The sequence below is a fragment of the Canis lupus genome, chromosome X, assembly GCF_011100685.1.
Source record: "Canis lupus familiaris isolate Mischka breed German Shepherd chromosome X, alternate assembly UU_Cfam_GSD_1.0, whole genome shotgun sequence".
Taxonomy (NCBI): Eukaryota; Metazoa; Chordata; class Mammalia; order Carnivora; family Canidae; genus Canis; species Canis lupus.
Window position 1 is genome coordinate 56012304 of NC_049260.1, and position 142801 is coordinate 56155104.

Here is a 142801-nt window from a genome sequence, read left to right on the forward strand (position 1 = left end):
GTTTTAAAAAAAAAAAAATAAAAAAAAAATAAAACTCTCATTTGGGCAGCCTTGGTGGCTCAGCGGTTTAGCGCTGCCTTCAGCCCAGGGTATGATCCTAGGGACCCGGAATCGAGTCCCACGTCAGACTCTCTGCATGGAGCCTGCTTCTCCCTCTGCCTGTGTCTCTGCCTTTCTCTGTGCGTGTCTCTCATGCATAAATAAATAAAATCTTTAAAAAAGTAAAACTTTCATTCAACTTTACTTTGGGTTGAATACACAAGCAATGTGCTCTCAATGCATAGAAATCACAACAGAGAGCAGCAAAGGACAGTGGGGGGTCGTGGATTAAGGAGAATGTGATAATTCACATTGTGATTTTTTTTCTGCCCATGATAGAAGATAATTCACACTTCTAAAATCTCAAGACTTTCCTTTGTAAGGAGCTAAAAGGAAGCTCAGGACACCTTGCCTACACTTCCCTACTCCTGAACAAATTGATTAGTCTTTTCGTCAAAAATTCTAAGAGTTGTAGCAGCAAAAGATTTTAATAGCAATGAAAGTTTGTAAACCATATTTCAATTGTTTTCTTGAACTCAGAGTGCAAGATGCAGGGTTCTCCTAATTTTCATTAATGTTTCTCCTGTCACTAATCTTTCATTTTGTTTGGCAAGGGCAGATTTTTAATTAAGTCCATTCTGGTATAACATAACAAAGTGAGACAGGTATTACAAAGAACACACCTGCATGAATCATGATACTCGGTCAGTCTGATAGGGTTAATTGCAGATTCAGGCAACTATGGCCCTGAATAACAAAAAGCTCCGTTTTCAGAGTCCCTGGTTGAATATTTAATCAGATCAGGAATTTGTCCATCCACATCTGGTTGTTCATCAAAGTGAAACCCTCTGTTTGAGTGTTCAATTCTGGTGTGAAGTGTTTACCATGGGAGCGAAAGCTCGAGCTGATCTTTTTAAAAAAGATTTTATTTATTTCAGAGAGAGAGAGAGAGCAAGAGCAGGAGGAGAGGGGGAGAGACAGAGAAGCAGCCTCCTTGCTGAGCAGGGATCCAGATGCCATACAGCACTCTGGGATCATGACCTGGGCTGAAGGCAAATGCTTAACCAACTGAGCGGCCCAGGCACCTGAAAGCCCCAGCTTAGAAGGTAACAGTCATCAGAACTATTGAGAACAAGAAAAGAACCATCTGGCACATTGACTAGATTTTCCTTCTGCCTCCCGGTATGTGACTGGTTTCCAGTATCATCTTTATTTCACAAGTTTTTTTCAGCAACACTGTAAAGCTTGTCACAACCATATGACCACTACCTTCCATTGAGTCATAAACTCTTACAACCCCAGGAGCAGAGTCAGGATCAAAATTCAAATGATAGCACATAATTTTAGACACAAGGATGTCTGTGCTGGTGAGTCCACTAAAGTTCCTTTGGATGTGATTATTCTGCATTGGAGGTAGTGATGATGAGCGTGGGGGGGACATCATCATGACTTGCTCTTGGCCTCTGCAATGTGACACCCATGGTGTCAACAAGCCATTAACAGACGGATCCACAAAGATCTCTGGGGCAATGACTGTAGGCCCTGGTCCACTTGACTTCCATTTTCGGAGAAAGAGTACCCTCCCATCCACTTGAGAAGGAACCCTAGAAACTTCCATGGGAGAAGTGTCTGCAGGCACAGAACACCAGATGCAGTACTGAGTCCAGCAGACACGTGTTCATTGAGGTGATGATGCAAGCGTCCATTCTGAGATTCTGGACTCTTTTATGAATTATTTTTTTCCTGGCAAACAGTTGCAGGCTGAAGACTGTGAGGAATCTTTTCAAACGTCATTCCGTGCTGGATTTGGATTGGGAGAATGAACCAAAGCTGTGCCTCTTGCCTCCTCCATTTTGATCCACCTCTCCTTAGAGTTTGTGGGTCAAGAGGCACAGGGTAGGACGTTAGTGGTGATGGCCAAGGGCAGTGGACTTTATTGGTCTTTGAGCTCTCAGATCTTTAAAGACTCTCGGGGCTGAGAGAGGAAAAGGTATCCTCAGCTGGCGGAGCTCCCAGAGGGTGTGTTCCCCTCGCCTTTCTGCTTTTGTTCTGCAGAAAGCCGCCTCTTTACCCGTTAAGCTGTGACTCTTTGATCTATTTCCCCCACACCGTTTTAATCTCCACTGTGGCCATCACAGCTGGCCAGATGTCCACCTTAGCAGCTACCAAATAAGGAGTGGTATTTTCCCAACACTGGCTAGGGATGGTTATTGTACCACCACGAAGTCAGTTTCCCGGTTACTTTTATTCAGGTTCAAAGATTTCTGGAAGGTTTCGGGGACTACTTCCCGGTTGCGACTCGTTCTCCGATCCCGGGGTGGGGGTTGGGGGGGGGCTCAGTCTCTCTCTGGAAGGTTATTCGCGAACATCTGGAGAGCCTGCGGGGCTCCATGCACCCGCGTGTGTGTCTCCAGCTTCATTTAACCCTTGGAGCCATTTCCGGCGGCGGCGCGGCGGGTGGTGGCGGCGGCGGCCCGGCCAGAGCCTGACTCCCGCTCGCTCGCCCAAAGCCGGCGCGAGTGCCGAGAGATGTGTGTGGGTTTAAGCCGCTAAACGTTGTGGTAATCTGCTGCACGTTAACAAAAACCGAATGCGCCATCGGTGATGTTAGCGGGCAGGCAAAGTTTGGGGCTGGGGTGGAAGAAGGGGCTGGTTTGTTTCGGATGATTCTGACTTTAGAATCGCTGCACGTCACAGGGAGAGAGAAAAAATAAATAACTAGAAATTGGTGTGCAAGAGAATACACCAAAGCATCCTCTCCAATGCCCCTGGTCGGGCCTCCAGCCCAAAGTGACTAGTTCCCTCTCCAGATATTTACAGACCTTAATGCATTTTCTCACCTAAATAATACTCTTCTGTTTTATGCTCCGGTGGCTTTTTGTGTCTACCTGACTGGGCTTCGAATTCCTTGGGGGCAAAGATCTCGTCTCCTTGGGGGCAAAGATCTCGTCTCGTTGGTTTTTGTGCCCCCCACCGTGCCTTGCACAAAGAGAGGGGCTAGTAAAAGTAACTTGCCAAAGAAGGTGTGTTTGTCCAATGAGTAAGTCCTACAAACTAAACCTTTCAGGTGCTATTCCTGGAAGGCACCTGGAGGGGGTTCTTGAGACTTCAGCTGGGGTTTTTCCCGATTGAACCCCTGTGAGCCTCACCGTCCAGCCTTTCACAGCAGCAAAATATACCATAATATCCTCTGACACTTCTCTCAGGATAAGGAAAATTAGACCACAAGTATGGATATGCTAAATAGGCTGCCTGACAGGGAACATGATCTGACACTGAACAACAGAGTTTTACTTAATTAGCTAGCACCCACTAATCAGGAAGGCCTCAACATCTGCCAGTGGAATCTGAGAAATCTGTTCTAAAAGTTGAAAAGCTGAATTTATTCGCCACAGATGGGGCATCTGCAAGGAGAAGGGAGCAAAAAGGTGTTCCCAGTTAAATCAATTTGAGAGAAGAGGTTGGTACCCAATTTCTAGAGAGAGTTTGTGTAGGGAACGTTGTCTTTTTCCCTGCATGTGACTATTAATCATCGGATGTGATGGAAGAAATTTTCATGAATTTTCTCTGCATTCACAAATGTAATGAACAGCTTGTGAACTGTTTTGAAGAAACTGAAGTAGAACTCGAGGGCTTAGGTGGGTTTTTAGATTTTTTAATTTATTTATCATAGTCAAATGACTGGGTAGTAGAAACGTTTTGAAGAAATTCACTGACCTGTTTTCTGAGATCAAGGATAACTTTTTTTTTTTTTAATAAAAACGCTCTGAGAGATCCAACTTGTTCCCTCCATGGGCTTATAATAATTTCTTGCTGATGTGGCAAGTTACTTTAAATCCTTTCTGCAAGGAGATATATATTAATACCAGTGTTACAAAATATCTGAACAATGGGCTTGAAACTATGAGAATTTAAGAGTTGATTTGTTCAGGGAAGTGGAGGCAATTCAGACTCAATCTGGATGTGTGGTTTTAGGTAGTTAGCAAGTGAATTCAACTGTCATTGTTGAACTGCTTTGAGCTAAATGGAATCATTGATGGTTAGTATATACAAAGCTATCTGGTGGCAGTAAAGTTAAGACTCAGGAGAGAGTCAAGGATTTTGACGAATACGAATCATCTTTAAAATTTTTTTATGGTTGCCTTTGGAATACAAACTCTCAGCATGTCCCTGAGTTATGAAGCATTTGCCCTAATGCTGTGGGAGGAACTACACTGAACACCCAGATGATTTTGAAATTTCGGACTATATGGGTGCGATCTGAGATGTCTGGGTTCACTTGGCCCTGTGAAAGTATCAGTGTTTTTCATCAAAAGTGCTTAAAACCAGTGTCTGGAATCAGAATTAAGACTCGTCAAATTATAACCTTCTCTGCCATCATTTTGAACAACAGCTCAGTCTTTGAAATATAAACCTTTAAATGCACTTGCTCAGATTGATCCCTCGACCCTGTAACTATCAATTTTTACCTGAATAAAGTTGATGAAATATTTTAGACGCCTCTGGCACTGATATGAAAAATCTACATTACCGGCTAGGCAACAGACTATAACAACTCCGACAAAAATATTCCCGTCGTATAGACGGAGTTATTTAACCCTCCGCTTCGCTATTGAAAAACTTGGCCGCTCCTGCCCCAGCCAGTGTCCTAAGCGCCAGTAGGGTTGACAGAGTTGCTCGCATGCGCTCTCGACACAATCGTGTTTGTCGCAATGGGCCCTGGGCGGAAGGTTACACGAGAGCTAGCGACTTTGATTATAGTCATTTTGTCGGTAGCGCTGGTTACCGCGCTACTTCCGCGCTGGTACTTGATTGTAACAGAAAGTAGTTCCGGCCCGTGTTGTTTCGGCCGAGGAGCCGTCGCCGCCATTTCAAGACCGTGAGAGGTAGATGGCCAACCAGAGTTCCTAAGGTTCGAAACCTGTGACTGCTGCCGCCTCTTAGGCCTGCCAAAACACTGGTACGGCTGCCGCCCTCTTCCTACTACCTCCAGAAACATTCTTGCCAGTAGTGGCGGCAGCGGGTCAATTACCCTCCTCTCGTTCTCAAGAAGCTCCAGATGGCGTCTTCCGTGGGCAACGTGGCCGACAGCACAGGTACCGGTGTCCGTTCTACCTTGGCAGATGCCCTGTTGGGGTCTCGCGCCGTTCTCTCATCACTCCCTTCCTTCCCCCGGCCATCCTCATTACATCAGTGGCATTGCTGAGCTTTCCGTCGTCTACCGGCATCTGTTTTTGGGTTTTCCTCTGTCGTCCGCTCCTTGTACATTTCCTCATTCTTGCTTCCTTTCTGCTTCCATTTTTTTCTTGTTTAATCCCATCAATTTTCTAGCTTCCTACTCTTTCGGGACGCTTCTATCACACGTGTGCTCTTAGAATGTCTCGGAATGGACTGCATTGGAATCTCTGCCCTTTCACTCTCCTTCGCAGCAGTTTTCTCCCCTCATTCAGGCCACCGTCCCCACCTCTCTGCCCTCCCGACCCCCGTCCAGCCCTTTCCCCTTAGCCGGATTTGGTTCTTCTCTGTCAGTCTCGGGCGGGGGTGCCATTCCGGTGTAATCATGTCCTCACTTTGCATCACCCGAGGACGAGCAAAAGCTCTTTGGTGTGCTGTAAGTAATCTCGAGAAGAGGGGATACTGAGCAACACCCCGCTAAGCATCGCCTTTTTGGTGTTCCTTCTGTCGAGCGGCCCCGGTTTAGATTGGAAATTTCCAGGGGTTCCTTTTGCCATCGCCCGATTCTACCCGCTGCCCCCAGCCTGGATTTCCCATCCTGTCTTTCCTCCCCTCCCGCGGGGAACCACACCCTTCCCTTCGCGAGGTTGCCAGCCCTGCGGTCCACTTCCTACCCTTTGGGGAGAAACCATGCTGGAGCTTAGCTGGTGCCTGGGCATTGACCACCCTGCCCGCCGAATGCCTGCTTTGTGTTACTTTCTCCCTGTATTCCTCCGCCGCCGCCTCTGGGTCTTCCATCCCCATTCTTTAGCTTAGTATCTCTTTATTCATAGGGTGTGTATTTTTTTAAGTTTTCATCCCTGCTTGAAGAGTTTGTAAAGCAACTGGAGTGTAGCTGCACAAGTGCAAGGCGGTTGCCCTTTTAGACAATTCAATCGAGAGCATTCTCTACTAAAAATAAGAGAAACAAATTATAGGAGTGTCCTTCAGCTGCCTTTCCATATTGAGGCTATTTGGGGCGGAAGGAGCGGGGGGGAACTGGGCTGCGGTTCTTAGGTTTCTCACGAGGTTATTTTGTTGTTTCTCAGTTGAGACATATCAAGGGTTTTAGTATTTGTGGACATTGTGCAGTAAGTAGTAGGCGAATCTTCAGTTGCATCTTATGTGAGATTGTGGGTAGTGGGATTTATAATTTGTGTTCTCATTTCTGCCAGGGATCCTTAAAGATGGAAGATTTTGTACTAGCTGGTCCTTTTCTGTGTGTATTTTGTTTGAGGACGTTGTCATTTCAGGTGTTGATATTATCAAATAAGGGGCTTTGAAAAGTTGACAAAGTTATGTGTTAAAACGAGGAGCTAGGAAGTTAAGAGATTTGTCTAAAATGTGATTAATTCATTAGTTTCTATTTGAGAAACTTTACCCGGATTTGGATGGGAGTCTGCTCTTGTGTAGTGGTCAGCTTTACATTCTGTCAGGAAATTTACTTTGCTTTCCTGAGTATACAGATCACTTGCCAGCCCTAAGGGTTGGGGAGCAAGGCTCAAATTTGACTTGTCACTGTGACCTTGGTAGAATTTAAATAATTTGTACATGGTTTCCTATTCCAAACTTCTAATGAAAGTGCTATGGTCAAATTCCTAGTAATATATCACTGTTTAAGTGTTTACAGTGGAAACTTAGGCAGTCTGTTGTTTTACTCGCAGTCTCTGGGCTTTAGCTATACGCTTTCTCATTATGAATTTGAATTAAGTCACTTACACAGAGCAAAGTGTTTTTCATTTGTTGTTCATTCTGTCCCACTTTATCGAATGGTTTTATATTTTAGCATTTTCCCATTCTTAAAAATCATTGCAGTTGTAGGTAACTGGTTTATATAGGGTTGTTTGCAATGTCTTAATCCTTTTAGTGTCAGAGCTTTTTGGAAAATGCTCGTCTTAAACCAGCGTGGGTGGAATTTAGCTAATTTGGTCTCCACCATGAATTTGGGATAATAGAGGAGCAGTATAATCTTGGGTCTTTATTTAAAACGTTTGATGATCCCTCAAGTATTTTGGTTCTTGAGAGACTAATTTATCTTATCAGCTGTTTTAAAAATAGCACCTTGACTTTTAGAGTTTCCCCCCCCTCTTATGCTGGCTTCTAGTATATCCCTTAATTTAAAAAATTAAATTGAGAAATCTACAAATAATAGGTGTAATTTTAAGAGTTAAAAGGCATCTGGTGCTCTCTCAGGTTAAAAGAGAGATTGTTACCAATATCCCACCCCCCCCCCACAAATCCAACCTGAAACATGTGACAGAGTATTATGTTTCCAGTAGGATATTCTGACATTAAGTCTTTGTGACCTTGCAAATCACGTTTTATATTTTGTTTCTGTGTGTTAACTAAGGTATAGGGAATAATGTTTAGTGATCTTCAGATACTCCTTCTGACTTATATATAATTTAAAAGTACAAAGTATTTTTGTTCATAAAATGTAATCTTATTCGGAAGTGTTTTTATCTAGTCTGGGAAAGAAAAGTTAATGGTGTATTCTAAAAATGCCAATTCTGCACCTGATGTTAACTTGGAGGTATAAATAACGTGCAGAACACTCTAGTGCTTTACATAGTTTCAAGCGTTTTCATCTTTAAGTTTAATATACCATATTTTTACATTTTTTTGTTGGCATTTCTAACTTTTTGTTTTCCCCCCTCCTTCCCTCAAATGTTTTGATGATTCTCCAGAACCAACGAAACGTATGCTTTCCTTCCAAGGGTTAGCTGAGTTGGCACATCGAGAATATCAGGCAGGAGATTTTGAGGCAGCAGAGAGACACTGCATGCAGCTCTGGAGACAAGAGCCAGACAATACTGGTGTGCTTTTATTACTTTCATCTATACACTTCCAGTGTCGAAGGCTGGACAGGTAGGAGATGTGGGGGTACCTGCTGGTGATTGCTGCCTCTGGGTGCTGAGCTTAAAAAATGATACTTAAATATTTGAACTTGAAATTTTTTGGTACTAGGTTGCTAACTGAGCCACCAACGCACATCTGCTCTTTGCCCACTTGTGACATGCCCAGCTGCCAGTTTTTCTCCCCTTCTTTTGTGGTGATGGTTATATTATCAGTATGACAAGGGACCTTTTCTAGATTTTTCCACCTACATTTGCCTTCTTAACTCTGTTTAGGTAATAAATTATTCTTAGTATATATCTGAGCATCCAGTCTCACCTTTGTAAGATGTGTCAGCTTGAGAAATGGAAATGCTCAGAAATGATGGTATATATTGCTGTGGTAGGAGGTGCATATGTGGTTCAAATTGCAAATCCACACATCATTATGATATACTACTTTTAGCTAATCAGTTGAATTAATCAAAAGGGAAGAATCTGTGTTCTTATCCTTTTAATAAATTGCCATTCTGGCTTGTTTAAACATTTGAAGATGAGTGTCATTACATTTTATCAACAAATGTAAAAAGGATCACGCACATAGCATTTTCATTCTTGATCTTAGTGTTTATGCCTTACAATGTGGCAATTTGGTAAGAAAACTTTAATAAGATTTTATCTCCTAAGGAAAAAGAATTCCAATTTGAGATCTGGGATACCCCTACTTTTGAAAAACTTTGATTTCCAAAATTTTTCCTACTATACAGTAGCTAAAAGATAATGTATTGTTATACAGTTAGCAGTGATGGCGCAGGAGCTTCAGAAACTTAGTTGCTTATGGGCCATACCTTCTTTTTGTAACGTGCATACCCATGTGTCAACAATTTTCTTCGCTTTTTCCAGATCTGCTCACTTTAGCACTCTGGCAATTAAACAGAACCCCCTTCTGGCAGAAGCCTATTCGAATTTGGGGAATGTGTACAAGGAAAGAGGGCAGTTGCAGGAAGCAATTGAGCATTACCGGCATGCATTACGTCTCAAACCAGATTTCATCGATGGTTACATTAACCTGGCAGCCGCATTGGTAGCAGCAGGTGACATGGAAGGGGCAGTACAAGCTTACGTCTCTGCTCTTCAGTACAATCCTGTGAGTAAAAATTTTAATGGTTATTATTACAAAAGCCGAGAAAGAAACAGCTTGCTACTTCAGACATTAAATAGGTTTTTGCATGGAGTAAAGTTAAGAATTTAGAAATGTTCGTTTATTTAACATGGTTGAAATTGCTTTGACTGAATCTGTGTTGTTTTAAAAAATTCGCTTTATCTAGCAAGTTACATGAGGGAGCATGGAATTTATCCTTACTGCAAGAAATTCTACATCTCTTTAAACTGCCTGTAAAAGTGCAGAACATGACATAGTTTCTTTGGGTGGTTTTGATTTAAATTTGGGTATATTCTGATAGGTATTTGTAACAGTTAATTGATTTTCAAGGAGTAGTGGATAAAGGGCCTTAATCTGTAATATGAAATAGTTAAGATGCCACTATATGGATCAGTGACATGAAAAGTAGGCTGCAAAATTTGTTCCTCAGTAGCTTATTCTTCTTTCTTTCAACATAATTAAAAGTGGTAGAATTGAGGCAATAGTATCCAAACCAGGTTTTGGATTCGTTCTTAAATTTTTTGGTCTAAATTGCAGATTTTTTTTAAGATTTTATTTATTCATGAGTGACAGAGAGAAGCAGGCTCCATGCAGGAAGCCCGATGTGGGACTTGATCCCGGGACCCCAGGATCATGCCCTGGGCTGAAGGCAGACGCTCAATCACTGAGCCATCCAGGGTCCCTAAATTACAGATGTTTTCTGGCAAACAAGTGAGGCTCAGCTGGCAGACATTAAGTTCACACTGCGTTAGGGTCTTTGAAAGATACAAAAAAAAGTAAGACTGGTCCTTAGAACTTTTGATGTAGTTAGGGAAAGAAGATAGAAACTTAAGAGGTAATGATGGGGAGTGTAGGAATCCAGAAAAAATGAAGAATACATAACCAAGCTAAGTGGTCGGACGTTTAATTTTGCAACAAGTCTGGAAGTGATTAATTAAAGTAATTATGTTAGCTATCATTTATTGAAAATCCGCTATGTGCTCAGATACTGTGCCAGTTGTTTCAGATGTTGGTCTTAATGCTTACAATGATCCTTTGAAGTAGATGGTATTATTGCCAGTTTTACCAATTAAAAAAAATAGTCAAGGATCATGTAACTTTCTTGGGATCACACAGCCAGTAATGGTGAAGTAAGATATTAAAACCTCATTATAAATATCATTTTTTTTCTCTTGGTAGTCATTTTTAAAAATTTAATATCATTTTCTCTTGGTAGTCATTTTTAAAAATTCAAATGTAATTAACATTCAGGTGTACAGCATAGTGACTCAGCAATTCTGCACATTACTCAGTGCTCATCACAGTAAGTGTATCTTAATTCCCTTCACCTATTTACCCCACTTGCTCCCCTCTGGCAATCTCTGCTTTGTTCTCTGTTTAAGGGTCTGGGTTTTTGTTTGTCTTTTTTTCTTTGTTTCTTTTGATTGAGCTTGAAATATCTTGAAAGTAAACACAGAAGAGAAGAAATAAAATATTTTAAAAAGGGATGATGTGCCCAGAGGGCACCCATCCTGAAAGGCAGCCCTTGAGTAGAGTTTGAAAACCACTGACCACATCCTACTCTCCCTTAGTTCCTGTTTTACAGGTTCAGAAACTGCAGCTTAATTTAGTAATTTGTGCAAAAGATCTGAAATCACTTTTTAATTTTGACATCTATTGATTATTTTTCCAGTTAATTTTAAGACTTTAACATTTATTATTATTTTGTTCATTGCTTTTTGTATGGATACAATGAAAAGTCTCCCAGCTGCTCTTGGAGATAGCCAATGAAACTGATTTTTTTCTGTATCCTTTCAGAAATACTCAGTGTATGTAATATATAAATTAGAGTGGCTTTTTCTAATTTTTATTGCAGTACTATCTAGCTAGTTACCCCAAAGAATTATGGGGGGGAACCATGTATGTGCTGCCACTGGGGCTTGGAGCCTGTTCTTGCAAAGGCTCAGAGTTCACTTGTCCACCTAGTTGTCACAGTAAGTTCCTTCCCTTAATTAATCAGGGTTGGTTCCACCCTTCTCTTGTTGATTTAGTATGAACTCACTTTTGTCCTCTTACATAGCTGTGGCCCCACATCTTGAACTCTGATCCCTTTGGCTCTGGTTTCCAATTGTTTATATGTGTGGCAGAGCAGTCACTGATGCTGACCTTATATGAAACTGTAAGAGTATGATGAGAAGGGAAAACTAAAGTGGGAGACACAACCATGTTTTTCAATATCTAACCTGTTAATAGAAAGCTTGTCATTGTGCCCTACCAAAGAAGTAAAACAGTGTTAAAATACATCATGGGAGGGACGCCTGGGTGGCTCAGTGGTTGAGTGTCTGCCTTCTGCTCGGGGCGTGATCCTGGGATCTGGGATCAAGTCCCCCATCAGGCTCCCCGCAGGGGGAGCCTGCTTCTCGCTCTGCCTGTGTCTCTGCCTCTCTCTCTCCCCGTGTGTCTCTCATGAATAATAAATCAGTCTTTAAAAAAAATACATCATGGGACTACCCCTTGAACAGTTCTGCATTCCCATCTGGTTCTGTTTCTACTAGTTGAGGGTGCTCCTTTATTTCTGTGCCTTCACCAGTAAGAATGAAAAGGATTGTGCAAACTGCTTTGATTTCACCTAAATGACTATAGCAATCATGTTTTATTTCAGGATATCTAGTCTTTTTTTTTTTAAGGATTTTTTAATTTATTCATTTGGGGGGGGGAGAGCAAGAGTAAGAGCCAGCCCCAGCCCCCTGCCGATCTTTTGCAAAAGCAGGGGTAGAGGCAGAGGAAGAAGCAGAAGCAGACTTCCTGCTGACTTGGGAGCTGGATGTGGGCTCAATCCCAGAACCCTGGGATCATGACCTGAGCTGAAGGTAGACACTTAACCATCGGAGCCACCCAGGAGCCCTGCAGGATATCTAGTCTTTTTTTAAGATTTTATTTATTCATTTATGAGAGAGACACAGAGAGAGACAGAGGGAGAAAAAGACTCTGTGCAGGGAGCCTGATGTGGGACTTGATTCTGGATCCCAGGATCACGCTGTGAGCCGAAGGCAGACGCTCAACCGCTGAGCCACCCAGGCGTCCTGGATATCTAGTCTCAACTAGATTTCAGCTTACTGTCAAATGCCTTTGTCAGTTTGGTACTGACAGCGTGTCTTGAGGCTATTCCTAAATTGTGCTCTTGTTGGCAAGGAATTGTCCTGAATCATATAGATGCAGTTGGCATTCTATTGAAAATAGTTAAAATCAGGTTAGTTTGGTTTTGCAGCAGTGAAATGTTATGGTAATATTCTTGGTAATATGTTTTCAGCAGTGTTTATCTTTTCCAGTTAATGATAGAAATTATTCTGTGACTTGATTATAGAAATTTTGAGACTGAGATGCCTGGGTGGCTCAGCAGTTGAGCCTTCAGCCCAGGGCTTGATCCTGGAGTCCTGAGATTGAGCCCCACATCGGGCTCCCTGCATGGAGCCTGCTTCTCTCTCTGCCTGTGTCTTTGCCTCTCTCTCTCTGTCTCTTGTGAATAAATAAAATCTTAAAAATTTGTTTTAAGACTTAGAGCTGTTTTTATGTTCTGAATTGTCTTATTGTCTTCTGTAATGTTGGAGGACTTAATAATTTCACTGAAATTTTAGTCCACTGTATTGGAAGGTGTGATTGCAGCTGGCAGTCTTCTACATGATGGTTCACTACAATTCCCAAACCTGGCAGTCCCTTTTATGAATTATGTACAAAATTGTTCTTTGTAAAATGGCTATAACTCTGAGTTGCTCTAAGGATCTCTGTTGGTTGTGGAAATGTTGCTTTGGCTTTGACTGTGGATGCATAATGTTGAGAGCTACTGGCATCCTGACTACCATGTTACTGTCACATTGTTATGGTTGTGCTAAACTGTGGAAAACCATATATTTCTATTTCTCTCTGCTTTTTATTGTTTGCTGTGCAAATGTCACATTTAAATATTTGAGTGCTTATTGTGTGTGTAGCGCTGTATTGGGAATTGGGGTGATGTGCAGGGAGAAAAAGTTTGAGGATTATAGTATGAGCTGGGACCTGACCCATAAAGAGAAAAAGGGCGTAAGTTCCTTGGGTGATTATTGTTAGAGAGTATTAATCAGAAGACTTTCTTGAGTGGGTGCTTATAACCTAAGCATTCTGTAGGGAGGTAAATAGCAAGTAGACTTCCTTGGCTGAAGTGGTGAGTCAAGTAGTAACAAGAAGTGAGTGTAGTAGAGGAGAGTCCATTTGAAGATTTAGAAAGAATAGAGAGGCTGAGGAGGTTAAATTTAATTTGAGAGGCATTTAAGAACTACTGTAGGTTTTTATCAACCTGATTTTAGTTTGTATGTGTATATATAGATGTGGGTAGGGATGGGGGCTCTAGGAAGAAAGGCAGGAAATAAATGCTATTTTATTTTAGGAGGGGTGGTTATATATGAAATTCTTACTCATTCTGAAGCAGTCTTAGGTTTTGAACTTTTGGGAGAATAGTGGTATCCTTGAATTTCCTAGAAATCTGCTGTTTGCGCATAGACATTTGGATCCCCAAATGGGAGAATTGGGTTTCAGTATTATATTTAATATGAAGTGTTTTACCTTTCTCTAAAATTGCCTTGTTGATTATCTTACAGTAATCTTGAAGATAATCTATTTTTAACTGTAGGCATTGTGTTAACTGGATTTAGTATGGTGTAATGGATCAAAATGATATTATTAAATATAAATATAGATAGACACTGTCAGGACTTGGATGGCATCCACCCAAGAGTTGATAGAAATTAGAAGGTAAAAGTATAATAGTTGGCTAAGATATATAGTCCATTAGGGTCACTGTTGGAGAATTACTGCAAGATTTTGATTATTATGGCTCAGAAAAGGCATAGGAATTGGTAAAAGTCCAAAGATAAATAACTGCAATAATCAGGTATGGGTAGAAGGAGCTTGTATGAACAGATCGGATTGTTTGGTTATGTTTGGCCAAAACAGAATGGTAACCCTTAAAGTTTAGGAAGAAAAATTATACGAAGTACATGGCAAGATTATAGAATCATTACTTCTGAGTATAAATGGGTTAAAAATGTTTAGACTCATTAGAGGAAGATAAACCTGTAATAAGATTAATGAAAAAAAATAAGATTAATGATACCTATGATTCTTGTTTTGAGAATTAGTATTCGCCTTTTGTATTTGAGATCATGGGAGATAATCATTTTCTCCCAAAACACTATAGGCATTGCTGGATGGACAGGACAGATCAGGTAGATCATGGAACTGACCCAGTATGGGCAACCATAACAGTGTTCTGTGGCAGCCTGTGTTTTTGCTGGCTGACTTTTTGGTTCACTTGATGGATGATGGTATACAATCACAAAAGCTGTTTATCAGTTAAATTAATCACCTGATTCTGGAAACCATAATACAGTTGTGCATAGAATTATATATATGATGATACTTTGGCACAATTGGGAAAATTTCCCTTACTGGGACTTAATTTAAGGCTCTTTTACCCTTAGAACAGTTTGGAATGATAAGCTTACTCCCTACTGCCATTGTTTGTGCTTGTTGACTGATAGATTTGAATGACAAAGGCAAACAAGGACAAATAAAAATTTAAGCTCACTATTCTGATGAGTCTTTCATACTGATGAACGGACTGGTGAGTCAGATGACTAGCAACACAATTATGCTGCTAATAAAAAGCAGAGTCAACTGCTTTTCATTATTCACCCACTCAATTCTAATGGCACTTAATACTAATGAGTAATCTAGTGGCAGGTGCCAGGATTGAAGCTTTGGTTGGATGGTAATCCTTCTGTCTAATACTGAAATGAAGTCAAGGTTTCTAAATATGCCTGACAGCCTAAGGGTAGATTTGCTGATAGCCAGTCACAGCTAAATACTTTTTTTCCACTATGGAAAATTTTTGGCTCTTGATACTGGAGTGATTCATCATAACCTTTGAACAAATATTTGATGCTTTTTTTTTTTAAGGTGACATTTTAGAGAGAGGAGAAGGTATAGTAAGGTCCATAGTCTTTTATCTGAAACTGGTGGGATCAAATGCATTTCAAAATTGACAATTTTTAAGATTTTAGAAAGATGGTAATACCATGTATAAAACTCCCAGGTGGGTCTGGAACAGCACCTTCTAGTAAAACATTATTATATTTCTGCAGCAGAAAGTATGAGTATTTACACTAAGTAGGATCAATAAATTCTATAAATAACTTCATGTCAGATCTGGTCAGGTTTAATCATCAGATAAGTTTATGGAATTTGGAATTGAGGATGTGGGATTGTGGTTCTGTAAATTGTCAAGCAGTATCTTTAGTTGGTAGAATAAAAGGACAGTGAGCTAAATGCATAAAAGTAATTTCAAGGTATTTTTGATTGACAGTATAATGAATGAATATCTCTTGGTTTCTAGGATTTGTACTGTGTTCGCAGTGACCTGGGGAACCTGCTCAAAGCCCTGGGTCGCTTGGAAGAAGCCAAGGTAGGTGTTTGATAGAACACATTTAAACATCAGTGTTATGAAAACTTTTACTTTTTGCCAAGTCTTCAACTCTTCATTGAGCTATCTCCAAAAAAAAAAAAAAAACAGTCCTGTGAAACTGAGGAAACTGACGGCATGAATCACCTCAGACTAGAGCAGGGCCAGGCTTTGGCGTATCTGTTCTAAATCTGGGGGTAAAGCAAGAACCTGAACATTTTGGAGCCTTTCTGCTGAGCTAGATCATCTTTATAACAATGGGCTCCATCATGATCTTATGTGGGAATAAGTAACATTCCTTCAAATCTGAGGCTTGCCTGCTGGTGACAAGCAGAGCGCCTGTGATTTGGCTCAAGACTCCTATATGATGCAGGTGCCATTGAAAATGCTGCTCTTCTAAGTCCTTTGTGGCTTGTAAGTGGAGAAGAATTTCATCCAAATGTTACCCTGTAATACTGGCATTTAAAATTCTTACTTAACCTTCCTCCCTTCATCTTCCTTACCCTTTTTACAGTGGAAGAAAGGCTGTTAAAATTATTGCAAATTAATAATTGGAACATCCTGCCCCTTCTTGTCCCCACTTCCTTCCCTAAGTTCCTTTTTCTTCTTTTCCAACCCTAGTTGTCTACCTTCTTTTCTTCCTTACTTTTATTCCTCCCTGCCCTACCTCCTTGAAAAAAAAAAAAAAAAAGGACAAAGCTGGTTTGTTTGGGAAATGGACTGATCGAAAGAAAACTTGCCAAAGTGGAAAGGTGGCTTTTAGCATTCCGTGTTTCCAAATAATGAATTTGAACACCAGGTTGGGTTATTAAAGCTTTTGGTATAATTGTAAATTAAATTTACAAATGAAATTGTCTTGTTACAAGCCACCTTACGCAACCGCGCTGCAGGGGTGAGGAGTGGGGAGAAACCAGAATGCTTCTGAAACTCCCACCTGTTGCTCTGAGCCCCACGCGCATGCTAATGCGTGGAGTGTATGCGCAGCGTAGCTGTCTGTTTGACTGCTTCATCCAGGGAGGGAGAAGGCTTTTCAGCACCATCTGATGTTAAAAGGCACTAGTTTTAAGTGCATAGCTCATAAATTCTGCTGACACTTTGGATTAATCTTTATGTAGGTTTCCAGCTAATGAATTGTAATGGATTTCAATCTTAGCTGATAAATCTAATTGGTAATTTATAGAACAAATATTTGATAAGCTCCAATTAATTGTCACCCCACCAAGCGGACAGCTAACATGAATTGCACTTCACTGCAGCTTTAGAGATCGGTTTAGGCTGAGACATTGCGCCTGCCTTAGGTTGCTGACTTCTTTATTTCAGAGCTCTGGAGACACCTAGTTTGAAAAATGTTTATTCTGTTTTTGTGAGAACTTAGTGAACAAGAACATACTCTTGAGTGAAATGCAATGTATTTCTTTTGTAATCAGTGCATTTGAAAATTCAAGCCAGCATATTCCTAGTAGATGGAAACAAAATTAAGTTGTCTTTGTAGAAAACGAAGAGCCTTTCTTCCAGCAAAAAATCCCTGCTTATGCAATAGCCCTGATTAACCCTCTCCCTTCTGCATGTTTCCCATGTTACAGACTTGAGACTGTCCTCATTCCCATATGTAATAGACATCCAAAGAATTTCAATTGCTTTGTTGAACTTTTACTAATGATCTTGTTTTTATTTTCTCTCTTGTTTTTGGTTTTTCACCATTGATATTGTATTTAGAAGGTTTCAGGTGGGTGAAACCTCCTATTCCATGCGTAAGGTGCCTCGCTGAAGGGAGCTCGAGGCCTGGATCTAGGGCAGACACACACCTCCTCCTCTTCCAGCAAGGAACGCACCGAAAAGTCACATGATGAGAAATATGGTAACGGGTTTGTAACTGCCACAGCAAAACAATTTGCCTCCATGCCTGAATCTTCTGTCTTGTGGCTTCAGAAACAGCTTAAAATAATTTTATTTACAAGCAAGTTATGTAAGAGAATGTTTTATACTATAGCCACAATTCTGTGAAAGATAAGTAAAAGTTAATTGATATTAAAAATTATTAGAGATAATTTACTAGTAAAAGCTTCTAACTCTTCTTGTTGTTCATTTTTTTCCTTTTTTCTTCTTTGTTTGGATTGCAGCATTCTGCTCTTCTGATGATGCGCTGTGACCCTGCAGTAGCGCAAAGGCTGCGCCGCGTTAATGCGCAATGCGTGCAAATGAGCCCCTGTGAACGGTTGACTAGATGAGTAATCTGATTGACTGGCTCCCTCAGTCCTATTGTGTAGCCTTTTTGGATAAAATTGGGTTTTAACATACCTCGAGTCCAACTAATCTCATTAAACAAATATTCTCTATGGGCCTGTCTAGTAGATTAATGGATCTGGTTGGCCGTTTGCTGCGTCTAGGGGTGTTCTATGTAGCGCAGCAGTTCGCAGCGATTGCGCAGCGCGATGCTGTTAGGTTGCGCAAGCGATGTTTGCGCTCGCATTACAGGGACCTCAACCTAGGTGCAATCCTGTCATATGAGGTTTCAGCTTCAGTCCCCTTTGGGAGTCAGGGACATTGTGAGGATGTAACTTTTATAGCCTGGCTTTCTCATACCTAACATAGCAGAACAACATTTTTCTCCTCAGTAGCAGAGTTTTGATGTTAGTGAGGAACATTATCATTTAGAGCAGCATTTCCCAAAATGTGTTTCATAGTTTTCTAATAAAATGTCCAATGAGAAAAAGAGTTCCATGATCAACTAAGTTGAAGGGAATCCTGTATAAACTATTAAAGGCTAAGGGAAGTTCTGTAGCAAAGAAACTTGCTTTCTGTTTTTCTAATTTATTTGATCATGAAATGCTTTTTTCTAGTGATATCTATTAACATTTTTAGAACATGCTTTGGGAAACTGGTGAGGGGTGGTGGGGGGGTGGGAAAACTTAACTTTGAGTGGCACCCTCTAGATATGACTTGAAAACCTAGCAAAAGGCCTTAGGTGTTCAGATAAGAGAAGTCCAGCATAGAGTTTTAAGGCAACTGACTTCCCAGATAAGTCCCAGTATAAAGGGTTGGCTCTTGGTTAGCAGAACTGAACATGGTGGTTTGCACTTGGGTTCTGGTGGCGCAGGCGCAGGAGCAGCCAGCTGTGGCAGCGCATTAGTTTTGGCGCAAGCGAGCCTATGCTGCAGGGTCACTTTTGGCTGGTCAGAGAAGGAATAATGATATCACCTTCTTCCCCTCCCCAATCTTTTTTTTTTCCCTTTACAAATTTTCCCTTTTCCCTTTACCTCCTTCCCCTCCCATCTTCTTTCATTAACCCCTCCTAAAGGCATGTTATTTGAAAGCAATTGAGACGCAACCGAACTTTGCAGTAGCTTGGAGTAATCTTGGCTGTGTTTTCAATGCACAAGGAGAGATTTGGCTTGCAATTCATCATTTTGAAAAGGTTAGTAATGAAATTAATAATTGGTTACTTGTGAAGTGCTTCAGGGTGTTTTTACTTAGAACCAAGTAATAGGCCTTTACTTAATCAGTCACTTAATCTCTTTGTTTCTCGGACAGTATTACAGCATTTGCCAAATGGGATATGATATGGCAGTTTTAGTTTTGTTTGTAAAGATTTTATTTTTTTAAGTAATCTCTACACCTGATGTGGGACTAGAACTCATGACCCCAAGATTGAGATTTGCATGCTTTACCAACTGAGCCAGCCAGGTGCCCCCCTGCTTCCCCGGCAGTTTCCCATTTTGCATTGAAAATGTACTTAAGTAATTAAAAATCCTTTTTTTGAACGGGCAACTTTAAAGGAAAGAAGCCGGGTTTCTTGGTCAAAAGGCTGATTTTAGATTGGGGTAGGAAATGTACACAGTCTGGAGTGCCCTGTCATACCAGAAAGCAAGGAAGCTTTGATACATTACTTTGATTATGTCGAAAGGACTGAAGAGGCAACTGAAAGAGGCTTACCTGGCTAAAGAGCTAAAGATGGGACTTGAACATTAGAAGGAATAGTAGTAACTGAGATATGTTGAAACTTGTCAAATGTGTTTAAATCCATGAGTTTATAAATATATTAAGAAGAAAGTAAAAAAAAAAAAAAGAAAAGCATTGGTCAACTTTGGAAGATAAGGAGCAATTCATTTTGAAAACTGGTTAAAGTGGGAAGAATAAAGCATTTGTCTTCCTTCTCTTGTATGAACTGGACCTCAGGGTAACCCAGTAGTTGATAGGGGGGAGTTTCTATTTATAGCAATGTTCCAGCTAGTGAATGAAAAAGGAATACTAGAATCAGAGTATCACCATTAATAGATTTGGGCATTTATCAGTGGCAGAAGAGACACAGCCAGACACTATGTACTTTGTGATAGAAGTAAGTTAAGAGGAAGTATTTCTTTATGCTGCTTTAATATATTCACAATTACTCATAACCTTTGCCTTTTCAATATTTCAGTTAAAGTTTGCATTTATTACACTGTAGGAGTATCTACCTCTTGCTCAGTGGTTCTCTACCTTGATTGCACATGAGGAGCTCATAAAAGATAGGAATGTCCTGGTCCCATCTTCAGAGGGTCTAATTTAACTGGTACGTGAGAGAGCCCAGGCACCCTTTAGGAGGTGAATTCTTAATGTTATGGCAAGGGTTGAGAGTCACTGCTCTGTGTATATCTGGCCATGTTTTAAGACTACTTCAGATTTATTTGGATGAAATCATTTAATGGTTAGTATCTCCTTAATGTGTCTTACTGCATGTGCAGCTCTAATTACATATCTTACTAGGGTCTTACTGAATACGTAGTTCCTTTTTTAAAGATTTTATTTATTTATTCATGAGAGACACAGAGAAAGACAGAGACACAGGCAGAGGAAGAAGCAGGCTCCATGCAGGGAGCCTGACGTGGGACCTGATCCCGGGACTCCAGGATCATGCCCTGGGCGGAAGGGAGGCTCTCAACCACTGAGCCACCCAGGCGTCCCTGAATACTTAGTTCTTATTAATGCGATATGTTTCTTTTTTCAGTTTGAGCCTGCTGCATCTTCCTACCATTATTTTTTAAAAGAGGCTTTTTTTTTAAGATTCTATTTTTATTTAATTTTTTGAAGGGAGGGACAGAGAGAGAGGAAAAGAATCTTAAGTAGGCTTCGAGCCCAGTGCAGAGCCCAACGTGGGACTTGAACTCACAACCCTGAGATCATGACTTGAGCCAGAATCAAAAGTTGGACACTTAATGACTAAGTCATCCAGATGTCCCTGTAATGTTTTATTTTTAAGTAATCTCTACATCTGACATGAGGCTCAAACCTACAGTACTGAGATCAAGTGTCGCATGTTCCACAGACTGAGCCAGCCAGCCACTCCTGGAAGAATTAGGCTTATTAATCTTGAATAAAATAGGGCCAACCATTAGAAGTATTTAGCTCAGTAAAATTGGAACAGACCTAGTTTAAATTTTTTTCCCCTCAGGACATGTTTTGCTCTCACATTATACAAGTTATTTTGATAACATTGAGATTTGTGAATAATGAGTGGGTACTGAAATAACTGATTTTTTAAAAAAGTTTATTTATTTTAGTGATCTCTATGCCCAATCAGTGTGGGGCCCAAACCCACAACCCCGAGATTAAGTGTTGCACGCTCTTCCAATGGAGCCAGCCAACCCCCTGTTTTTTTTTTAATGAAAGAAATAATATTTAATTATGCTAGAACATGAAATGGAGACCTAAAATTATCTCAGAAGAAAAAAATTGTAATTAAAAAGTTAACCTGAAATCCTAACTTAGTCCTAAGTAGCTGTCTTGTAATTTTTAGGCTGTTACCCTTGACCCCAATTTTCTGGATGCTTATATCAACTTAGGAAATGTCTTGAAAGAGGCACGGATATTTGACAGGTGAGAGAATGCTCTATTTGATACATTTCTTGAGTGTGTATTATATTGACACTTGAAACTTTGGACTAAAATTATGACAGTGATCCACTGAAATACATTTTCCATTTCTAGTTATGTTGCTTTTCCCTCATCATGTCTGCTGTGTTATTAACCTTTTATTTAGAGCATTGTTGCCTGACTTTTCATTGTTGGCTTTCCTCAAAGCCATTATCCTTCTCACCGGGAATTTTTTTTTAATATTTTATTTATTTATTCATGAGAGAGAGGGAGAGACACAGACAGAGGGAGAAGCAGGCTCCATGCAGGGAGCCCAATGTGGGACTCGATCCCAGGACTCCAGGATCACGCCCTGGGCCTAAGGCAGGTGCGAAACCGCTGAGCTACCCAGGGATCCCCTCACTGGGAATTTAATTGAAATTTCTTTTATTGTAAAGCTGTTGAAATGGTTACCTTTTAGACTAAATTATTCCTTTGATCTGATTCAGAAAGCTAAGTAAATCCTCACTTTTGACTTTTTTTTTTTTGTTAGAGGAGAGCTGATTTCTTATGTGGAAATAGGAAATTTTTCAGTTTAGAAATACATATTTTATTAAGGTGAAATTTTGATACGAGGTTAAGTATAGTATAGCTTGGATTAATTACAATTAATTGATATACTTTGGTATAGTATAGCATGAATTAATTGTACCAGAGCATCCATTAAAAGTTAGTTGCATTGTGTGTGTGTGTGTGTTTTTTTTATTTACAGAGCTGTGGCAGCTTACCTTCGTGCCCTAAGCTTGAGTCCAAATCATGCGGTGGTGCACGGCAACCTGGCTTGTGTATACTATGAGCAAGGCCTGATAGATCTGGCAATAGACACCTACAGGCGAGCTATTGAACTGCAACCACATTTTCCTGATGCTTACTGCAACCTAGCCAATGCTCTCAAAGAGAAGGGCAGTGTAAGGACATTTATTCAGTCTACTTTTTTGTTACCTGGTAGGATTAAAAAGCCGTTGTTGTACCTATTGTGATTAAGTATTGAAGTGGCAAATTGTTTTACTTTTGAGTTTTGGTTGAGAGGAGAATGGCAAAAATACCTATTTTCTAGAATATTACCAGCCATCAGGCTTAACTAAGCAGTTGTTAGAATAACATCCGTGGTGGCTCTGTGATTCCTCCATTATAGGTTTTGAATAATTTGTTTTGTTTTCTAGGTTGCTGAAGCAGAAGATTGTTACAATACAGCTCTCCGGCTGTGTCCCACCCATGCAGACTCTCTGAATAACCTAGCCAATATCAAACGAGAACAGGGAAATATTGAAGAGGCTGTTCGCTTATATCGGAAAGCTTTGGAAGTATGTTCAGGGTGGTGTGGCTGAATATCTTGTCTATGTGATAAGAGAGGAAAGGCAGTTAAAGATTGACATGTCATCCACCTCTTTTTGTAAAAATAGTGGTTGAATAATTCATTGACCCAGTAATTGAGTATCTAAGGTATGAGTGAAGGCCTATGTGATAGTCAAGAAAGTCTCTATATTGCATTCGTTATTTTATAGGTAGATCTGCACAGAAAAATTAACCGTAAGTTACAGTTCAAGAGAGGTTGTTAATAAATATATCATTTTAGTGCCTGATGGCTGTAACGGTGACTGGTGGGTATGGTTGGAGTTTAAGAGCAAGAGATTTCAGGAGAGAGATACTAGAGTAATCAGCATAAACTAGGATGAGGAGAGAGCTACCTCATCATGTTTTTCAGCAAGGAGAGGTACAAAATGAAGAGGGAGAATTTGAGGTACGCAGCTTTGAAGAATGAGTAGACTGGGAGAAGGTAGATAAGTGTAGGGATATAAAGGTACTTACTTACTGTGGTAAGTTGTTATTGCTGGTATAGAAGTTTTTTTTAAACCTCAGATACCATCTTGACTCTGTAGGTCTTCCCAGAGTTTGCTGCTGCCCATTCCAATTTAGCAAGCGTATTGCAGCAGCAGGGAAAACTTCAGGAAGCTCTGATGCATTATAAGGAGGCTATTCGGTAAGACCCTCACTGGTTTTTTTTTTTTTAATGTTTTATAATGTTTGGCATTTGACACATTTGGCTTGTGTTAAATGACTTTTAAGAACAACAGACTAATATCACAGGGAGTTAACAACTTTTGTCCTAAAGAAGATCTTTGTTTTCTCTTTTAGAATTAGTCCTACCTTTGCTGATGCCTACTCTAACATGGGAAACACTCTAAAGGAGATGCAGGATGTTCAGGGAGCCTTGCAGTGTTATACTCGTGCCATTCAGATTAACCCTGCATTTGCAGATGCCCACAGCAATTTGGCTTCCATTCATAAGGTACTATTGTTTATTATAATACGTGTATCTAAACACCTAATGTTTAATTTTAAGAAGACTTTCAACCATCCCACTTTGTGTATTTCCAGGATTCAGGGAATATTCCAGAAGCAATAGCTTCTTACCGCACTGCTCTGAAACTGAAGCCTGATTTTCCTGATGCTTATTGTAACTTGGCTCATTGCCTACAGGTAAAGAATAATAGGCCAGTAATTGGCTTTCAGTGTTGCGATCACTTTCTTTTTTTTTCTTTTTTAAAGATTGTATTTATTTATTCATGAGAGACAGAGAGAGAGAGAGAGAGAGAGAGAGAGAGAGGCAGAGACACAGGGAGAGGGAGAAACAGGCTCCATGCAGGGAGCCCAACGTGGGACTCGATCCCGAGACTCCAGGATCACACCCTGGGCTGATAGCGGTGCCAAACCACTGAACCACCTGGGCTGCCCTACAATCACTTTCTAATTGTTCTGTGTGCCGCATTGATCCAAACCTGGCTGGAGATTTTTTTTTTAATATTTTATTCATCTATTTATGAGAGACCGTGAGAGAGGCAGAGACACAAGACAGAGGGAGAAGCAGGCTCCATGCAGGGAGCCCGATGTGGGACTCGATCCCAGTACTCCGGGATCATGCCCCGGGCCAAAGGCAGGCACTAAGCCACTGAGCCACAAAGGGATCCCCAAGAGATGGTGTTTTTTAAAGGGTTATCTGATGTTACATTAGGCCAAAGACCTATAAAATGTTAAATCTTGGAAAAGGGTTTTCTGGATAATAACTTCTTTTTGTCTCCTCTAGATTGTTTGTGATTGGACAGACTATGATGAGCGAATGAAGAAGTTGGTCAGTATTGTGGCTGACCAGTTAGAGAAGAATAGGTTGCCATCTGTGCATCCTCATCATAGTATGTTATATCCTCTTTCTCATGGCTTCAGGAAGGCTATTGCTGAGAGGCATGGGAACCTCTGCTTGGATAAGGTGCGATTGTTTTAAACTTTCTGTTGCAGAGTAAAATACAGATGCGGAAAATGACGCAAATCATACGTATGTAGGTTAATGAGTTATCCACTCATTAGGTGTACACTACCCATGTTAAGAAATGAGACTTTGTCAGCCACCCCAGAAGCCTTTTCCATTGTCTGTCTCGATCGTAACCCCTTCTGTCCCCTAAGAGAATCATAACAATAGATAGATGGTGTTTTCCTATAGTTTGAAAACCATAACGTTTAATAAGGTGTTTGGTATTTTGTACTCTGCTTTGAAAATTAGAGCACTACTTGTGGAAAGGTGGAAATTTGCACAGCAGAATAGATTGGCGTGCTAGATGTAATTCTGTTTAAAAAAAAAACGCTTCTCTACAGAATTTTCTAAAATGCAGGGTTTATCATACTCTGCACTGCCTCCTGTCTCCAAGTTTTATTTTTTTATTTTTATTTTTTTAAGATATTACTTATTCATGAGAGATACAGAGAGAGGCAGAGACACAGACAGAGGGAGAATCAGACTCCCTGCGGGGAGCCTAATGTGGGGACCCTATCCCAGGACTCCAGGACTGCGCCCTGGGCTAAAGGCAGGCGTTCAACTGCTGAGCCACCCAGGTGTCCCTGTTTCCAAGATTGATTGATTGATTTAAAGATTTTATTTCTTAATTCATGAGAGATACAGAGGGCAGAGAGGCAGAGACAGGCAGAGGGAGAGGGAGAGGCAGACTCCATTCAGGGAGCCCGATGTGGGACTCGATCCCGGGACTCCGGGATCATGCCCTGGACTGAAGGCAGGCGCTAAACCACGGAGCCACCCAGGGATCCCCTGTTTCCAAGTTTTAGATTTTGTAGGTCTCAGGAACAGGTCAGAGTATGGAGCGTATTATATAAACTGCTAAGTTTGCATTGAATTGGCTGTATGACTTAAAAGAAGTATTCTGGGCAAACCATTCCCAACAAGTGTGAAGTAGAAGTTTGTTTTGTTTTTAATTTTCCTAGATGAATATTTATGTACAGATTCAACTGTACTAACAAACATTGCTTTCTGTTGATAGATTAACGTCCTTCATAAACCACCATACGAACATCCAAAAGACTTGAAGCTTAGTGATGGTCGACTGCGTGTAGGATATGTGAGTTCTGACTTTGGGAATCATCCTACTTCTCACCTTATGCAGTCTATTCCAGGCATGCACAATCCTGATAAATTTGAGGTAAGGCTAGTGTTTCCCTAGAGACACCATGTTCTGTTTAGAAAAAACAACAAATAAACCATTTCTGGTTTTAGCATCACCATTGGGTGTTCATCCCAGTGTCTTTGAAAGATTTGAACCAAAGTTTTTACTTAGTTTAAAATTTAGTTTTCTGTTTGAAATACAGTTGACATATGGTATTACATTAGTTTAAGATGTACAACTTAGTGATTTCACAATTGTATTCACTACAAAATGCTCACCACAGCAGTGTGGTTACTGATTATTACCATACAAACTTATAAACATTATTGACTGTATTCCCTGTGCTGCACTTTTCATCCCTGTGACTTGTTAAGTTCCAACTGTTCGTTGGAAGTTTGTACATCTTAATCCCCTTTACCTGTTTAACTCATTCTCCTCACCCCCTTCCCTTCTGGCAACCACCAGTTTTGTTCTCTGTACTTATGAGTCTGTTTCTATGTGTTTTTTACTTGTTTTGTTTTATAGATTCTGTATATAAGTGAGAGCATATGGTGTTTGTCTTTGTCTTATTTCACTTAGCATAATATTCTCTAGGCCCATCCATGTTATGAATGGCAAGATTTCATTCTTTTTTATGGTTCCATGGCTACACATATATACGCACACACCCTCGGCAAATTCTTTATCCATTCATCTGTTGATGGACACTTAAGAGGTTGCTTGCATATCTTGTTGAGCCAAGGTTTTTAAACATATCGTGTGCTGCCTTTCAGGTATTCTGTTATGCCCTGAGCCCAGATGATGGCACAAACTTCAGAGTGAAAGTTATGGCAGAAGCCAATCATTTCATTGATCTTTCTCAGGTAGGTGAAACTCCTATACTTCAGACTTTTAATTTTGAGCAAATAGCGAATGAAACTATTGGTGTGTAGCTTGTATTTTTCATAATAGGTATTTATATCAGCCACTACATATGGACAATTACTTTGATCTTATTTCCTTCATCATTTATAATGAGCATGGATTGTGTTGAGGTTGCAAATGAAATAGAAATGGGGTCTCTTTGTGCTTGGATGTAAAACTCTTCTAGGAAATGGTGGCTTGGAAGAGGATTAGGTAGGTTACTTAAAATAGAAACTGTGGTTCATCATGGTTAAATCTATTTTTGTGGGCCTTTGCCTTTGGTTATCTTTATTTCTATACTTGTTCTGTTGCTATTTCTAGGAGCATAAATTTTATGATAAATTAAGATTGAAAGCTGTGGAGGAATTAATTTGGTGAGTGTAGAGGTTTTTTATGGACTCTGGGCCACTTTGGTGACTAATAGAGATATGCAGTGTATGGTATATCTAGTAATTGATACATGAATCATTGAAGTTCTAGCAAAAGGGTTGTGACATTCTTGTCATTTAATGAATGGTGTGTACCAACATCTTTGGCAATGTAACTGTTGCTTTGAGACTATACTCAACCAATGCAGGATTTGGACTCTTCATGACAAGAACCATACTGCCTTCCACCTTTGAGATAATTAAGGGACTCTACTTAGTGACCGGAGTCTAAACTCTTCAGCATGGCCTTCACAGTCTTTTTTTCCCCCCTCCAAAGATTTTATTTATTTTGGAGAGGGAAAGTGAGAGCTCGAGCTGGGGAAGGGCCAGTGGGAGAGGATCTCAAGTGGACTCCATGCTGAGCAAGAAGCACAACACAGGGCTCCATCTCACTACCCTGAGATCATGTCTGAGCTGAAATCAAGGGCTGATGCTTAACCGACTGGGCCACCCAGGCGCCCCAGCCTTCACAGTCTTAAGTCTGAGCACAACCATGTTTGCCAATACTTTTCACCTCCCATTTGCCCTCATATATACTCTGTACCAAATAGAAGTGATCTACTCAATATTTTAAAAATCTGTGCACTTTACCCGGGTTCTTTATTTGTACTGTCTTTTTTTTAAGATTTTATTTATTCATGAGAGACACACAGAGAGGCAGAGATATAGGCAGAGGAAGAAGCAGGCTCCATGCAGGGACCCTGATGTGGGACTTGATCCCAGGACTCCAGGATCATGCCCTGAGCCTAAGGCAGATGTTCAGCTGCTGAGCCACCCAGGCATTCCATATTCGTACTGTTCTCTATTGAGATTCTGTTCTGTCCAACTGCCTCAAGTGCTTATCCATCTTTGAAGGCCCATTTCAAAATCCAGCTCCTCTATGAAGCCTTGTTATTCATGCATTCAATCTAGAAGTAAATTCTCTTTCCTGTGTATTCTATTTCTGTAATGTTTTAGGCCCATTTTAATGGCACTTAAACATATTTTTTTATTTTTTTTATTTTTTATTTTTTTATTTTTAAAGATTTAATTTTTTTACTCATGACAGAGAGAGAGAGAGAGAGAGGCAGAGACACAGGCAGAGGGAGAAGTAGGCTCCGTGCAGGGGGCCCAACGCGGGACTCGATCCCGGGTCTCCAGGATCACACCCCAGGCTGAAGGCGGTGCTAAACCACTGGGCCACCGGGGCTGCCCAACATATTTTTTTAATGAAAAATTTTTTATTAACGTTTTAAAAATTTATTTTTTAGGATTTTATATATTTATGAGAGACCCATTCATGAGTGAGGTGGAGACCTAGGGAGAGGGTTCTGCATGGGGAGCCTGATGTGGGACTCGATCCCAGGATCTGGGGATCACGTCCTGAGCTGAAGGCAGATGCTCAACCACTGAATCACTCAGGCATCCCAACATTTAAAAAATAAATTTATTGATTGATTGATTGATTGATTTTTATTTATTCATGAGAGAGAAGCAGAGGGAAAAGGAGGCTCCGTGCAAGGAGCCCGATGTGGGATTCGATCCCGGGACTCCAGGATCATGCCCTGGGCCAAAGACAGGCGCTAAACCGCTGAGCCACCCAGGGATCCCCACATTTTTTAAATTTAAATTCAATTTGCCAACATATAGCGTAACACTAAGTGCTCATCACATCATATGCCCTCCTTAATGCCTATCACCCAGTTATTCTACCCCCCCACTGACCTCCCATTCTGCAACCCTGTGTTTCACAGAGTCAGGAGTCTCTCATGACTTAACCATATTTTTATACTGCATAAATGTAATTTGTCTTCTTACTATGTTTTGTACCTGTGACTCTGAATTCTATTTAATGCCATTAAAACTTATTGAATTAGTTTGAGATTATACATAGTGAGTTCTGTTTTTTATTGCATAGATTCCATGCAATGGAAAAGCAGCTGATCGCATCCATCAGGATGGTATACACATCCTTGTCAATATGAATGGTTATACCAAGGGTGCTCGAAATGAACTCTTTGCTCTCAGGCCTGCTCCTATTCAGGTAAAGGAACTAATAGTAATTGCTTACAATGTTTATTAAGCTATAAAGATGGTGATTTTTTTCCACCCTCCAGTTGCTTGGCATTTAAAACAATAGGGCAGATATGCTTGACTTAATAAAAGTATAGTTCTTGAAATGCACAGGGACAATGAATTTTATTATTTTTTATTTTTAAAGATTTTTATTTATGCATGAGCGATACATAGAGAGGGGCAGAGACATAGGCAGAGGGAGAAGCAGGCTCCCTGCGGGGAGCCTGATGCGGGACTAGATCCCAGGACCCTGGGATTGTGACCAAAGGCAGATGCTCAACCACTGAGCCACCCAGGTGTCCCAAGACAAAGAAATTTTAATGTAGAACACAGTGCCCACAGGTACATTTGTATAGAGATATGCAATTCATAGTTGAATACGAACAGTTCGGTTTTTTAAATTGGGAAAACGTTTAACACTGAGAAGGTTAGGCTGAAATACTACTTGATTCCTCCTAGCTAAAGAAGTCAACCCTCCTTATTTGTTTGTTTATTATTTTGAACTCTTTTGGTGAGGCTTTTTAGCTTTTGGCCTGATTTTTTTTTTTTTAATCTTTTAGGCAATGTGGCTGGGATACCCTGGGACCAGTGGTGCGCTTTTCATGGATTATATCATCACTGATCAGGAAACTTCACCAGCTGAAGTTGCTGAGCAGTATTCTGAGAAACTGGCTTATATGCCCCATACTTTCTTTATTGGTGATCATGCGAATATGTTCCCTCACTTGAAGGTAGAAAAACAGTGCTATGTGGACATTGCAAAGAACTGTAGTCGTTTATTTCCTTGCTGTTGTCCCTATGCATCCTAAAAGAGTCTCAAACTTTTTTTTGATTAGAAAAAAGCTGTCATCGATTTTAAGTCCAATGGCCACATTTATGATAATCGGATTGTTCTGAATGGCATTGACCTCAAAGCATTTCTTGATAGTCTGCCGGATGTGAAAATTGTCAAGGTCAGAACCTGGTCAATATCGTCATTGAAATAAAGTTATCTGCATTTGGGATCTTTTCCCTAATGATACATCTTGTCATTTTTTTCTTAAAGATGAAATGTCCTGACGGAGGAGACAATGGAGACAGCAGTAATACAGCTCTTAATATGCCCGTTATTCCTATGAATACTATTGCAGAAGCGGTTATCGAGATGATTAACAGGGGGCAAATTCAGATAACAATTAATGGATTCAGTATTAGCAATGGACTAGCAACTACCCAGGTGAGAAGAGAATAATAGAGCATAATACCACCAAGTATTCATTTATCTTATTTTTTTAAGATTTTATTTATTCATTCATGAGAGAGAGAGAGAGAGGGGGGCACAGACACAGGCAGAAGCAGGCTCCGTGCAAGGAGCCCAATGTGGGACCCAATCCTGGATATCCACGATCACACTCTGGGCTGAAGGTGGCGTTAAACCTCTGAGCTCCTGGGGCTGCCCTCATTTATCTTCTTTAAATCTAATAACTCTAGGAGATGTAAGCACCATTATCCCTGTCTTATATTGAGGAAATGAGTGGTGGAAATTGACATCTTACAAGCCTTTTATTTTTAAAGGCTTTTTATTAGTGTTTTATTTTTTATTTTACTTTATTTTTTATAAGTAATTTATTGTATTGGAAATTCCTTGGAAGTGCTCTTTTTTTTTAAAAAAAAAATTATTTATTTATTTATTCAGAGTGAGAGAGAGAGGCAGAGACACAGGCAGAGGGAGAAGCAGGCTCCATGCAGGGATCCTGACGTGGGACCCAATCTCGGGTCTCCAGGATCACACCCCGGGCTGCAGGTGGCGCTAAACCGCTGCGCCACAAGAGCTGCCCTAGCCTTTTATTTTAAAAGGCTCTTGGATTCAGTCATTAGATCACTTAATGAGGGTCTACTGTGTTAATAATATGTTACTTCCTGCCTGTAGCTTTCCTCTTATCAGCGGTGAATTATCTGTAGACCTCGTACAGTTTCTTGCTTCTGTAACTCAATTCTTTCCCTTAGTTAAATCTTACTCCCTTTGAAGACTTTCAGTTCATACAGCTCCTCCAGGATCTATTCCTGTCTCTATTAGTAATCTTGCCTTCCCTGTTCCATTGGCACCTGTCTTCTCTGCTTTTGTAATATTTGAAATGCATTTTTACATCCAGCACAGCATGTTATAATTCCCTATGTTTGTGTATTCTTCCCTGAATTGAATTACTTTAGGGCCCATACCTTAGCCACAGTAATGTTGTATGTGTTCAATAAACATGTTGCATATTGGAATAAGTGAATATGTATCTCTGTCAAGAGATTATAAGGCAAGGATCTCTCTCTTAGGAGTTAACAGTTTTAGTGGTATAACAGTTTATACCATGGATGCTTAAAATGAACTCTTTTTCTCTCAGGCAAGTTCCTGTTAAGATAAAGGAATTAATAATCATTTACAAGGTTTATTGGGCTAAAAAGACAGTGCCATATTTTTTCTTAATCTCTGATTAACTGTCATTTGAAACAATAGGCGTGTTTGACCTAAGGAAAAAAAAGTATATAGTTCTTGAAATACACAGGGACAGAGAACTTTGGGTGTAGAACATGATGCCCAAATGTATGAAACCTACCTGGAATAGTTAGATAACAATATAAGGCAGTACCTCGATGTATGGGAATTGCAAGGTAAGACTATAATTGTGTACATAGATACTTAAAAATAGTGGTGATCAATGTGAGGAGACACAGTGAAGATGGTTTGGAGGAATAATTTAACTTTCAAGGATGGATGTGATTTAGAAAAGGACATTCATTAAAAAAGTGAGCAAAAGCTTGCTGTTAGATTAATAAGATTTTGAAAAGAACTTTTTGGCTTGAGTGATAAGTTTCAAGGTAAAGTCTTCCGCTTGCCCCCATTAAGATAATACCGTAACGTTTTTCCTTTCTTGAACTTAATATGTCATGAATATTTTCTCACAGTTCAAATGACATGACTTTTAGTGGTTATACTATTTGGCATTTTAAGGATTCTTTTTTTAAGACTTATTTATTAGAGAAAGCATATGTGCGCATGTGCTCGTGTACATATATGCACAAGCAGGGTTGGAGGGTAGAGGGAGAGAGAGAATCCTAAGCACAGAGCTTGATGCCAGGTTTGATCCCACAACTCTGAGATCATGACCTGAGCTGAAGCCAGGAGCCAGACACCTAAACGACTGAGCCACCCAGGCACCCCAAGGATTCTTTATTAATTAAAAAATACCACATACTGCTGACTTTAAATATAAACATCCTATTGTTTTTTGTGTTCCAGATCAACAATAAAGCTGCCACTGGAGAGGAGGTTCCTCGTACCATTATTGTTACCACACGTTCTCAGTATGGGTTACCAGAAGATGCCATTGTGTACTGTAATTTTAATCAGTTATACAAAATTGACCCTTCTACTTTGCAGATGTGGGCAAATGTGAGTATGTGTAGATTGATTATTCATGTCTAGAGACTAGTAAAGATTACATAGACCCATCTTGCTGAGGCTGCCCTTCACCCCCCTTCAGGAGCTGTTGTGCTCGTTTCTATAAGAATAGTAGATTTGCAGCCATTTTTTATTTCTCCTTCCAGTGTCTAAGTATTACATTATGAACCTTTTTAATTTATGTATTCAAAACCAGGGATCAGCAAATTTTTTCTTAAAGGGCCAGATGGTAAATATTTTTGGTTTTGCAGTCCATACTCTCACATTTGCTTAACTCTGCCATTGGAACAGGAAAATACCATAGACATAATGTAAATGTAGGAGGATAGATGTGTTCCAGTAAAGTTTTATTTACTAAAACAGGCAACATGCCTGATTTGTCTTATAGGTTATAGTTTGCCAACCCGTGGCCTAAGTTTGATAGCAGAAGCTGTCATGTATATCCACCCATGTGTGACACTCTCGCAGTATGGTAGAGTTGTAACCAGGAAGGAATTGATTTATGTTGTTACCTCTCAGTTCATCAGACCAGTTTGCATAAATAGGACCTCTGAAAGTTCTAAACTTTACTATCCATAACTGGCTCTTACTCCATAAGGTTAAATAGAGATAATTCTTGTTTGTTTTTATTTTTGATAATGGGGTGGTTTTTTGTTTGTTTGTTTGGTTTTTTTTTAAATTTTTATTTATTTATGATAGTCACAGAGAGAGAGAGAGGCAGAGACACAGGCAGAGGGAGAAGCAGGCTCCATGCACCGGGAGCCCGATGTGGGATTCGATCCTGGGTCTCCAGGATCGCGCCCTGGGCCAAAGGCAGGCGCCAAACCGCTGCGCCACCCAGGGATCCCATGTTTGTTTGTTTTTTTAAAGAAGTATGAGTGGGATAGGAACCAGGTGAGTACAGGCTTACTGTTCCTTAATCTTTACTTCCCAGCATTCAAAATAATCCCAAAACCAAAAGCTTTTTCAGAAGTTTGTAAGAAATTTCTTTGGCAGCAAAACTACCAGAACTGATGTTAGGCTGTCTTTTGGTCTTTTGTATATTCCATTCAGTATGAATATTCCTACATCTCTTGCAGAGGTACTAATGTGTTTGTTTGTAGGGAGTTGCTGCTGAGGGTGTTATATATTTGCACTGTACTACTTTTTAAAAATCTAAAGTATCTCGGATTCTGAAATTGCTGTTCTCATGCCTTTCAGGGAAGGGATGGTAGACTTGTCTGGTAACATTGAAGAGACATAGATCTGAATCAGGGGTTGGCAAACTATGGCCTATGGATCAAATCTGGCATTGCCTGTTTTTGTCAATAAAATTTTATTGACACACAGTCATGCCTACTTGTTCACATATTGTCTGTGGCTGTTTTCCAGTGACGGGCAGAATTGAGCAGTTATGACAGACTCCATGTGGCCGCAAAGCCAAAAATATTTGTTCTCTGGTCCTTTCTGTACAGAAAGTCTGCTGATACCTCATCTTGAGTAGGCACACATAAAGTCAGGCAAGTGTGAACTAACCTTATTTGTTGTGTCATGCTGGGGGACTTAAAATTTGAAATGGAAAATTTCTATCTCATCAACAAAAACCCCGGTCAGTAACAATTCCCACAGGACACAGCTGCATCAGATTTTGCCAATTAGTAACTTGTTTTGTGTCTCACATCAGTCTTCTCTTTCTTTGAACTCTGGGGATAGCTAAGCAGAAAAGAAACCTATAATTCAGTTGATCTAACTCCATCTATAAGGGAAAGACAAAAGTTCACAGTAGGATCTACCCTGGTGACAAGAATAGACTGGTAGAATTATTAGAGCTCTATGGGAATCCTTCTTGAGAAGGGCAGAGCTGCTATTAAAAATTATTCTCATTTTCCCCGTTTTAGATTCTGAAGCGTGTTCCCAATAGTGTGCTGTGGCTGTTGCGTTTTCCAGCAGTAGGAGAACCTAATATTCAACAGTATGCGCAAAACATGGGCCTTCCCCAGAACCGTATCATTTTTTCACCTGTTGCTCCTAAAGAGGAACATGTCAGGAGAGGCCAGCTGGCTGATGTCTGCCTGGACACTCCACTCTGTAATGGACACACCACGGGGATGGATGTCCTCTGGGCAGGAACACCCATGGTGACTATGCCAGGTGAGTTGCTAATAAATCATTGGAATCTTCGTGTTCTTTTTCAAACCTCCTTTTGGGGGAAACATTTTTAGGTGAAATTATGTGCTAGAAGCAGCACTAGGGCAAGATGATAAAAAATGAGCTTTGTTCAAGTCTAAGCACTCTGCTCCATTCTCATCAGCATTGTGTGGGTGCTTAGCATAAATACCATTAATAACTGCTATTTGCATTCTCAGACATGCAGTTTATTCTCTTTTTTTATTACAGGAGAAACTCTTGCTTCTCGAGTTGCAGCTTCCCAGCTCACTTGTTTAGGTTGTCTTGAGCTTATTGCTAAAAATAGACAAGACTATGAAGACATAGCTGTGAAACTGGGAACTGACCTAGAATAGTAAGTAAACTTCTTCACAAACAAATTTTATGGTAAAGGAGACTAGATAAGGAAAATTTAGAATATAGATGTTACAAAATGAAATAGTAAAATATGGATAATATAAAATAGGTGAATTAGTTGTATGATCTCTAGATGAGAAAACTAGTTTCTAAACTTTCATAAATGCAGTGAGCAATAGATTTGACTATGGAAAGAGTAATTGGCTGAATAAAAGTGAGTCAGGAAAATGAAAAGGCAAGCAAGAGAGACAGAAAAGCTTTTTTTTTTTTTTAAGATTTTATTCATTTATTTGACAGAGCACACAAGTAGGCAGAGCAGCACGGAGAGGGGAAAAGCAGGTCCCTGGGGAGTCCTTTGTGGGGCTCCATTTGAGGACCCAGGGATCATGACCTGAGCTGAAGGCAGATGCTTAACCGACTGAGCCACTCAGGCGCCCCCAAATTTTTGTTCCTATGTCAAATAATAGCCTGGCTATATAAAGACTGAACATTCACATCATCAACTCCTTAAAAGGAAGCTAAATACAGAAATGTGCAGACAACTCACTGAAGTAGAACTACAAATGGTTAAGAAAAAGTTTCAACCTCTGTAAGTGGAAATGTAAATCTAAAATAACGTTTGTACTATAGCCATTATTTGCCTAGAAAATAAAATATTTTTAGTATTATACCAATGATGAGGGAGCATTGAGGTGCTGGCCTTTTCATACAGGGAGTAAGTTGGTACAACCCTTCCTCAAAGTTTTAAGAGCCTTAAAACACACACACACACACACACACACACACACACACACACACACACCAGCCAGACCTTTGACTCTATTAGTGCTACATTTTCACTGTAGCATAAGGAAAAAACCAGCATAACTTCAGTGCCTCAAGTAGGTGGGAATTAGAGGGGTGGTGCTTAGATAAGCAGTGCTTTAGCCATACAATGAAGTAGTGTCTCTCTTTTAAACGAGGCTTTTCTTTGAATGTTAGTAATTTTTTTCTTTGTGTTTTTCTGAGAAGTAGCATATTCTAGAGAAGCTTAAAGAAGCACCCTCTTTGAGTCAGACTGCCTGGGTTTAAATCCACATTCTCCCCATTTATGAGCTTTGTGACTTTGGGCAAGTTAGTCTCTATGTGCCTTGCCTTTTCCATCTGCAAAATGGGGATGAATGATAGTACGTACCTTGCAGAGATATGAGGATTAAAAAAAAAAAAGGGTGTTCCATGTAAACACTTCTAAAAGTTCTTGTTAAGCATTCAAAAGATGTTAAGCATTTATTATTTTCAAAATTTTCTCCATTGAACATCTACACATCTAAGAAAAGTGAGTAAATATTTTGAGCCCAGCAATTTTTTTAAAAGATTTTATTTATTTATTCATAGACACAGAGAGAGGCAGAGACACAGGCAAAGGGAGAAGCAGGCTCCATGCAGGGAGCCCGATGTGGGACTCAATCCCGGGTCTCCAGGATCGCACCCCATGCTGCAGGCGGCGCCAAACCGCTGCGCCACCGGGGCTGCCCGAGCCCAGCCATTTAAAAAAATTGATTCGTGTCCATCATTCCAGAGATAACTACGTAAATATTTTAGTGTATTTTTAAAAATTTGGGGGCTTAGTTGATTTCATATGACATTTTCCTCCAACATTTTGTTGTAGAAATAAACACTTCTATACCTACTGCCTAGATTTTACCACTAACACTTTACTATACTTGATCACATATCTATCCATTTATTCCTTTATCCATCTAGTAATCCCTCTTACTTGATAAATTTTGAAGTAAATAGCAGACATCCGTACTCTTAAATACATCAGAATGGGCATTGTTAACTAGTTTTTTTTTTTTTTAAGATTTTTATTTATTCATGAGAGAGACAGAGAGAGGCAGAGACGCAGGCAGAGGGAGAATCAGACTCACTGTGGGGAGCCCGATGCGGGACTCAATCCTAGGATGCCGAGATCATGACAAAGGCAGATGCTAAACCACTGAGCCACCCAGGCATCCCTATTAACTGGTTTAATATTTATTTTTTGAGGCAGAATTTACATACAGTGGAATACACAAATCTTAAATTTGAGTTTTGAGACCTACCTTTATAACCCAAACCTATAGCAGTATGTAGAACATTATCATCAGTCCAGAAAAGTTCCTTCGTGTTCCTTTTCAGCTGGTCCTCCACACCAACCCTCAGAGACTACCATTTATTGGCCTGAATGTTTTCCCTATAACTTAGTTTTTGCCTTTCTAGAAACTTCTACAAATGACACCATACAGTATGCACTCTAAAGGTTTTTTCACTTAGTAATGTGAGATTTATCCATGATGTTGACTTTTTATTTTTTTTAAAGATTTTATTTATGTGTTCATGAGAGACACACAGAGAGAGGCAGACACAGAGGGAGAAGCACGCTCCTCACAGGGAGCCCAATGCGGGACTCCATCCCTGGACCCAGGATCATGCCCTGAACCAAAGGCAGACACTCAACCGCTGAGCCACCACAGGCGGTCCCCATGATGTTGGCTTATATCAGTACTTCATTCTTCTTTATTGCCAAGTAGTATTTCATTATATGGATGTACCACACAGTTCAATCATTCTCCTGTTGACATAGAGAAAACTTAGAAAAATAAAATAGAGCACAGAAGTATTTTTATTTGGAAGATAGAGGAGAATCTCCCCAGCCCCCCGTTCCCAGAAGAATTAATTGCTACTTTTCCCTAGTTTTGAACAGAACCATGGCTTTGGTGATACTAGGAGCGCTTTTTGTTAATATCTAAATAATTCATGTATAAGTGGAAAATTATGGCAGTAGACATAGTACATTTCTTATCCCCTGGAGTATTTTTCCTACTTAGTTAAAATATTCATAAACTGAATACTTCATCTTATGTTTGTCCCTTAGCTATTGTAAATGATGCTTAATGAATGTCTGATGGCCAGGTTTATCTGCATCTCTGATGATTTCCTTTTGAAAAGATGTAAAAGTGTTACTGATCGGTCAGAGGGTTGTGAACATTTAAAGTTTCTTAACACACACCTTGCTAAATCACTTAAGAAAAGGGTAGGCAGTATACATTCTAACCAGTAGTACTCAGACACATGTCCAATTCTTTGTTTTAAAGGTAGAAGCAAGGGGATCCCTGGGTGGTGCAGCGGTTTGGCACCTGCCTTTGGCCCGGGGCGCGATCCTGGAGACCCGGGATCGAATCCCACGTCAGGCTCCTGGTGCATGGAGCCTGCTTCTCCCTCTGCCTATGTCTCTGCCTCTCTCTCTCTCTCTCTCTCTGTGACTATAATAAATAAATAAAAAAATAAATAAATAAAGGTAGAAGTAAGGTGAAATGGAGAGAGCATGGCGTCTCATGGATGTACTTCTTTAGGAAAGAACAGAATGGTTTCAGAGGACATGGAGGTGAACTTGATTATAAGTGTTAGTTAGCATTACCTTAGCTGTGATCCTTTCCTTTTTCAACATTGAGGTCAGGATGGCCAGGCAGAAGTGAAAAGTGTGTGAAGTCCAGTCATATAGTTTACCATAAAGGTGACTAGGAATTTGTTGAGGGCTGGTACTGAGTGCTCCGATTTTTAAACTTGGTTCTTTTTTGTTTTATTACCTAGCCTGAAGAAAATTCGTGGCAAAGTCTGGAAGCAGAGAATATCCAGCCCTCTGTTCAACACCAAACAATACACAATGGAACTAGAGCGGCTCTATCTACAGATGTGGGAGCACTATGCAGCTGGCAACAAACCTGATCACATGATTAAGCCTGTTGAAGTCACTGAGTCGGCCTAAATAAAGACTGTATGCACAGGAGATTACCCCAATACCTGAGCCTCAACCTTCTGGGGAAAGGGAACTAACTAGATATAACATACTTTTTACTTATCTGTACGGTATCATGTTGCAGATGGGTGACAAATGATAATAGAATAGCACAGCCAGACTTGCTTCCTGCATGATAGGGAGAGACACAAGAGATGGGAAACTGCCGTTCCACAAGGAATCTCCACAGAATTTTGCAGCAACCAGGTGGTGCATAGGCCTGGAAGGTCTGATCTCCCTTGGTCTTCCATGGGATGGTTAGTTTGGAGGGGAGATAGAGATTGTCCAGCCGTTTTGTGATTCCATGGATTGATTGAGTCTTCTGAATTAATTTTTTTTCTTTATATTTTGGGTATTGGAGCTTTTAAAAACGTTTGGTTTCAGGTATTTTTATTCATGTGAAGTGTATATGATTCTCTTGAGATAAGGTTTTAAGCTAAAATGTTGCTCCTTGTTTTAGTTTCTGAACTCTACAGATTAATGGGGACTTTGCTGGTGTAGTCTTTTTATAGGTTTTATAAACCACTTGAGCCTATATCAGTCGTTTTAGTGTCTGACCTAATGTTTGGAGCTATCAGTGCATTGTTGGTTTAGATGATGACTCAAAAATTTTTTCTGGTCCGTTTCCCATTTCCTTCCCTTCCCTTCCCCAACTTTAAAGTTTCTCCTGTAACTCAGCTAACAGAGCGAAGTCTGATTTTAAACCTCCCAGAGTGTTTCTCTTAAACACATCATCTGGTGCCAAATGAAAATTCTTAGGAGTGATTATTAATTATGCAGGGCATAGTTGTGGTACTGTCGATGATGATGATGATAATGATGATAATAATATAGATTTTTTTGGGCCTAGTTTTGACCTATTTCACCAGTGTTTTACCTTTGCCCCTCTATGCTGCTTCCAAAAGTGATTAGTGTATGATACGATTTTTACCTTCCTTTCTCAAGTTTTTTTTTTTTTTTAAGTGAGTCTTGTTCTTCCTATTTCTTTCAGCAGAAATGAAATCCCAGGTAAGTATAAGTATTCACATATTTGATCAGTAAGTCACAGTTCTCTTCAATACATTAAATAACTTTCATCAAAAAAACAAAATAGAGGTAAAAAGCTCTGAAGGACCAGCTGTGTAAATGAGTAATTATTTTTCAGACCTTCTCGGGTATTATATAATAACTGTCTTCTGGACTTGGTCTTGAAGAGTCTGTATGGATCAGCCTCAGTAGTAGCAAACAGCACTGCTACTTGGAGTACAAATTAGACTTTAGCCCTCCTGGAGCTTGAGTTCTTGGTATTAAAAACCATAGGAATAAAATTATTGAATCACAACAAAGGATCGAAGGCTTGAGGCTTAAACAAGCCAACATATGAATATATGTTTCGTGTTGCTGTACTGTACTTACGCTATCCAGTAACAGATAATTTTTTTGTCTGCTAGTAGTGTTCTAGATTATGTCTTTCCAAAGTGCTGAGGCAGTGCATCTATTTTGTAGTTGCAGCTGATGCCTGAATGTATCCTAGCTGACAAATTATTAAGAACTTGAATTTCTGAAAGATTCTTACTGTTAACCAAAATCTGAGCAAGGAGACTCAAATGTAATTCTTGCCAGAATTACATGTTAATGAACTGTGTACCTTTTAACAATATATAAATCAAGAAACATCAGTTTAGGGATTTAATTTATTTTTTACCCGAAGGAACTATCAGTTCAAGGTTGCCAGCATGGTTGCAGATAAACTGATGTTTGAAATTCACCAAACTACTTAATGTGGAATAGGATAATATACTTCCAGTGCCCTCAAGGCTGTGACCTTACAGCCATTTTACATAGCACATCATTCCTCCTATAGGGATGAACTTTTTCCTGGCACGAAAAGTAGCCGCTCTGGTTGAAGCTTTGCTTATTGTAATAGGCTTTTGTTTCCAGGTAACATGTCTGTGGAAGACTTAATTCTGAATAGAGATATAGATATTACTGGAAACTAATTGTTTTTTCTATTATACTCTGCTTTATCAAAAAAGTAAAACATTTAAATTGTGCTACAGAAATCCAGATGTTGTCTTGCGATCTTTAAACAATAAATGAATGATTTGCCCTTAATATGGCTGATGGGTTTTTTTTTTTTTTTTTTTGGTGGCTGATGTATTTTGTGTTCTGTTAAATTGAGCATTAGAACAATAGGGTCATCCAGTAACCAAACTTCTATTTGAACAGCTCCAAACAGCTGGAAGACCACCTTTCCCTAGTGTAGCTATGGTCTTAAGGATTATTTTGTTTTCTCAGCCAGGTGTGGTAGAGGGGTGGGGCTGGCATTAAGATGATGACAAAGCCTGTGACTCCCAGCACACCCATCCATGATTGTTTTTATTGGGCCTACAACTGCACTGGCTTCAAACTGCTATAGTCTTATTTTTCATGTGGACTGTTCATGCTCTGTGTGGTGGTTGAACTCAGCCACAGATAGGAGGGAAGATAGTGCAGCAGGGACCAGAACAGGCTGTTTGAGCTGCCTGTTTTCTCAGAGATCATAAATGAGAAAAATTTTTTCAATAGAATTTCAAGGGTACCTGGCTGGCTCAGTAGAGCATGCTACTCTTGATCTTGGGGCTGTGAGTTCAAGCCCCATGTTGGGCATAGAGCTTACATTAAAAAATAATAATAATAAAATTTCAGCTCATTTACCTCCCAAGCTCTGGGTTGTGACCCTCAAAGCCCTAATGTGGATAGTTGTTTGTTTACTAAAAGGTCAGGGGAACAGGGTGGAGAAAGGTGTCCAGTAGCCTAATCAAAGGTTCTCACCCCTACCCTCTTTATATGTCACGAATATGCCTCCCTTCTTTTCAGCCCACTTTATCTCCTCCTGCCTTCAATCTAAAGGAGTTGCTTGGGCATCTGGGATAAGGTCGGGTAACATGATTCGATTCCAGTCCTAAGCCACTTTTTACTTGAAGCACATGCCTCTTAATATTAACTACAGCTAACATCAAGGTTCTTTGCCCAAACCTCTGAGGCACACAGTTAAGTAACCCCCATTTTTACAAAAAAGGCTTGTAGAAGTAAACTTACAAGTTTATTGTAGAGATTTTTATTTGTTTATTTTTATTTTTTAAAGATTTTATTTATTTATTCAGGATAGACAGAGAGAGGCAGTGACACAGGCAGAGGGAGAAGCAGGCTCCACGCAGGGAGCCCGACGCGGGACTCGACCCAGGGACTCGACCCAGGGACTCCAGGATCGCGCCCTGGGCCAAAGGCAGGCGCCAAACCGCTGAGCCACCCAGGGATCCCAAGAAATTGAGTTTTAATGACAAGCCCCATTTAGGTAATTCCCGATCCATTCAGAAAGTACCGTTATATACGTAGGCAGTTTGGCGCTTAAGAGTTTAGGTTTTCTTTTTTTTTTTTTTTTTTTTTTTTTTAATTTTTTATTTATTTATGATAGGCACACAGTGAGAGAGAGAGAGAGAGAGGCAGAGACACAGGCAGAGGGAGAAGCAGGCTCCATGCACCGGGAGCCTGACGTGGGATTCGATCCGGGGTCTCCAGGATCGCGCCCTGGGCCAAAGGCAGGCGCCAAACCGCTGCGCCACCCAGGGATCCCTAGGTTTTCTTTTTAAGATTTTATTTTTGAGTAATCTGTATACCCAACGTGAGGCTCAAACTCACATCGGGCACTTCTGGAGTTTGAATCCCAGCTCTGGCACTTTGTAGCCATGTGCTGATCCCTGTAAAATTAGTTGCTAACATTTGCCTACTTATTAAGGCATTTTAAAGTTTAAAACCACATAAAACACTGGGAACAGTGCCTCGCATGAAATAAACTCAGTATTATTAATATCTTTAAATGCAGAGAGGTTTTATTTGTATTCTGTTGGCTGCATGTTTAAATTATGAAATGTCCGGATGTCTGCCAGAGAAACGAGCACCTAGAAAGCATTTTACTTCCCTGGTGTCTGTTTTTCTTGGTGTGTTCGGAGTGAGTGCCAAAAAGCCCTCTATCTCCAGGATTTGGAGGATTCTGGAAGCAAACGTCATAGTGAAGTGTTGCCATGCACTGTTGGATCGATGCCTTGCTCTTATCTAGGGGTCTAGGTGACACCCCCCCCCGCCCCCACCCCCGCTCGGAGTAGTTTGGGAGGGCAGGCAAACAGGCTTAGAGGTTTGGGTGATTCAGGCAAGGAATGAGGCTTGCTTATCGCGTTCTCACAAAAATGAAACTTTGGGAAGATTCAGCCCAGTTTTTCTCTGTCACCCAAAAAATTAACTTAGGGATCAGCAAACCACAGAAACCTGCCTTGGGGACCAGAGCTCTGCATGAAATGGCGCTTTCCGTGACAAAGCAAGCAACACCCGTGGAAGTGATACACTTGACTCCGGAAGCACTCGGGCTGGGCGCCAAACTTGAGTTCCTAGTCGCGAGGTTTAAATTTGCCCCGTGACCACACTGTGATAGGTGGGTACAGGTCCACGTCAGTTCCTATCCCCCACTGAGCCTGGGCTCTATAAAAGGTCTTGCGCCCGGCTTTCCCTCGCAGTTGCTCGAAATCTCCAGTGCTGTTTGCGACTAGCTGGAGGTGAGCAGCAGGCAGCCACACTAGAGGCAAACCCGCCTCTAGCGAGGCGGCAGGAGCAGGTAGGTTCCTGGCGGGGCCGAAATGGGTGCCGAAGTGGAAACAATCTTGAAGCTCATCCTAGTTCAGTGGACTTCGTTAAAATCAGGACCACCATGTGCCCTGACTGTCCATGAACCTGGGGACTGAGATTATGGCAAAATATTTTGCCGGTTTCCACTTTTTAAAAATGCTTTCAGAAGAAGCTATTTTATTTTATTTTATTTTATTTTATTATTTTATTATTTTATTTATTTATTTATTTGTTTGTTTATTTATTTATTTATTTATTTATTTATTTATTTATTTATTTTTTGCGATAGAACTCTGCTAAAGCAAAGATGAGGAATGGCGGTGTGGAGATCCCGCTGGGGGAGGTGGCGTGCTGTTGGGAGGGGGTCATCTAGGTCTGAGTAGTGGAAGACTGGCTGGCTGAGTGAGATTGGGGTGTGGGGGGAGGTGGAGGGCTGGTGAAGGCATAGGGGTGTACGATGCCTGGTCCCGAAAGGCCGGTGGGCCGATTGAGGTCAGAGTAGGGGGGTGGAAATGTGGGCACATGGAAGGTGGGTAGGAGTGCAAGCGGTGGGTGAGGGGTGCCGTGAGTGTAAGCTTTGAAGCTGGATTGGTGTAGCATACAACTCGCTGAGGGTGGGAGCGAGCAGGGGTCTGGGCGGGTTGGTGTAAGGGCTGTAAGGCCACGTGGAGCTGGGGAAGGCGGAAGGTGGGTGGGGGGTGGGGTGAGTGGGGGTGTCAAGGCGTGATTGGTGCAAGACTGGCTGGGGGTGGAGTCTGGGCCTGTTGCTAGAAGACCTCCTGGGGTTTGGGGAAGGGGAGGAGGGGGGAAATGGAGTGAGTGGAGGTGTCAAGGCCTGATTGGTGCAAGACTGGCTGGGGGTGGAGTCTGGGCCTGTTGCTAGAAGACCTCCTGGGGTTTGGGGAAGGGCGAGAGGGAGAAGGGGAGGGGGAAATGGAGTGAGTGGAAGTGTCGAGGCCTGATTGGTGCAAGACTGGCTGGTGGCGGAAGTGTTGGGGGCGGGGTCTGGACCAGAAGAGGGAGCTGGGGTGTGGGGGTGAGTGGAGGTTTGGAGGCCATTTTGGTGCAAGGCGAGGCAGAGGCAGAAAGCGAGAATAGGGAGATAAAGACATTGAGGGAAGGTGGAGAGCGGTTGAGGGAGGGGGTGACCTAATCCGGTGTAAGACCATTGAGAAGTGGGTACGGGAGGCGGAGAGTAGAGGTTAGATGGTGGAATATAGTGCCCTGGTCTGTGTAAGACTGCCTGGCGATAGGAGTAGAGAGGTGGAGGGGCGGGAGACGGTAGAGGACTCGAAGCCTGAAGACTTCCTGAGGCTTTATGCAGCAATAGGAAGAGTGCAGGTGTGAGGGAAGTGGCGGGCCAGTGCGGACGTGGGGAGTGGGAATCCCCTTTGGGGGCAATATCCCTGGGCCAGGGACTAGATATTGGGTGCTAAATCCTTACAATAGGAGGAAAATTTCTCTGGGAGCTGATAAATGAATGATTGTCTTCCTTTGCACATCTCTATAATGTGGCGGTTGGGGTGACTGGACATCAGAAGCTGCCATGTGCTTTGGGCTTTTTTTTTTTTAGGTTTTATTTATTTATTCATGAGAGAGCGAGAGGTGCAGAGACACAGGCAGAGGGAGAAGCAGGCCCAATGCAGGGAGCCTGACGTGGGACTCGATCCTAGGTCTCCAGGACCATGCCCTGGGCTGAAGGCAGCGCTAAACCGCCAAGCCACCTGGGCTGCCCATGCTTTGTGCTTTCTGATTGATCTGCAAAAAACCTTGGCAGGGCATGGTGGGAGAGGTGGTGGTACACCCTGTCTCTCGTTTTCTCCATCCAAGAAAAGCCTGCAACAAACATTTAAATACATCTTATTTCAAAAGCAAAGCTTTGGCTTTAAATTAGGGTGACTAGGCTGCTCAAAGATATATGCAGAATGTAGAAATGGTGGTTCTGGGGGCGCCTGGGTGTCTCAGTCGGTTTAGCAGCCAACTCTTGATCTGAACTCAGATCTTGATCTCAGGTTTGTGAGTTTAAGCCCCACATTGGGCTCCATGCTGGGCATGGAGCCTACTTAAAAAAAAAAAAAGTTGGCTTTTCTTTAAAAAGTATATTTTTGTCTTGACTATAGACATGGACATGTCCGAAGAAGCCGGCCAATCTAAGATCCAGGATGATGATTGGTGAGATTGGAAAAATTCTGTTTTCTCTTAGTTTAATCCTACTTGTGTTGGCAAAATGACTCTCAAAAAGTATATGTTTCTTTCATTTCAAGTCTGCAAAGTGTATAACTTGGTTAGTCATAAAATGAGAATTGTAAAAAGGGATCTTAGAATCATACAGGAGTCCAGCCTCTTACTCAATGCATGAATCCTTTATATAAAGTCTCTGTTAGTGGCCAGGAGCATACAACTCCATGAAGCGACACAATGCATTGTTGAGTATGTATAATTTCTAAAAATTTCTTCATTCAAATGAACTTAAAACTTAGGTTACTTCCATCCCATTGTTCACAGTGCTGCCCTCTAGAGATACACAGATGAGGTGTTTTTTTTTTCTCCATGTTAAGGAGGTGTTTTAAGATAGCTGTCTTACCTCTTAAGTTTTCTCCCCTGAAACACTGCCCTGATTTCCTCCTTCACAGGTAAGCTTGTAAGCACATAATAAGGGAGAAAGTAGAAACCGTAGAACAGAGAGTCTGGAAATAGACCCAAATACCCAAATATAAAAATTTAGCTCATGATAAAAAATGACATTTCAAATCAGTGGGAAAAAGATGGATTCATCAACAAATAATTTGAAGGTAATTGGCTGACCATTTGGAAAAAAAGAAGAATTGGATTACTTTATCTTCCTTATAACAAAATAAATTACGCATGGAGAAAATATTTAAAAATAAAAAGTGAAATCACTAAAAATGTTAGAAAACCAGGTGGATTTAGTTTCCAATTATTTTGGGAGGGGAGAAAGCCCAATTTTGATATCCCACAAAAGCATAAAAATGACAACTGGAAAAGTATTCATATTACCCATGATAAAAAGCTACTTTTCTTAGTCAACAAAGAACTTTTACAAATCAACAATTTAAAAAAGGTAAACACATGAAAAATGGGCAAAAGATATTAAGAAGTAGTTCTCAGGGAAAAAAATACATTTGGCCCATAGACATATTCAACTTTACTTACATTTAGAGATGAAAAAAATTTTAACAAGATACCATTTTTTGTATATCAGATTGGCAAAGATTTAAAAAAATCAGTAATAACTAGAATTGGCAAATTTGTAGGAGAACAATTTCTTATAGCCATTGTGGAAATATAAATTGGTGCAACTTTTTTGGAGGGCAGTCTAGAAATAATCAAAATTTTAAATGCCCATGTCCTTTGACCCAGTAAATACTAGGACTTTTTCTTTTCCTGTTAGAACAATTTTATTTCTGTATATACATATTCACGTATACTCAAGTGCATAAATGTGGTTTTGTCATACATTCTTTCTGTGTATTCACACTTAACTTTTTCTTGATGCCTTTCCCATTTCTCCCCATAACTCATGTTTATTTAATCATATATAGACATACACAGGCTGATTTGGACTTTGTTCAGTTCTGGGGAAGAAGGGTGTATGACTTTATTTTAAAAGCTGTGTGCATTTGACTTGTGCTGGTATGTGCTTACGTTTAAGAAGAACTTTCTAGAAGAATAAATAAGACGTTGTTTATTCCTGGTGAGTGGGACTCTTGAAGGAACAGGGACAATGTGTTCCTCTTCCTCACTCCTCTTTTCAGTATTCTTTATCACTCAGAAAACTATCTGGTAAACATTATAACAGGATAGTAATTAAAATGAAAGGGATTAGAAAAGGAAGGCAGTGAACAAACATTGGAAAATACATAAATAATAAGAGGAAATGCTAATTGCAATGTTATGTGCCTATTAAATGAGCAAATGAGAAATACTTAATCCTATTCTAGTAATGTTGCTGATCTAACCCTTTGAAAATGATGACGCACTTGTACCAAGAGCTATAAAATTGGTCATACTTTTGATGAATTTGACTTTTGGGAATCAACTTTAGGGAGATCCAATTTATAAAAGTAATTAAATGCGCAAAGATGCTTGTTGCAACATTCAACTGAAAAATTAATGTGTGTTATCAAAAATGCACAGGGTAAAATACTAAGCTCTCTCCCTGACCCTCAGTCACTCCCAAATAGTGCCCTGAGTGGATGGTTGGCATTAGTTCTCCTGAGAAGTAAACTGACAGTCTGGTTTATTAGTTGGTCACTTGCACATTTGGTTAACAGGAGTCATTCCTCTAGCATTTGATGAAGAGTTGAGAGACCTGAGTTCTGGAAATGATACCTGTGAAGACCAGATCCTGGAGTTCTGGTTGGAGATTGCTCTTGAGGCTGGATAGTGACCAGCCAGGCTCTCCACCCACCCTTGCTGCAAGTCGGGATCGACCATTAAGGTTTCAGGATCTGGGCATTGTGTGTTCATTAATGCAGATGACACTGTTAGTTTTTTTGTGTGTTCGTTTTTACTTTGGGCTGACTCCAAACCTCACATAACCTTCACAGAAGGTTCGCATAAATGGGCATGCATAAATAATTTTTTAAATGGAGAAAATTGTTGGTAAGATCTCATAAGCAAAGTCTTTTAAAAACAGGGTTCTGTGAGGGCGTGGGTGGAAAATAATTAAAGGGGTCCTTCGAACCACTTTTTGAGATTCGTCATTCTTTTATTCAACCAAATAGTCGAGTAGTGACTTTGTACTGAACAGTATGAAACAGGTATACTTTTAAATCCTTGCATGGTTTACTGTCTGGGATGAGAGTTAGAAACATGTAACCAATTTGGGGAATATAAATAATAGTGAAAGGGAATATAAGGGAAGGGAGAAGAAATGTGTGGGAAATATCAGAAAGGGAGACAGAACGTAAAGACTGCTAACTCTGGGAAACGAACTAGGGGTGGTAGAAGGGGAGGAGGGTGGGGGGTGGGAGTGAATGGGTGACGGGCACTGGGGGTTATTCTGTATGTTAGTAAATTGAACACCAATAAAAATAAATTAAAAAAAAAGAAACATGTAACCAAGCCATTACGGTATAGTGTGATAAATGTAGTGATGGGGGAGAAGTACATGATCCTGTAGGAGAGCAGACATTATCTTGTTTAATTTTCACAGTACCCTATGAGGTAAGTGGTTCTTTTTTAAAAACTTAAGATATATTTATTTTAGAGAGTTGGGGGCAAAGGGTGGGGGGAGAGAATATCTCAAGCAGACTCTCCAATGAGCACAGAGCCTAGCGAGTGCTCAATCTCACGACCCAGAGATTACGATCTGAGCTGAAATCAAGAGCCCATCCCTTAACTGACTGAGCCACCCAGGTGCCCCGAGATAAGTGGTGGCTTTACAATTGAGGCCCGAGAGCATAATTTATAGAAGTCTAGGTGAGAGGTGATGGTGGCTTAGGGGTAAGGTGGTAATAGTAAAGTTGGAAAGATTGGAATGAATTTAGGATATATGGTAGTTTATCAATTCTGAGGGGTTTTTTCCCCCGCAGTTTTGAAATTGGTATGCATCACATGTTTAATAGCATGTCATCATTTGCTAGTGTTTTCTTTCTTAGAGGTACATATGCCTTAGGTTAGGTGAGTTGTATTCTAGAGGTAGAGCCAATAGATCTTGCTGATGGATTTGATGTGAGAGGTGAGAGAAAGAGAGAAATCAGGGGTGATTGGTTTATGTTGCTGGGTGGATGGTGGTGCCATCAGCTGAGATTGGAAAGTGTCCTAGAAGAACAGGATTGAGGGAAGAAATCAGGAATTCTGTGTTGGCTCTGTGATGTTTCAAATCCTTAGTAGTAAATGTCTAAGAAGTTACACAAACAATAGGAGTTTGGTGGAGAGTTTGAGGCTGGAAATATAAAATTGGGGATGTGGGGTCTAGGGATAGTAGAATGAACAATCTAGAAAAGAGGGGACAATAGCACAAAACAGTATAGAAAATTCCAGGAATAAAATCCTTGAGAAGGCTGGAGGGAGATGATATCCACAGTGCAGGGGAAGGTTTGGCTGGAGACCATGGTAGAACATTGTGTTCATTGTTAACTCTGGAGAAAAAGTCGGGCATAGTTACAGATAGGATTCGTTGGTGGGAGGACGAGGCAGTTTCTGTCTGATGGTTTTATTTTCCAGGGACTCATGAGACAAGGTCATTCACAGAGTGGAGGAGGTTTCTGCAGGTTGAAGGCAGAAGTACTACTGAAATACATACTGTAAGGGGCAGGGGACTGGTTTTCATTAATGAACCAAAGCCCACTTAGTACCCTCTGATAGCCTGGCTGCTCACTAGTCTTTTGTAGCCCAAGATTCTTTGTTTTGTGAATGCTACAACAAGATAGACAAGCAGAAATACCATATTTTAAAAATTACCAGGGGCAACTGAGTGGCTCAGTCAGTTGAGTCTCCAACTCTGGTCTCGGCTCAGGTTGTGATCTCAAGGTCCTGGGATAGAGCCCTGTGTCATCAGGCTCTGCAGTCAGCATGGAGTCTGCTTGATATCTCTCTCTCTCTCTCTGCCCCTCCCCCCATGTGTTCTTGATATCTCTCAAATAAATAAAATCTTTAAAAAAATTAAAACAATAAAAATTACCATTATGCTAAGTTAAAAAGAACTTGATCACAAAAGCAAAATGGGTCACCTAGTGGGCCAGCTATTGTAGGTGCTCAATAAACATTAAATGAACAAATGGATGAATGAACCACAGATGTACCCACATTTCATTATAACCTTTTCAAAAATTTTTCAATAATTACCAAGGGAATATGGATGGGCCCATGATAAAAATAAATACAGAAGCATCTCTGGTGAAAAGTGAAAAGTCTGCCCTCACACATACCTGCCCTCCCATTCTTCTGCGGTAATAATGATTGATGTTGGTTCTTCTAGATCTTTTCCCCTAGTCCTATACAAGCATACACCCATCTTTATGGTGTATGGGCCCAGTTTTAAAGGGGAGATCTTCTTTGGATCCTAGAAAGTTTTTGAAGGTTCTTGAGTCATATATTTTCAAAGCTTCTAATGTGATTTCTTAGTCCTTTTGTGGTAGGGTTCTGGTGAAACCAACTGGCTTTTCCCAGGTGAGTATGTTCTCTAATAACCGTGACATCAGCTTTGCAGCACTTGTGAAGGACTTGTACTCCTGGCGGCAGATTTTACTTGGAAAAGGTACCTAACCAAACTTGCCTCCTTTTTGACTATTTCTTCCCTAGAACTTTCCTTGGACTGCTTTTCCCAATGGTTACTATCCAACCCAGAATTCAATGTTTTATCTTCAGGGATTAGAGTGAGAGTCTCCCTTGTGTGACCTTTTGTGGTATGTCTCTGATCCCTCATTTCTTTCATCTGACCTCTAAATGTGTGTGTGTTGTGTGTGTGTGTAACACAAAAGTATGTAAAAAGATAGATATGAATCACGTTTTAGTTTGTATATGGTGCTGTATGCTGTATATGGATAATAGGTTTCGAGGTAACCCCGGTCATGCTTTGGCCCATACCTGGGAAACCATACACCCAGCAAGAGTTTTCTTTGCTGATTAAAAAAACAAACAAACAAACTTAAGGCCTTCTACCAAGTATGTCAGTCCAGTGTACAGTGATTGATAAATGAATAGGGATCCCTGGGTGGCGCAGCGGTTTGGCGCCTGCCTTTGGCCCGGGGCGCGATCCTGGGGACCCGGGATCGAATCCCACGTCGGGCTCCCGGTACATGGAGCCTGCTTCTCCCTCTGCCTGTGTCTTTGCCTCTCTCTCTCTCTCTGTGTGTGTGTGTGACTATCATAAATAAATAAATAATTAAAAAAAGGAAATTGAACCAAGGGGGTGAGCCAGCATACATCTTGAAAAAACTGAAAAAGGTGTGTAATCCATCCAGTAACCAACCTCAAGGTTAAAATGAGAGCCCTCAAGAAGTGGTTAGGGTTACCTTGACACGTAAAACCTTTTAACTGTTATGTCCACCTTGTTTAGCACTTTTAGTTTCTTTCCCATGTGAGCTCTGTATCGCACTAGCTATTGCTAAAATAACCTATGTTAAGTCCTAGATTGTAGCTGGGCTCCAGCACTGAAGTGATGCTTACTGCAGCATAACTTGTTGGAGCCGGATCGTAGATCCATGTCATGAAGTGGATATCCATTCAGCTGCAATCTGGAGAGCTGAGGGATCCCAAGCCAGAATGCGCTTTGGTGTCACCTCAGGCATTATTGTGCAACTATTAAGGGGCCAGGCAGCCTGCCATGGGAAGGCCGGGAGAGGGGGTGGAGGGGTGAGTGCTAAGGCCTCTGGCATGTTATTAGGGGGGAGCAAAGAAGCAAGAGGCCCCAGCATCACAGTCTGGAGCAGTTGCAGCTTAGAAATCACCCTTCATTTGCTTCCTGAGAAATGGAGTTCAGCATTTGTCCTTCTGATTTTTACCTGTAATCTCTTCATCATTGAGTCCTTTCACCTGTGGCCCATTTCTCAGAATTCACTTTCATATCTTTGTTTTCTTATTTTTTCTTAAAGATTTATTTGTGTATTTTGGAGACAGAGAGAGTGGGGGTAGGGAGGGGCCGAAGAGAATCTCTGGCAGACTCTCCACTGAGTGCAGAGCCTGATGTGGGGCTCCATCTCACCTGAGATCACGACCTGAGTCAAGACCAAGAGTTGGACATTTAACGGACCAAGCCCCCCAGAGAACCCCTCACTTTCACGTCTTTTTTAAAAGATTTTATTTATTTATTAGAGACAGAGACACAGGCAGAGGGAGAAGCAGGCTCCATACAGGGAGCCTAATGTGGGACTTGATCCCTGGTCTCCAGGATCACACCCTGGGCTGAAGGCGGCGCTAGACCGTTGAGCCACCAGGACTGCCCACTTTCACATCTTTTAAATAGAAATAAATGACTTGGCAGAAGACAGGCTTCTTGCCAGTGGCCGATGATAACTAACATTGTTTCCCTGTCTTTGATTCTGCAGTAAATACTGAGCACCTTGTTGCTTCTAATTTTTCTTCACCTCCCCTACTGTGATGTTAATTTTGTAACTCCTAAAAACCTTTTGCATTTCAGAAACACTGATCGGTGGTTCTCTCCCTGTGAGATTTGGACTGTGGGCTTGCCGTTTGAGGTTAATTGCCTTCCTTTATAACTGTGTATGTCTCATTTTTTGCAGTTGCATTATTACTGTGGACTCAAGCAGTGATGGAGAATTTGAGCCCTGTAAGTAGAGTCCCCTCAAAGCATCAATGTCCATTTCAAGGTGTAACTTAATCCTGTCTCTGTGGCGATGACTGAAATGTAATTTTGGACATTTGATGTAAGATGAACCAGGGTTTGTCTCCCCCAGGGTCTCTCTCCAGATTGGTGAAATGATTATTTCCCTGCTGTTAGGAGCAGAGGCAGTTCTCTGTGCTCGCTTTCCAGTTTGCTACCTTGACTTTTTCATTTTAGGCCTCCTTTTATTTCCTTGGGGTAGGGGGGTATTTAAGAGTCTCCCATTGATTTTAACCAGGCCTAATTTCTGGACTTTGGCTTTAGGGAGTTAAAGATGGGGGTAACCAGATTTTTACCCTGCTTCCTGACCCCCTCTTTTTTTCTCTGATTTAGATGCAACCAAAAGGAAGGAGCAGAAGGGGAATGTCAGGTGAGTAGGAAAAGTAGTGAAATTGGACATTTTTTGAGGGATGACATTGTGGGTAAGAAGATTTGAGAATAAACATCCTGCTTCCTCTGCACACTGTTCAGGGTTATAGTGGGTATCTGATCTCACAACCAGGTTCAAGTATTAAGTTCTTTATGTCAGGCTCATTAACTAAATTGGTCGGTTTCTTCCTCAGAATGCCTTTGTGATGATCTGTCTTCTAACTTGCCTTCTCTACTCCTTTTGCCCTTATGGGCCAAAGGGGTGTTGCCCACCTGCCGGACTATAGGAGGTGCTAAGAAAAATTACTGGAATAAATCCAAAATAGGATGCTAGTTAAGTGATGTGTCTACATTGACTCCTTGAATTACCGTAGTGGGTTTGTTGAGGTATGGCATATAATAAAATTCACTCTTCTTTTTTTTATTTATTTATGATAGTCACAGAGAGAGAGAGAGAGAGAGGCAGAGACATAGGCAGAGGGGGAGAAGCAGGCTCCATGCAGGGAGCCTGACGTGGGATTCGATCCCACATCTCCAGGATCGCGCCCTGGGCCAAAGGCAGGCGCTAAACCGCTGCGCCACCCAGGGATCCCAATTCACTCTTTTTGACATACAGTTTGATGAGATTTGACAAATGTATATGGTAGTGTAAACAGCACAGTCAGAGATGCAGGATATTTCCATCATTGTCATTCATGTTTTACTTCTTTTTAAAAAAGATTTTATTTATTTATTAATGAAAGACACACAGAGATAGGCAGAGGGAGAAGCAGACTCCATGCAGGGAACCTGATGCGGGACTCAATCCTGGTACTCCAGGATCACGCCTTGAGCCAAAGACACATGCTTAACCACTGAGACATCCAGGTGTCCCTTTTATTTTATTTCTTTTTTAAGAGATTTTATTTATTTGTTTGAGAGAGAACAGGTGGAGGGAGGTGCAGAGGGAGAGGGAGAAGCAGATTTCCCGCTGAGCAGGGAGCCTGACAGGGGACTTGATCACAGGACCTTGGGATCATGACCTGAGTCAAAGACAGATGCTTAACTGACTGAGCCACCCAAGTGCCCATTTTTTATTCTTTAATTTTAAAATTTTTGTAATTTGACAATATTTTTTATTTTTCATTTTTAAAAAGATTTTATTATTTTTTTAAGTAATCTCTACACGTGGGGCTCAGTGAACCCTGAGATCAAGAGTCACATGCTCCTCCGATTGAGCCAGCCAGGCACTCCTACAATATTTGTGGGTAGCACAGGGGTTCTGCCGAGTTTGGCTCCTGCCCAAGCAGTCTGTCAGAGTGGTGCTGGTTTTGGGTGCAGAGAATGGTACCCGGGAGAAACCTCCCCACTGTCAGGCTGAGTCTCCCAACTCTGGCCCTCTACCCTTCTTGGGCAGCTAGATCAAAACCCTCATAAAGAAAGCTGGCAATTAACTAATGGAAATCAGCATTTCCCTAGTCCCTTTCTGCCTTGCACCTGGACTGCTAGAACATATGCCCTCTGACAGCCCATTTCACTCAGTACTTGACAGATAACCCCTTTTGAAAGGATTGAGACAGATGGAATGGTTTGGTAGAAAGATGGAAAGTCAGGAATAAGGATCAAGCAGTTTCAACGAAGGGGAACAGAGTTATCACAGGAAACAAGCCAACAGACCATTTCTAGGTGACCACATTCACGGTAGAGGAGTCAGGAAAGGCCGTGGAAAGAAGACTGCGGTGCTTATGTTTGTCTTTGGTCTTTCCCTGTCCCATCCCTCAGCTATGTGGTGATTGACTCAGACTCTGAGGATGAGTACTTCAGTGATAAAGTGAGATCTCACATATCTGATGTGAGCAGCGAAGGTCGGTATACTCCTTACTAACTGAGGGAAGTGGCTGAGCTCTGCAGCCCCATAACATGGTGGTTTTGGGATACAAGGCAGCAAATGTTCTATTCTAGCTTTTCCCTTGTGGCTTCCACTGGATGTGGATATGGCTGGATTCCCCACCCCACCCTGGTGAATTTCCAGACACAGAAGCAGCTGTTCTTGCTGGTTTAGACCTTGGCCATCCCCCTCTGTAGAGTTCTTACCTACCAAGCAAGCGCTATATATGGGGCCCTAGGGTGGGAAGGGTGGGGAGAAAAATCAGGAACTGACACTTAGGAAGGTATGAAGATCTCTCTTCTATCCCTCTCACCCGCTGCCACGACGCTTTTCCTCCTGTGTGTGGGAATGACAAAGCAGGGAGGGGGTTAGGTGAGAAATGTGGGTTCATTTTTTCCAGCCTGTTGGAGACTTAGGTAGGTGATGGGTCTGAGTCAGCCCACCGCGACTTCTCAGGGGAACCCTTGCTTGCTCCAGCTAGCTGTTTGTCTTTGCCTTTCACTGTTATCCTCATATTTTCTAGAGATTTTTGTTTTTCTCAGAGCTCAATAATCTGAAGTTGAGTGTGTGGCAGGGAGGTGGAGGGAATATATTTTTATGTGATTATGTCTCTTGAATTTCAGATGAGATTCTAGATGTGCTCTCTGATAATGAGGAGCAACAGCGTCCTGCCCAGGAGGCTCCAATACTTATTACTGATGATGATAGTAGTGATTTTGAGGGCCCTGTGCTGATAATAGATGAGGATTCGTGTGATCAGGGCCAAGCTGCCTCAAATGGAAATGCGATGGATATCTCTGATGTCTTCCAACACAATTCATCTCATGGTGTTGGTGAGCCGAATCTTGGTGAGAATCTCTGCCAACCACCAAATGTTGCTGAGGCTACAGTGGAGATTCCAGATGAAGAGCCTACCCCTGTGGTAGAACAACCAAGGAAAAGGAAGAGTAAAACCAAAAATATATGTGTGACACCTGGTAAGCCATTCAAATCAAGGATGCCTGACCTACTGAATATGTCTCGCCCCCCAAGTGCACCAGCTGTGCCTGCCATGCCTTCCCCCTGGATAGGTCTGTCCTGTCAAGTCTGCCTGTCCTGCCTACCAACCTTATTGCCATTTCATCTTTTTTTCTTTTCTTATTGCCATTTCAGCAACTTCCTCATGGCTGAGGGAGACAGCCATCCCATTGAGAAGGATCTTTCTGGAAATGGGAGAGGAACACCCACGTCTTAGGATTTGCCATTCCCTCTGCCTGGCATGCTTTCTCTCTGCACTTTTTTGTCCTGAGGAGATCCCATTTTTCTTGGGGCCCAGCCCACTTGTCAGTTCTTATAGGAAGCCAGACATCAGAGATGCTCCTCCCTTCTGGATCCCCAAAGTTCTCAGACCCCATCTCTACTGAAGCACTGATGACCCGGTTGTCTTAGAATATGTTTCTGAAGCTGTCCCCCATGTAGACAGTGAACCTCTTGATGGGGCAGGACTCTTACTCATTTTTAAGTCTCTCCCAGGGTCTACCCTGGTATTCACATGATAGATGTCTAATACTTTTTTTTTTACATAAATGAATGAATGACACTATTGTTACAGAAGTCTCTGGCTAGAGCAGTTGGCAGTATATGGGTGCTAACCAAAGACAGAAAGATTTGGCTTGTTTATTGAGTGGAGGGAGGTCTTGCCTAGAATCTGAGCCACTTCCTTTTTTTTTTAAGATTTTATTTATCTGAGAGAAAGACAGCAGGAGCAGGGGATGATGGGAGGGCCAGAGAGAGAGGGAGAAGCAGACCCCTTGCTGAGCAGGGAGCCCAATGCGGGGACTCCATCCCCGGACCCCAAGATTATGGCCTGAGCCGAAGGCAGATGCTTCACCAACTCAACCACCCAGGCGCCCCTGAGCCACTTCCTTTGAGCAAGTGTGTGAGCTATACCATAACATTCCTTATACTTCATGTGCCTCAGTTGCCTACACAGCCTAACCTCTAGCAGCATGCTCATGTAACCTCATTACATGCCTTGTACCTATGACGGACTCCTACCTGGTGTCCTCTGCTAGCAGCTCTGGGATTCATGTAGGAAGAATCGTTGACACGGACCGATGGAGAGCATGTAGACTTTAGACAGTTTCTGTTTCTGGATGGTGCTCTGGGTGTGGCTGTGGGGGCTCCTCCCAGGTGTACCTCTCTGCCAGTTGCTTGATGGGACTGATTTTCAGGGTACAAACCAACTATTGTCTTTTCAGCTGTGAGAGCATCCAAAAGGCGTGCGCCTTCGCAGAAAAAGCCTGGTGCAGGGAAAATTGAAAAATCCAAGCCTGGGTATGTACAGTTTATGTTAAACTGCATGGGAATCAATTGTACCATTGTCCTGTGTTAAGCAGTCCACTGGGCTTAGGGGAGGGTCTTCAAGGGGATGAAGGAATCTGGTGGGGGAGGGGGGCAAGGTTTCCATCCCTGAATTGGGAGGGGCATAAGAGCAGCAGCAGGAGGAGGAGGAGATAGATCCCTGTACTTTCTCCAGCCAGGCCAGAGCCCTTTTGCTCCCACAGCAGCTCTGGCCTTTCCTTTGTCCTTAAACTCAGATCAAAAAATGATATGTAGCCGAACATGAGACTTTTCCTCAGGCTGAATACTGCCTGTCGGCATGAAACCAAAGTGAATGGTGCCAAGATGGTAAGAAGGCAGAGTGGACATGTTCCCGTCCAATGGAATTGGAGGGAGGGTGGTCAAGATCGCCTTCCAGGTTTTCCTGGTGCTTTGGCCACATCCAGTTACTCCTACTCCCTGTATGTGTTCTTACACATTTCAAAAGCTTAAACATTAGGATGACGTAGATAGCTTGTAGTTCCTTTATCTTTATGAAGCTAGATGTAATATATCTATGTAATAGAACCTGAGAACAACAGATCATTTAGCCCAAAGACATGTCAATACTGAAAGGAAGCTAAAAATGAACATGTTTTTTGTTTGTTTTTGTTGCATTCAGATTCCAGGAAGTTCTCATCTTTCCTCTTAAAAATGGGATGTAGTAAGCATAACGTTCTTTGTTCTAACTTGCATCCAGGACTAATAGATACTTAGATCTGAGTTATCTTGTGAAACAAGGGATGTATTCGAAGGACTGTTGATTTTCTTTTCACCTGTATTCTGGAACAATAAATGTATCTTAAAGCGAGGAGAAGGACAATGTGTCAGGCATGGGGGAGGGGGGCAGCAAAGCAACTTGGACCCAGGCAGAGAGGCTCTCTTTGTTTCTGCACCTCTTGCTCAGTGAGGCAGCTGATGTAGTTTTATGTTAAATGATCCTTTTGGTAGTTCTATCTTAGATGGATCCCTGTTCAGCAAAGTGTCTTCTCTGGATTCCTAGATGCACAGTATATAAGCTGCTTTTGCCTCTAGGTACACATGCCTCAGGTAGCACCTGGGTTGCTTGGCTATGGTGTGAGCAGAGAAGGCATATAAGCTGCCCCTTGGTGTCATCCTCGGCATCCTCCAAAGGAGGCTAGTCTGTTAGGATGCCTCACTGTTGCCTTGGCGCTTCCTGTGGCAGCCTATAGGCTTCCTGTTGTGCTTCACATTGTTCCTGTGTAGGCTGCTTGCTGGTCATAGTGTCTGATGTACCTGCTTGGAGTCTGGTTGGGTCCTCTGATGTGGAGCCGCTCTGCCTGCAGTGAAGTGGTACAGAGATATCGAGGGGAAGGCGGGCTAAGCCACAAGGCCTGCTTGATGTCAGCGCCAACCTGGGGGGGGGGTCCCCATTCTCTGCTGAGGCCTGCAGATGGTTTGGGCTTTCGCCTGCTACCTTCTCGGATGCAAATTTGCTTTCAGGACAAAGTAATTTGAGGCAGCTGGCATTAGTCACCATTATTGGGCTTTGGGGTGAGGACCCCTACTTTAAGCTGCCTTGGCCTGGTTTGGTTATTTCCTCTCCCAACCCCAGCCCCCTCACAGATGGTTTATTTTGTGACTTAGCGGTTCACAAGTGTCCTGGCAAAATCTTAGTCTCCAGGGTTCTGTGAAGTCAGAAACTCCACGTACCTGTGTCTGCTCCTGTTTTATCTTTCCGGCCCTATGGGCTCATCTCCTGGGACTTGGGGGTTGTTGCGGCCAGGAGAAAAGGGTGCAATGAACAGTTATTACAAATGTTAGTCCTTCATGCACTTAGCACTGTTCTTTATGCATTGGAATTAGGCCTCAAACGATGGAGAGCAGTAGTGGTCAAAGGGGAAGACCCTGAGATTGGGGTCCGAAGATTCAGTGTCTCTCTGAGCTTTGGGCTATCACCCAAACCCTGGATCTTGGTTTCCTCATCTGCCAAGTGGAGATCATACAAATAGTAATCACTTCTTTGGAGGGTAGCTGTTAGGATTAAATATGATCACACAGAAAGCAGTTCTCTGCACATGAGGAAGCACTACACAGATGGTAGTTCTCAGGAGAGGTGGAGATGTGGTCATTCTCAGTCTCATGGGCAAATGGGTTGTGTGCCCAGGCATTGAATCGAACTGTGGGGAATCACACTTCCTTTCCCAAGAACATTCTACTTGCTCGATTTGGCCATGGTGGAAATGGTAGCTGGAAACAGAGCTTGGGACCTGGTTGACCCCAAGGCCTTGAATGGCCAGGCCAAACAGTCGGTACAAAGCTGGACAGAATTGGGATGTGGCCTAGGAAAATGAATCATAAGTGTTGGGATAGGGGGAGAAAGAAAGAAAGCCTGGAGGTAGGAAAGAGAGAGGAATGCTCTACTAGCAAGGCATAGAGGGGTGACCATGGGGTGCAAAGGAGGGCTGACTGGAAAAGCTGATGTGAAGGAGATTGTGGTCTTTTTTTTTTTTTAGATTTATTTACTCATGAGAGAGACAGAGAGAGAGGCAGAGACCTAGGCAGAGGGAGAAGTAGGCTCCTCACAGGGAGCCTGACATGGAACTCAATCCCCGGACTGGGATCATGCCCTGGGCCAAAGAAAGGCAGATGCTCAACCACTGAGCCACCCGGGTGTCCCGAGATCGCGAGCTTTGTATCCTATTTGAATATGGGGTGGGGGGAGAAAGTGGATTTGGAAAGGCCTCTGAGGTTTTCAGCCTGGTAGAACAGAAAAAGTCTAATGACTAAACACGTGGAATGGAAGATGTGCTCAGGTTAATTGGTTGGAAATGTGTTACCTTAGTTTAATATCTGCCCCAGGAGAGAAGGGAAGCGAGATGGTGGATACAGGAAGAGGGCCCAGGGAGTTTTCTGAGTCTCCCTCCATATGACCTGTGTGTGTGTGTTTCTCTTTTTTCTTCCTTTAGCCACACACAACTCAGTTGAACTTACTTTTGCAGGAGGGCTATGTGCAAAATACCTGGATGTTTCTTGCGTGACCTAGAAAATGCAAAGCAGTATTCTGGAAGGAATTTCAAGCAGAATAAGGACAGCCTGGTCCAGAAGATCTACGCCCTGTTTAACAGTTCGGTCTTTGATAAAAAGGTATATTTGATGAATAGGCACTGGATGAGCCCCAGATATATGCTCTTGGGTGCTGTGAGGTGTGCCGATTGGATATTTCCTGCTGTGGAGAGGTGTCAGCCTCGATGGAAAGATGATGTGTGCATAGGTGAAAGAAATAAGAGAGTGTCTGTGGGTAATCATCTGTGGTACAGACTATTACCGGCACGGGAGATCAGCAGGGGCAGGAAAAAAAATCACTGAGAACCTGAGTGGTCAGTAAATAAGATTGCCTACAGGAAGTAAGACTTCTGGTTCTTGAGGGATGGTAGGTGGAGAGAGCAATAGTGGTGGAGGAGAGGGCGTGTGTTGATCCTTAACTATCTAGAAAGACAGGCTTTATGTTGAAGAGTAATGGGAAGGAGCTCTGTGACCCTGGGCAAGCCCCTTTCTGCCTCAGTTTGCCTCATCTGCAAAACGGGAGCAATGATAGTATCCGCTGCTTCACAAAATTATTGTTAGGCCTTGGGAAGGTAATACACCTGAAGTACTAGAACAGGGCCTGTGACACAGTAAGCAATACAAGTTGGGCCATTACTTGGTCTCAAGAGCATAGGACTTAAGTAATGGAGGGCCTTGGGCATCAGGTTGGTGGAGCTTAAATTAAGATCAGTAGGCACCACCGCACAGGGATGTGATAGGACATGAAGTGGCTGCTGGGAAGAACTACCTTGTCCAGAACATGGGGTGTGGACTTGGAGAACTTGGAGGTGGAATCTAGAGCCTTGGCGGTCATTAGGGTTTTCAGACTTAAGTATTTCCGCTGATGCAACCATCTGCCAGGCAAGTCCTCCAATCTTTCTAAGGGAAAGTGCCTTTGGGGAAGGCACTCCTCATTCCTCATGACTGTGGTGTTACATCCAGTGGCCGATCGGGGGACCAAGGTGCATGTGCAATTTCAGCTTCCTGCTCTTACACATGGGGCTCCACCTACCTACCTCAGCAAGTTTGCACTTCTCTCCTTGGCTGCCCCGACCTGTGTCCCCAGGCAGGGCAGTGCAAGTCCTGCATGCCTGTGCCCTCAGCCCTTTCCCTTGGGTCCCAACTGCCTGTCTGTTGTTTTCACCTGGGCTTCAACCTGGCTTTTATGCTCCTTGGGATGTTTCAATTTGTGGAGCTCTTGAGTGAATAGTCTTTGGTTGACTTAAAACTGCTCGCTGACTCACACACTCTGCTTGCTGTTTTGTTCCCAGCTGCCTGAGAAGATAGATATTGGCTGGAACAAGAAGATGCTGAGAACTGCTGGCCTATGCACCACTGGCGAGACCCGTTACCCGAAGAAGGAGCGTTACGCGAAGATTGAGATTTCTCTGAAAGTCTGCGACTCTGCAGGTGACCAAGGCAGCTTTCCTTGTGGCACAGGCACAGGTTACTCTTAGGAGCTGGTCTTTTTTGGCAGCCTATGCCATAGCTTTATCTGTCATTCTGGGTAGAGAGGCCTGCTGGACATTGCTCCGAGGACATTATATTTTTTTCCTAGAAATAAAAAAAAAGATTTATTATTTATTTAAGAGGGTGAGTGGTGAGCATGAGCAGGGGGAAGGGCAGAGGAAGAAGGGAGGGAGGGGAAGGGGCAGACTCCCCTTTCCCCCAGAGCGCAGAGCCCAGACCCTGAGATCAGGACCTGAGCCGAAACCAGGAGTCAGAGGCTTCACCGACTGAGCCACCCAGACGCCCCTGCTCGGAGGACATCATCAGATGTCTTGCCATCCTTGAGAATCCACTTGGCCATCTTTCCATTGGGCTAACTCTCTCTACAGCTAGCTCCCCCTCACCAGCGGTAACATCTCCGTTCACCCAGTAACTGAGGTTCAGGACCCCCCTCCCCCCTACCTTGCTTAGCTTAGCCAGTCACCAGATCTTCAAATTGCTCCTCCACCCTTATTCCTTTGCCTCCACCCAGGCATGGGCTCTTGGCACCACGCTCTTCATCTTGCTCTGTTTGGTCTCCAGCACACTGCCATGTCGCTTTTCTGCTTAGACACATAGGGCTCCAGAGTGCAGAGCCTGGCTTTCCAGGCCTTCCAGTCTGCCTCCCCCCACTCTGCACTCTGCTTGGCCATGTATGTCTCTCAGTATGCTGCTGCCAGCTGTACTCCAGCCAAACTTCCCTTACCTTGGCTTTCAGAACGTGCCACACACCTTCCTGGCCTCAGCCTTTGCTCACATTTTTTACTGTACCTAGAATGGCCTTCCAGACCTTGCAGAGCCAGCCAGTTGTCAAGGGGTCGGCTCAGATCCCATTTTCTCCCTGGAGCTTCTCCTGACCAAACCCTACAGCCATGGCCATGGATCCCTGCTCTGTCCACTTCTGTTTATGGAGGGTGGAAACTGGGGCTTGGCTGGATGTATTTCTAGCAGCATCCCACAAGAAGATGAGCACGTTTGAGCTGTTCTGAAAAGACATGCTCACCTAAGGTCTCTGACGTCAACAAAATCAGTTGAAGTGGGTAGAAATGTTACTTTTCAGTCCTGGGAAGCCATCACTTCTGCTTCCTTACATGGGCTTATAGGAAATGGCTTTGTGTGTGGCATGGGCTGAGAGTCTGGGGGTAGTTGGTTAGCAGACTGGAGCGAATTGTTTTAAGTGCTATGATTTTTTTTCGTAACCTCTTCCAAGACCGACTCCGGGATACTTTGATCCATGAGATCTGCCACGCAGCCTCCTGGCTATTGGATGGCGTCCGTGATTCTCATGGTGATGCATGGAAGTATTATGCCAAGAAATCAAATATGGTGCACCCAGAGCTGCCCATGGTCACCCGCTGCCATAACTACAAGATTAACTACAGGATCCACTATGAGTGTACCCGGTGCAAAACCAGGTAAGACCCTTGGCCTCAGATTTTTCTTCAGTGATGCTTTCTACCACAGCCTTCAACTATTTCCTTGTGATTTTGTTAGTATGTGGCCAGCTGACTTGAGTGAACCTTCTCTGTTCCTTTCCACCTCTTCTTCCTCCATGCTCTCCTATGTGGAGCCAGCTTGGCCTGCTGCCCCTATTTAGGTGTCCCACCCACTCTGAGAGGCCACAGGAAGAGTCTCAATCTGGGCCCCAGGCCAGCAGCTCAGAAAACATGCTGAGGTGCCTGTGACTTATATCATGTGATATCACGTGCCTTTATCATGTGATGTCTTTTTCCTCCATAGGGTTGGCCGCTACACCAGATCCTTGAACACTGATCGCTTCATCTGTGCCAAGTGCCAGGGACCTCTGGTCATGCTGCCGCTAACTCGAAAGGATGGGACCCCTATTGCGCCCCATGTGAGACCCTTTGCTAAGTATGTGCAGGAGAATTATAGAACCATTAAACATGAGACGGAAGGGATAAGCCATGGGGATGTGATGAGAAGGCTCAGCAAGGATTATGCCATTAGGCAAGGGCGGCATCGGGATCAGGATCAGGATCAGGATCCGGATCAGGATCAAGATCGGGATCAGGATCAGGATCAGGATCAGGATCAAGATCGGGATCAGGATCGGGATCAGGATCAGGATCATTAAGATTATCTGGGAGTGTATTCATGTGGGCTGAGCACCCTACTGCTGAGAAGTTTTAGAAAAATATCTTTGTTTCTGCTAAGTGACAAATAATAAGGCTTAACCCTTTTCATTATAGTCTCATACTGTTAGTGATGATTGTTCTTAAGCAAGGATTCTGTTGCTAAGCATTTTGTATCCTTGATGGTACTCACAAGCCCTTTGGGTATATTACTTAGATTCCATAGTTTTAAGACATAGAACATAAGTGCAAAAGGCAAACTGCATTTTTGGGAGGGGTGGGTGGAAAAAATGAGAATGATGCTGGGAAGAGAACCAGTTTTAAAGGCAGCATTCTCAGGACTGGGGCTGCCAGCATATATACCTAGACATAAAAGACATGTTTCATGAGTTTAGTTGCTCTTGATATTGAGTAAAGCCATGTAAGCCAATGTAACCATTCATTAACCCACCCCCCAAAAAAACTAATAAAATGTTTTCTGCAATTTACTGGTTAACGGAGTCCATTCATTGGCAGCCTGTGCCTAGCACAGAACAAACCCTCAGCTCTTTTTGTCCAAGACCCCGGATGTCAGAAGTTGTCCAGAACGTGTCTGCGAGAGCACTCTGGGCCGTTCCACTGTTCTGGGTTTCTCCCTGTGTGACTGTCCCTAAGCACCTCAGTGCTTCCTGCATGGAGCCTGCTTCTCCCTCTGCCTATGTCTCTGCCTCTCTGTGTTTCTCATGAATAAATAAAATCTAAATAAAATTGTCCTGATGTAGGACTCAATAATGGGACTCCAGGATCATGCCGAGCCGAAGGCAGACGCTTAATTAACCACTGAGCCACCCAGGGAGCCTCAGGGAGCCTTCCTAAATAGTTCCAGCCCCAGGGCTCTGAGCGCCATGTCCCCCGTGTGCTACGCGTTTGCCTCATGGCCTCAGCTGTTGGGTATTTATTGCTACTTCTCACCACATCGTCCCTGCTGGCCGAAGCTTCTGGAGTGTGGGGACTGTCTTAACTCATGTCTGAAGGCCCTTGCCCCAAATCATGCCTAAACAGAGTCTGGCAGGTCCGGTAACTGTTAGCCCACACCCATGCACCTGGGTGCTTCCCTGAAAGGGGCAAGAGTACCCAGGAGGGCAGAGAGGAGGCTCAACATAGCTGTGAACACAAGCAGCGACGCTGGCTGGCACAGCCCTAGGGCCAGGCAAGGAGAACAGGAAATGCATCCCTGAAGCCTGTGCCGGGGTGGCTCTAATGATGTAATGATGCACGACTGACCTCCCTGGTCCCAACGATCATGTTTATTGAAAAGTCGTAAGCAGAATTTTAGACATGACAATTAAACATGGAGCAACTACAGAGATCTTGGGGACCACAGCTACAGTTGCTGCTGAGTTCGGGGGAGGGCTGGGCCAAGTTCCCATAGGGGCAGCCTCTACTATGCTGTTGGCTTCATACTTCCTGAACCGGGAAAGGCCAAGGTCTAGTAACTGGATAAGAAGGGCGGTGGGGCCCCAAGGCAGCAGTGGGGTGCTTTCGGGAACGGCAGTGGGGCTTGGAGCTAAGGAGCAGCAATGGCGTAGCTCCTAGAGCTAGCGGGGGGTTGAGGGGGTGGCCCCCCAGGAGAACCAGGGGTGCTGGGGCTGCTGGAGAATCCCAGGGGCCGCGCGAGGAGTAAGGCAACAGGGAGAGGGAGGGAGGAACCTGGAGGGTGGGGGTAGGCAGCCAGGCTGCTCAGTGAAAGGAGAGGCCGCCCCCTCCCCCCCGCTCAGCCTCACAAGCCAGAGTAGGAGGCCTCTGTGGTCTCGGACCAGGATGACTCCCGGCGGGACAATGTTGGATGCCGCTGGTGCCCTCTATGGTCGGGGCAGCCCAGGCGCAGGAGTAGCATCCACATTCGCTCTCGGAACTTGACACCCACAAAGGCGTAGAGCAGTGGGTTGAGGCAGCAGTGCATATAGCCCAGGCCTGAGGTGACAGACTTGGCCACATCCACACGGCTTTCTCGGCCACAGTTGCGGTCCAAGGCCCCCAGGTCCATGAGGGTGTCTACCAGCACCACCAGGTGGTAGGGGGTCCAGCAGAGGGCAAAGGCCACCACGACCACCACAACCAGCCGCATGGCCCGCAGGCGCCGCTGGCCCCTGGAGACCAGCAGCACGGCCAGGATGCGGGCATAGCAGTAGGCCATGACCAGCAAGGGCAGGAGGAAGCCAGCAACGAGCTGCAGCCCACGCAGGGCCGTGCGGCCCACCTGCGGGAAGTTGTACTGACAATGCATGGCATTTAGGCGCTCGTCGCGGTTGGCCGACAGGAAAATGAAATCTGGGATGGCAAAGAAGAGGCAGAGCCCCCAGACGACCACACAGGTGAGGGTCACGCGGGCTGGGGGGCCCCGGCGGTAAAGCTGCGTGGCGTGCACGATGCTCAGGTACCGGTCAAAGCTGATGCAGGCGAGCAGGAGGGCCCCCGCATAGAAGTTGATGTTGAACAGGGCCCCGGCCACCTTGCAGAGGCCTGATCCGAAGACCCACTGGACGGCGGTGTCCACCGCCCACAGGGGCAGCGTGAGCACTAGCAGCATGTCGGCCACGGCCAGGTGGAGCAGGAAGGTGTCGGTGCTGCTCCGCGCCGCCCGCTGACTCAGCAGCACTGCTGCCACAGCGCCGTTGCCCAGAAGCCCCAGCAGGAAGAGGAGGCCATACAGGGCGGGCAGGAAGGCACGGTCAAAGTTCAGGCTGATGTCCTGCGGGCAAGGCGGGGAGGCACAACAGGAGTCGCTCTCATTCTCGGCATAGTCGTAGGAGGAGCTACAGTTCTCCAGGAGGTAGGTGAGCTCCGAGGCTTGGAACACCTGGCGTTCACTCATCTGTGGAGGGAGGCGCGGGGCGCACTGCATGAAGGCCTGGCGGTGCTCCTTGCTGCTTGGAGCGCGGTGGCTCTGAGGGGCTCCTCTGGGAAAGCAGGCCCCAGGCCTGGGCCGTCCCCTGGAACCGTCCCTGCCTTTCTTCCAAGGCTTTGCCTTTACTGAACTCGGGTCTGCCCAGCCTTGGACCACCCTTAGCACCGCCACCCTTCTCACCCTCTTGGGCTATCCCATCAGCCCAGGGATTGTGGGCCCCAAAGAGGGCTTCCCTCCCAGGTCAAGAGCCTTCCCTGCCCCCTCTCCTCTCTCCTGGCTCTTCCTGGTTGGCCGGCTAGCCCTTCTGTTTTCCGGGCCACACCTAGTTCTACTACCTTCCTCCAGTCCCCCCTCCCAGTCAGTCACTGGCCCTCCACTTCCCTCCTTAGTCCTTGCCTGGGGACCCCCAACTTCCTGCCCCTATGGGGCCTCTACACAGAAGCGCCCCCCCAGTCACGTGCTTTTTGCTCCCATTCTTCCCTTCCCAAACTCCGAGGCCATCTGCCACCCACTGGGGGCTCCCCAACCAAGCTCTAGTGGAAATATTCCTTACCCCGTGACCCTGCAAAGCTGCCCCCTCCCCAAGCTTCAAGCCTTCTCTGTGTCAATTTGGTCCCGCATGGAAGAGTAAGTTCCAAGTCATCGCTGAAGGAAGCCTTAGAGGCCATCCAGTGGTAAGCCTCTACCTCCCGCTTTCTGCAGATGAGGCACCAAAGCCAGACAGGAAAGGGGACTCGCCTGTGGTCATACATAAGTGGGGGCCAAGGTGGGTTCCCAATTCCCTGTCCCGGGGCTCCTTCGGCCACCACCCCTGCCTTTTCTATCTACTCACGCAGCCCTCAGGTGGCCCTGGCTCATGGGCCAGCCCTGACTTTCACCTAGTGTCCTGAGTGACGTTCTTCTAGTGTCTCTACTCTAAGCTGTGCACCGGACCCCTGGGCAGCAGCACTCACCTCAGGGACCATGGCTGGGCTGGTACTCTGGCTGTAGGGCTGTGTGCCGCCTGCCCCCTCTGCTTTGGTGCTTGTGGTCAGGAACCTACACTACACAGAGGAAGTGAGGGTTTCACATGATTCTCGGCAGCAACCTCTTCCATGGGGTTGTCTGTACCGGATCTCAGACCCGAGGCCCCGAGAGTTCTCATTCCAGTCATCCTCTACCCGGGCCAGGGGAAGCTGTTCTGGAGTAATTGGTCACAAGCCTGGGACCCAAAAGGCTGGGGCCATGGGGAAGGGCAGGTCCTCTGCGGGGAGATATTTGAAGGAGCAGCGGAGTCTGGGAAATGGAGGGCAGCCCTGCTGCCACTGGGGCAGAAGCTGCTTCTCCTGCATTGGGAGAGTCAATGCTCAGTGCACTGGAACTTGTGCTCCTCGGACCCAGGCTGGAGCAGATCCGTGCAAAGTTGCAGATTGCATTGCTAATCGTCTTAAGGCTGCAAAAGAGCTTAACTGTCTTTAAAAATGAAAATGAGGGGATCCCTGGGTGGCTCAGCGGTTTGGCGCCTGCCTTTGGCCCAGGGCATGATCCTGGAGTCCCGGAATTGAGTCCCGGGATCGAGTCCCACATCGGGCTCCCGGCATGGAGCCTGCTTCTCCCTCCTCCTGTGTCTCTGCCTCTTTCTCTCTCTGTGTGTGTCTATCATAAATAAAAATAAATAAGTCTTTAAAAAAATAAATAAAAGAAATAAAAATGAAAATGATTTATTTTGTTCATTTATTTTTAAAGGTTTTATTTATTTATTTGAGAGAGAGAGGGAAAGCGTGAGCCCAAGCAGGAGGGGAAGGGCCAGAGGAGAGGGAGAAGCAGGCTCCCTGCAGAGCAGGGAGCCCATGACACTGGGGCTCAATCCCTAGGACCCCAAGACCATGACCCGAGCCGAAGGCAGACGCCCAGTCGACTGAGCCACCTGGGCAGCTCCCCAAAATGAAAATATTTCAAAGCAGTCCATCACACTGAAACTAGTACTCCACTATTGCCCCACCCCACTAATCACCAGGGGACCAAGAAAGGGAACTACCTACTAGGCATGAGCCTGGTATGTGCTAGACAGTGCTTTAGGCGCTTTCTCTGACACAGCCTCACTTAAACCACACAACTCCCCTGTGAGGTGGGCGGTTATCCCCATGGTTAGTCCAGAATGGGGAGAGACCCTTCAGCAGACCCAACAATTAAGGCTGGGTGGTGGGAATGAAACCACGGCTTCCTCTCTCTTTACCACTCATCCCACTGCCTTTGGTGTTTTTCAGTGGGTAAACTGAGATATAGTCATGCAGTTAAAAACAAATGACCCAAAGCTATATATTTTGACGTGGCCACAGCTGGAAAAATCCAATGACAACATGGTGGAAAAGCCCAGTTGCATAATATCATGTAGAGTTGGATACCACTTACGTAAATTCTAGAAACCACACATATGAAGCAATACCGTGTTGTTTGGGATGCAGCTGTTTGTTCTAGGAGTTTCAAACCAGGGCTGGAGGAGCACCTGGCTGGCTCGGTCGGTGGAACACACAACTCTTGGTCTCGGGGCTGTGAGTTCAAGCCCCACGTTGGGTGGAGAGGTTACTTCAAAAAATGAGAATCTTCACAAAAAAATAAATTAAAAAAATAAGACAGGGACTGGAGATCCTAAAAATTCACAAGAGCAGTCGCTTCTGGGGCGAGAGGGAGAAGAATAGGGTTGGGTAAGAGGTTGGGCCCTCCTGATTTCGAGGGAAAGCTGTAAACAGCATCCATGGCAAGAGAGTGAGCCCCTTGCCCACTTTCTGTGGACAGAAGATGTGACTTAATCATTGCTCTAAAGAGCTTGTCAGCTGCAAGTTCTGGGCCACAGGGAACTGAGGGCCTGACAGATGCCAGGAGAAGCACAAGTGGACAGAACTGGTGAGTCCAGGTACCTCGACACTTAAGATGGGTAGGACTTGGCACCGGACTTCCCGCAGAGTGAGGAGGGAGGCTCGGAGCTGGGACCACGGTTTCTGGCTGCCGGCCTGTGAAGAGTTTCCACTCACAGGGTTTTTACATGTGAAAGAAGTGAGGATGACAAAAACCTCTGTCTGTTCCACTTAACAGCAGGTCTTGTGTTCTGCACAGATGTCCTTCATCCCCTTTCGGGTATTAAAGGGATCTTTTCTTTATGAAATGGCAGAAGAAATAGCCAATAGACCTGGAGATAGCTTGTGTTGGCCCAAGTGGACGACGGCCTGGGGTGGGGTGGCTCTGCGTCGAGGTTGGAAAGTCACTGGTCTGTGTGAAATTTAAAAGTCTAGGGATTCCTGGTCCCTTTCCTATGCCCCAGTCCCCATTGGGCACATGGGGACAATGATCCCCACCTGTGCGAGCTGTGGGACCTTGGACAAGGGACAGAGCTGTTTTGTGCTGGTCCCTCCATCAGGGTGGTTCTAAGATGAACTGAGCTCAATGGAGCTCACTGAGTTTGGAAGGTCCCTTCCAGGGCCCAGCACGTGATAGGAGCCTGGCAGAGAACGCCGAGTTGAGAGGGATGTTGGCCACACACGTAGAGTGACTGGGAGCCTCTCAGGTCAAGGGAGCCCCCGGATAGAGCCCCTGCCTTGTGGGGCATGCGGTGGTGGTAGGGGGTGTGTGTGCGGTGTGTGTGGGGGGGTAGGGGGCAAGGATTTGGCCTCCAGAAAGGCTTCCATGCCATGTAAAGTCAGGCAAATCATTTTGCTTCTCTGCCCCAGGTTCCTCATCTGAAAAGTACAGATATACACAGTCCCCATGTGGGAGGGTTGCTGCGTGGACTGCGAATGGTACATGGAGGTGCCTGGCACCCAGTAGGTGCCTGGTGAGCAGCAGGTCCCTCCTCCTTCTGGTCACTTTCCAAATCAGCCTCTCCAGGGGCCTCAGGATGGCAGGGCCATGGTAGGCTCCTGTTCCATGTCGCCACTCAGATCCTCAGAAGTGCCTTGGCCATAGTGCCTGGCCAAAGCCTTGCCTGCCCCTCTACCTTGGTCCCCTCCTGCCCCGAGCGGGCCCCCACAGCAGGTCAGAGGCAGGTCCAGCCCTCGGGGGCACCCACCTAGATGGAGTGGGGCAGGGGCTGGTGGGGGGGGAACGCCCACACTCAGAGTTTTGCTAGCTGTGCCCTCCTGCTTCTGCCTTCCTGAGCAGCCAGTGGGGAAGCTTCAGGAGGAAGTTACTCAGAGCGAAGCTGTTCCGGGCCCCACCTGCGGTCAAGGTGTGAAATGTGCACCTGTCTCTTCTCTGCCACCCATCCCCCTGTTTTTTTCTTTCTTTCACACCTCTGGGCTGTGGTTTGGGGAGATGGGAGGCTCAGAGGTCTGAGCCCTGGGCCCAGGCCCTCACAGGAAGGAAGGCTTCTACAGCTCTCTTTTGGGCCAGCCAGGGAAAGGGGCCGTTTCTTCCTCCCCTTCAGTGTCTGCTGCCTCACAGCCTCCCTCCTACAGCTTCACAATGCCACGTCCCCACACCCTGCCCCTGGTTCCAAAGGCCCCTAGCTGTCAGACAAGTGGGCTCAGTGAGGCCCTGGCTTCTTGTGGGGTTCGATTATGGCCTTGGCTGTGGCAGGGCCTTTCTTAACACGTGGGTTAAGAATAACACGTGGTTAAGAAGAGGCTTAACTAGCCCCACGAAGGAGTGTGGGTCTGCCCCCAGATGGGGCTGGGACTTCCACCGGCCCTTCTCTCCACAGAAGAAGAGTTTAAGTCACAGGGAGGCCCAGGGACTGGGATCCCCCTCTCGGGCCCTCTTCCACAGCTGCCTCCTGCAGCTCTGAGACCTACTGGGAGCTGAGAACATTTTAAGTGCTGGGGCCATGCGCTGGTATGCACTCCACGCCCAAGAGGGTGATTTCCCAAGTTGCAAGGCCCTTGTTCCTTTTGGGAGCAGAGCAGGAGGATGTTGCCATCATTTGTCAAGGCAGTTCAGGTGATGGGAACAGCAGGTGCCAAGGCAAGGAAATCAGGACCTAAGTACAGTGACCTTCGTACCATCCTGTTGCCAGTAGTGCCTGGGAACTGGTGCGTGAAAATAGCTTCCATTCAGCAAGACTTTTACTTCCATATACATGATATCTTTATTTTTATTTTTTTAGAATGAGCCAGAGAAGGAGAATCTTGGGGCTCAGCATGGAGCCCAACATGGGGCTCGACCTCATGGCCCTGAGATGATGACCTGAGCTGAAACCAAGAGTTGACACTCAACCCACTAAGCCACCCAGGTGCCCCCACATGATCTCTTCTAAAGAATGGAGATGGTGGTTCAGAGAAGCAAAGTGACTTGTCCCAGGCTGGGAGTGTGACAAGATTCCTATCTAGGCTTCTTTCTGATACACTATTCTGACTGCTGGGGCTGGAGACGCCTGCTCCCCTGCCCCCACCAAAGCACACTGCTGCCCAGGGACTGGTTCCTCTAAGAGTCATGCCTTACTCACTACACAGTCCCAACAGGCATCTTGTGTCCTAGAGTATGCTTTGGTAAAGCTCTCCACATCCCCATTCATCTTGCCCTGCTCCTCCCCTCTTACCAGGGAGAAGAAATGTCAGAATCTCCATGATGAGAGGCCTGGAGGACTAAGCAAAAATCTGCTAAGTGCCAAACACTTTTCACAATGTCCCCAGGAGAGTCTGTGTTGCTCCTAGAAAACTCCATCCCACAGAAGGCCAGCCCTGGCAGGCCTGGCCTGGAAAGTTCCCCATGTAGGGGGTCAGCATGCATCTGTTTCCACCACCCTACACCTGGGATGACATCCACCTCAGCCCAGGCCTGTCCAGTACAAGTGGCAATGTTGCTGATGTGCACAAATCTGGTTATGGAAACCTGATCTTGATGGGTTGTCAAGTTCCAGTTGCTCCCATAAAGAACTGGGGGGAGGGATCCCTGGGTGGCACAGCGGTTTAGTGCCTGCCTTTGGCCCAGGGCGTGATCCTGGAGACCCGGGATCGAATCCCACGTCGGGCTCCCGGTGCATGGAGCCTGCTTCTCCCTCTGCCTGTGTCTCCGCCTCTCTCTCTCTCTCTCTCTCTCTCTCTCTCTCTCTGTGACTATCATAAATAAATAAAATTAAAAAAAAAAGAACTGGGGGGATGTCCCTCCACACTGGTGAGCTGGGCTACCCCTTGGAACAAAGTCATGGGTGGGCCCAATGTTTGGTCGTTGCATTCCCTTGGGTTGCCCCATGGAGTAAGGTGAACCAGGTTAAGAAGAACAGCTGACATTTACTGATGATGTAACTATGTGCCAGGCACTATTCTGAGAGCTTTATTGGGATGATTTCATTTAATCGCTGTAACTATGTAGTAACTTTGACACTATGGCTCTTATCATCCCTGTTTTACAAATGACAGAGACACGAAGTTTAAGGAGCTCATTCAAAGCCACATGACCAGCAAGTGGCAGAGACCTCCCACCTTTGCTCATCACACTATAATACCTTTTAAGGTATAAGGGACTGGGATCAAGGTGTTCCAAGAGGACCACTTTGGCCTTATCTTAATGGTTCACACAGAGACCGTATTCATGTGTTAGCTGAATGAGTAAGAAGCCATCCAAAAGGAAAATAAAATTAATTAAACATTGGGGCTCCTGGGTGGCTCAGTGGTTGAACATCTGACTTTAGCTCGGGTGGTGATCCTGGGGCCCTGGGATCGAGTCTTGCATCGGGTTCCCCTTAGGGAATCTGCTTCTCCCTCTGCCTATGTCTCTGCCTCACTTTCTGCATCTCTCATGAATAAACAGTCTTTTAAAAAAATTAAGCTATAAGCAGCCCGCGTGGCTCAACGGTTTAGCGCCACCTTCAGCCCAGGGCCTGATCCTGGGGTCCCGGGATCGAGTCCCACGTCAGGCTCCCTGCATGGAGCCTGCTTCTCCCTCTACCTGTGTCTCTGCCTCTCTCTCTCTCTCTCTCTCTCTCTCTCTCTGTGTGTGTGTCTCATGAATAAATAAGTAAAATCTTTTTAAAAATTAAGTTAAAATTCTGAGATGATAGGCAAAATTTGACTATGGCCCAGAGATTTGACTATGGCCCATGCTATTTTGTAGATTTCAAAAATGTGATAAAAAAAAAAGTCTGTGGGAAATGCGCACTGAGATATTTTAAGGGTAAGGGGCGATCACGACTTCAACTTTCTTACCCAGGACTTGGAACACAAACAGGCAGAGTGAGAGAAGGTGAGGCAGGGATGAAGCAAACCAGGCAACAGGCAGATAATTACTGATACATGTGTAAGGGGGTTCTTTGTACTTTTGCAACTTTTCTCCAAGTCTGATACCACATCGAAATGAAAGTTACTGAAGGAATCTTCCTCAAGCAGGATGGGTTTGGTGTCAGATGCTATTCCGGAGACCAGCTTAGAAACCTTGAGTGAAGAAAAGTGGGGGCGGAGGCTGCCTGGGAACAAGGGTTCCCTGGCTGTGGCCCAGCGGCCTTGCCCAGCAGCACCGCCCCCTCCATCCCTCCATGTTCTCATTCATTTGGGGAATATAAATAATAGTGAAAGGGAATAGAAGGGAAGGGAGAAGAAATGGGTAGGAAATATCAGAAAGGGAGACAGAACATAAAGACTCCTAACTCTGGGAAACGAACTAGGGGTGGTGGAAGGGGGGGAGGGCGGGGGGTGGGGGTGACTGGGTGGCGGGCACTGAGGGGGGCACTTGACAGGATGAGCACTGGGTGTTATTTTGTATGTTGGTAAATTGAACAGCAATAAAAAATAAATTTATTATTAAAAATAAAATAAAATACTGCTAAACTGGAAAAAAAAATCCCTGTTTAACATCAAGGCTCAGACTTGATTGGCATTGATTAACAATAAAAATGCTCTCCTCCAGGTCCAGCCACCAAGCCAATATTCTGAAAGAAGTGCACTGTGGTGTTCTCCTCATTGACCAATCTGAAAAGAGAAATGGCCCCACCCGCACATAAACAATATATTTTAATGTTATTATAACTGGATGCCGGACCGGCAGTGAAAATTGATTTTATTCTTGTTGTATAAGATAAATATCTTTAATAAAATTCTCATTTTATTTAGGAAAAAAAGGAGAGATTTATTTGAAGAAATATTACAACATATATAAACTACATAAAGTCTTAATTTCCACTCATACAGAGGTAGATTTGATATAACGCATAATAAAAAACTTTTAAAATCCAGAATGCACAAAGTACTGTGCAGTTTGATCACTAAGTCATTAGTTGATAAGCAAACCTCACAGAGCAGCTCCATGTCAGCCAAGGCCACAAACACTGTGAACGACACATTTGAACTGACAGATTTTGACATGTTAGAAATACAACATCAGCGCATGTTGGGGATCCTTGGTGCCAGAAACAAGGGCGACAGGAGGGCAAAACTAGTCCTTAAGCAGTTTCCTCCTCCTTGGTTTTAACTGAGGCACTCTCGAGCTTTGGCCAGCACACAGCGCTGGTCTCCGAGCCCACGGCTTTGGCGGGGGCGGTGGCACAGCATTCCCCACCTGGCGGTGCCCATCTAGGATGTTGCCAAACAGCCGGTAGGTGTCCGCGAAGCCCTGGGAACGCTCAGGACGCGGTGCTGCTCAGGGTGGAGAACGCGGCCCTGCTTGCCCAGGGGCTCAGGGTTGGTGACGGTCGGGTCGGTGGTGCTGAAGAAGCCATCCCACTCCAGACGTCCCCAGGGGCCGGCCCAGGGGTTGTGCCTGTTCCCGGTGTGGGGCAAGCACCAGGGGACGAGGGTGTTGAACTGTCCAGCCGCGGAGTCCCAGGCTTTGCCCGCTTCCACACAGGAGCAGACCCCGCCGAGGCCCCCAGTGCTGCTGCAGCCGTTTTCCTGTCGCGGTCTGTGTACCGCAGCTTCCCAGCTCCCCTCCGCTGCTTGCCGCTCGCTCGCTCGCTCGCGGCCAGGCTCTTCTTACTTCCCGAATCCTGGGCTTCTTCCCTTTTCCCTCTGCCTGGCTACCCGTGACCTCTCAGCCCTGACTCCCTCCCAACACCCCCCAAGGCCTTTCGAACCAGGAAGGGAAATGGGGCCTGCTCTTCTTGAAGCTGCTCAGCACCCCCCAGAGAACATAAATTGTGCCTGAGGCTTTCAGGCCACACTGTCCTGGGCTCAGAGGCGCTGAAGACGGGGAATTGGGGAGTGTGTCCTTCAGAGGCTGTCACTGGCTGAAAGCCTGGGATTGTCTTTCCTAAATGAAAGCAGGCCCACCAAACTGGGAGAGTCACTGTCAGGAGGGCTGCTCTCCCTGAACTCTGGGCTAGGGCTCTTGGCTGCTGCTGGGCTCTCAGGAAGAGGAAAAGATGCACCCTGGAAACCCTGGTGCCCATGCCAGAGGTAGTCCACTGAGCAAACGGGGCTGACCAACGTCCCTCCCTGGGTGCTAACCTCGGAGGGTACCCAGTTAGTTGTGTTTTAAGCTGGCCTCCTGGGACCCTGCATGAGGCCCCTTGGTGATGGGCTTGATCTGATCTGACAGTTTCTGCCTGACTCTTGGGCCTTCTGGGCAAGTCCTCAACTAGCCACACACATTTCCTAAAATCCCAACAGAGAGCTGGCATTGGCCTCCAGGGGCTTTTTCCTGTGCAGATGCTGCTATGGCCCAGACCCTGCCTCCTCTGTGTTGAGCCCATAACTCTCCAGCTGGGCACCAAGTCATCTGCACAGGCCAGGGCATTGGTGCTTGGTGCTCGGTGGTCAGAGCTGAACTGGCCCTGTGTGAGGCAGTGTGGCAGAGCACGTGAGCACAAGGACAGTGGAACAGACTGGATCGGATTCCCGGCTCTGCCATTTACTGGCCCTGTGACCCTGAGCAGGTAATTTCACTTTGTGCTTTGGTCTCCTCTGTGGATGAAAAGATGCAGTATGCTGTATGTGTACAGATGCCCAGAACCCTGCCTAGCAACGTGGTTAGTACTAGGTGTGACTTGTTAGCTACCCACCTCGGTATGGCTGCCAAGGTAGGTGCTCCTGGGACCAGGCACACCCATAGGGGCAGCTTCGTTTGCAGTGAGATACGGCACACCAGGCTGGGAGGCCTGAGCCTTGGCCCTGCCTGAGTTGCAGAATTGGTCAAAGTGCCCAGGCCTTTGACCGGGGGGCCTGGGTGCCAGTTTTGACTCCTGCGCCCAAGTTTTCATGGGTAATGAGGTGAGAGATCCCTTCTAGACGAAGAACCTACCCATCTACTCAGAGCAGTGGGTACAGAATGCGCCAGGCCTTGGAAGCTCGTCCTTGCTTCCAGGGGTCAGGCCTTTAAAGGAGCTTGAGGGGACACCAAATAGTTTCCGTGGTACCCACAGTTTCCTTGCTAACAGAATACCACATTAATTGCTGACTCAGCCAAAATGTCTTGTTGATGATGATACAGATGGGCACCATCAACAATTAGGTAGAACTACGTACCAGGTGCTGTTTTATTTATTTATTTATTTATTTATTTATTTATTTATTTATTTATTTATATATATTATATATATATATTATATATATTATATTTAATTGAATGAGAGAGAGCATGAGGTGGGGGACAGGCAGAGGCAGAGGCAGAGGGAGAGGGAGAAGCAGACTCCCTGCTGAGCAAGGAACCCGATGTGGGACTCGATCCCATGACCCGAGCTGAAGGCAGATGTTTTACCAGCTGAGCCACCAGGCACCCCAAGTCCTGTTTTAAAGCACCATTACAGGGACGCCGGGTGGGTCAGTGGTTGAGTGTCTGCCTTTGGCTCGGTGGTGGTGGGGGGGGCGTGATCCTGGGGTCCAGGATTGAGTCTCGCATTGGGCTCCTTGCAGGGAACCTGCTTCTCCCTCTGCCTATGTCTCTGCCTCTCTCTCTGTGTGTGTGTGTGTCTCTCATGAATAAATAAGCAAAATCTTTAGGGAACACCTTGGTGACTCAATCTGTTGAGCCTCTGCCTTGGCTCGGGTCATGATCTTGGGGTCTTGGATTTGAGCCCCGTATGGGACTCCTTGCTAGCGGAGAGTCTGCTTTTGTCTCTCCATCTGCCTCTCTCCCTGCTTCTGCTCTTTCTGTCTCTCTCTCTCAAATAAATAAATAAAATATTTAAAATAAAATAAAATCTTTTAAAAAATAAAGCACCATTACACATACATATCCTCACAAGTCTTTGACATAGATTCTATTTAAATTCCTATTTTAAAGATGAGGAATCAGACGCAAATAAGTAACTTGCTGTGGTTAAACGACTAATAAGCAATAAGCAGCAGAGCCTGGATTTCAAACCAAGCAGTCTGGCTTCAAAGACCACACTTTTAACCACCCTCCTCTACTGCCTCAGGTTTGAAGAGGTCATCATTTGAATTTAAGAGGAGCAGAGCAGCCTGAAGCTGACCACCCCCACCCTCCTAGCTGGGCCTGGTGGAAGGGCCATTGTGCTGCTCATTATGCAAATCCCCAGCCAAGGTCCCAGAGTGGCTAAGCCAGTGCGGGAACTGGGGTGGGGGGGAACCAAGGCAGGGCCCCTTTCTGGAACTGGGGAGCAAGCTGCCTCTGGCATTTCACAGCTGGGTGCCAGCACAGGAGATGAAGGACAGGAGTCTGGAACCAGGAGTGGTTGCTATGGAAACCAACAGTGTGGTAAAGCTCAAAGCTGAGCCTGTCTGGGTCTAAAAAAAAAGGCAAATGGTATTTTAAAAAATTCTAGATTGTTTTGGAGGATACCTTAGGACAAACCCTCTGTGGAATTCAGATGAATTTTTAGCATATTTGCTCATGAATAGAGGTCTTTCACATGACTACCCAGAGCATCTATAAGTTACTGTAGCTTCTAGTATAGCTGGAGAGGCAAGAGCACTTGCTTCTGAAGAGGCCCAAGATGGGAGGGGTGAGGGGAAGGGAGGCGGTGGGGTTAGGAAGTGAATTGGAAGAGGAGAGAGGTTTTCAGGGAAAGTAGGTGCAGGGAAACAGGTTGGAGGGAATGTTAGCTGAAGTGAGGTGGCAGGGAGGGGACAGAAGGTGATTCAGAGCTGGAGTCCACAGCACTGATTGACCACCCCGAGCCCAGCCTGCCTCTAGGGGGTCTCTGTCCACCTTTACCACGAGGATGGCATCCACAGTGGCTTCTGGGCTTGTCCTCTGCCCTCATGTGAGGTCTGGGAAGTCTGGCAGAGATCTGTTTAGGGGTGCTTGGGTGGTGCAGCTGGTTAATTAAGCATCCAACTCTAGATTTTGGCTCAGGTCATGATCTCATGGGTCTTGGGATGAGCCCTGCATTGGGCTTTACGCTCAGTGGGGAGTCTGCTTGAGCTTCCTGCCCCCCCATGTCAAATAAATAAGTAAATCTTAAAAAAAAGGAGATATGTTTAGTCTCTTTGTACTCCAACCTATTGGCAAGAAACCTCTACTTTCTCATGTAATGCCCCTTCCTGTCACTGCTATTACTATCCTGAGACATGTGTTGTCTGCAGCATGTGCTTTGGCCAACACTAGCCCAGAGAGTGAGGGCTGTTCTGTGATCTGGTGCCGGCTTCCTGCCCAGCCTTATTCTTTACCTCTGCTTTGGGCATCCTATATCCTAGCCAAAGTGGGCCACCTGCTGCTGCTAGCATACCCCACTGTTTCCAAGGCTTGGCTGGCCTCTGCTCAAGTCCTACCCATGCCATCTAGGACCCAGAAGTGCAGCAGAATCACGAAGCCATGAAAATGAAAGACTCCCTTTATCTGGATCCCATGGCCCTGCCCTGAGGGCCCCAGCTGTTGGGGTAGGACAGAAAGGAGAGCTGAGAACAACCAGGGGAGAAAGCAGGAAGCTCCAGTACTCCGTGCCTACCTTCCTGACACAGAAAGAGACTGGAGGAATTCCGTGGGGCAAGTCTCTGAGAGGAGTGCTCCTCGCCATCTGATCTCCAGTCTTCTCACCCTTGGAACTGTTCATTCCACTGGTATAGAGAGGCCAAGGCAGGCTCTGGAGGATCTCAGTGGGGGTCCCACTGAGTACAGATGATCTGTAGCATGCCACTAGTAAATGGACCTTATGTGTGGGCCGTGGTGTCTGTCAAGCCTCAGTTTCTTTCTTTCTTTCTTTTTTAGATTTTATTTATTTATTCATGAGAGACACACAGAGAGAGAAAGGCAGAGGAAGAAGCAGCCTCCACGCAGGGAGCCCGATGTGGGACTCAATCCCTGTACTCGATCCCGAGACTCCAGGATCACGCCCCGAGCCGAAGGCAGACAGGCTCAACCGCTGAGCAACCCAGGCGCCCCCCAAGCCTGGGTTTCAATCCCATATTAGCCACTTGATAGCTGGATGATCTGGGCGAGTCACTTCACTGCCCTGGCCTCAGTTTCCTCATCTGAAAAATGGAGATAATACGGACCACACATGGCAAAGATGACATGGTTCTTGAGAGGACTGCATGCGATTAATTTAGGTAATCACCTGGTGAAATGCTTGGCTTTCTCTGCTACCCTCTCTAAAGGAGCCACCCCATCCCTCTCTACCCTTTTAGCTCATTTTTATGTTCTTCCTAGCATTAATAACCACGTGCTATTTATTTGCTTCTTTATTTATTGACTGTTTCATTAGAATATACTTTTCACAAGAGACATGATTTTCACTCTTTGTTTTTATTGTTTTTATGTTCACTGTTTCTTTATTTTTAAAGATTTATTTATTTGAGAGCAAGCGAGAGCAAGAGCAAGAGTGAGGGTCAGAGAGAGAGAGAGAATATTGAAGCCGACTCTGGCTGAGGGCGGAGCCCGACTGGGGGCTTGATCTCAGGACCCATGAGATCACAACCTGAGCCAAGAGTCAGACTCTCAACCAACTGAGCCACCAAGGTGCCCTTATTTTTGCTTTTTAAATCACTATATGCTTCGTGGCTTGAGTAATTTCTGACACATGGTAGGTGCTCATAAGCATTTATTGAATGAGTTTATAAATGAATGTATAGTAGGTCCTGAAAGGGTAGACACATGATGTATCTGTGTACGGCTGTAACTCGTGCGTAAAGGTCTTGCACACACAGAGCCTGCAACGCTGGCTAGCCTGTGACCTAGCACAAGGCACGTTCTAGGGGAGCATTTGTCCAGGGCTAACAATGCTTGTTAGCATAGGAACTGTTATAAAGACAAAAGTTATCAAACTTGTTTGGTTACCATATCAGCTTCCTCGGGCCACCATAACAAATGGCCACATGGAGGTGAAACTAAAAACAACAGAAATTTATTCTCCCACATTCCAAAGGCCCAAAGTTCAAAGTCAAGGTGTCAGCAGGGCCACACTCCCTCCTGAGGCCCTAGGGGAGAATCCATTTTTTGCCTCTTCCAGCTTCTGGTGGCTGTTGGCCAGCAGGCCTTGGCTTGTGACCATATCACTCCAATCTTTGCCTCCACCTTCACATGGCCCCCTCTTCTGTGGGTCCAATCTTCCTCTGTCTCTCTCTTATAATGACACTTATGATGGCATTTGTTGCCCACTCAAGATAATCTAGGATAGTCTCCTCATCTCAAAATTTCTAACTTAATTACATTGTAAAAACCTCATCTCCAAACAAGAAAGTAATATAACATCCATGGGTTCCAGGGTTTAGGACCAGACGGATCTTTGGGAACCCTATGGTTTTCTGCAACTCCCCTGCTATGACTGTAGAGTACATTTAGAAAAATAGTGACTTGAGAAAAACGTGCTTTTAGAAAGAAGGGAGGCAGAGATAGGAGTAAAGGAAGAAACAACTCCAAAATTTAAAAGGATACTACAGATTGTCAGTCCCTCCTCAGCATGGGAGGGATCCACCAAGCTCTCCTGCTAGTTCTTTTTGTGGGTCAAGGACTGGGATCCATGGCTTACAAAGATGTGAAGACGTAATTATGCCTGATGGAGAGTAATGGCTGCACTGTGCTTCTCATTTAATTAGCCTGGGGAGGGTGTCTGGGTATGGATGGTTTTCAAGAGCCCTCCAGGTAATTGTAATGCATAGCAAGAGTGGAAAACCACTAGACCATACATAGTGTTGAGGAGATGCGGATTTCAAACATTGCTGTTAATGAATATTATCTTTAAGAGTAGTAACAAAGTTCACAGTGTTGACACCAATTATTCACCCTCTTGACCTTCTCCGTGAGATAATAAGGATGCGAAAGCGCCAGGAACACTAGCTAGCTGCCTGGGGGGAGTAAGGAGTGTGGGGGTGGGCTGGGGAGGCGATGCTCAAGCAAGTGTGAGGTGCAGAAAGAAAGCAGAAAAGAAAGAGAAAAAAAGAGAAAAAAAAGAAAAGAGAGAAAAAAAGAGAGAGAGAAAAAAAGAAAGAAAGCAGAAAGCATGGCTGGAGCCACCGATGTTCAAGAACTCAGCCCCCAGATGGAGACTCCAGGGTCAAGGCTGGGGGCACATAGGCAAGCAACAGAGAGCCCCCAGGACTTTCCAGGAAGAAAGAGGAAGGTGCTGTTTATTTAAAAATTTTTTTTAATAAAAAGGGCAAACCCTTGGGCTGGTCCCAGTGGTCAGTGGCCTGTATTCCCTCCTGGCTCAGTAGGCTAGGGCCACCCTGCCATCACTGCTGAAGTTGGAGCAGGGGTTGTCAGCAACTCCACTGGCTCTCTTCTCTGAAAGAGAAGCTGGCCTTTCTGATAGGGCGAATGCTTTTGATGCCAAAATATTTTTTTTAAGTATTAAATGTGAAGTGCAAGCCAAGTGATATGAAGGCCTCACAAAGGATACACAAGCTCTTTTCTTGAGGTTGGGGCTGCCAAAGAGGAATACTCTTTCCTTTCTCTGTGGTGTATCTATCCAGGGCTTTCTAATCTCCCTATGCTCCCCGGGGAGATCAATCTAGCAGGCATTTGCTATTTTTTCTCATTTTAGAAATTATACAAAACTTACCATTTTAACCATTTTAGGGGGACAAAGAACCACAGATACCTTTTTATGATAGGCAGTGCATTCTTCACATATAGAATATCACATGGGATCCCTGGGTGGCGCAGCGGTTTGGCGCCTGCCTTTGGCCCAGGGCGCAATCCTGGAGACCCGGGATCGAATCCCACGTCGGGCTCCCGGTGCATGGAGCCTGCTTCTCCTTCTGCCTATGTCTCTGCCTCTCTCTCTCTCTCTCTGTGTGTGTGTGACTATCATAAATAAATAAAAAATTAAAAAAAAAAGAATATCACATGAACCCCAAGATCTCCAATCATTTCATTATATTGAGAGGATAAAATGGGATGATGGCTTTGAAGCTAGTTTGTGTAAACTTTAAAGTTCTAGAATAGTTGGAATACTTATAATCACCAAGGAGAATACACTAACCATTACCTGTTATGTCTCTCAACCCTCTCCCCCACTACCACAATTATGGGATGGAGTGAGACCTGTATATCAATGTGGAATCAGACTCTGTTTTGAGTTATTTTTTTATTTTTTAGAAGATTTTATTTTATTTATTCATGAGAGACACAGAGAGAGGCAGACATAGGCAGAGGGAGAAGCAGGCTCCCTGCAGTGGGCCTGATGCAGGACTTGATCCCAGGACCCCAGGATTACGACCTGAGCGAAAGGCAGACGCTCAACCACTGAGCCACTCAGGTGCCCCTTTACCCTGATATGATATCAATTTTCATAAACCCACTCAGCAGCTAATCAGCTCATCTCTGGAGGCACCTTAGGCTCATGGGCATATTTTTCCTTCTTGTATAATCCTCTTTCTTTTCATACCCCACTAAAGCGAAGCCAGCTCTGCTCTTCATTGCTTCACTACTTTGGTACCTCAGGGAGCAGATTTAGCCTGTAGGGTTGGAGAGAGAGCACTGTGGGTCCCTGGACCCTGCTTCCTAGCAGTGCTCTGAGGAGCTGGTAATTCCCCAAGGTGTAGTGCCTCCCCCCTCCCCACCCCCTCAGTTCACACAGAAACAACAAGGGCTCCCAGCTGCCTGGCAGACTTCCTCAGCTTCCCATGGAAGCAGCTGTGGACAGATGCAGTGAAAGCCTTAGTGGCAATTTACAGATTACAGATAATTGATGACCAGATGGGGCTCCCTAAGATGTCTGGCACTGGAAGTTTTCAAGACCTAGTCTTGATCTCAGGGAAGCAGGAACCGCAAGAATGACTCAGGTAGACTTTCTCAACACTCTGCCGAGATGGAGTGCAGAATTGAAATTGAGGTGATTTCGAAAAACAAGAGAGAGAGGTGGGGGGTAATATTTCTTGCATACCTAGATTTATGATCTGGGACTAATTACAAGCAAGAAACACACCTTTCAATTTGCCAAAGAGCTTGGGTACACAGTTAAAGAGAGATCACCTGCTTAAAATGAAGCTTTTGAGTTTTGTGATCCACAATCAGAGAATATGATCTGCTTCACGGAGCTGTGTATGTGGAAAAGCACTGTAGGAAGACCGAGGGAGAGTGGAAAATAGAGATGCTCTATAGAACTCGCCTGCATAAATTGGCCAGCATTTTTGGAGAGCTGTTGGGCAGTATCTGCTAAACAGGTGCATCTTTTATGATTCAACCCTGCCAGCACAAGTGCTCAAAAATATACATATAGGATATTCTCAAATAGGTTTCGTCCTCTCTAGCCCTCCTCGAGTGGCTCAAGCCAACATCTTTCACCTGGTCCACCCTGAACAGCCTGCTCTCTGGTTTTCCTGGGTCCCTTCTTGCTTCTCTATGGAAGATTGTTCAGAATACAAACCTGATCACATCACTTTCCTGTTCAGAACTCTACAGTACCCTTCTCCACCACCCGCTGTAAATAGACTGATGCTCTGAGCTTGCCACACAAGGCCCTGTGACCCGGCTTCTTAACAGTGACCCAGTTTTGCAAGCACACTGCGAGGTTTGTTCACCAAATGGGTCCGCGGGTTCCTATCTGTGTCTCTAGGCACACTGTTCCCATCTGCTGTACCCTAACTCAATTGCCTTCTTATGCATCAGGAGGCTCTTTCTGCCACAAGCTGGTCTTCAAAGCCCAGTGCGGTAGTGGCTGCTTCTCCTCTGGGATCCCACAGTACAGCATCTACCAGGATGAAATGGAAGTTAGCATGTTGGATTGTAATTTTAAAAACAATTCTTTGGGACGCCTGGGTGGCTCAGTGGTTAAGCATCTGCTTTTGGCTCAGGGCATGATCCTGGAGTTCCGAGATCAAATTCTGCAGCGGGCTCCCTGCAGGGAACCTGCTTCTTCCTCTGCCTGTGTCTCTGCCTCTCTCTCTGTGTCTCTCATGAATAAATAAATAAATACAATCTTAAAAAAATTATTTCTCCTCCACTGATGAGTTCTTTGAAGCTATAGGCTATGCTGTTATGTCTGTATTTCTGTCATTTTAGAAGATTCTCAATTGCTCTCTCCATAGATAATAGTTTCAGGCAAGCAGGGCTGCTCCTTTGCCTAGACCACCTCCTTCTGGTCCCAGACAATTCAGACTGAAGGTGCTAGAGCTAGAGATTTCTTCAACACTGAAGGGATGGTTTGGGAGGTGGGGGAGGACAGTAACTCCTGTTTTCAACACCATGTCTGGACTGCACGCCTTTATCTGTCACTTCCTGTGTGATCATGGGCAAATCACAGTCTTCGAGCTTCTGTTTCTCCCCAGGAAAGCGAGCCTAATAATGGTGGTTACCCTCAGAGACTGTCATGAAGGCATCAAGTGATGAAGTGAAAGTGCTCTGTAAGTTGTCATGTGCTGCACATGGATAACCTCCAAAGAATTACTTTTGTGAAAAGTGGCCCAGAGAAAAAGAGCTATGGAAAAATGAAGTCCCCCCCCCCAAAAAAAAGAAAAATGAAGTCCCAAGTTTAGGAACCTGGTTCATACACATGAAACTCTCCTTTTTAAAAATTAATTAATTAATTTGAGAGAGAGAAAGAGAGAGCGAGCGAGCACTAGCTGGGGGTGGGGAGGAGCAGAGGGAGAAGCAGATTCCCCACTGAGCAGGGAGCCCGAGGCTGGACTCCATCCTGGGACCCTGAGATCACGACCTGAGCCTAAGGCAGATGCTTAACCATTGCCCCCAGACAAAAACCCTCTTTATCCCTTTTCCATTGTTCAAACTAACTTTGTGCTCAATTCTGCCTTCACCTGCCCCCATCTGTGAGACTTTGGCCTCCCTGCATACCATCTGTGTTACTTCATCCCTAGCTGACAGAGAGGACCATGTTCCTTTCATGCTGGCAAATCACAGAGTCACAGATCTGGGTTCAAATCCAAACTCCACCATTTCCTTGTTGCATGACTCTCTGCCAGCTACTTCACCTCTTTCTGTCCAAGTTTTATCATCTTCTGTGTCCTCAGTGTGTGATGGGGATTAAATGACACTGTATAACTGTTCCTTTCAATTTCAGTAGTTTCCACCTCTACTCTTATTCAGCCTCCCACGGGTTTTATCACATCTAGGATGACTTCTTCATTCAACCAAAGTTTCAGATTTTCATTTTCAAATACTTAAATGTGGAAATCCTCTTTTCTGAGTACCACACCTCCATCTTTTTCAGTTCTCTTCCTCCTGCCACTCTGCCTTCAGCTCAGCTTCCGGCCTCTCAAGCCCACCTCATTTTCTCAGACAACCTTGGTCTGCCAAGCTAGAACCTTGAGGTCAGCCGTGTCACCATGCCCTCCTTGTCGCCTGTTTTACCTTCCAAATGTTCACATCTGCTGGACACAAAAGGTTTTTCCTCCTCTGCTGGTGGAGCCCCCCTCATCAGCAGAAAGTCTTTCTGCCCTTTGACCTTCTCTTGCCATGGCTGAGGAAGAGTTGCTCACTTCCCTGCCAACAGTTTCCTCTACAGGCACCCTGGCTCCCACCCAATAGCATCTCCTCCAGCCCTTGATCCAACAGTGATCCCCTCTATGATCTGCCTCTTCAGTTCTTCTCTTTTTTAGCATTTAGCAAACTCAGATCCCCTGCATTCTGAAATGACCTTCTCGGCCTTCCACTCCGGACACCACCTTATATGCATCCAATATACCACAACACAGGTTCTTTTTTTTTTAATTTTTTATTTATTTATGATAGTCAGAGAGAGAGAGAGAGAGAGAGAGAGAAAGAGAGAGGCAGAGACACAGGCAGAGGGAGAAGCAGGCTCCATGCACTGAGAGCCCGATGTGGGATTCGATCCCAGGTCTCCAGGATCGCGCCCTGGGCCAAAGGCAGGCGCTAAACCACTGCACCACCCAGGGATCCCCACAACACAGGTTCTTATACTTGGTCATGGATTTACCTTTACCAGAGATTCTTCCATTTTGACATGGCTTCATGTAGCTGTTTTACTATCCCTTTGTTTCAACTGGAAAGACTCTCCCTTTTTTTCCTCAAAGATTTTATTTATTTATTTATTTATTTATTTATTTATTTGAGAGAGCGAGCAAGCATGAGTGGGGGGAGGGGCAGAGAGAGAGGGGGATGCAGACTCCCTGCTAAGCAGAGAGCGTAGTGTGGGGCTTGATTCTAGGACCCTGAGATTATGACCCCAGCCAGAGGCAGAGGCTTCACCAACTGAGCCACCCAGGCACCCCTCAAGGACTCCCTTTTAGCACATCTTATATAGCAGGTCTAGTGGTAAGAAACTCCCTCAGCTTTTGCTTACCCAGGAAAGTCTTACAGCCTTATTGACATGGCCAGGACCTGAGATGGCTGTGTGAGGGCAGTAATGGCCACTGTCCCTACTCTCTCTCTCTCTGTTTTGTCCCTGTGTCTGCTCAGGAGATCAACCCTTCTGTGTAGACAGGTTAAAAAACACATATGCCTTTTTTAAAATAAAAATTTATGGGCAGCCCCGGTGGCTCAGCGGTTTAGCGCCACCTTCAGCCCAGGGTGTGATCCTGGAGACCTGGGATCGAGTCTTGCGTCCGGCTCCCTGCATGGAGCCTGCTTCTCCCTCTGCCTGTGTCTCTGCCTCTCTCTCTCTCTCTCTCTCTTACTGTGTCTCTCATGAATAAATAAATAAATCTTTAAAAAATTTATTTAGTTATTTGGAGGGGGGCAGGGGCAGAGGAAGAGGGAGAGAGAATCTCAAGCTGACTCTACACTGACCACGGAGCCTGACATGGGGCTTGATCTCACAGTCCTCAGATCATGACCTGAGCGGAAATCAAGAGTTAGACACCCCACATGCAGCTTTAAAAACAGCCTAATTGCCCTATCCTACAGCTTGGGTAGGTACAGAGCCTACTTTCTAAAGTACCACGGACAACATTATTTGACCAAATGTTTTACCATCAAATTACTAAGGGTGACAACTTTCTAGTTGGCTATGGTTTTACCATTATGGTTCTAAGCCCAACCCTCCTTATTATGCCAATTTTAAAACTTTAGATTTTATAGCTTGCAGCTCCTACTTTGAGGTACTACATTCTAATCAATTAGAATCTGAACCTAGTTCCAGTAATTGGGACTCCAAAAACTGTGGCCTCAACCAAATTAGATAATTTTTTTTTTACCATCTAAGGAAAACTCCCAAGATTGGTAATCAAGGGCTAAAATGGTATCTTCATGATGTTTTCAGAAATTCAGACTCCTTTTGTATTTCTGCTCAGACAATGTTAGCACGGTCATTTAGCCTTCACAAGATGGCTGCCTGACCTCTAGCCTTCACATTTGCCTTCAAAACAGCAGAGAAGAAGTTAATGACATAAGGAGATGGGTCAACTGATTCAGCTCTCCCACTCATGTTTCTTTGCTACAAAATATATTTGTATAAGCATTCAGTCACTTTTAGGTGGGAAGAATGATACTCAGATTTCACTGCTAGGGTCAGCAGAATATAATATCAAAGAATGACACATCCAATGTGACACATTGAAAAGAATGTTGAATAAAGAGCACTTTATCTTCAAAGAACTTTATTTATTTATTTTAAAGATTTTATTTTTATTCATGAGAGAGAGAGAGAGGCAGAAGGAGAAGCAGGCTTCATGCAGGGAGCCCGACATGGGACTCGATCCTGGGTCTCCAGGATCACGCCCTGAGCTGAAGGCAGCGCTAAGCCACTGAGCCACCCGGGCTGCCCCAAAGAAATTTATAATAACAATTTAAAGCTTCATGAATTAAGATTATGCCAATTTAAAACACTAAGAAATAGGACTATCATGAGAAACAAAAGCAACTTCTGAGGGTATGAAAAAGGAATGTAAGGCAAACAAGAAGAAAATTAGCATTTGTTGAGTTATGAATATGAGCTTTCCATAAGGTGAATATTAATTATTATTTGGCAGCAAATTTTGGAAATACAAAATAACATCCAAATTAATGATCATCTAGTAAAAAATCTACTGCAATAAAAGCAAGGTTATAGATTCAGGTTCTGGCTTGTCAAACATTTCTTGCACTAACATATCTACGGAAGCATCTGGTCAATTTGTACCCAGCAACTCCTTTTTATTTTTTAAAGATTTTATTTATTTGCGAGAGAGAGAACACAAGAGCAAGCACGAGCAGGGAGAGAGGCAGAGGGAGAGGGAGAAGCAGACTTTTTGTTGACTAGGGACCCCAATGCAAGGCTTGATCCCAGACCCTGGGATCATGACCTAAGCCAAAGGCAGACACTTAATCAAATGAGCCACCCAGGCACCCCTGTACCTAGTGACTCCTTATGCATGCTGAATGGGATTCAGGTAAAATGACACTATATACAAAGCTGTGTAGAGAGCTGAAAGAGTGTTCTCCATTCCCTAGGGGAATTATCAGTGTATAGCAGGAGATCTAAGGGTTCATATCTTTGTTGCCTTATCATAATTCAAATGCATTACAAGATGTGAATTTCATTTTGCCAAAATAAATATATGCCGTGAATATGTGCCTCTGGTTACAACAAGAATAAAATAGAACTCCGGCTTTGAGGAACTGACACACAGCACCCCAGCTGCAGGACTTTACCTTGTGGGAGATACTGAGGTCACCTTGCTTCCTGCAGAATTTTCCCAAAAGCTCTATGCACCAACATCTACTTACATCTCACTGGCCAGAATTTAGTCATGTGGTTATCCCTCTTTCAGGGAGCTTTGGAAATGTAGCTTTCTAGCTGGCACATATTCCTGCCCCAAACAAAATCACGGTTTGCTAACAAGGAAGGGGGGAAAGAAAAGATCTCAAGCGGGCTCTAACTAGTTGAGGCACAAAGAAATTTATCTCCTGCAGAAATGTTAGAAGAGCTATAGAAGTAGGTGTAGGCAAAGCTCTCAGAAACAATACTGCTCATTCATCTGATTAACCTCAGAAACCCTGTCCCTGCTGTCATCCATGTCTGCAAAACCGATGACCTCTGCCCAGCTGTGGTCCCCCCCCCCCCCCCCGTCAATTTCAAATCAAAGCCTTCCATGGGTGAACTTATTAATAAAAACTATATCGCAGGCCTGCAAGGGATGTTGGGGAATGTAGTTTAAGAAAATTCTATCTGAAGAGGTAGCATTCACAGTAGTGGTTAGTAAGCGTATTTCATGAGTCAAAGACATGCATTTTTTCCACATTTTTACGTTTCTGAAATTACCATAGTTTTGACAGGTCAGTGATGGCTTTTGGCCATCTGGAAGTTTTGTGATGTGGCTGTCATTGTATGCACATGACACACCCTTATAAGATTGAGAAAGCATCACCGTTGAAACCGTACAAATGGGGGTCTCACTCAATAGCTTGGAAGGAAATCCTGGACCCAAGAATGAAGCATTCTGTTTAAATGCTGTCCCATCAAAGAATCCCATTGGGTACAAAAATCAGCACACAGGCAACTATGAGCTGAAGAGGGATTTATAAGAGTTCTACACTAAATATAAAGCTCTTCTAGAAATAAATGATTTTGCTTTGTTATGCATTCACAAGAGATCAACACCAAAACAAAATAAAAATTCTAAATAAGAAAAAAATATATAAATAAGAAAAAAAATAGACTATTGACCTAGTTACACCGCTCTCAGGAATTTAGCCTGAGAAAATCGTTTAAAAGAAAACAATTCTTGAGATGCCTGGGTGGCTGAGTGGTTGGACATCTGCCTTTGGCTCAGGGCCTGGGCCCGGAATCCCAGGATTGGGTCCTGTGTCAGGCTTCTTGCATGGAGCCTGTTTCTCCTCCCTCTGCCTGTGTCTCTCCTCTCTTTCTGTGTCTCTCATGAATGAATAAAATTTTTTTTTAATAAATTTTTTTAAAAAATAAAAGAAAACAATTCTCAAGGGGCACCTGGATGGCTCAGTCGATTAGGCATCTGACTTCGGCTCAGGTCATAATCCTGGGGTCCTGGAATCGAGCCCTGTTCAGGGGGGAGCTTGCTTCTCCCTCTCCCTCTCCCTCTGCTCCTCCCTCTGCTTGTACCCTCTCTCTGTCAAATAAATAAAATCTTAGAAAAAAGTTCTCTGTGTACAAGGAAGTTTGTCCACAGCAGTGTAATTTATAAGAGCAAAACAGACTGATAACAACTTAAAAACTTAAATGTTCAACAATGACAACAATAAGAGCTACTAATATCTGTTCAAACATAACCCTGTGCCAAGTGCTCTACATACATTATTTCATCTGATTCTCATAACAGCCATATGAGGTAGATTCTAACCTTATCCCCATTTTAAGGGCAGGCACAAATGTGTGATAACTTGTCAAAGATCAAACAGCTAATGGTGGTGGAATCAGGATTTAAACTCTGGTTTATAGGTTTATATAGATCTAAACCTGTGCCATGTAACTATTAGAAACTGAAGTATGTTATAATAAATATTCTGCACAGTTCTGAGCACATAAAAGGAAAACAAATTTGTATATACACTGTATCACAGTTATGTAAAATATGTGTATGAAAGGTTAAAAACTCAAGAAGCCTGCAAAATATCTAGAATCATGTCACAGTAAAACATGAATGTCCAGGATGGGTTTCTGGGGACCACTGGATCTATTGGCTCTGGATCTTTTTTGGGTTATGAGACCTGTATTAGTCTAGTCAAGCCACCAAAACAAAATACCACAGGCTAGGTCACTTAAATAATTTATTTTTCTCATAGTTTCAGATACTTAAAGTTCAAGATCAAAGTGCCAGCAAATTCAATTCCTTTTTTTTTTTTTTTTTCAAATTCAATTCCCGGTGAAGGGTTCCTTCTTGGTTTGCAGATGGCCACCTGCTTGCTTGTCTCATCACATAGCATTTCCTCTGCATGCATGTATATATAGATCTCTGGTATCTCTTTCCCTTCTTACAAGGATGCCAGTCCCATCAGATGGGGACCCCACCGTTATGACCTCATTTAACTTTCCAGAGGCCCTATCTCCAAATACAGTCACAATGGGGGTTAAGGCTTCTACACAGGAATTTGTGAGACAACACAATTCAATCCATAACAAGACCCCTTTGGGAATATGATGAAAGCCCTGTACACCCTCCCGCAGAGCCTGCATACATCGCTTCCCCCAGCGTTGCACACAATTGCAGGGAGTTCACAGATCCCAGGCTGAGAACTGCTGTTCCAGGCCAACTTCCTCTTTTCACAGATGGAGAAACAGTGGGTCGGAAAAAGGAGGTGATTCTCCATAGATTAGGAGAGAGTCAGGTCTCACAATTCCTCCTCTAGTGCTTGCCCAAGTTTAATCTGCCTTCTTTTAAGCCTGTTAGATCAATCACCCAGGGACACCCCAGCACACCACAGGTCCTCTGGACAGGGTGGAGGGTGCAGCTGATTCTTCACCTGGGATACTCACGTGAGTTAACAAGGCTCTAGCAGGAACGGACAGCAGGTGGGACGGATTTCAGTACCTCAAACTCGTCAGGAGGTTGTGAAGAAGCTGCACCAACTTCAATATCTGTCCATAAGAGACCTGAGGATGAGGAGACAGAGGGGCTTCTGTCTTGTTCTGACAGGACAAAGTGGAGACTGAAGAGGCAAAACCTTGAACTATTTGGTGGCCTTGACATGGCATTTTCCCTCTAGCTCTGATTCCTCACTTGTATACTGCCCAGGAGTTGGGCTATTTGATTTCTCCAAAAGTTCTTCTAGCTCTCATATTCTGTAATTCTATGATCCTGGGGCAGGAAGCATGGGGAAAAACAAGTTGAGGCACCTGGGTCCTGAAATTATGGGCAAAATAATTTTTTCCCTAAAATGTCTTCTAATGGTATGGTAGAATTAGCAATAAAGAAAATATCGTTTGAGGGAGCGCCTGTGTGGCACAGTTAGGCATCCAACTCTTGATTTTGACTCACGTTGTAATCTCAGGGTTGGGAGACGAAGCCCCATGTTGGGCTCCACGCTCAGTGGAGAGTCTGATTAAGACTCTCCCTCTGCTCCTATCCCCCCCCAATAAATAAATAATTTTTTAAAAAGAAAAAAAGAAAATGCTGTTTAAAGAGATGAAAAATCAGGGCACCTGGGTGGCTCAGTTGTGAGATGGAGCCTGCATCAGGCTCCTTGCTCAGTGGGCAGTCTGGTTCTCTCTCTCTCTCTCTCTCTCTCTCTCTCTCTCTCTGCTCCTCCCCCACTCTCACCCATGCCCATTCTCTCTCTCAAATAAAAAAATTAATAGAATCTTTAAAAAAAAAAGGAGATGAAAAATCCCTAAGAAGAATCTGAAAAGACTATAAATACTTAGTCATTTAAGGTAACGTTTTGACAAAAATCTTTCCTTTATTTCTGCCTCAAGCCCATCCTTAAGAGAGATGAGTTATGGTAGCTGGACTTTTATTTTTTATTTTTTTTAATTTTTGAAAAATGTTTAAATTAAAAAATTATTTATTCGTGAGAGACAGAGAGAGGCAGAGACATAGGCAGAGGGAGAAGCAGGCTCCCTGTGGGGAGCCTGATGAGGAACTCGATCCCAGGACCCCGGGATAACCGCCTGAGCTGAAGGCAGACACTCAACCACTGAGCCACCCAGGTGTCCCCGATAGCTGGATTTTTAAATAATGGAGCAGTGTCAGAGAATGGAGTATTTATAATAGGAAGTGCTATTTATCTTTAGGCAGAGGCGGTGGGTGCAGAGAATCATTTTGTTTCATCGGTTAGTGAAATAAATAACCATGACAATTCTTCCTACTGACCCTATCAATGCCACAAAGCCATGTGGAGACTAAACTTGGGCCACTTTGGGGGAACACAAGACTAGAAACAAAAGCAGGGGAAACTTGTGGAGTGAGGTCTAACTTTTCAGGAAAATTCTTCTAGCTTTGCTCCCTACAAAACAATAAGGCCTCGAAGGGCCACACAGAGCCACCTGCTGTTCCTCTGCCTGGTCAGTGCCCCACGCCTACTTTAACACAACAGTGGTCTCAGTTTCTGTCTAGGGAGAAGAAAGAGGAAGAGTTACTGATGGGGGAGTAGGGGTGAAGGTTGGTGTAAAGAGGTAAGTGCCAAACAGGCAAAGGAGACGCTGTGCATCAAACCGCCACCGCTGCCACCACCACCACCACCACCACCACCTTTCTTGGCACAAATAATCCCTTCAGTCCCGGTGGTCCAGTGGCTAATCGGCTATTTACAAAGAACAAGAGGAACTCCAAATGTGAGGCATCCACCCCTTGCTATCCAACAAACAGCTTTGAACGGCACTGCCCTCGGCTGGACAAATACATGTATTACAACACAGGCCCTTTGTCTTGGATTTTTGGCCTTCCTTTTTCTCAGCTTCTCTGCCCTCCACCTCTGAGAGGAAGTAGATGGGGAAGGTAGAAATCTCTGAAGAACTGTAACCATAGTGCAACACCCTTGTGGGGATTCAGCACAAATTCATAATTACATTCTGAATGAAAATACACCACTCAAATATGGAAGATTTGTAAAAAAACGAGATGGCTATTATAAATATGAAAACATTGTCTCCATCATTTTTAGTAAAATCTATGACATGTTGAGTATGAGACTATTAATATAAATGACATGAGATTACTAATCTTAATGAGGTCTGTTGTAAATAAAGGAAATCATTTTAATTTTACTTCTGGTTATAATGTGATTACAATATGTTTATATTGCTATGTTATTTCCCTTAGCGTTATTTTTTCCCCATTTATGGTAACAGGTAACGTAGATAGAGAAGATGTCACAATTGTATGCATATTTTAATGAATGATTATCAAGTTAATGGTAAACTCGCCGGGGGCCCCAGAGGAGAACACTGTCAATATCCTCCAAAGCTCCTGAGGCTTCCCTGTCTAGTCTCAGCCCTATTCCTCCTCCAAAGAGGAAATCCACAACCTTACATCTGTGACCACCCTTGCCTCACTTTTCCTCATGGTTTTATACACTATACATTCATCTCTTTTTTTTGTTTTATTATTGGGGGGGTGGAGAGGGACAGAGGGAGAGAGAGAATCTTGAGAAGGCTCCACGCCCAGTGTGGAGCCCAAAGCGGGGCTCAATCTTATAACCCTGAGATCATGTCCTGAGCAGAAATTAAGAGTTGGACGCTTAACCAACTGAGCCACCCAGTGCCCCCTTATAGGCATCTTTAAATGATACATTAGTGCTGCCTGTTATTTACAGTTGTATAAGTGGGATCATTAAGTATATCAGTATTGGGGACGCCTGTGTGGCTTAGTGGTTGAGCATCTGCCTTGGGCTCAGGGCATGATCCTGGGTCCGGGGATCGAGTCCTACATCAGGCTCCCTGAGAGGAGCCTGCTTCTCCCTCTGCCTATGTCTCTGCCTCTCTCTGTGTGTCTCTCATGAATAAATAAATAAAATCTTAAAAAATAAATATATCAGTATTGCTTCTTGCTTCTTTTATTCATTCTTATATTTGTAAGATTCATTCTTATTATTTTGTGTAGTGGTACTTTGTGCATGTTTGCTGATGAAAAAGTATTTCCTGGTGGCACCTGGGTGGCTCAGTAGGTCAAGTGTCTGCCTTCAGCTCTGGTCATGATCCTGGGGTCCTGGGATTGAGCTCTGCGTTGGGTTCCCTGCTCAGTGAGGAGTCTGCTTCTCCCTCTCCCTCTGCCTGTCGTTCCCTCTGCTTGTGCTCACTCTCTGTCAAATAAATAAAATCTTTTAAAAAGAAAGAAAAAGTATTCCCTCATATAAATGTGCCACAAATCACTGATTTTGCCCACAAAAGTAGAAATTTGTGTTGCTCCCCTATTTGTAACAAAATGATAATAAAAACACTACTCATAAACCTTTCTCTGATGCCATTAAAGGAGTACATTTAATGCATATATTTAAAAGAGGACAGTTAAAAGTTAATGAGGATAGTCAGAAAAAAACCCCGGTAATATAAGCTCAAGAAAAGATGAAGGAAGAAATAAAGGTAAACAGAATTAGTGAAAGAGGAAAAAGGTATACAGCAGACAGGATCACAAAGACAGGAGCTGGCTCTTTGGAAAAATAATAAAATTGGTGAAACTCTAGAGAGATTGGTCAAGGAAATAAGGGAGCAAAACACCAACATCGGAAAAGAGAGGGTAGAAATGATCACAAAACCAAGTGATCAAAGTTAACATCAGCTTGTGGGACAACTGACCTCAAGCGTATCCTGATGTCATGCACAGAGAAGAACAGAACATTACCTCTGTGGTATTCCTGCCCAACATGTTTAGCCTGAAACTAAACAGGAGAAAGCAATCAGACAAATCCAACCTGAGAAGTTTTCTGAACATCTGGACTCAATCTTCAAAAGGCAATGTCATGCAAGACCAACAAAAAAAGTCTGAGAACATATGTTAGTTTAAATGACACTAAAAAGACTTGTCAACTGCAATGCAATGTATGATTTTAAATTGGAAAGATGAGGGTATTTGCTTTTGCTTTTGTTTTAGGAATCAGGTACAAAGAATAATTTTGGGACCATGGGAAAATTTGAGTGAGGGTCTTTACTACGTACTGTCTTGTCTCAAAGTTAAATTTTCAGAGTGTGATCACTGCATTAAGATTTTGCAGCAGGAGGCAGCTGGGTGGCTCAGTGGTTGAGCGTCTGCCTTTGGCTTAGGGTATGTATGATTCCAGGGTCCTGGGATTGAGTCCTGTATCAGGCTCCCCACGGGGAGCCTGCTTCTCTGTCTGCCTCTCTCTCTGTGTCTCTCATGAATAAATAAATAAAATTTTTTTAAAAAATAAAAAGACTTTGTAGCAGACTATTATTTTTCTTAAAAAATATATGCTGAAGTATTTTCTTCAAGTAACTCCAAGGATTCAATGAAACATTTAAAACTCATACACAGGGCAGCCCCGGAGGCTCAGCGGTTTAGCCTAGGGTCCTGGAGACCTGGGATCGAGTCCCACGTCAGGCTCTCTGCATGGAGCCTGTTTCTCCCTCTGCCTGTGTCTCTGCCTCTATCTCTCTCTGTGTCTCTCATGAATAAATAAATAAAATTTAAAAAAATAAAACTCATACACACAGGGGAGGGACAGAAAATGACATATGTGACAAAAAATAATGGGTGAATCCAGGTGAAGGATATATGAGTATTTCTTGTAATTTTCTTGCAATTATCTGTAGGAGAGACATTTTCAAAATTAAATTTGAGGAAAAAGAAGATATTATATATGCCATTTTGTGCCTATCAGTTTGAAAACTCAGAAAAAGGTGACCAATTTTTAGAAAAAAAATAACTTGTCAAAAATCAGAAAAGAAGGAATAGACAAGGGGTACCTGGGGTTCTCAGTGGTTAGGCACCTGCCTTTGGCTCAACCCTGGGGTCCTGGAAGCAAGTCCTGCATTGGGACCCCTGCGGGGAGCCAGCTTCTCCTTCTGCCTATGTCTCTGCCTCTCTCTGTATGTCTCTCATGAATAAATAAACAAAATCTTTTTTTATAAAATGAAGTAATAGCCAATCTGAATTGTTTTATAACCATAAAGAAATATATCACTAGTCAAAAAAGTTTTCAGAAAAAAAATCCAGACTTCTCCACTGACTTCAGACAAACACCTTACCAAAAAACATTTTCCACATTATAAAAGTTCATAGAAATACCGGAGAAAGGACATTCTCCAACACATTGTGTGAGGATACAATAACTGGATACTAAATCCTGTCAATGACAAATTGGGAAAGGAAAATCGCACATATAGGAGATCATAGAGTGAGCAGGGGCACATGAGCAGGCTAGAGGGAAAGAATCTACAAGCCCACTCCCCAGTGAGTGAGGAGCCCATCCCAGGTGTAGATCCCACCACCCATGAGGTCATGACCTGACCCGAAAACAATAGTTGGGCACTTAACCCTTAGAGCCACAGGGTTCCCTTTCTTTGATATTCTCACAAAGTCCAAACCTTAAGGACAGAGTACTGATTGGCAGTTTCCCATGTCTTGGGGTTGAGACAAGGGTTTGAACTACCAGAGCATGATGGGTTTTGGTGGGTGATGAAGGTTTTTTGTAGTTTGATTGTGGTGATAGTTCCCTAACATTATGAGTACTTAAGGACTTCAGACCTTGCTGTAAATTCTGTCTCAATAATTTTGAACTTAAAAAAATTATTTATTTATTCATGAGAGACACACACACACACACACACAGAGAGAGAGAGAGAGAGAGAGAGAGGCAGAGGAGGAAGCAGGCTCCACACAGGGAGCCCGATGTGGGACTTGATCCCGGGTCTCCAGGATCAGGCCCTGGGCTCAAGGCGGCGCTAAACCGCTGAGCCACCCAGGCTGCCCCTCAGTAATTTTGAACTTTTAAAAATTTGTGAAAAGTACATTATGAATGGATACTGTGTCTTACCAATTACTTTTCGAATTTGAGGATCACAATGAGAGAACCTCGAGAGAACTAGGGAGGAGAAGAGACTGGCATGGGGCAAAAGAAGAGATTATATTACTATCAACTTTCTCTAAATCGGAGTGGTAGTTCCCAGGAATACACTCCGGCAGGAACACAGGAGCAGTGAACACCCTCTAGTCATGCAAATGGTGCACCCGAGGATCATGCAGGTAACAGCTCACATGGATCACTGGCACCTCCAGCATGTGGGTCAGCCACACAGAGCAAACACAGGCCAGAATCTCCCCAACTAAGGTCAGCCGGGTAGCAACCATAATGACATCTGCAGCCTTCACCACCATTGCCGCCGCCCCGCAAGCTCACAACCTATGAGCCGATTCCAGGAATTGGGACGTGGGCATCTTCAGGGACCATTCCTCTGCCCACCACGCCCAGCTCCGTCTCCAGTGCTCACCACCTCCTGCACTCCTGGGGTGTGCCCAGCCCCGCCCCTCCAAGCATCTGCAGAGAAAGGCTTGCTGGTGGCCGCGCTGGCACTGGTGCTGGTGCTGGGGGGTGATGGAGAGGGAGGCATCGGCCCAGGAGCTGGGAAGGCAGCAGAACGAGGCAGGCCGGAGCCTAGAGCTCTCCAGGCCAGCCACCACTGCCTCCCTGGCTGGAGAGGGGGCGTGAGGGGGAAGGCAAAAGGGGCACAGTGCCGTAGGGCAGGGGTCCCACCTCCTCGTCTCCCCTGGGGACAAGTACTCCCTTCACCTCTGCCTCACCATCTGCCACTTACTTCTCCTGGGGCAGGAAGGTGCCGAGCCACAGCCTGTGATGTGTGGGTTTACAACAACATGACTGTGTGGTACTGAGTCTGAATATGGAACAGAGATCGTGAGCTCAGAGGAGGGAAGGGAGGCTGGCCAAACCAGTCAGCGAGGATTGTGCCCATGCCCTGCCACGTCCCCTTCTCCCCTTCCTCACGGTGGCCACCACGGCTCTGGGCCTCCTGGGCGGTGCGGGTGCTGGGCTTCTCCCCGGTCGCCGCTTGGCCTCGAGTCCACCCACGGACACCCCAGCGGGAAGGTGTGCGCCAAAAGCATTCACTCAGTTGACAGCGCACCGTGTTACCCCGCCAGGAGATAACCACAGCCTCTGGGTCCAGGCTGGACGTGCCCTAAGCAACGTCCACCTTCTCAAGTGAGGGGCTTGGAGTGGAAGGATTAAGTCCCACGAATGTTCTTCTCCAGGCCAAGGTCTGCGCTTGTCCCACCCCCGTGGGAGAGCGTCTGGCCCCGAGTTCATGGCCCAGGGCCCCGAAGGCAGGCAGGCTGAGAATAGTGGGGAGCCAAGTCGGCCCCATTTTCCGTGGGGAAGCCACTCTCGAATTCCCAGCCTCACTGCGCCCATCCTGCCCCTGTCCCCCTCAGCTCCTGGCAGAGCAATGTCCCAGGCGAGCTCCCTGCTGCTAAGATGCCGCCTGTCCCAGCCACTCCGAGCTAGCCTTCCCTCCCATTCTCCTCCCTTCAACACGCACGGGAGGACTTAGACGGCATAGGATCACAGAGTAGGATCCACAGACTCCTCTGGGGGCTCCCGGCCTTTGCAGGGTCCCGGCACCCTGTCCTGGCGTCATTCCACGTCTGGGGACTTCCACGTCATTCCCCTCCAGGGTTAGGAAAGTAACAGCAGCCCCTGAAAAGTGAATCCGCCCCCTTGCTTCTGCTCATTCAATCCCTCACGGGTTTCTGACCACAGGCTCCACTCCCTTTACTCCCTGAATCGCCTCTCTCTCCCTCAAGGGAGACCATCCCCGATCAACTGCATTCCCACACACGTCCAGACGCACACACCAGCCTTGACTGTTCTGTGGACCATCGAACCCCCCCACTCCCTGCTGTGCATGACATACCCGGTCTCTCGGGAAGCTGCCCTCTCGCCACTCAGACCCAGATCTGTCCCTCTGAGTCTCAGGCCAGCAGAGCCCTGGGTCCTGGCTGAAGGAAGGAGGCCATCGCCACCCTTCAGCGAGGGGGAAGTGGAACAGGGAGTCCAGACTGAATCTTGTGTGACCTGAAGTGGCGGTCAGGGAGCCTGAGCACGGAAACAGCGCTTCCAGGAAGCCCTGTGTCATGGTGGTGGCCGAACAACACTGCGAGGGGACCACACAGGCACCTGGAGACCCATCACGCACACTTGTCATAGAAACGGACGGCCACTTTCCAATCAAGAGTACAGGGAGACGACCAGGTCGGAGGGGGGCGGAGAGCCAGCTTGGGACAGGAGGGACGTGAGAACTGCGACAGCTAGACCATCCATTTCCAGCTGCTGGCGGCCAGGTTGCCCCAGGTTGGCCCAGAGCCACCACCAGCCTCACTGCCCCCACCTCCAGCCCAGAGACTAAGCTGTGCTCCTCTCCTCAGTCCCCTGCACCTGCCCTGTAGCTCTGCACCCCACTGGGCTGTGACTCCTGCCTCCTCCCCCCTACTGAACCCAAGGAGGGAGAACTGATGGGACTGGAAACCCAAGGCTAAGGAGGAGGATGTGCCAGTTCCTGGGCCAGTTGTCCTTGTGCGTGGTGGCACTGAGAGGGGGAAGGACTGCGCAGAGGGGACTGGGCCCGGGGAGGGGGGTGGGAGGATGAGCTCAGCTGTGCTCTTTAACACCCGTGGAAGCACAGGGCCAGGGAGGGCCAGCGACGACAGAAAGCCACGGGAGTGATGAAGGACGCTCAGACAGCAGAGCAGGCTGGCCGGGAGAAGCAGGACAGTGATCCCAAGGAGGGAAGGGAAGAGGGACAGGAGCTCTGGAAGGGGTCCCCGGTTCCTGCTGAAGGCGGAGGGGGCGGTGAATGGGCACCTAGAGACCCCAAAAGAGGGGGAGATTAGGGGAGAACCTGAAGGGGGCCCACGGGGGGGGTGGGGAAGGGGCACCGCATATGCTCACGTGGCCAGGCAGAGCCCACGCAGAACCCAGACCCGGGGCACGAGGGGGACGTGACCGCAGGGCTCCTAGCAGAGGCAGGCCCAAGCTCCCCACAAGAAGGCCTACCACAGGATACCAGAGGTCCTGTTCTGAAAAAGGCTGGGAAATGGAGCAGCTCCCTGCCCTGCCCCCTCCCCCTCCACCACCACCAACAGAGAAGGCAGACCACAGACCTGAGAGGTACTTTAATTTGAAACTGCTGTGAACTGGGGTGGGGAGGGGGCACAAGAACAGGGAGAGGAAGCCCTGGCTGAGGTGGAACAGGAGGGAACCAGCTTGGCCACAACTTCCTGGCTCCAGAAGTACCAGCTGATCCTCTTGTACGGAGATGCTGGGCCCGACCTGTCAAAGAGAGCAGAGTCAGGGAAGAGCATCGAGCCGGGGCCAGCCCGCCGGGGCCAGCCCACGGCCCTCCTAAGCGGCCACGACTGTGGGGAGGGGGTATGGTGTGTGTAACACTCACTTCAAAGGGTCTGGAACTTGTCAGTCAGGGACTGCATGGCCGCTGAAACAGAGACAGGCGTGAGCAGGCACTCCAGACACGGGGATGTAGAAGCCCGTCCCTCCGTCCCCGTGGGGAACCACCCAGCCCCGCAACCGGAAACCCCCTCCAGCCACTATCCAGAGAGCCCTGGGCCTGAGTCACTCACCCCCCACTTGAATTAAATATGGATGTGTTTTCTAAGGGAACAACATGTGCCAGCATTTCTCAAGCTTTGTTGGGGGCACATCGGAACCATTCAGAACTGGCGAACGAACACACACACACACACACACACACACACACACACAGACACACACGAACACACACCGGGCCAGCCATACAGAGGAGCAGGGAAAATCAACGGGGCATCCCTAAACGTCCTAAAAGGGGGAGACCTCTGGGACACGTTTTCCCTGGCAAAGCATGTGTGCAGTCGAGGCCGTATTTTCCTGTCTGTGCGCACACCTAGCTAACTATACATGCACAGCGGGCTCCAGGGCCAGGCCTGCTCGGTTTTCCTCCCCACAGGGATGTTGGGCCCCGTGCGGCTGCCTGCACCTACAGCCCATCCCGGGTGGGGTGCTGCACTGAGACGCATGCCCCCCCCTCCCCGCCCTCCCTGCAGCCTGCCTCTGCCCCAACCCGGGCCCCAGCCAGAGGCTCCTCATACCAAGCTGCTCTTTCAGGTCGTCTATTTCTCTCTGTAGCACGACACACTAGGCCAGCAGACAGCAGAGAGACAGGAATGGTTAGCATCCTCTGGCTTCCTCTCTCTCCGGCCCCTCCCCTTCTCCCACGGGCACTACATCCCCAGGCCCAGTGACCAGACTGGCACAGGCTCCTCAGTGGAAAGGAGGCGCCTTCCCTCTGTGGGGAGCAGAATGGAGGCGAGGTGGGGGGACAGGGGGAAGAGGCACACATGGCAGTTTAGCCTGGACACGGATCCCACCATCTAGCTTGAGCTTGCGTTTCTAGGAGCCAGAAGCAGCAGTACCCGAGGACAGCCCTGTGTTCCAGGTGGTTGCTGCAGCCTTTCCGGTCTTGGGAGGTGGTCAAGCGGCTCCTGGTCACCTGAGAGGGAGAGAACATGAAATCCAGCTTCCAAGGCCCCCAGTGAGGTGGAGAGGGCCTAAGCGGGGTCTAACGTGAGGCAGCACCACCCTCTGCTGGCAACAAGTGGCCCCTGCTCTGCCAGCAGCTCCAACCTTCTCTCTGGGACTGCCCCTCCTGTCCCCTAGGGGCGGCCCATCCTTGAAGGTGGTCCCCAGGGACCGGGGCTCTGGGTTGCACTCTGCCAGAGCTGCAGCCACAGGCAGCCCCCAGGATGCGCAATGTGGCCAAACAGGACTGAACAGAAAAACGGCTCTGTTCTGCTCAAAGCCTATGTCCTGAGCTGCTGTTTGGGGGCAGTGCCACGAATCGCCCCTGCTGCACAAACCGCACGCAGGGGACGATGTGGCTGAAGGCCGGTCCTTTGGGAGAAGCTGCCTGGCTAGGTGGGGAGGCAGGCAACAAAGCTGACAGGCCCCCAGCAGAGCCAGAGCCAGAAGTTTCCCTCCTCATCTCCTCTCCCCTGCACTCCTGTGAAACCCACAGGACTCACTGGAGGGTGCACGCCCTCTGGGCATGACGTCTCCCTGGCTCAGGGCTGAGGGCGCGGAGCTTCCTGGAACTTCGGGGGCTCTGGTGTCGAGGTCGCCACTGCTGCATTCTCCACGATGCATGCCCGAACAACATGGCCCTGGCCTGTGTGTTGGAAGCTAAAGGAAACATTTCTCACTGATCTGACTTGGGACGTGGGGTGTGCGTGTGCGTGTGTCTGTGAGCGTGGGTAGGTGGGCATAGGTGCACATCTGCACACGTGTGTGTACGGGTGGCGTGAGACAGGGAATAGGGAAGGGAATTGAGAGGCCGATGTGGCTGGTGATTTCCCCCTCAGTCAGCCCCGGGCCAGGAGGCAGAGCTGAGCCAGGCAGAAGGAGTAGTGGGCTGACAAAGGCCAGGCTCCCCACAAGCAAGGTTTGGGGACCAGCTAGGAAACAGGAAGCAGGAAGCTGATGAGTCTAAAGGCTGAAGGTTTGTGCTCCAGACTTTGAAGGGGTTCCTGGCTTCAAATCAGCTACCAGCCCTCCCATCCATCCCAGCCCCTCTCTGACGGGAGGAGGCAGGAAACGTGCCAAGGGTCCAGAAGGGTGGCGGGTACACACGGAGTGCTACCTTAGTTTACTGTCTGCCCCCGTGAAAACAACCCACGACCCGATCTGGCATCCGAACGATCCCAATGACCCAGGGGCACCCATGGCAACCCCTGAGGGATGGACAGGGTTTGTGGGTAAAGAAGTACGAGGCAGGGGAGGAGGAGGGGGAGGGGAAGGGTGCACAGAAGAGGAGGAGCATGGCCTACTCACTTGGCCCTTGGGCACTGTGTCTCTGTTTGAGTCACTGCCTTCTCCTGTCACCACCACTGGCTCCGACTCCCGTGTCCTCCTGGGCCCAGATTTCTTCCGGGAGCGGCCGGTGTGCTTGGACTGTTTGCTTCCCGATGGAACCAAGGAATACCTCTTGTTCCTCCCAAGCAGCGGAACCCCAGAGATTGGGGGGAAGGTGGCTGGTTCCAGGGGAGCTGCCGAGACTCTCTGCCCCCAGGGAGGAAAGCTTCTCCCTTGGGTAACTTTTGAGGCCCCCCCTAGGGATTTCTTCTCCTGGGCCACCTTCTTCCTAGGGGTGGCCGGGGGCAGGCTGCCAGCAGCAGCGGCGGCGGCAGCGGCGGCTGCGGCTACCGGGTAGCTGGGCCTGTTCCCTCCCTTCCCCCAGACCACACTTTGCATTTTCTTAGAGGAGGAGATGTCCAACTCTCCCACGGCCTGCCTCTCCACAACCGAAGTGAATCCTCGGGGAGCCGAGGACAGGAAAGAACCTGGCACGTGAAGGAAATTCTCCCTGACATGGAAACTCGGTTGTCTGGGTGTGTCCCCGGGATCCTCGGGGCTGTTGGGCTTGGCTTGGCCTCTTTCTTTGGAGCAAATGCTCACCCTCATCAGCTGTATCTCACCGAACTCATCTGATGACTCGGGGTCGGAAGGCCGCCGGCCCGGGCCTTTGGCGGAGGGCCGCTGGCGATCCACCCTGACGGTGGACCTGCTCTTGGGACCTCTTCTCGGGTTCCCCCGGGGCCGGGCTCCCTCGGGCCCACCGAGGTGGAGCGGGACGGCGGAAGGCGGCTGCGATTCTCCGCGGCTCAGGGCAAGCGCGCCTCGACCACCGGGCCCTGCCTCTAGGCCCGCCCAAACGCCAGACCCTTCAGCGGCGCAGCTCTCTGGGGATGGGTTTCTCCGCACGCCCAGGGCATCCGGGTCGGTCAGCTGCTGCACGCTGGCGGCCCCGGACTCGTCAGCAAGGTGGGACGCGTAGTCCAGGGCGTCCCCCTTGTCGTCGGCCGGGGTGCCGGGGCGGCCTTCGCGGCCCCAAAGCACCGGCCCTCCCGCTTCCATCACTTCCCGCTCGGACTCGAAGCCCTCGGGGTCTGGGAACCCGCCCTCACCCTCGCCGCTCCGAGGCGGCCCGGGATCCAGACCTAGTCCTGGTCCCCGCGGGGCTCCGCTGGCCTGCTCCCCGCCCTCCGGGCCGAAACCCGCTCCCCGGACAGACACCTCGTCGGGGGCGCTCATGTTGGCGAGGCCTGGCGGCCGGGGGTTCCGCGGAGACGATCACCCTGGTCCAGGCGCCAACGGCGACAGGCGAGAGGGGAGAGGCGGGAGGCGAGCGGTGTGCGACGCGTGGAGGGAGGCGCGAGGCGTCCTGCCGACTCCGGCGGTTGCCACAGGCGCGGTGCCCAGCCCGGGGAGGGCGACGTGGCGACGTGGCGTCGTCGCGGCGCAGCACGAGATCGCCTCAAACAACGCGCGGTTGGCGCACCCTTCTGAGGCCCGCGCCGCCGCCTCCTCATTGGTCCGTCCCCAGCCAACCAGCGCGCCCCTTGTTGGCCCGCCCATCGAGGCCCTGACCAATAGGGTCGAAGGCCGTTGGTTCTCCCTGGAGGGGCTACGGGTTTCGGGTTTCGGGTTTCGGGTTTCGGTGTGAGCGAGTCCAGGTGTTGGTCCCGGCTGCTCTGGTCCCGCCTCCCCTGGCCTGGCCTGGAGCCTGCTTTCCTGGTGGAGTCATCGCTGGCCCTCTTGTAAGCACTGTATAAACTAATCGTACATCCTCAAGACAATACTAAGGTTGAGGTACCCACTGTAACTGCTCTCTTACAAGGGAGGAAAGATGCACTGAATGATTTAGCCACTAGCAAAGGTCATTAGGATTTTCGGGATCCCTGGCAGGATGGAAACCGTGTTGCTTGGCCCGAGATTACTCGTCTTGAATAGAGAACCTTAAGGCAGAGAAGACACCCATCACCCCTACAACCAAGAAAGTCCTCTGCAGGCCGGGCAGGGGGCGAGGATGGGGCCGGGGGGTGGGCAAACCCAGCTTGTACACCAAACCAGCCTGGCAATAAAGTTCCCCGAGGAGAGCCACAGACCAATGTGGTCGCCTATCCGGTTGAGCAGTTGTGACAGAGTGAACGATGTGTCAATGTGAAAACCTTTGCTCTGTGCCCCTTCTCGGAGAAAGTATGTCACCCGTCCCCCAATCATTGACTTTGGGGGCTTCTGGTGCCCCATTTCCATCGGGACATAAGTGCCACCGTAGGAGAAGCTGGCGAATCCTAGTGCGCTAGGTGCTTCACCTTGGTCAAATATATCAGACCTATTGCATATGGGTTTTTTTGTATTGATTCTGCCCAATTACCCACACACAGGACTGTCCTGTGCCACTACTCTCCTCTACCATCCCACCCCCACACCCAGCAGCGGGCAAGCCCAAGGCTTTGTCTATCCCAAAGTTCTGTTCCCACAACCTTGGAGACAGGTACTGGCATACCCTATTTTGTGAAGGGGAGACAGAGGCTCAGAACCATGACTATTTTGCTCCTTTTCTCTTAACATCACTCCACACAAATATTTTTCGTGTGTGTGCCAGAAGAATTCATGAAGTTGTCAAACTTGGTGACCATAGTACAGCCAAATATACAAAAACTCACAATCTGCTTAGCCAGATCCCAATAATTGGCTGTTTGGGTGGTTTCTTTTTGTTGCCGTAATAAATAGCACTCTGTATAATTTGCCTTTGGAAGGTTCCTCTTCTGGGTTTTTTTCTCTGGATGCAAATTCAGTTTCAGACCTACTTCAGAAAACATACATGAAAACCAAAGATCCGCAGACAGGAATGGTTTCTTCCATGGTGAAGCAGGCCTCTCCTTTTACTCCTCACTCAGTCCTGGAAGTAGAGCCACCGGGAGAAACTACTCACCTAGCAGTCACTCAATGGGACAGCACCACACTCTGCTCAGACTCTTCCTTTAATCTGAGGAAAGCACAGCTGAGAGCCCATATAGTCTGTCTGACCTTCCAACTCAGAGCTGGGGACACTTGGGTGCAGTTGTGTGGGCACAGGGAAGATGGCCTTTTCTGGAAACCTCTTGGTCTCAGACCCTCCACATCTCGGAACCTGACTCAAAACCAGAGCAGGCTGGGGGTGCCTGCGGCTCAGTCAGTTGGGTATCTGCCTTTGGCTCAGGTCATGATCCCAGGGTGCTGGAATCGAGCCCCATGTCGGGCTCCCTGCTCAGCGGGGAGTCTGCGTCTCCTACCCCCTGCACCATATGCACACACACTCTCTATCTCTCAAATAAAAGCTTTTTTAAAAATGATGTTCAAAACAAAACAAAACAACAACAACAACAAAAAAGAGCAGGCTATTTGTTCTCTAAACCAGTCTCTTGAGTTTTTTGGTATACACGGCCAGTTGCCTACCTAATAGCTATCCCTCCCTGCTTCTTGATTGCTAACAGAACTTCAGTTTGTTCAGGTAGTTGGCAAAGACCCTTTCCCTGATATGAGAGGATCTTTGTCAGCCCCAGTCCTGGGCTCCAATTAGAATTGGTCTAAACCAATTATTGGTCTAAGAGTAAGCACATGACACAATTCTGGCTGGTGGGATGAAAGGGTCAGTCTCTTGGGAGAGCGCCCCCTTCTCAAATAACAGGGCAAAGTTCCCTGAGGAGAGGCCTTAGGTCCTTCTTCCTCCTTCCTGCTGGGATTCAGATGTGATACCTGGAGGTGCAGCAGTCACCTTGTGGCCACGAGGCAACCAGTATGAGGGTGAAAGCCAATTCACTCTGGATGGTAGAGCAAGCAAACACTTGCCTCTAAACTTTTTGTTCTGTGAAAAAAATTAACTTCTACATGTTTAAGCTGCTAATAGGTTGGGTTTTCTGACACTTGCAGCTCAAAGTATACCCAACTGTATCTGCCAGGCACCTAGAACTTTGCTAAGTACCAATGGGGTTACAAAAGAAATGGAAAACACACTCCTTTACCTCAGAAGCTGAGTCTACTGAGGGAGACACACATACACAAAAGCCCACAAAGAGCTCAATATGACATATAAGTAAGTGATCAAATGAGAAGGACTGAGAAAATTATTTTGATCAAGGTTTATAGGGAAGAGCTAGAGTTCGAAGTGAGCGTGGTCTACCTGAGGAGCAGTAAAGACCTAGATGGGTCCTAGGAAAGGAATGGGAGATATGGGTAGATCTTAGGCTGAGGCCACATTCCAAGGACTTAGGAATCACTCCTTCAGGACTTTGGCCGTGATCTGATGCTCAGTGGAGAACCAGTCCAGGAGAAAGTCATGGTGCAAGTTATGCTGGAGAAAGACTAATTGGATAACGAGGTGTGGTCTGAGGCTGTGGCATCTACCTTGGTGATGACAGTTGAAAGAGACACAGTACAAGAGGTACAACGAAGAATGAACGAACGGGGTTTGGTCAGTGATTGAGCATGAAAAAGGGAACAGAACGAGTCAGGAATATCTCCAAAAGCTAGCCAGGAGAGAGAGGGAGGGAGAGGGAGAGAGGTGGTGGGAGAAGGAGGGGAAGAAGGGGGAATGGGAGTGGGGGTGGGAGGGAGAGAAATGAGAGCCCTCAACAGAGACCAATGAAGTCAAGAAAAGGAGATGAAGCTTTGGGCTTTGATCTGGTGAGAAGACAATCGACCGGGCAGATTAATGTGTCTACCAGCCAACTCCCAAAGCAGAAGCCCCAAATCTGGGAGAGGGGGCGGGGGAGGGTAGAAGAGGCAGCAGAAAAGGTAACAGGATTTGTTTAAGACAGGTGTTTCCTGGGACGCCTGGGTGGCTCAGTGGTTGAGCATCTGTCTGCCTTTGGCTCAGGTCGTGATCCTGGGGTCCGGGGATCGAGTCCCACATCGGGCTCCCCGCGAGGAACCTGCCTATGTCTCTGCCTCTCTTTCTGTGTCTCTCGTGAGTAAATAAATAAAATCTTAAAAAGAAAAAAGAAAAAAGCTTCAGCATGGTTCTAATCCATAATACCCTTGAAGCCACCAATGTTCATGCGCTTAGATCTTTTCTAAAACACGTTAAAAGAAATTCGTGACTAATGAAGTTAAAAAAACATCGAGCCATATACCACTTGGAGTTACTTCTTGTGCCACCAGTGGCCTGTCCCCCCACCCCCGCCCCAGTCCTTGGGGAAACACCAGCTCAGACAAAGCCATCTGGGACCTATTTCATGAGGGTGGGGCATTTCTAGGAGCCTAATCTCTGGGCAATGGGCCTCTTGGATCTATTGCTTTCCCCTGGGTCAGTGATTTGCATTCTTTTCTGGGAAAATAAATCTTTACCCATCTGGGTTAGGGGAGAGAGAGATGGAGAGGGGATGTCCTGACTGTCAAGGTGCCTGGGGAGGTGTGGCTCATACTCTGGATATCTTGGGCTTCACATATTCAATGAAGGGTCCCCTCCATTGCAGCCTGGTCACAGTGGGGCCTTAAATCCCCTCACTCCGGCTCTAAGAGTCCTATAACTTGAGCTAACCAACAAACTCAGACAGAAGCTAAGTTGCTGTCTTCCTCCTCCTAAAGCCTTAGGAAAGCTAAGGCTTTCCTCCCCTCACTCCACCCCTACTCCCCTAGCCCCCTTCCAAATCCAAGCTGGGCTTAGCATAAGAGAAGCATGACTCATAGAAACCAACGACTGCACAAGAGAGGTCAGGCTGCCAGGATTCCTTCCCAGCCAAGGATAAGCAGATGCGGCAGCTCAGTCCTCAGCCTGCAGCAGACTCACTAGTCTGAAAGCTCTGGGCCCTCAGAGACCGTAGGGTGACAAACATTCCCTGAGGGAAGGTCAGAAGACCTGAAAATAACAAAAAGCTGGTGTGAAGAAAAGACTGTCCATTAAATTGCATTGAGGTTCAAATCCCGCCTCCCCCTGAAGTCTTGTCCAAAAGCCTATGAGGCCCTAAGTGCCCGCCTTCACAGTAAAATGACCATAACAGTAATAATACTACTAACACATAATCCTTACAGGGAAATAACTATGTGCCGGGTACTGTACCAGGTACTTTTCACTTATTATCTTATTTCATTAGCACAAAGATCTTCTGGGGCAAGTACTCTCACTGAATCCTTCTTTTTTTTTTAAGATTTTACGTATTTATTCATGAGAGAGGTAGAGACATAGGCAGAGGGAGAAGCAGGCTCATCACAGGGAGCCTGATGTGAGACTCCATCCCAGGACCCCGGGATCACGTCCTGAGCCAAAGACAGACGCTCAACCGCTGAGCCACCCAGGCGTCCCTCACTGAATCCTTTTAAGACATGAGGAAACTACGTATCAGGGAGGTGAAGCAAATTGCCCAAGGTCACACGGTAAGTGGAACAGCCTGGATTTGAGCCTAGGCGTCTGGCTCCAGAGCCTCCATTCTCACCCATTCTGCTTGTCTTACTCACTGCACCTTCTGAAGAATGTTGATGTTAGATACAGCTGGATGGACCAGACGTAGGTCCCTGACTCAGGGCAGAGTCAACCCATAGGTTGGCCAGCAGCCTGAGCTAGCTGCCAAACATAGGAGCTAATGAATAACGGAATCACTCAGATAGGCTCTCCTGTGGAAGCTGAACATGAGACACGAGAGGGTCCTTGGTCCATAAAGGGGGGCAGAAGCGCGCGCACACACACACACACACACACACACACACACACACACACGAGGCAGAAGCCATGAGGTGGTATAAGAGCCTTGAATGAAGCAGAAGCTATGACATAGAGTAGAGAAAAGGGGGAACTTCTGAAAGCGGGAGGGGGAGCTTCTGAATTGAAGAGCAGGGGAATTACAGGGCAATCATTTTAACTACTCACTTGCCAATATCCTCATCTTTCTGATTCAGCATGTCCGCCTTGTGAATTCGTAAGCCTTTAAATCAATCCAAATATCTACCCTTTCTACTCCTCCCCCGGGACTGCTAAGCACTGCTTGGAGAAAACACCCCAACCTTGCAGATGGAAAACACTATAAATGCAGAGTCTCGACCTCCACTGGGCCATCAGTGTGGCTGGGCAACCTTTCCTTGAGTCCCGGTTGGGCTCTCTCTCCCATTCTCTCCAGTGGCTCTCCGAGCACCACGGCCTCCACTATCATCCACAAACTTTCAGCCTTACCACACGTCCCCCTCACCTGATTTATTTTTCTTTTTCTTAAGTTTTTATTTATTTATTCATGAGAGGGATCCCTGGGTGGCGCAGCGGTTTGGCGCCTGCCTTTGGCCCAGGGCGCGATCCTGGAGACCCGGGATCGAATCCCACATCGGGCTCCCGGTGCATGGAGCCTGCTTCTCCCTCTGCCTGTGTCTCTGCCTCTCTCTCTCTCTCTCTCTCTGTCTCTGTGACTATCATAAATAAATAAAAATGTTTATTTATTCATGAGAGACACACAGAGAGAGGCAGAGACACAGGCAGAGGGAGAAGCAGGCTCCTGTTGCAGGACTCGATTGCCGCCACCGCCACCACCGCCCCCCCCCCCCCCCCCCCCCCCCCCCCCCCCCCCGAGATCACGCCCTGAGCTGAAAGCAGACACTCAACCACTGAGCCACCTAGGTGTCCCTCCCCTCACCTGATTTCAAAGAAAAAAAAAAAAAAAGAAAAGCCACAAGGCAGGAACATTCCACAGGGAAATCTACAAGCTCACTCACCACATCCATACTTTCCTCCTTCCCTGTAATGATTCCTGCCTGAGGCAGACCTCCTCACCTGCACTCTGCATTCCATCTCCTCTCCATTTCAGCCCCCTCAAGCCTCAATTGCCTCCCCTCGCCCCTGTACCTCCCATTTTCCACCCTCCATTGTCTGCCTGGCCTCATCTCCATCGGCACTGAAGGACGCCCTCTCTCTCCCCATAACCCTCAGTAATCCGTTCTCACTTCCTTTTCACAGACAAACTTCTGGAAAGAGCTGTCTGCACTTGCTATCTCCATTTCCTCACTCCCGCTCTTCAACCCAATGTAGTCTAGTCTGACATCCTGTTGTATCATTCCATGAAAACTATTGTCACCAATGATCTCCTTGTAGCTAAGCGCCATTGTCGTTTCTCAGATCTCCTCTTACATAAGCCTCTCCAAAGCATTGCTGCCACTGGCCACTGCCTCCATTGTGAAACATTCACTCGTCTTGGCCTCTGCGATGGTGTGCCCTTCCCCTGGTTCGTCTCCTGACTCTCAGGCTGCTGCTCAGCCTCCTCATTGTGCTCCTTTTCCCTCTGTCCATCCGACAAAAGCTGAGGTTTGCTCATAGCCTCCTTTTCTTCTCTACAAATTCTCCCTGCCAAACCTCCCAGGGTTTCGGGGCACCTGGGTCGCTCAGTCGGTTGAGTATCTGACTCTTGACTTCAGCTCAGGTCATGATCTCAGGGTCGTAGGATCCAGCCCTCCATCAGGCTCTGCACTCAGTGGGGAGTCTGCTTGGTATTCTCTCTCTCTCTCTCTCTCTCTCTCTCTCTCTCTCTCTCTCTCCCTCTACCCTCCCCCGGAAAAAACCTCCCAAGCCTTCAATTACTATCTCTATAAGCTTATGACTCTCATATACATATTTCTAGCCCAAATATCTCCTGAGCCACAGACTTATATAGCCAATTTCCACCTGAGTGTCCCACAGACACCCTAAAGTTGGCATGCCTAGAATTGAACTCATCATCATTTCCATGAAGTCTATTCCTCTTCCTTGTTGTCTATAATAATTGCTAACATTTATTGAACACTTCTCATGCTCCAGACGTGGTTCAAAGTGCTTTATGTACTGCTTCACTTAATCATTATAAGGCACGTGATATTAATACCCTCGTTCTACAGGCAGGGGAACTGAAGAGGTTAAGGAGCTTGTCCAAGGTCACACAGATAGTCAGTGACAGATCTGGGATTCAAACCCAGGCAGTCAGTCATCAGAGCCACCGCTCTTAGTCATCACACTCTACTGCTATCACTGCTATCCAGTTGTACAGGCCAGAAACCTAAGTTCTCAACTCCTGATTTTCCTGTACTGTCCACGTATGTCTATTCATGTTATCTGTCTGCCTTCTAAATGTGCCTCAGATCCATCCATTTCTCTCCAGCCCCATTCTAGCTATCTTCACCAGTCACTATCCCCTCTCACCTGAACCCATCCCAAGCCATCTTCCACACTGCTTCCATGGTGACAGCATAACCAAATGGCCAACCATTCCAGAGCTCCCTGCTGCCCTCAGGATAATGCCCAAGCCCCTCCACATGGCATCCACAGCGTCCTTCATGATCTAGTCTCTGCCTGCCTCTCTAGGCTCAGACCTTCTCCCCCTCCACCTCCTAACTTTCCGCAACTTTCCTCCTTCCTGCCCGCCCTCACCTACCTAACACCTTCTTATTCTTCAGTTCTCTGCCTAGATGAGGGGCTACTCCCAAGCCTCCCTTGACCCCCCACATCTAGCTCAGGTGCTATTCCTTTACTACCCTGAACTTATCCTTGTCAGAGCACTTCTCATCCCCTCTACCATTTATTTAATCATTTTCTTCCCCCACTAGACTGTAAATTCTGTGAGGCCAGTGACACTGTCTGTCTTGCCCACCTCTGCACCCCACCTAATCCTGGCACAGTTTGGTGAATGCTGTGTATGTAAAATTCATGCCCAAACTCTCCTCTCCTTTCTCCAGAGCATCCTCAGTGGTCTGCAGAAGTGCCCTCATGATGCGGAGACTTGAGACCAAGGACATGTATCCTGGGCTATCAGGCTAGACCTCACTTTCCAGAAGTATGGCCAGGAGCTGGTGCTCCCTCTTCATTCCATTTCCTGGACATTCCATTTCCATTTCTGTGCATTATGAGTTTAGGTTACCCCTTGGCTTTTAGAACCAGAGTCTAGTTATGTCTTAGTTACTGACTAAGTAATAGTCTTTAAGAGTCTTATGAGATCAATGGGAACACAACGGAAATAACAATAATGACTCACTCAGCCCATCTCTCCTCCCCTTACCACTCTGCACAAAATCCAGTCTCGCCACTGTCAACTCAAGTGCCAGCTCCTTGATTACCTGAGAAATCATGCCTGGCAGGAGAAAAAGCCAAAGTGAGCCCACATGTAAGATGCCAGCCAGACCCTATGGTCAGCTGCCATCTTGGGCTTTGAGCCTGTGAAAGACAGATATGGAAATGGGTAGAGCAAGATGGGAACTTCCAAAGAGAAAGGGGTCCTCGCTGGGAAATAGGTGCACAAAAGCCAAATAGGTCACTTCCAGGCTGAAACGTTTCAATGCCAGTGGGAGGCCCCACAGAGTTCTCTTTCCCTTTGGCATGGGTAACCAGCAAAGTTTGAATGATGGCTTCTCTGACCACCTGGGTTTTGAGGTAAAAAGACAAGGAGTAGATCTCCCAGCTACTCAATATAGACATGTAGCAAGAATAAGGGATGAACCTTTGTTGTTAAGAGCTACTAAGATTCTGGGTTGCCCATTACCACAGCATAACCTAGCTGATCCTGACCTGTACATAAGCTAGATCTTCCCTTTGGGGCTTGTCATTATCAGGGAAGGGAAACCATAGCCACAGCACTGATAAGAAAGACAATTGTTTCTCAGACCCACAAAAAAATATTTAGCACATTGGTAAATGTAAATTACTGGCAACGTTCTAGATCATGGTTTGAAAGTGATGGGTTCAGGCATGTTTGTTATATTGTTCAATTGATAAGTCGGGGTAAAATACTTAGTCACAAGTGTGATGATCTTGGGATGCAACCAGCAATTCTGAATTACACAGCATAATGCAAGTCTAAATTGATCTAGTCAAGGACACAGGTCCTAAGGGGTTCTAAACCCTTCTGTGCAGGCCCACGTCCAGACCCTTCCTGGCCTAGCTCTGACTCTCCAGCTCTGTTGTTTCTCTTCCCCTTGTTCTCTGCTTCTCACAACCGTCCCCTCTTTCGAGTCCCTTAATCACCAAGAACGTGAATTCTGCTTGCTGCTTCTCTACAGATCCTCCTACTCTCCCTGCCGCCAAAGGAAGGCGCTACAGGTCCCCTGGTCCCCATTGACCTGTAACTCCTCGACCCTCTCCTAGGAAGTGTGATTCTAATGGGAGAGGCTGTGGGTTCGAGGTCAAACAGAGCTGGATTTGAATCTGAGCAGTACAATTTACTTGCTACATGACCTTGGATAAGTCATTTTCTTTCTCTGAGCCTCAGTACTTTCACCTTTAAAATAGGAACGCGGAATGCTTAGAACCAAAGGGGTTGTACAAGCACTCTGTGAGTGAGACCTCGTGAGCAGAACTCTGGGACAAAGCAGGCACTCACCAGCCAGGATGCCCCTGTCATTTCTCAGAGTTTCCCCCTTTCCTCAAAATGGCAACTTGCTGGAACTAAAAAGCTAATCTTGTTTAATTTTTCCCCTCTTGTTTTGGTTTTCCTCTTTTCCCTTCCAGTCCATACTTCCCACCCCACGCCACCCCACCCCACCCCACCCCACCCTGCTCCCCGCCCCCGCCATCACACACACATACCACCACCACACTCATTGCCACACCACTCTCATTGCCAGCGGATGCCTTCGTTCAACCTTATCTCTCATTCACCGTCTGGTTCAGGGGCTGTGAGGTGTTTTATTTTGCTCGTTTTTGTTTATTTGCTTGTTTTTAGAAGCTGCACCTTTTGGCAAACAAAGTTACCTGTAGATCTCCAAAATATAAGACAGGATCAGAACTCCTCACGGCAGTCCCTGAAACATCTCTGAGATTCCCTAAGCTTCAATGCATCACATGCTGAAAACGGCTGGGCTCTTTGCCCCTTCCAGGTCGATAGAATGAATTGTCCGGGCTGGCGGGCCCCTTAGAGTTCATCTGACAATCCACTGCCTAAGTTTCCGGATGAGAAACAGGTCCAGGGATTCGGAGAGCTGTTGATCGGCAGGGCTGGAAAGAACCCCGAAGGTCACCCAGGCCCCAGGCTGACTGACAGGTGGTAGGTGGAGAGCAGGGAGGGAGGCCTCCTGCTCCCATCTCTGGCCTTGGGAGAACAGCCTGCCTGTCACCATGCCCAGGAAGAAGCATCGTGTCATCAAGTGCCAAGAATCAGAGAGCCTGGAGTCTAAACCCAGCTCAGCCACCTGGTTGGTGTGTAGCCTCAGGCAAATAAATGACTGCTTCCTCTCTTTCCATTTTTCCCCTCTGTAATATGGGGGGAATGATGCTTACCTCATAAAAGCTGTATGTAACTACAATCCTTTTATCTCTGTAAAAACGCTCCTAGTGACACTTGGCTTTCAGAATCCCTAGGAGGGGAGGGACACAGACAATTGTGGTGGGAAGGAAGAGAGGCACCTCACACATGCTTCCCCTTCCCAGGCAGCGGGGAGACTCCTTTCCCTCCACAGAAGCCTAGTTCCTACTTATGAGAAGCCTCTGGCCCCTCACAAATCCCCTAGGCTTTTCCTAGCAAAGAGGCACTTCCCAGTCTGGCCTGTGAGGCCCAGGAGACTGCCTTGCCGGCCTTTTTTTTTTTTTTTTTTTTTTGGAGTTCTTTTTTTTTTTTTTTTTTTGGAGTTCGATTTGTCAACATATAGTATAACACCCAGTGCTTATGCTGTCAAGTGCCCACCTCAGTGCCCGTAACCCATTCTCCCCATTCCCCCCACCCCCGTCCACCACCCCTCCCACTACCCCTTGTTCGTTCCCCAGAGTTAGGAGTCTCTTATGTTCTGTCACCCTCTCTGATTTTTCCCACTCACTTTCTCTCCTTTCCCCTATGATCCCTTTAATTATTTTTTATATTCCCCATATGGGTAAAACCATGTAATGATTGTCTTTCTCCGATTGACTTACTTCATTTAGCATAATACCCTCCAGTTCCATCCATGTCAAAGCAAATGGTGAGTATTCGTCCTTTCTAATGGCTGAGTAATATTCCATTGTATACATATACCACATCTTCTTTATCCATTCATCTGTCGGTGGACACCGAGGCTCCTTCCACAGTTTGGCTACTGTGGACATTGCTGCTATAAACATTGAGGTGTAGGTGTCTCGGCTTTTTACTGCATCTGTATCTCTGGGGTAAATCCCCAGTGGTGCAATTGCTGGGTCATAGGGTAGCTCTATTTTTAACTCTTTGAGGAGCCTCCACACAGTTTTCCAGAGTGACTGCACCAGTTCACATTCCCACCAACAGTGCAAGAGGGTTCCCCTTTCTCCACATCCTCTCCAACATTTGTTGTTTCCTGTCTTGTTAATTTTCCCCATTCTCACTGGTGTGAGGTGGTATCTCATTGTGGTTTTGATTTGCATTTCCCTGATGGCAAGTGATATGGAGCATTTTCTCATGTGCTTGTTGGCCATGTGTATGTCTTCTTTGGTGAAATTCCTGTTCATGTCTTTTGCCCATTTCATGATTGTATTGTTTGTTTCTTTGCTGTTGAGTTTAATAAGTTCTTGCTGGCCTTTACAGAGGAGTTTGGCCACCAGCATCTGAATCGAGCCCATTAGTATCTGTTTGCACCACTGATGCAAAGTCCCACCCTGAAGCCCTGAAAACACTGAACTGTGAAACCCAGCTCGGTCAGAACTGACTCTGCCTGGAACCAACTGGTCAGTGGCCAAGCCTCATTCATTTTATTTCCAGTCTTCTACCACTCTCTCTCCCTCTAACGAGCTGCCCAGGCAACAGGCCACGCATTTAGCTAGCAATTATACTTAACCACAGACTGTGACTCTGGATCGGGTGCATTTAGCTTAATAAATGTGCCGCTGCTATGGTTTTCACATTTCTCAAAGCTGGAGACCACTTTGACAGGCACAAGGCTCTCTGGACTGCCTGGGTCTCTCATTGTTGCTGACCTCCTCCCAGGAGCAAAGGAGCTGCTGCCCAGAGGGAGGCCCCGAAAGGCTGTAGCTCTTGTTTTCCAACTAAAAATATTTAGCAACAAGTCCATTCCTATCAGAAACATAGATTCTGACAGGGACAGGTTAAAGAGTTTGAAGGACCCCCAGGACTACTGCTGTGTGAGGTCTAGAAAGAACTGCTACAGTGGTTTGTGGTGTGTGTGTGTGTGTGTGTGTGTGTGTGTGTGTGTTTGTGAACATGTGGGCATACAGGTGTACAGGCCTGTGTGTCCATGATCAAAGAGCTCTCCTGAAAAAAAAAACACAGAAAAGGTCTTGCTACTTAAACCTTTACAAAACAGCTGGAAGAGGGGAACCTGGGTGGCTCCGTGGTTGAGCATCTGCCTTTGGCTCAGGTCTTGATCCCACAGTCCTGGGATCAAGTGCCACATCGGGCTCCCCACAGGGAGCCTGCTTCTCCCTCTGCCTATGTCTCTGCCTCTCTCTGTGTCTCTCATGAATAAATAAAACACCTGGAGGGGCACCCTTAAGGACTCCAAGCTGAGGCTCCTTTCAGTTGTCACCAAGATATGTCTTGATAATTCCAAGGATTCTGCAGCTTCAATGTCAGTTGAGAACAGACACCCCCACCCATATGTTCAAGCCAAAAACCTAGCAGTCATCCTTGCCTTATCCTCCTTACTCTAGTTATCCAACCCATCAGAAAATCCTGTCTGCTTCACTCCAAACTATATCCCCAATCCCTGCATTTCTCCCTTCTTTCATGGCCATCAGTGGGGTTCAAGTCACTATCAAAATTTTTTTCTTTTTTAAGTCACCATCACTTCTAACCCAGACCAAGCCCCAAGCCTGATCATTGGTCTCCCTGCTTCTGCCCTTGCTGCCCCACAGTCCATTCTCTACACAGCAGTGAGGGGGATTTTTTTGAAAATGTAAGTCAGATGATATGCCCCTTTTCCTGCTGTAGCAGTTATGGAAGCATGTTCAAAAGGGAACTCCCACCAACCCAGATTGCTGAGGGACTGATGAACAGAGCCGTCTCCCCTACATCCACCTTGGAAAGTTCCTGTGAGTGAGAATTAAAGACTGTTACTGCAGCATAACTTATCCTATCCTGACTGATACACTGAATTCCTGCGGATTTCTCAGGCGGGTATTATGTCCTCAGGTGATTCCCAGAGAAATCTGGGGCCCCAAATGATTTCCTTAACCACTGTGCTAGAAGGAGAAGGGAGCTGGCTGAGTGAGGCATAGTGCTCAGAGGGTACCATGAACAGACCTGCTTCTGTATGCCTCGGGCAGGGGCACCACATTGATTAAATAAATCAAGCAGGCAGACTGCTCAGCAGTCAAGCAATCTGTACCTTGACCAGGACTGGACAGGACTTCAGTCCCAACAGGGAAGGGGGCGGCTGGAGTACAAAAGCAGGGTGACTGTGTAGAATTTGGGAATACGAATCAATAGGATGGGGGAGGCAGGTAGGGGGAAGGAGAGGAAGGGAAGAGGAAACAACTTAGAGGTAACATATGGGTCTGCAAGGGTGGCTCTTAGAGACACCTAATCTCATATCAAATTGGCAGCAAGGAGAACGAGGGACCAATACAGGACCCCAGCTGCTGTCACAGGCTCTCCAGCTCCTGGGTCTGCAGAGGCTGATGGGATATTCTCTGCTTCAGGCAGGGTTGGCTCAGTGGCTGGTATGGTGAACCAAGCTGGCCATAGGGAACCTGCCTGGGCGCAGCTGGGGGAAGCAGAGGTGGGAAAAATGAGGGGGGCTTGCACAATCAGAACAGCTGACAGTGATCTAGAGCTTTTCACATGCCAGGCGCTGCGGCAAGAACATCACACACACTCTCTCTCCATAATCCTTACACAAACCCCATAAAGTGAGTACTATTTTATCTCCACTTAGAGACATTCAGTAACTTGCCTAAGATCACACAGCTAGTAAATGTCAGAGCCCTGATTTAAAACTAGGATGTATCCTCCCTAACCTATGCCTTTAACCACTTTATTTTCTCTTCCTCCTACCCCTTGAATTTATGTATTTGTTTTCCTTTCACCTGGTTTCTCATTCCATCCCATTTCCTGCCACCTGCTCAATTCCTTCTCACACTCCTCTACTTGACACACAAAAAAATTTGAGTACGCCTTGACTTGTTAATCGCTGTTAATTTTTCTGTCATCCACCTCGTGGCTCGATATCTCAGCATTTCAGCTTTCCGTACATTGACCACCAGCAGGTGACCCTTGTCTATAACCACAGGAGACACCTCTGAGACAAGTATATGACAGCAGGGAAGCAGGAAGACTTTAGGATTGGGTGACCTCACTGGGAAAGGAGACCATGCAGACAGCAAATCTGGGTCAAGGAATCAGGCACTTGGGAGCTCTAAACACTCCTGGAGTGAGCTTGGTGGAAATGAATGTTTGGAAAAAGGAGGCTAAAGCTTCCCTGAGAGCATAGGCTTTGAGGTTTGGGAAACACTTGGTAAGGGGAGGGGGGAGAAGTCCTAGCACTGACTCCCTCTGATTATTTGAAACTACTCGGGATGATGGACCTTTCCAGAGAGTCCGCTCTAATCTCACAGAAAAGAAAGAGCATGCGGTTGTTCTTAGAACAACGGGGTTCTGATCTGGCCTTGCCATTTACTGACTGCCCAGCCTTGGACAAGCCACGATTACCTCTGGGGTACTCAGTTTACTCATCTGCAAAATGAAGACAAGGGTTTTATACCTTCCTCATAGAAATGATTTGTCAAGGATCAAATAACTCAACGACGTCTGTGAGGCACCTCAAACTCAATGACACTAACCCCTTCCTCAAAGCTGCCCTCACTCCAGTGTTCTTTATCTTGGTGAAGACCACCCCTTCCGACACTGTCACTGAAGTCACAAACCCTGTCGCCTCCCTGACTGAGGGCTGTCTCCAAACCCTCAATTCCTTTGGTATCTGTGAATCTGTCCACTTTCTCTCCAGGGTCACCACCACCACTCTCATCAAAACCATGATTTCTCTCTCAGACTATCGTAATATCCTCCTAACTGGCTCTGCTCTTGCCCATCCCCCTCCAGTCCACTCTCTGCACAGCAGTCAGAGGGAACATTTTGAAATCAAAATCAGATCATGTTACTTCTCTGCTTCGATAGCTTCCTGTTGTTCTTAGGATAAAATCTCAGGACTTCATCCACAGCCCACAAGACCCCATGGGACTGGCTACTCTTACATGGCTCTCTTACTTCCTTGTGCTTCACCATACTTGCCTCCTTGCAGTTCACTGAACGCACCATGTTCCCTCCTGCCATAAAGCCTTTGTACATCGTGTTCTCCTTGCCTGCAATACTTTCCCCAAGCCCCCTCCAGCTCTAGGCACCTTCCTAATTGTTGGTTTCACCAGGAGAGATTTCTTTGATCTCCTGAGACTAAGGTCAACTCTTCCTGTTCTTCATTTTAAATTTGTTTGGGTGATTATTTGATTAATGCCCGCCTCTCCCACTAGATTCTTAGCTCTCTCAAAGCAAGGGTCATGGCTATTTTTGCTCATCGTGGTGCCCCCAAGCACCTGACACAGTACCTGGAACATGGTACGTGTTTAATCAGTATTTGTTGAATGAATAAATGAATGTGGATATCCTTGATACATAGTAAAAAGCTGGGCAAAAATAAGCCAGTGTTGCAGAAATGGACAAACTGATCTTAAAATTCATATGGAAATGCAAGGGACCCAGAATAGTCAAAACAATCTTGGAAAAGAAAAACAAAGTTGGAGGAATAACACTTCTCAATTTCAACACTTACTACAAAGGTATAGTAATCAAACAAGGGTGGTACTGGCATAAGAACACACACATAGATCAGTGAAATAGAATTGAGAGTCCAGAAACAAACCCACACACCTGTGGTCAATGGATATTTGACGACAGTATTAATACCATTCAATGGGGGAAAGAACAATCTCTTCAACAAAAGATGCTGAGACAACATGAGATATCCACATGCAAAGGAATGAAATTAGATCATTACCTCACACCATATACAAAAACCAACTCAAAATGGATCAAAGACCTAAATGTAAGAGCTAGACTATAAAACTCTTAGAAGGTAACGTAAATATAAATCAGTATCTTTGGATTAGAAACAACGGTTTCCCATATGACACCAAAAGGACGAGAAACCAAAAAAAAAAAAAAAAAAAGATAAACTGGAAATCATCAAAATTAAAAACTTTTGTACACCAAAGGACATTATCAAGATGATGCAAGGGCAACCAAGAGAATGGGAGAAAATATTTACAAATCACATGTCTGACAAGGAGGGATTCATATCAAGAATACCTAAATAATGATAATTCCACAGCAAAATAACAAACAATCCAACTCAAAAATGGGCAAAAGACTTGAATAGGTGTTTCTTCAAAAACATATACAACGGCTACTAAGCACATGAAAAAATGCTCAGCATCGTTAGTCATTAGGGAAATGCAAGTCAAAACCCTAATTAGATATCACTTTACAGTCACTAGGATGGCTGTAAAAAAAAACAAAAGAAGAAGAAGAAGGAAAATACCAAGGATATAGAGAAACTGGATGTAGGGAAATAGTGAGAATATAGAGAATTGGTAGCCTCATATATTGCTGGTGGGAATGTAAAATGGTGCATCCTCTGTGAAAAAGAGGCTGGCAGTTCTTTGGAAGGCTAAACATAGTTACCATATGACCCAGAAATTCCATTCCTAGGTTTATACCCAAGAGAAATGAAAGCACATGTTGATGCAAAATTTTGAGCATGAGTGTTCATAGCAGCGTTATTCATAATGGCCAAAATATAGAAACAACCCAAATGTCCTTCCTGTATGAGTGGATAAGCCAACCATGGTGTAACCATACAATGGAATGGAGCACTGAGATATGCTAAAATATGGATGAGCCTTGAAAATCTCATGCTAAGTGAAAGAAGCAAGACACCAAAGGCCACATATCATAAGATTCCATTTACATGACATGTTCAGCATAGTCACATTTACAGAAACAAAAAGTAGATTGGGGATTACCAGAGGCTGGGGGTGGGGATGAGGAATTGGGAGGTAACGGCGAAGGGGGAATGAAAATGTCCTAAAATCAATCATGCTGGTGGTAGCCCAGCTCATTGTATGCTTCAAATCAGGGAATTGGGGCACCTGGGTGGCTCAGTCGGTTAAGTGTCTGCCTTCAGCTCAGGTCATGATCCCAGGATGCTGCGATCGAGCTTGGCATCATCAGGCTCCCTGCTCAGCAGGGAGTCTGCTTCTCCCTCTGCTCCTCACCTAGCCCCTCCCCGCCACTCATGCTTTCTCTCTCTTGCACTTGAGCTCTCGGTCTCTCTGAAATAAATAAATAAATAAATAAATAAATAAATAAATAAATACATACATACATACATACATAAATAAAATCTTTAAAAAATAAATCAGGCAGTTGTATGGTGTGTGAATTATATCTCAAGAAAGCTGTCATTTTAAAACAGGTGTGAACATGGAAAGTGAATTCTAAACGTCAGGAATGAGCTGCTCATACCAAGATTTGGGGGATGAGTGTTCCAGCCAGAAGGATCCTGAAGCATGAATCAACTTGGATTAGGAAGAGAAATAAGGCCAGTGTAGTGGGCCTGAGTGAAAGTGGTGAGAGCCAACGTCTGAGAGCTTGGCAGAAGAGACAGCCTGGCAGATCATGATAAGGAATGTGGAATCTACCCCGAGCGTAACGAAGAGCCACGAGAGGCTTTAGAGGAGGAGAGTGACATATTACACTGGCCCAAGCAAGTTACATGGCCACACCTAACAGCAAGGGAGCGAGGAGGTACAGTTCTGTCATGTGCCTGGAAGGAGAGCCAGAACTATTTGGATAGAAGTACTAATGACAGCCACCCGCTCATGTGTCCACAGGCACACATGATCTTGAATGTAGTTTCGGTTCCTAGAGCAGAATTAAGATCCCACACTGGGTTGGTTCTCCAGCATCTGCTTTGCCTTAGTGCAGGGATTCTTCACCTGGGGCCCACAGACCCCCAAGAGTTAGTTACATGCAGACAGCTCAGGAGGCCTATGGAAAAAAATTACCTCTTTATTTCTATTAACTTTTTCTTTTTTTAAAGATTGTATTTATTTATTTGACAGAGAGAGTACAAGTAGGGGGAGCGGCAGGCAGAGGGAGAGGGAAAAGCAGACTCTTCACTGAACAGGGAGCCCAACATGGGGCTCGATCTCAGGACCCTGGAACCATGACTTCAGCCAAAGGCAGAGGCTTAACCAACTCAGTCATCCATTAACTTCTAATTGAAATGATGAGTGTAGGTGACAAGCTGCAAAAGTGCTAGCAGTACTTGTGACTTTATCAATAACAGAAATCACAGAGATTTACAGGGTGCCTGGGTGGCTCAGTCGGTTAAGTGTCTGCCTTCGGTTCAGGTCATGATCCCAGGGTCCTGGGATGGAGCCCCGCATCAGGCTCCCCATTCAGCAGGGCATCTGCTTCTCCCTCTCCTTCTGCCCTTCCCTTTGCTTGTGCTCATGCTCGCTCACTCTCTCTTTCTCAGTCACTCTCTCTCAAACAAATAAAAATTTTTAAAGATTTTATTTATTTGTTCATGAGGGAGAGAGAGAGAGAGACAGGGACAGAGACAGAGACAGAGACACAGACAGAGAGAGAAGCAGACTTCCTGCCAAGGAGCCCACTGTGGGACTCGATCCCGAATCCCGGGATCACGCCCTGAGACAAAGGCAGACGCTCAACCGCTGAGCCACCCAGGCATCCCAACAAATAAAATCTTAAAAAAAAAAAAAGAAATCACAGAGATTTACATATCATATGACAATTGTTGCAGGGTATCTCAGCATTTCACTTACACTCTTTGAAAATTATCGTAATCATTAGCATTGCTGTTAGATCTTGTAATTTAAAAGGTGTTAGCAAAGAAACATGTATATTACCATATCACTGTTTAAACAATATTTTGGTAACTGTATTTCTGTACAATTGTTTTCCTTTGTAAGTCTACCTTATCTGAAGCATTTAAAAATAATATTCTGGAAAAGGCCGGGAACTCCAATGTCCCAAGGGGGTCACTTTCACTTTAGGTCCCTGCCCTATCTTCTTTCAACTCGCCCTGTGTTGCCTCCGTGGCGTGTCTGCCAAGCCTCATGTTCAACTCTTAATCTCTGACAGTATGGGGAGTTAAATAAGGCAGAAAACTTGGAAGCATGTTCTGAAGACTACTGGGTGCTATAGTACACTTGGGTGCTACAGAATGACACTGCCAGTAAATGGCCCAGGCTCTCTTCTGCATCACTGCATGGCAGAAATACTGGCTTGACAAAGCCTGCCCAGTTTAATCTGCCTTGCTGGGCCTAATCCTTTCACCTCTCTGGGCCTCAGTTTCCCCACTTGTGCTATGAAGGGTTTGGACTAGATGGTGTTCTTATGACAGCCTGAGTTTATCTTCTGCAGCATCTTCCTCCATAACATCCCTAGAAAGACGCTCAGTAGCACTAGGCACCTCCTGCCCTTGGCACCAGATTTGAGAGGCCTCCCAACAATTTCCTGCAATGTGGTAGAGGGGGAAAGGTGCTTTCCCCAAATCTCCAAATGCCACCCACAGCTTTTCTTCACTTCCTTGCTTTTGCCCATATAGCTCCCTCTGTCCAGAAGAGCCTCCCCGTGTCTGTCAAGGACACCACCCTAAGCCGGGCATCAGGACAAAGCTGTCATGGGTTACTCTCTGAACTCCCGGGGCACCAGGCATGGTGCACCTTTTATTGTGATCTTCCTATACATATGTGTGCTGCCCCTAACTAAGGGGCGAACTCCTTTAGGACCCAGCTTTCATTCTTTTCAGCATCCCCCAGGGCCCAGCCCAGTTCCTTTATCAGTGGGCATCAAGGCGGAGATAGATAGTGGCTGGTGTCATTAGAACGGTCCTGTGGTTGAGTGGGCGCTAAGGAATCAATCCCCCTGGAGTCAAATCCTGGCTCTGAGACTTACTAATAGGTTATTTCTTCCAAGTGACAACACCTCTGAGCCTTGATGTCTTCATCTATGAAATTGGGAAATAGTGCCCACTTCGTGTAAAGGTTCAGGAGCAAATACAAGTAGAGTGCTGGACACTTAAAACCATGAGTCATAATTTTTGTGTAAAAACATTTACTGTGGGGGCACCTGTGTGGTTCAGTAGGATAAGCGTCTGCCTTGGGCTCAGGTCATCATGATCCTGAGGTCCTGAGATCGAGCCCCACGTCAGGCTCCCTGCTCAGCGGGGAGCCTGCTTCTTCCTCTCCCTCTGCCTCTCCTTCTGGCTCGTGCTCTCTCTCACTCGCTTGCTCTCAAATGAATAAATAAAATATTTTTAAAAAATTACTGTGCGCCAAGCTTGTAATCTTTATGACATACCTCTGAAGTAGGTGTTATTATGGAGCTCCCTAACTTACAGATAGGGAAACTGATGCCAAGAGATGTCAGGCTATTTGTCCAGGGTCATAAAGAAAGCAAATGACAAAGTGAGGATTCAAACCCAGGGTGAGTGGCCCCAGGGTCCATGCACTTAACCACTCCGCAAACCATGCTGCCTCTCAACAGCTAGCATTATCGTCTTTCTTCTGCCAGTGCAGAGCGATCGTAGGTGCAGAGAGAACTAGGTCAAATGGCAGGCTGCCTTCCTCTAGCTCGCCTTCTGCTGCTCCCAGGTGCTTGCGATCTGCAAGGCACACATTTTTGTTTCCTCTTCCCTCTGGTTGACTTTCACAGTCTGACCCTGCTGGCTTCCTGCCCCCCCACCCCGGCCCAGTCCTGCCCTTGTATGCCCATCTGTGTTGCCCACCCCGTGGTCAGCAAGACGGTGAGAGAGACGAAGGAAGAAGAGTCCATATGCTCCTTGTAGACAGACTGTTTGACGCGGAAAAAAAGACCTGCCCACACATTTTTGGGTTTTCATGAATTTCCACCTCTTGGCGGTAATATACGGTGCGGTCAAGACAATCAATAATTTAACCTGGGTCCCAAGAGTGAGTCCTCTGTGCCATTAACATTCCCAGCCCAACCTCCCTAGTAGAATTATAGACTATTTGAGCTGCAATAGGCCTCAGGGACACAGAGGGAAGAATCAGGACTCAGGAAAGGGAAGGGACTCATCAAGGTTACACATAGTAAGTGTTAAATAAATATTTATAGAAAGAATGAAAACCTAATGATCCATATGCTTGAGAGGTGAGAAGACTATCTGAGATCATGGGACCAAGTTGTTTTTAGTCCCAAGTGCTTTATGCAAACCCCACACGCTAAACTCAGTAGCACTTTTTGAAGGGACGACATTTAAAAACACAAATGTCCAGGGACACCTGGGTGGTTCAGTTGGTTAAGCGTCTGCCTTTGGCTCCGGTCATGATCCCAGAGTCCTGGGATCAAGTCCCTTATTGGACTCCTTGCTCAGGAGAGAGCCTGCTTCTCTCTCTCCCTCTGCCTACTGTGCACTTGTTCTCTCTCTCTGACTCCCTCTCTCTCTCTGTCAAGTAAATAATAAAATAAAATCTAAAAAAAAAAATGTCTGGACACAACAGCAGCGATTCTAATTTAATTCGTCTCAGAGGTGAAGCCCAGACACTGGTATATATATTTTTAAGTTCCCAAGGTGATCCTAATGGGCAGCCAAGATTAAGAACCACTGTTCTCCACTGATGCTTCTCAAGCTTGACTGCACACTAAAACCCTCTAGAGCAGGTTTCTCTCTCACACACAAACACATACACTGATGGCTGGGCTTGACCCCCAGAGATTCTGATTAATTGACTTGAAGTGGGGCCCAGGCATCAGGTTTTTCCAAAGTGTGACAGATGATTCTATGACACAGCCAAAGTTCAAAACCAATATCCATTACTGACCGACAGTAACTGAAAAGAAATAAATCATAGATTCTCTACCTTGTAAGCTCCATGAGGACAAAGAGTTTTGTCTGTTTTGTTTACTGCTGCATCCCTAGCACCTAAAACAATGTGTGGTACATAGTAGGTGCTCAGAAAATACTTATCGAACGAACAAATGGTTTCATAGACTTCATAACCTCCCCACTCACCACCATGGACAAGTCAGTTATAATCTCTCTGGATCTATTTTGTTCATATCTCAAATAGGAGTAATAACTCACAGGGCCATCATGAGGACCATACGCAATAACATACGTTAAAGTGCTTAAGAAATTAGGAAATGCAAAAATGCTAGTTAATTTCACAGGGAAAATTTCAATGTCCTGCTTTCTCTCCCTGGCTCCCCCAAGAAATCTCAATTCTCTTTTTTGTCCCACCAGATACAGTCCTGCTGAATCTCCTGGGTCCCAATAGAGAACCTTCCATCTGATCCTATCCTGATCTCGGCTCCTCCCTGATGGTGGTAAAAACACATTCCTCCTGCTCCTCTCTTTCAGCACAACCTACTCCCCATTCGTTTGTTGTCACTAGGAATACGCACAGAGGTTCAAGTCCTAGATCTGCAACTTAACTCCACCCCTCTTAGCCAAATTGGCTTCACTTCTCTGAGCCTGTTTCCTCACTGAGAAAATGGGGATATACCGGTAACCATATCACAGAATTGTTGCGAGTAGTAAGTGAGTTAATGATTCACATAGGGCCTGGCACATAGTGAGCTTTTACTTATTATTTTATTTTATTTTATTTTTTTAAGACAGAGCTCAGGCTCTGCCTCTTTTTTTTTTTTAAGATTTTATTTATTCACTCATGAGAGACACAGAGAGAGAAAGAGAGGCAGAGACACAGGCAGAGGGAGAAGCAGGCTCCACGCAGGATGCCCGATGCGGTACTCGATCTCGGGACTCCAGGATCATGCCCTGGGCCGAAGGCAGGTGCTAAACCGCTGAGCCACCCAGGGATCCCACATAGTGAGCTTTTAAAAGAATATTAAAAGCCATGTTTTTGGGGGACGCCTGGGTGGTTCAGTGGTTGAGTGTCTGCCTTCGGCTCAGGTCATGATCCCGGGTCTCAGGATCGAGTTCTGCTTCAGGTTCACGGTAGGGAGCCTGCTTCTCCCTCTGCCCATGCCTCTGCCTCTCTCTCTGGGTCTCTCAGGAATAAATAAACAATAAAATCTTTTAAAAAGGCACGGCTCTTTGTCCAAACGCACCTTAATTTATAAAAAGGGAGGGGGGGGGTCATCTCAGTGCTAAAGTAAGTAAAGTAAGGTAATCTATTTGTGACATGTGTCACATTTTCTGGTGTCTGGAGTTGATATGGCTGGTCAAATGGAAGTACAAAAACATAGTCAGCAAATACGTATTGAGCACTTACTGAATACCCAGGCACTGAGGGAACACAAACATGGATAGGATACAGCCCCCACCCTTGAGGAGTCTGGTGAGGGACCCGAGCTCTTAACAGAAAGATCACAGCCTAGGCACCACTGTCAACTGGGCAGAAGTAGCTCCTGACTGCAGGCAAAAAATATTTGAGAGGCTATAAACCATCTCTCGTGTGTTTCGAGCTTCAGAGTGTTGGTAATGTCAGAAATTACAAAACAGCTAAGGGCATTAACCAGGATCACAGAGTTATTAGATATCGTGGAAATGTTCAAAACAATACAAACACCTGTCTCCTACAAGGCCACTTAGTCATTCAACAGACATTTGCAGTGTGCCTACTTCCAAACTAGATGCTAGGGAAAGAGGGAGGAGTCAGCCGCTCTCCCTGTTCTCAAGGATGCTAATTCATAACATTTTGGGGGAAGGGGGAATTTTTAGTTATAGAAAGCCTTTCACATACAGGATTTAATTTGATCCTCCCAATGAACAGAAAACAGAGACTCAAGGGGTGCCTGAGTAGCTCAGTCATTCAAAAAGCCTCTGCCTTAAGCTCATGTCATGATTCCGGAGTCCAGGCATCGAGCCCAGCATCAGGCTCCCTGCTCAGTGGAGAGTCTGCTTTTCCCTCTCCCTCTGTCCCTCCCCCCACCCCCATCTGGTTCTCTCTCTCAAATAAATAAATAAATAAAATCTTTTTTTGAAGAGAAAAAAGACAAAGAGAAAACAGAGGCTCAAATACTGGAATTGGGCTTATGTCTAGAGCAAAATAAGTGAAGTAAGACAGGCTCATGACCAGTGCTTCGCTCTCCCTCTCAAGGCCTTTCACTAAGCCCACAACAACCTAATGTAATTTCGATTTCCCTGGTGGTGGTGGAAACCCTTCAAACTCATCTAAACTTATCAAGATCCACAGGCCACCATAGGCCACTTGTTTCCAAATCCCCACAGTCTTTTTAAGACAGGCTTTAACTCTTCCAGGGAGAATGCCAACTTTTAACTTCCAGGTCATCTTAAGCCTAGGAATGGCCAGGCTAGCTCTTGCAAGTTCCAAAGAAGAGGGTCCTGTTACTTTCAAGAGACAGTGAAGGAAAGGAAATAAAAATGAATTCAGGAGCACCTGGGTGGCTCAGTGGTTGAGCGTCTGCCTTTGGCTTGGGTCGTGATCCCGGGGTCCTACATCAGGCTCCCAGCTTCTCTCCATCAGGCAGCCTGCTTCTCTCTCTGTCTATGTCTCTGCCTCTCTCTCTCTCTCTCTGTGTGTGTGTGTGTGTGTCTCTCATGAATAAATGAATAAATTTAAAAAATGAATTCAAGAAGGGTTAATACATATTTGGCAGTCTCTGCCTCAACTATCTCCTCCCAAGCTGGGCCACTTGGAGGAACCAAGAGTTGCAAAAGTGAACAAAGCACAGCAGAAACATAGCAGAGGGAGTTAGAGAGGGCTGTTAAGAGGAAGGACTGTCCTAGTGGGAGTCTTGAGAGATGAATAGGAGTTTTCTGGAAGATAAGAGAGAAAAAGGCTATGGAAGCCTCCATGGCCCCTGTACTCTGTGCTTTTCACATAGGACCCAGCAGCCTGAAGTGGGGTTGTCTCCTTCCACACTGTCTTCCTAACAAAATGTTAAGACTCAAGAAAAAAAGGTAAGTCTCATCAATTCAGTATTAACACCTGGCACTGGGCCTGGCAGTCTTCGTCCAATGAGCTGGGGAGGAATTAGCCCTTGAAGCAAGCTCTAAATCACCAGATTAGAGATAAATTGCTTTTCTTTATTAAAGAACATGAAAAGTAAAGGGGAAAATATTTCAGCTATGCCCAAACTCACCATTTAAAAGCACATTTAAATGAAATACAACAGTTTTTAAACAGTTTTAAACTGAAGTATGACGTGATGTCCACATTTTCCCATCTAGAACCCAGAAGCAATGAGCCCTCCTGACAAACAATTATCCCTTGTTGTTCATCACAGAGAGTAGACATTTTGCCTCGAGCCACAGACAGGAGCAGCACAGCCCCCTCCAAGAGCAGACAGCAGCCTGTGCATCTGGAGGGTAGACGTTTTGTCACCACAGAGAGAAGCTCTGCCAGGAGGGATGCAGCATGGGTGGAGCTGGCAGCAGATGGGGTGAGTTAGAGAAGATGGGGGTTAGGAGGGGGATTCTATAAATTCCTCAAGAACAAGGTCTAGCTCTTACATGTATCTGTATGCCTGGTGCCCAGAAACCCAGCCCTGGGAGCTAAAGGACTGCCTGTACTGTTGTGCAAGTTGTATGGGCTATGAGGGCACTGCCAAAGGGGTCTCAAGTTAGGGACCAAACCCGGCCAAGCCCAATGCCCTGAGTGCATGTGGAGGAAGGGCACCTTTATGTAATTACTATGCCCAGGGAGGGTGACTTAAAAACCATTCCACCCAGAGGATGTTCTAGTTTCAACAGTTATAACCAGAACAAATGACTTTCTCTAAGCGCTGTGCTCAGAGAATATGCCTTTGCTCCTAAAAAGTGGAGGAAGCTCCTTTAGGTTCCACCAAAGCCGGTGGATTTTTCTCAATGGTCTATCCAGGGAGCCCTCCCACCCCTTTTTGTCATCCCTTGACGTGGAGAGGACACCGATTTGCCATACATGCTACCAGCTCCCACTGGCATCTAAACAGGAGTTCAGTATATGTTTGCTGGGGTGGAAAGAGTCCTCACCTTCACTGTGTCTTCCCCCTCCCTCACCACCTCCTCCCCCACGTGCATCAGATAGTTTGGAAAAAACAGGCACCAAATGTAAAACCGCTGTGTGAGTCAATAACGTTTCTTTCCTGAATCTACCATTTTCATTAACTCGGAATTATGGGAGAAAAGATTTCACTGTGCTATTTCACAACAGGGAGTAAAGTTATGTAACTTGTTATTCCAAGAGGTAATACAGGCTAGAAATTAGAATACAGTGATGCTTAGCTATCCAAAATCCTCAAGATAGGAGTCTCTCTTAATAGCAAAGCTTCCTGGGAGATAGAGCTTCCTCACTTTTTAGTACTGAATTGTTTCTTCAATTTGCACCATTTTGAGTGGAACTCTTCCTGAAAACACACTTCTCAGCCTTCTTACACGGATTCCTCTGAAGAGGCTGTTGCCTCTTCTTTTTTTTTTTTAAGATTTTTTGTATTTATTTGAGAGAGTTAGAGAGAGCGCACGCACAAGTGGAAAGGGCAGGGGGGAGAGAGAGAATCTCAAGCAGACTCCACATTAAGCATGGAGTCTGATGAGGGGCTCGATTCAAGGACCCTCAGATCATGACCTGAGCTGAAACCAGAGTCGGACACTTAATGGACTGCATCACCCAGGCACCCCACTGCTGCCTTGTTTGTCATCCCTCTGCCTCAGTTACTGCTTGGGAGGCAAACTAGAGGGGTTGCCTTTAGCATCCTCCCCCTCTGATCACGGCAGGGAGGGTGATACTAAAAGTGCCCCCGTGATTCGCCCCTCTCCCTTATCCCTCTTTTCCCAGCCATTTCCCAGGGGCTGCCATTTCCCAGCTTAAGTGGTCGCCCCAGAACCCCAAAATAGCCACAGGGGGGTTTCTGCACTGGGAGTCACTGCAGCCACCAACCCTGGAGATGCCTTTGGACCAGTCCTCTTCTTTCCTCTGGGCAGTTGTTAGCCTAGATGCACTTTCTAAAACTCTGTTTCCACTTGGGATCATGAAGGGGAAAAACATGAAGATAAATACTTTTTCTTGTAAATTGTATTTGTTGAAGTAGATATGGGTTTAAAAAATGCTAAGCGCATCTGTACAGTTGTTCTCACCATTGTGCCCTATTATTAATCAATAATCTACCTGCATGAGATCGTGTGCCACATTAGGGAATGTGGAAGAGCATGGAATCAGATCTAGGCATTGATTCAGAGGCAACCATTTCAACTCCTATTTGTGATTTCTGGCATAGCCTAATTTGGAATACTAAATATAAAAAGTGGAAGCTTCTTTCCTCCTCCCTGCACTCCAACAACCCTGTGTATAGGAGACTCTTTATATTCTCTTGCAAAGAGAAGTAAGTTCAGGTTGACCTGACGTAGGGATCCAACCCAGTAACATCATGTGTGATATTAAGTGGCTACAACATAAAACAACAAAAGTACCATTTTCATCTAAAATGTTAGTGGGTTTTGATGACATGTTGATAACCCAAAAAATGTACAATAAAACATGATTTACTTTACCCTAATATATATTCTTCTATTAATAAAATAAAATGGCTTCATTTTTCTAATTTCTTTTGTTCTCTTATAAAGGTAAAAAATATATAAGGCATTTTTACTGCTTACCACTAATTCATCCGTGAGACCAGTTTCTGGCACTTAACCTAAACCTGCGTTATAGTTCATGCTCATTATCCATCAATATATTGTAATTTTCAAGGACTATGTGGTCAAACAAATTTGCTCTCCCGGTCTCTTCCAGTTTTAGCCATCTATACCGTAACAGTGTTTCTCAACCCTGGCTGCTGCACGTTAGAACCACCTAGGGATTTTTTTTAAAGACTTTATGTATTTATTTGAGAGAGGCAGAGACAGAGACAGAGCAGGAGCTGGGGAGAGCGGCAGATGGAGAGGGAGAAGCAGAGTCCCCACCAAGTAGGGAGTGGGACACAGGGCTTGATCCCAGGACCCCAGGATCTTGACCTGAGCCAAAGGCAGATGCTCAACTGACTGAGCCACTCAGGCACCGCACACCTTGGGACCTTTTAAATGTCCTAGTTCCTGGGCCTCATCACCCAGAAATTTTGGCTTTATTGGTATGGGTTGGAGCCACGCATTAGTGCTTTGTTTAAGCTCCCCAAGTCATTTGGATTTGCTGCCAGGGTCTATATTTTTGTCTGTAATTAAAAAATGAGAAAAATGCAATCAGCCAAGCAGTATGAAGGATTCTATCCAGGGAGGTGACTGAAGTTCCTGGTGGTTTGGGCATGTTGTAGACACTGCCGAGGTGTATCCATGAACTTGAGGCTGCCTGGTCATGAAATCAGGGCTTACTCACTCCATATCCATGCTGGTAAGAGATAGGCCTGTGGGACCTTCAAGCAAACTGCCATATACATCACTGAAACAACCTTGGGACCCATAAGTTTCTTGTAAGAAGGTGTTTCCTCACCCAGAAAGCAAGCTGGTTCTGTCAAACCAACGAGTGAACCCAGGGGCCATGCAGACATCCCAAGGGAAGAGGTGAACAGAGCTGGCAGGACACTTGGATAAAAGCTCTGCCCAAGGCAAGGGATGCTACCTGGCCGTGGGGCCTGCATCCGTCCTCTGCCATCTTCTTTAGAACCCCTCCTTAGCATCCCAGTCTGGCGGGTCCTGTGATCAGCTAGCACCATCTATTCTCTGTGACAATAAACATTTCGTAGCTGCCGGGACCCTCAGTGGTGCCTCAGCTTCAGTTCCAAAGATTGTTTTCATTCCTTGGTTGGCAAGGCAGTGAACAGATGTCAGTGGGGAAGAATGATCGTGGTGTGTGCACCAGGCAATTTACTTCCATTATTTTGAATCCTCACGACAACTCTCTGAACTGGGTAGCATTAACCTCCTTTTACAGACAAGGGAGTGTGGCTCAGAGACATCAGTCAGCTAGTAAGTGCTAGGCAAGTGGGACCTACACCCACAGCTGCTGCTTCCAAATCCCAAGATCCTCTTCACTCATTGGGTTTTTTTTTTCTTACTTATTAAAAGTAATACATGTTCATTTAGGAAATTTGGAAAAATGAAGAAAGGTATGAGAAAAAATAACACCCACTCCCATAATTTCATAAAGATAACCACTGTTACTCTTGCTATCATTGTTATCACCCTGAGATAAGCATTGTTAACATTAGGGCACATGCCCCTCCAGTGACTTTTCCATATATGTGTGGTTTATTTTGGATAATACTGGATATACGATTTTATACCCAGCCTTTCTTTCCACTTAGCATTATTTTTTAAGATATTTATTTATTTATTTATTTATTTATTTATTTGAAAGAGAGAGAGAGAGAGAGAGAGAGAGAGAGTGAGCACGGTCAGGGAGGAGGAACAGAGGGAGAGGGAGAAGCAGACTCCCCACTGAGCAGGGAGCCTGACTCCACTTAGCATTATTCTGTGCATTTCCATGTATCACTATACATTTGTTTTTGTTTTTTTAAGATTTATTTATTTGAGAGAGAGAGTGCGTGCGAGTGTGTGTGTGTGTGTGGGGGGGGGACAAAGGGGAGAGGGAGAGAAAAAAATCATTAACAGATTCTCCACTGAGTGTGGAGCCTGACTCAAGGCTCCATCCCAGGACCACAAGATCATGACCCCAGCCTAAACCAAGAGTCCAATGCTTAAATGACTGCACCACCCAGCCGCCCCATCACTACACATTTCTTTTAAGCCTGATTTTTCTTAGCTGTCAGACAGACCTGTCCAAATTTATTACTATGTCCCTATTGTTGAATGTTTACATTATTTTTTCCCCAAATAACCAACAGATGCAGTGAGCATCCTCAAACATTGTTCCCAGAATATCTGATAGGAGAAGGTCCCGGAAGTGGAATTACCGGATCAAAAGGGGTAAGAGTACATAATGCCAGTGAGGGAATCGCTGACAACTGTGATACATGGCCTCCTCTGAGAACAGAGAGAGTCCAAGCCAAGGCCTGTTGGTAAGAGAGATCTCACTACTCCCCTCGGGGCCTGCTAGTTGGGGAGGATTCATATGAGTTTGGCTATTTTGAAGATCCTTGGAATCTGACTATAAATGCCAGGCAGTTGATTACACTGTTCTTAGAAGCAAATTTCAGTCAAAATAAAACCAGGTGAATCATTTTTTCAGCTCATTTCCTCTTTAAGCCTATTTTCCAAAGAAAAAAGTATTCTGATTTTCCCCTAGATGAATCACAGGCGATTCTTAAGAATCTATGCTATTTGGAAAGAAAAAATAAAAGATACCGTCAAACCTCCAGGGTCCCCACCCACGAAAAAGAAGAGGCCAGGTAGACTCTGGCTTTCTCTCCCTCTTTTTTCCTCACTGTGGCTTGGAACCCCTCCTGACCTGACCTTCTTGAGGGGACCCAGGATCTGGCTCTGCGAAGCAGGTCTCATCTGCCCCAGGGACAGTGAGAACTTGAATGCAGATCAAGAAAATCTGCAGTTACAACTTCACTTTAACCTTCCCAAGACTCTCTAGTATCCGGCTCCTTGGCCAACACACAGGATGTGAGGGCTTCCCCACCCCACCTCCCGCCTGGATGCTCATTCTGAGTCCCGAGGCCCCTTGCACACTATCCCCCTGAATCACTTGAGTTAGCTCCTCCCCCTCACTGGCCCTCTCACATACCCTGGGCCTTGCACTGGCTACTACCTGTGTCAGGAATTCCCTCCTCCTTTTTCAACTGGCCGGCTCCAGATCACGCTTCAGAACTCAGACATCACATCCACCTGGAGGCTTTTATAAGCTGAGCCAGGTGCACCTCCTCTGCATTCTCTAGACCCCCAGGCTTGCCTCCACAGCAGTTCCATGATTCGATGTTCTCCACGTCGGGCTCTAGGGCTGCATTCCAGTTAGGCTGTATGTCCTCAGAAACCAGCACGGGGGCCAGGCTCAGAATCAGGTGCTCAATAAATATGTGATGGCTCAGGGGCATCTGGGTGGCCGAGTCCATTAAGCCTCTGCCTTGGGCTCAGATCATGATCCCGGGGTCCTGAGATCCAGCCTCCCATGCTCAGCGGGGAGTCTGCTTCTGCCTCTCCCTCTGCCCCTCCTCTCTGCTCGTGTGCACTCTCTCTCTCAAAAATAAATAAAATCTTAAAACATAAATAAGTATGTGATGGCTAGAAAAAAAGTGATGGATTGAACTGAATAGGCATTTATTAAGTGCCTATTGGATGCCGAGTACTATTTTAGGGGCTGAAGAAACAGCAATAAGAACAGATGAAGATCTCGGAGCCCCAGGATGATGTAGTCGGTTGAACACCTGACTCTTGGTTTCGATTCAGGTCCTGGTCTTGGGGTCTCAGGGCCTCAGGGTCGTGGGAGCGAACCCCACTTGTCGGGCTCTGAGCTCAGCAAGGAGCCTGCTAAAGTTCCTCTTACCCTCTCTCTCTGTCCCTCCCTGTGCTTGCTCTCTCTAAAATAAACACATAAATCTTAAAAAAAAAAAAAAGATGAAGCTGGGGCACCTGGGTGGCTCAGTTGGTTAAGTGTCTGCCTTTGGCTCAGGTCATGATCTTGGAGTTCCAGGACTGAGCCGCATTGGGTTCCCTGCTTAGCAGGGAGTCCGCTTCTTCCTTTGCCCCTCACCCCACTCGTGCTTTCTCTCTCTTACTCTCTCGCTCTCTCAAATAAATAAATAAAATCTTAAAAAAAAAAAAACAGATGAAGATCTCTGCCCTTGAGGGGCTCACTTTCTATTGAGGAGCTTACACTTTAGAAAAAGAGAGAGGGAGAGGAACAGAGGGCTGCTTGATTGCTCAAACCTCCCAAGTTAAAAGACTGATGCCTAGTGGTCTTGACGCATGTTCAGATTCCCCTGCCTCACACACAGAGCATCCTGCTGTAAGCCTACTCATGCAAACACTCAGTTAACACACCTCCTGTTTGTGGCATTATGAATGTAGCATGGTCCATTAAGATATTACGACCCAAGGCACTCCAACTTGAAAACTTCAGTGAGAGCTTATCTGAGTGAAATCACGGAAATCTGTGGAGAGCAGAGCTGGCAGCTTGAGCCATCAACTTGAGGCCAGTGGTTTCCAACTGGGAGAAGAAGTCTCAAGAAGGCCGTGGAGTTGTCACAAGTCTGTGAGTCTCCAGATCCACCAAGCGTTGTCCACCTACTGAATAAGCACTACTCTGCCTATGTGTAAAGACAGGCCATCAGTTTTAAATCGACAAATTTATGTAAAAGCATTGCTGAATTCACAGTAGCAGCCTGTCACTGTTTGGTTTTTATTTTTGTTGTTACCATAAAAAGTCCAAATTCCATGCTTGGGGTCCAAGCCAGACTGAATGGAAAATCCTCTGGGGTGTGAACTAGGGTCCTGGTTCTGGCTATCAGCTCTCTCCCACCTGTAGAAAGAGAGGACCTGATGTCCCGGCACCACATGCTGGTGTGGTAGAAAATGAGATGGCACCCACCCTGCAGTGGGAGCTCTTTTTATGAGACAGAGAGAGAGAGAGAGAAAGAGAGGGTGGGGGAGGAGGGACAGAGGGAGAGAGAGAGAATCTGAAGCAGACTCCACACTGAGCCTGGAACCCGACCCGGGGCTCAATCTCACAACCCTGAGATCATGACCTGAGGTGAAATCAAGAGTCAGACGTTTCACAGACTGAGTCACCCAGGCGCCCCCAGTGGGAGCTCTTTGAAGGGAGAGACTTCGTCTTATTTACCTCTGAGTCTTTAGCACCCAGCACAAGGGTGAGAGGGGAAAGGTGATGAGACCCCAAGTTGTGTCCTCTTTGCAAGAGGCTAGAAGGTAATAATCTGAGGATAAGGTGATTTGAGGCCCCCAGAAAGGGTATAGAGAGCAGCAAAGCTGGTAAGCCTGTTAGGCTTCTTAAGCTTTGAGGAATAGTAAATCCATATCTTGGAAACGCGTATGCCAAATACATTTTTGGTAATACTTTTACTTTCTCATTCCTTGGCTTTTAATAAAAGTGCCTTTTGAAATGCCATCCAGTCTCTGCTATAATAACAGAAAATAGTCATGATGTGGGTGTGTGACAAGGAGTGTCCACAATTGGATCAAAAGCTGTAAGGGAAAATAGCAAGTATAAAGATGACAGAAGGATTTTGAGGGAAAGACCCCACTGAAAAGTGACCTTCAGAAGACAGAGTCAGGGTCACTGACCTGGCCACCCCCTTTCCACCTGAAGATTCTTTTTCTAAGCTATTTCCCACTCAGAGCTTAAAGGAGACTATGTTTTAACAAGGGAGTCTGTTGCCTCACATCCATTTTCTACATGATGCAAGGTTGACCTTCCTTCCTTCTCTCCACCTCCAACTCACCCACCAAGTCCCAACCGCAGAAACCATAGGGAGGCTATTCTTTAGAGCATCCCTCAGTTTGCAAAGGTAGCAGGAGTCATTCATTATCCTGGACAGGTACCAGCTGGAGAAAATGCCAGGGCAGTGACTCTTGGTGAACAGGCTCCCCTGCGGGGAGCCTGATGCGGGACTCGATCCCAGGACCCTGGGATCACCACCGAGCCAAGGCACTGAGCCACCCAGGTGCCCCAATGCTTCCTGGCATTTATCTGCTGTGTGACCTAACAGGTGCCACATTCCTCAAAGGGCAGATTAAGTATAGGCTTAGGCCACCAACAATAGGAGTACAAAAGAGAGAATGAAAAGATCTAGAAACCATTTTAATTTCAACATACATGTGGCTCTTACTAACTTCAAAAAATAACATTTAATCTTTTTTTTTAAAGCAGGCTCCATGCCCAACGTGGGGCTCGACATGGGGCTTGACAAGGGGCTCAAACTCACAACCACGAGATCAAGACCTGAGCTGAGATCAACAGTTGGGCACTCAACCGACGGAGACACCCAGGCACCCCCCAAAATAACATCTTATTTGAAGGTTTAGTATCGCTTTCATTTGGAATTACATATGGGGAAATGCTACAATCTTTTCAGCACTTCGGGCTACTAACGGTCTTGATCCAGCTGGGTACCTGTGGACAAGTCCCTTCCTTTTTCTGGGCCTCAGCACTCAAGGGTTAGGACACGCATAAGGTTAGTGGCAGAGATTTTGGTGCCACATGGTTTAAACCAACTCTGCCCAAACCAAAGAAGTGCAGGGACAGATGATGCAAATTCACCACTCTCCCACCGAAGCCTCATCAACTTCATAAAGGTCAAAGTTGAGACCAAGAGCCATAACTTGAATCTTCTCCTATTACCCTACTATTCCGTCATGCTGACGCTTTTATCACCTTGGCTGCTCATGTGTCTAAAAAAGGAGAAGATTGAATTTCTTGTCTCTTAAAGTGGAGGAAATCCTAGTGGACATTTTGGTGTCTAAATTTCCAGGAAAGATGTTTTCAACACATGGAAATACCACGAAGCTGACCAGGAATTTCACGGGCTTTAAAAGAAGATGGGCTTGCCTGCCCACCGCACTCTGTCAAGCCACTGTCCCAAGGGTCCCTGGGGATGACAGGTAGGACAGAGGCAAAGTGAGTTCTGGCAAAGTGCCTGTTCCAAGTCCCCAAAACTCCCCCTGCTCCATCCAATTCAAGCAGGCCATAGCCCCACCTCAGTAGCAATGACCGGGGAGCGATCTGTTTCTGATTTGCTTTTGTTGTGGTTAGTTTTTTACTTCTGGTCATTTTGGTGCAGTGAGAGTGGCCAAACAAGTTGTACTTATAGAAGGGCGAACTCTGTCTCACTGTAGTCATTCCAAGGCTGTCTCTCTTTAAATGTCAGGTTGAATTCGTCGGTTTTTTCAGGATGATTGAAAAAGTTATCTAGGTAAGTTAGGTGGGACAGGTGACTGGGGGGGACCCACTCTTCAATCCATCCTGCCCGCCTCCTATAAGTCTTCTTCTATATCACTTATTTATGCCTTTGCTTCCTCCACCCAGTCAGCTTGAATCTCAGTTAGTGCATTTTCATTTTGGCTTCTGAGTGGTTTTATGCTCTTTTATCTTGTGGTAAGAGTATCCCTGATGCGTCTAGGTTTGCCCTCAAGCCCAGCTAATATCCTTGGTTGTTTGCTTTAAGTTCTGATCAGGATTATTACTCATATATGTTCAATAGATCTTCTGGCTCGACCTTGTTCTTTCCTCTGGAATGAATTCTTCTGTCCGAACAGTGCCTAGGTCTAGTTTCTACAATATAGGAAAAGACCTGTTATGTTTCTGCTTCTGAGAGTAGTGGCTTCAAGAGGAAGGATGTCATATAATGGTCCGAGCTTGCTGCTTGGTCGGTTCTCTAGGGTTATGCGGCATGACTCTGCTGGTGTGTATGGCTGCTCTATTCCTCAGGCAGTCCCCAGCCAGAGGTTCTCTTGCGCCAGTGGGGAGTTTGGGACCTTGGGCAGAGTGTGGGATCTTAGAAGGTGTGCTCTGGTCTGCTTGTATAAAGAGACCTGGTCCTTTTTCACATATTAGATGAAGCAGAACTCTGTGATATTAGGTGAGTGGGGTGTGGGGATTTGTGTTGGTATTCTGGGGGAGAGGCCTGCTGTACTAGTTCTCAGGCCACAGCTGCCAAGGAAAGACAGCAACAGCAGATCACAGAGGGAAGGGGCTAGTTGTAAACAGGATTAGGCAGCCAGTGTTTTCACTGTGCTTTACCCAAGTTAGTTATGCTGAGGCGCAGGGGAGTGAAATGGAACCAGCAGCTCCTTTGTCTAGAGAGGGGAGTTGCGTGCTTGTGCTGTCAGAGAAGCCCTCCCAAACGAGCACACATTCTCCCAGTGCATTTTTATGTGTTGGTCTGTCCTGTTCTCATACGTTGTGTCAGGTTGTACCACAATGCAAGTTTGGGCTTAACCCAGGCTAGCTGAGTTTCAAAACCCCAAGCTAGGAACCTGGTGCGGGCGGGATTGTTTGCTTGTCCTCTGGAGGAAGGTCTCACCACATGGGGAGGTCTGATGCAGGTTTGACCCAGAGGGCATTCGCCACGCTGGCACAGGAGCATGGGTTGGAGCACGCCACCCCAAGGAGCCATGTCAAGGTTCACTGCCCCCCCCCCAGCAAGGTCTCTGTGGCCTATGCTGAGGGGTGGTGGGGGAAGGAAATGACGCCCACCAGCTCTTTATCCAGAGAGGCAATGAAACTTCCCTCAGATGTGCTCTAAGAAGGGGAAACTGTCTCTCTCAGGCATCTAGGGGATGCGCAGATCGAGATGTCTGCCCCGGGTTAATGCTGCCGTCTCTACCGGAAGAACTGGCCAGTGCCCTCAGGCATGCAACAGACCTCCAAAACTCCAGTCTTTGAGACCCACTAGCTGTAAAA

General features: G+C 45.6%; 4 protein-coding genes and 1 pseudogene across 5 annotated transcripts; 2 read left to right on the forward strand and 3 right to left on the reverse strand.

Annotated features, from left to right (window-relative positions):
- Positions 1 to 610: 610 nt before the first annotated feature.
- On the reverse strand, positions 611 to 2638 carry LOC100688354 (annotated as a pseudogene).
- A 2232-nt stretch (positions 2639 to 4870) lies between these two features.
- OGT (O-linked N-acetylglucosamine (GlcNAc) transferase) lies at positions 4871 to 41287 on the forward strand. 2 transcript variants are annotated; one of them, XM_038587695.1, is made up of 22 exons: positions 4871 to 5135; positions 7971 to 8121; positions 8991 to 9234; positions 15656 to 15724; positions 19020 to 19136; positions 21495 to 21574; positions 22323 to 22518; positions 22774 to 22914; positions 23491 to 23591; positions 23747 to 23900; positions 23990 to 24091; positions 24696 to 24875; positions 25936 to 26094; positions 26832 to 26921; positions 29287 to 29412; positions 30005 to 30175; positions 30281 to 30397; positions 30490 to 30660; positions 32713 to 32865; positions 34752 to 35004; positions 35251 to 35374; positions 38989 to 39163. In XM_038587695.1, exons 1-22 carry the CDS (start codon positions 5099 to 5101, stop codon positions 39161 to 39163), a joined length of 3111 nt encoding a protein of 1036 aa, XP_038443623.1. In that variant the 5' UTR covers positions 4871 to 5098. The 2 variants fall into 2 exon arrangements, with proteins under 2 accessions (XP_038443623.1, XP_038443622.1); XM_038587694.1 differs by having other exon boundaries at positions 5099 to 5135; positions 7941 to 8121; positions 38989 to 41287.
- A 2454-nt stretch (positions 41288 to 43741) lies between these two features.
- On the forward strand, positions 43742 to 64855 carry GCNA (germ cell nuclear acidic peptidase). Its single transcript, XM_038587696.1, has 11 exons — positions 43742 to 43761; positions 45952 to 46003; positions 53041 to 53087; positions 53475 to 53511; positions 55272 to 55354; positions 56001 to 56354; positions 57618 to 57693; positions 60702 to 60846; positions 62058 to 62196; positions 63485 to 63689; positions 64015 to 64855. Exons 2-11 carry the CDS (start codon positions 45954 to 45956, stop codon positions 64367 to 64369), a joined length of 1491 nt encoding a protein of 496 aa, XP_038443624.1. The 5' UTR covers positions 43742 to 43761; positions 45952 to 45953; the 3' UTR covers positions 64370 to 64855.
- Positions 64856 to 66126: 1271 nt separating this feature from the next.
- CXCR3 (C-X-C motif chemokine receptor 3) lies at positions 66127 to 68276 on the reverse strand. Its single transcript, NM_001011887.2, is given in 2 exon segments — positions 66127 to 67221; positions 68208 to 68276. Coding segments are annotated over 2 exon segments (1107 nt in total). The 5' UTR covers positions 68220 to 68276.
- Positions 68277 to 101928: 33652 nt separating this feature from the next.
- Positions 101929 to 106051, reverse strand: LOC119868304 (uncharacterized protein CXorf49-like). The gene is made up of 6 exons (XM_038587697.1): positions 104653 to 106051; positions 103848 to 104004; positions 103239 to 103315; positions 102915 to 102960; positions 102224 to 102265; positions 101929 to 102102 (listed from the first exon to the last, which is right to left on the reverse strand). The coding sequence occupies exons 1-5, from the start codon at positions 105910 to 105912 to the stop codon at positions 102225 to 102227; spliced, it is 1581 nt and encodes a 526-aa protein (XP_038443625.1). The 5' UTR covers positions 105913 to 106051; the 3' UTR covers positions 101929 to 102102; position 102224.
- Positions 106052 to 142801: the final 36750 nt, after the last annotated feature.

What these genes read in the sequence shown, in the direction of transcription:
- LOC119868304 (XM_038587697.1), bottom strand. Translation starts at nt 105,912, where the DNA reads ATGAGCGCCCCCGACGAGGTGTCTGTCCGGGGAGCGGGTTTCGGCCCG. An exon ending in GAACACAGGGCTGTCCTCGG is followed by an intron (nt 102,961 to 103,238) that starts GTACTGCTGCTT and finishes CTGCTGGCCTAG; the next exon opens with TGTGTCGTGCTACAGAGAGA. An exon ending in CGACCTGAAAGAGCAGCTTG is followed by an intron (nt 102,266 to 102,914) that starts GTATGAGGAGCC and finishes TCTCTGTTTCAG; the next exon opens with CGGCCATGCAGTCCCTGACT.
- GCNA (XM_038587696.1), top strand. Translation starts at nt 45,954, where the DNA reads ATGGACATGTCCGAAGAAGCCGGCCAATCTAAGATCCAGGATGATGAT. An exon ending in AAGATCCAGGATGATGATTG is followed by an intron (nt 46,004 to 53,040) that starts GTGAGATTGGAA and finishes CATTTTTTGCAG; the next exon opens with TTGCATTATTACTGTGGACT. An exon ending in GAAAGTCTGCGACTCTGCAG is followed by an intron (nt 62,197 to 63,484) that starts GTGACCAAGGCA and finishes ACCTCTTCCAAG; the next exon opens with ACCGACTCCGGGATACTTTG.
- OGT (XM_038587694.1), top strand. Translation starts at nt 5,099, where the DNA reads ATGGCGTCTTCCGTGGGCAACGTGGCCGACAGCACAG. An exon ending in TATATCGGAAAGCTTTGGAA is followed by an intron (nt 22,915 to 23,490) that starts GTATGTTCAGGG and finishes TTGACTCTGTAG; the next exon opens with GTCTTCCCAGAGTTTGCTGC. An exon ending in ACAATCCTGATAAATTTGAG is followed by an intron (nt 26,095 to 26,831) that starts GTAAGGCTAGTG and finishes GCTGCCTTTCAG; the next exon opens with GTATTCTGTTATGCCCTGAG.